This window comes from Rhipicephalus sanguineus, chromosome 4 (assembly GCF_013339695.2).
Source record: "Rhipicephalus sanguineus isolate Rsan-2018 chromosome 4, BIME_Rsan_1.4, whole genome shotgun sequence".
NCBI classification, from domain to species: domain Eukaryota; kingdom Metazoa; phylum Arthropoda; class Arachnida; order Ixodida; family Ixodidae; genus Rhipicephalus; species Rhipicephalus sanguineus.
The window spans coordinates 19648676-19776127 of record NC_051179.1 but is presented as its reverse complement, the minus strand read 5'-3'; the positions used below and the strand labels follow the sequence as shown (position 1 = coordinate 19776127).

Below are 127452 nucleotides of genomic sequence, written 5' to 3'. Positions count from 1 at the left end.
CTAAAATGGTAAAAATAAAACTTCCCAAACGCCCCACGTCCAACATCTCGTTAAACACGGCACTGCCTTCACGAAAGCGATCGTGTGTAGCAAACTATTTCAACCAGAACTGCTATAAAGGAACCTTAGGCAACAAGAATGCTTAATTTACCATTAGCTCAGTCTTCGTGGTCTCTTCATTGCGAAGAGTGTAGAGAAATGGTAAAAGTAAGTCACGACTCCAAATGAGGACGCCTTGTCGCAAAGTACTAAAGCCTGACGAACGTTCACAATGTCGTGTATGTTGCACATGCTCAAAGACCGCGTCACTCGTTTTTCACTCTTGATATCTGAGCCTTAGCAGCGCGCTTGAACAACGATAGTTCGTATGGTTAGCCCCATGCGTGGTGCTCGGCCCCTTAGCGAGTGAGCATGGCGATAAAGACAACTTTGCAATGCTACTTTGTGTAGCGCATTTCTGCATGACTGCAGTGATAAGTGAAGAAGCGCACACAACGGCGGCAGTAGTCCAGCCTTGGTAATAATGAAAACACAGTAATTAAATAAAGATTGTGTATTTAGTATAATTAGTAATTTAATGAATAATTTTTACGGGCCTATTAATTTATTAATGTATTGAATTACTTCACGTGAGTAATTTCAAGAAAATTGCTTATTGCTTTCCCAGTTACTTTTGTCTAAAGTATAGCATGTACGCTTCCTTTATCGTATAAAGAAATAACCAAGAAAGTAAAGAAAAATCGCAACAACTTAGTCTGAGTGCCAAAGTTTTGCAAAAGTAATTTCAAAGTATTTCACTACATTTCAAAAGTAATAATGTACTGTCATTACTTCTGATCAGCTGTAATTTGTAAAACAATTTATTCCATTAAAAATTCCAGAAAAGTAATCAGTAATGTAATTTAATTACTTCTTAGAGATAAAAACTTGGAGGACGCTTGAGCTTCGCCTTCAAGAGTAAAACGCGATAGCGTAGCCGGGCCCCGTGCGCATCGCCTTCTCAATTGCTATAGCCTGGCTTCGGTTCTCGGTGCATGCCTCAACCGTGCCGCAAAGAAACAAACGTCTGCGCGCGTAACATAAGGCGCTTCAAACTATCGTAGAATGCCTACTGCAAGTACAGTTGTTAAGTGCCCACTACGCCATAGTTATTCTTTTTGCGAATCAGCGAAGGGCCCACTACGCATCCGTAAGGCAACACGCGAACCTACGCAGCTGCTCACTTTGTTGATAATTTTGCTGCTGATGATGATTAAGTATGTCTGAGCGCTTTGTAATGGGTGGGCCTTTAAAACTCCCACTCGTTGCACCATTCACATGTTCTTACACTTGGCGCGATTCTACGCTTGTGCCACGCAATATTGCACGCTTTAAGGAGTCTCCTCCCACTGCATGACATTCATATAGTGCTTTTTTTTTCGTAGTAGCTTCAAGCAATGGCGTGGCTCTGTGGAAGAACACCTGCTTGCCACGCAGAAGGCCTGGGTTCGATTGTCACTCGAACCGAAGATCTTTATTATTTGAATCTTTCTCGATTTTTCGGTCACGGACAACACTGGTTTTTCGCTCATAATCAACGACGCCGACCCCGACACCTGCACCGGAATTTCTGCAAGACGAGCTCTCTAACGCTATCGCGCTAATATTGCCATATCTTGCCTAACATTGCGCTAATATTGCCATATTTAGGTGCACGTTAAAGAACCCCAGGTGGTCAAAAAAATCACAGCATATCCACGGAGTGAATGATGATGAGTGGGCGAAGCTGCGGAGGTTCATCGGTAAACCGTGAATCTTTCGTGAATTCTGCCCAGTACATCATCACCGACGTGAGATCGGGCGCGTTTATACTAAAGGTTCGATGAGTTATGACGACTTGCAGCTCACTTTAATTTTACGTGTACGCTGTGAATTTTCATTGTTTAGAAAACCGTTGCTTTAGAAAACATGTGGCGTCTTTCGTTAAGCAGCTAGCGTCTTTTCGCTTTGCTTTAGCAACATCTGGCGTTCTTTCGTTTTGCTTTTACAAAACATCTGGCGTCTTTCGTTGGTTTATTTCATCAATCAACGGCGTTTTTGAACAAAATTTTTATTATTTAATCACGCACAGGAGAAATCTCACCAGGCACTACCTTGGAGGTAAACAATGGCTGCTAATGGGAATGAGAGACAGAAGAAGTCGGCTTTTAGCTAACACTTACACTTCTACTTCTACTAACGTTTCCTACTGGAACATACCAATGGCTGCTAATGGGGAATGAGAGACAGAAGAATTCGGCTTTTAGTTAACGCGCACGCTGCGAATTTTTTATTGCTCAACAACGCACAGGAAAAATCTCCCACCGGCACCACCTTGGAGGTCAAAGCGTAAGACTTGTTACGCACTACTACTACGACTACGACTACGAGGGACGAACGGGTGCCGCCTTAAGGAGCTTCGCCCCTAAAATTTCCCGAGCCCTCCACTACGGCATCTCTCATAATCATATCGTGGGTTTGGGGCGTTAAACCCCACAAATTATTATTATTGCCATATCTGCAGCAGATCGATGTACTGCTGCTTGGCGCTAATCCAAAGCACAAGTGGGGACTGAGGAATGGAAGCACAGCGTGATATACAAGTTATGTGAACAGGATTAATGGCCTGAAAGAGGCTGGCGGCGGTAGGTGGAACTCTCCTCATCAAAGGCGCCTCATCATTCTTGGCGCGTTGAAAGGGTTAGCCAGTGACGTCACGCGGTGTTTCTGTCGGTACTTCTTATCTGCAAAAGGAAAAAAAAACTGGAGAGGGAATCAGTCTAAGTATTTCACTGCGAGTATTGTAGTAGATGAATGAAGGCTCCAAAGTTTTAAAACATGAGGGAAATTCCAAGGGCTCGGAGAACGGTGTTACCCCTAGCGCGGGACCATTATCACGGCTATGGATAAATGAAACTCCTGAATCCACACGCAGGCTGCGCTGTTCAAGCCCTCCCTTGGGGATCAACTCAAGGCCGTTCAACGGGCCGAGGAAGCCGCCAGTACCCAAGAACTCGTGGCCGTCACCTAGACGGGGCCTTTGGCCCGCCTCACAAACTCGCAGGACTCACGATAAAGATATTTCCTTCCTTCCTTCTGAATCCGCAACAGATGCTTCCGTGTTGAGCCCACGGCCACTTACTTGATAGATAGCCATCGCAACGAAGTGCAGCCGCGATATTCGGCATAAGGGTACGACTAAATAGTTTCAAACAGGATGAAACTACTGCAGCAACACATACCGTGTCGTGATATCGTTCATTATTGTAACTAGCAGCGAGATTAGTTATTAAGGCGAAAGCCTTTATATGCCTTGCTATACACGAGCTTTGACCGTCGGCGTCCCGCGTCGTCGGCGGCGTCGGGGACGAGTGGTTCATCATCACGCGATGACGTCACAGATCGCAATAGTTTGTGATGTCATCACGACGTCACAAATTCTGGCGTGATGTCATTGACGTAACGCCACATAATGCCGTTGTAGGGCCCTCCTTTGGGCGGCTAATAAAACCGGAGAGCGCGCGATATCAAGAGAAGAAAATAAAGACTGCGCTTCGCAGTGGCACGTGAAGCCACGACTCGTGTTCTCTGTTGGCGTCGATTCTGGTTCAGCGGTCTAGTTCCTAGCTCCTGTGGCATAAGCCTACACCGTCATCACATGAAATCGTAGCTTGGTCAAACGTGGGCTGATCACGGAGGCAGTGCAAAACCAGGTGAGGTGCCTCTAATCCTGGAGGCAGTGAGAAACCAGGCTAGGTGCACAAAGCTTTCGGAGGGTGGCGGGGCAGGATAAATACATATAGGGAGCCTATATGACGCGCCGTTCATGTAGGCTCCCTAATACATCGACTGAGAAGAAAAAGAAGGTGGCTTTCGCCTTCGAGTCGTATTAGGTGAGTGCACAAGGGACCCTGTGATTTTTTTTTTCTCGTTTCTGCTGATGTGCCCGTAAAGTTGTTTTTTTTTTTTTATTCACGGAGCGCGTGGGGATGTGTAGCATATGTTGTGCAAGAAAGCTATCATCGACTTATACATTCTCCTTCTATGATTTCTCTCTACTGCTATATTTAAATGAGATTGTCATTATTTCGGAAGTTCACGTACCTTTCGGTACGACGTCCGTATACCTTCAGCCTCTTTCACGCCAGTGCGGTCCGCCGGTTGTGTGCAGGACTACTGTATATTGGCAACTTGGCACGTGCCGGGTGTGTGTACGAGTATACAACATGGGTCATTATGTGCAAATGTGCATGTAGTAACAATGCTACAAAATTAATATTGTCGACCAAGTTTTTTCATAATGTACATGTGCCACTGTGTATGTGCTTCCACTGAGAGGAGAACGAGGAGCAGGAAGAGAAGTCCGCGACAGGAAATTCATGAAGTAAGTGACATAAAAGTCAGAAAGCTTACTCAGAAAAAAAAAAAAAACTCTCAAAGAAGCATTTAATCGAAGTAGATTTCACTGCTTCAAGTAATCTGTCCTTGGGAGCCTCCTCATTAGGCCATTGTCACAGGAATTTCTGCTCCGCTGTTGAAAAATATTTGGTTGATTCAGGACGATTTTGACTCGAAATTCGTAAATTATCATTATTAACTTATATTGATTATCCAATTTTTTTTTGCCGTAGCCATACTATTCATATCTGTCCATTTTTAAAATAAATTTATTAGTTTCTCAGCCAGTCGGTGTGAGCCAGCGATGTAGGCCGTCATCATCATCATCATCACCAAAGTCGGCTACAAAGGCACAGAGTCTGTCAAATAAGTAAAGAGAAGCACCAGAGCGTGCATTGAGCTACGGAAGGGTTAATAATATGATGCCAGCAACAGAAGTTGGCAACACAGAAGCGATGAATTTGGTAATGTGGTGTGTCGCTTCGTAGTTGTAATGCTAATCGTGTTGAATGAAAACCTTTTTTCTATTGACTGAAATATTTCTGGGCAAATGGGTGGGGTCCCCAGTCCAGAGCTCCACTGACTTTTGCGGCTCGCTGGGCTTGGTCGAGCAGAGCCAGCTGGCTCTCCCCATCCTTGCTAGCAAGCCAGGTCTCCCACTGCCTTCTTCGAGATGTTGTCCCAAAAAAGGGAGAATTGATGTTTTGTGGCCGCGATTCGTATTCCCACGTAATGTGGGCGAGAGTTGACCGTTCTCCACACCACGGGCGTTTTTCTGTAAATGAGGGTACGTGTTGGTTTGTACTAGACGCCAATCTCACGCCTGTTCTCCGGTAAGATCCGGATGGAGATGACTATTTTTGTCATTCTACTCTTCTGTTTTCGAGGGTGTGGCGTGGCGTTGTTGGGGGCTCCTCGAGGATTGCGACCGGTGCTCGGATGCTTATTTCACGAGCAAGCCGGTCGGTCCTCTCGTTGCCCTCACGTCCCACATGCGCGGGGCACCACAGCGGATTTAGGAGTTGTTTCCCTAGGGTTCTCATTGCCGTCCTTGGAATTGCCGCAGCCTGAAACATACGTCAAGTGGAATGAGAGTCGGTAATCATTATTTACAGCAACGTTCATCTTTACGCTGTTTCTAAAATAATTTTATACTGCTCTGAAATTCAGCCACCCATTACATGATAGCGATCATCTACTCGGCAGAACGAATTTGCCGCCTTGCATTCATGGCCCACTTTATTCTGCTGGGGCAACGCACTGCGAAAAGGAAGGTTAACGTAAGCTAGCAAGAAGCGAACGAGGAAGAAACAAAGGAAGACGGGAAAAAGAAACTGGATAGCACTATTAATGTGCACGAGAAATTTCTCGCGAATTACACGTTACGGTTCCTTTAGGTAGAACGTACTTTTCTTTTTACCATGAATTTCTAAATCCAAGATTTATGCAACGATTCGCAGACTACCTCATTCTTTTTTTACTTCTTCATCCTAATCCCACAGCTTGAAAATGGCCAGCAGGCTGGCCAAGAACCAATTGGCTAGTTTGGTAAGGTCCTAGTTGATAGCCGTTCACTGTTTCGTGGTTTGAAGTGCTCGAACTGGTCAAGGATAAGAAATTATTGATGCTCTGTCTGCACTTGCGGACCGCACATCAGAAATGCCTTTCTTCGTTGTTGGCTTTCCCTCTTATAACGTGTAAAGCACAAAAATAACGTGCTGAGCATATGGAGCTCTGGACTTTACGTATCATTTCTTTCATTTGTTTAGGCTGCACGCGGCAACTTCACAAAAATGCCAAGTGCGGCACACTACCTACAAGCATAGAGTTTCCTAAAATTAACTAGAGGGGACTCTGGCGCTGCGATCGTTCAGCTACCATGGGAATGATGGGTAGTACACAAATTTGCCTAGTCTTCGTGCTTGCGGCTTCAAACGTACTTGTGGCTTTGTTTATTGTGTGTTTTGGCTTTTGTGTCGGATAAAAGAATGGATCGTTGTGAACTTCGTGACCAGATTTGAATCGCTGAGCCTAAAGAAGATAAAGTGGCGAAGTCAAACGGCTGACTTTTACTGAAATTCGTTTTGCGACAAAGCGGCTGCAGCCGACGCAGAGCCAAACGGAGCCGAAAGTACGAAGTTCAGACAATTTTGTGTACTACCCATCATTCCCATGCTGGCTGAAGCGTCATGCGTTGCAGCTCCCATAGACACTAGCGCCAGAGTTCCCTCTAGTAAGTATTGTAGGAAACTCTATGCCTACAAGAGCGAGCGCCGGCGGTGAATAAAACGGTGTGCGTAACTCCGAGCCGCGCCGACGTTCCGTGGTGGCGCGTCGGTTCCGCTATCGCCGATAGCGCCGTGCCGCGGTGCTCCTCGTGGCCCGCTCGCCAGGCTCTGCGTTGTCGCCGAGCGATCATTATCCTCCCGTCACAGTCCTTCCTGCTACTATGGAGGAGAGGTCGATTACCGAGTACCTCAGTTCCTATTCGAATGTGCACTTCCTCACGAATCCGGACGACGAGGTTCAGCACCGCAATGGTCATCAAGTGGAGCGCACCATCGACCCGGAGGACGTGGAAGCGGAGGTTTTCGACTGGGTGCTCACCCACCTCGAGAACAGGTAAATAATAAGCGGTGGGGCCTGTGCTCTGGCCGTCGTTGTATCGGGCAACACAACACTGGCGACGATGCGCAGCACCCAAGCGTCGTGCAGCTGTCAAATTCCGCGTGCGTGCGTTTGGGCTGGGGAACACCGTACGCAAAAACGAGCGCGGCGACTCCAGACGCAGTTCGCCAGTTTTTAACTCGCGCGCGCTCTTTGTGCCGGCATGCTGGTTGTAGGCACGACGAAACGCGGTGGCTTCACTGTCAACTCATACCGCCCAGGAACACTCAACCATTCCGTGCTTGGATAAAAGAAAACCTTGCACGTCGTCTGCGTTACCTTGGCCAGTTTCAAGCGGAAAAGTCTTCTTGGTTCTTAGTATGCTCGTGGTGTATCGCTTGTGTGCTGACTTTCTGCTTGTATCGCGACTGTAACTTAACTATTCCGTTATTTTAAGCATTTGGTCCACTCACCAGCCAAAGCATGGTTTTACTCGTCACAAGCACATACATTGGCCTTTGTTTGTCTGTTATTGGCTCCAGATTGTATTAGATATTTTTATATCTGCATACTGTCTTTTCATGACAGCTCAGCCTTGTCAGACAAGTGTTATTACACTCAACGTGGGGCGTGGCTCCCAAGAAGGTCCCGGTATCTGCAGTTTTATCCTGTTTACGAGTTCGCTCCTCCTTCGTTTGCGCGTTTTTGCTTCGAGATATGAACAGCTTGCCGCACGCTATAACGTTTGAAATGAGTCGTTGAGAGAGAACGTCGTTTCAGTGGCACTAGGGTCACTGGTCTCGACTTGGGATGTCTCCGTTGACTCTTTCGCGTGTACCGCGATCAGAAAGAACTTATGACGCTGTCATTTCTCAAGAACCGCGATGCATTACGACTATGCGCCACTTTAAGTGCTTCCAGCGTTCCGTCGTGTAATTCACGATAACAGCGGGGCAGCCATTTGATATGCATGCTTTTCAAGAGCTGTCCTGCGCTAGCCACACCTTGATAAAATATAAACTAAAAAAAAGGTTGTAGCCGCAGAGTTGTCTTTGCTAGATTTGCATTTGGGCATTGCTCACCTAAGTACAACACCGGTACCCGTTCCTCGACTTCGTGTCGTGCTCAACTTGCTCATACCTGCCCAAAGGGTGGCGGCGCTCTGAAACTTGCGAAATTCGAAGGCAGAAGTGCGGCGGAAGCTATTCGCTGAGGCGTCACTTCAGAGATAAATCCTTTTCGGGCGCCTTTCTTGCCGTTTATTTTATCAAGACCGGAAATATATTCGTGCTGCCTGTCATTTATTAAACGAGTCTTTTCTTTTATCTTTCCGTCGTGCTGTTGCTCTTAGGGGTTGCTCCTCGCTTGCCAATCTCGGTGTGACCGGTCGTTATCCTTTCTGTTAGTGGCGGCCGAAGTTTTTCTTCGTTTTCTCATCGCCCGCTCGGACCTGCCTTGCCTGTCAGGCGTAGGGAGTGGTGGCCTGGCATTGCTTCCCGGTTCCAGCAGACACGTACTACCTACCCCGTCGGTCAGCTAGTTGGCGCTGAATGCCAAGGGCCGGCTTGACTGCCCAGTAGTAGGTAGCGCCGTTCTGGTGGGCCCCTGTTTCTTCCTTTATTTATTTTTCTAAGAGTGCCGCCACCCCTTTTCTTAGTTCTCGAGGGGTGGGAGAGGGGAGGGCCACGCCAGCACGCAACCTCTCATCAATGTTGCCACCTTCTTTCGGTAGTTTTTTTTTCTCGTTCCTTTGAGTCCCCTCTATCCTATATTTATATTTTCGAGCATTTCACGCGCTGGAGATCAGTGCGGCTTAGTTGTTGCTTCGTTCCTCGCTACACTGGCCACGTCGCCTCCCGAAGCTGCTTTTCCGTGGTGCTTTTTTATTTGTTTGCTTGCCTCTAGCTCTTTCGTTATCTTTCTCGGCTTTTTTTGCGCTATCGCCAATCCCCGAATGCTGCCTATTGTCAGACCGGATCGACATTGTTGCCGCGTCGATCAAGTAAGGAGTGCCCGTAATGCGAGGCCGCATCATGTCTCGGGACGTTTTCTAGAGCCTTCTTCCCCCATTCGGCGGCGGCCAGCGATCTAGGCGCTTATAAATCTTGTATAAGCGGTGCGCGGCTCGCTCTGCGCGCTGGAGCAGTTTACACATCCGGGCGTGGTAGGCCTCAGCGGAGGAGACTGCGCTTTTTTTTTCTTTTCGCCACACGCGCGCAATTCTTTTTCCAAGTCTGTCTCCTTAATATTTTTTTTACTTGTCTTCTTCATCCGTCGCTGAAGACCAGTGTCGCCCTCTCTCTGCCCCGGAATTTTGCTGAGCGTACGTACGCCGCTCCCTCCTCTGGCGTGGAAACGTGCGGAGGCGACTCCTCGGCAGGGATGCTTCTTGTGGGAAGGGAGGTTTTTTTATAGCCTCGCCGGTCTCCTCCCTCTAGCGTCTCGGTGCGATCTTGCTGCGAAGGCGCCTGGGACGATTTCGCGTTTGCGCGTGCTCTTATGTAATCGGTTGCTAGGCCTTGCTTCGGAGTACTAGGCACCCGAGTCGCGAGTTTGTGTCGATTTTCGAAGAATGCCATTGTGACTTCTCGCTGGATTGGATTGGACCTATGGCCTCACCCTTTGTAGCGGGCGGTCGTCAACCGACGCCCTTGCATTGATTAAATACAATGAACAAATGAGCGTACACAGAAGCAGTCGCACACGCGTTCGAAATATCTATAAATCTGTTTCGGTTAACGTAGTTACTGTGTATGCTACTTCTAGGTAGCAGAGTCGCGCGTAGGTCTGGCTAGTAACCACAGCCATGCGGCGAAGCCGCACTAAGCTTTTGCAGGCTGCATGCCTACCGTGTCGCCGATCGACATGTTTGGCATGTCAGAGACCGGTGACTCTCGATGACTAGTGTCAGACCGGCTTGGACTCTCGATGACTAGTGTCAATCCAGTTCGCTCCAGTGACTACGTCGAGAAATACAAGAACAGGCCCCAGCGTCAGCTTCTCCGCAATGCATGGTTGCTAGCGGCGTTTGGAAGACAGACGCGTAACTCTGCCTGAAGGTAGAATGTACAGTAACTCTACGTTGTCAGAACCGTAAGTGCCACCCATTAAGGGCTCATGTCGTGAAGGCTTGATGACGTGTGGTCTGACTCTCCTGTGCCGTCGGCATTCCGCGGTGCCGTTGCTGTACTGAAATCTCGTTCTAGTTATGGCTTGTGTCGCCCACTGTGCCAGTGAAAGTCAACAAAAATCACCTGACGTACGCAAGCATTGCAGTTGCGCTACGTTACCTTTCTTTCAACGTGCGACAAATCGTCTAATAGGTGCAGTTTAAGGTAAATGGCTATCAATAAACGATGTACCAATAATTGCCGTCGCAGGCCTGCGTTTCAAATTGTTTGGAAATTTGTCTCGCGTGTGCTTTTACGTTGGTCATGAAAGGAGATGTTCTCAAGATGACGAATCGAAGAGGTCTTAATATCTTCTAAAGAAACTTCTCAATCTGTTAGGCTCACGAAGTGCTTTTCTTTCCCTCCAATTACCCTTACGCCATTTCCAGCTTTGAGACGCACTTGATCTGGCCTGCGGTCTGTAGTGACAGGAACTGGACATTATCTCGCACATTTAGGGCTGCTATTTTACGATCATGAGCGGGCGTGGTTATAATTCGGCAACCGAGCAGCTCTGTGCCGTGAGTTCAGAGTCAAGCCCCAAACCTCAACTTGAGGGGGCGTGTCGAAATGAAGGCCGCTATACAGAGCCATTGGTCGCGCTCAAACCGGCCTGCCGACAACTCGCAAAACAAATTAGCCGGCCGAATCATCGTTCCTTCGAAACGCGTCAGCGCGGCATTTCGCATTTGACATCGTCCGTGCTTCGATCGCTTCGTAATCTCTCCTCATGACAGGTGGACACTTATGGCGGTCGCCATTTGTGGTAGCAAAAAAGGAGATAACTCTTCGGAAGGCAATGAGAGTACCGCCTGTAGTCTGGTTAAATCTATTGCTATAGCACACCTGTTTGTGTGTACACTTCCCTGTACTCCCGTGTATGTGTCCACGGGAGTTCCCACGTGACGTCAGCGTACGCCATTCTGTCGTACTGTTTACACTTTCCACTGTATACTCGTGAAGCCGGACAGATCGCGATAGAGCGCAGCTTTTCACTGCAGTGCTGGCTGTAGTACAGCAGCGTCTATTACGCCAGGTCATTGAGCGCGCCATGCGGTTAGGCCTCTGGAAAACGTTTTGCTGTCTGGCGCGCGCTCGCGCAGTCTCGCGGCGTCGTCGACCGCATGGTTCTGTTTTGGCCGCACCTTTTGTAAGCCTCTTCTTCCTCCCGGAGACGACGACGCGTGTCGGGGAGGGCCGCTGCTATTTTGAAACTCGCCGCGGCGGTGGCTTTTGTTTTGCCTTAATTGCTGTAGACGCCCCATGCGCACGCGCGTAGACACGCACACATACAGACGCACACATACGCGCGCTCGCGCAGCTGTCGCGCGCTCCCTCACTACTGTAGCGCGCGCGTTACGTTGGGGAAGCCTCTGGCTGGGATCGGACTCGGGTTGCCGCATCACCCCTCTGCCATCGCCCCCCTTGTCTCGTCTGAGTGCTACGGAGGGAATTGTTCGGCCGCCGTAGTCTTTTTTCCCTACCTCAGCCTAATCTCTCTCCCTCTTTCTGGATGTGTACGTCTGTGTCTCAGGAGGAGTGCAGTCTGTATCTGATGTCGATTAGCCGTTGAGTGCGAGCCGTCTCTGTTGAGAGACCTGGGGGGGGGGGGGGGGGGGGGGGGCGGGTGCGACAACTGTATTTGGGCGTTGAACGTTCTTTTTTTTTTGTTCCCGGTTTAGCGCATCACCGGTATTACAGTATCACTGATTCAGTGTTCCCCGCGCACCCTTGAGGCTTGCGCGGATTGCCCAGTTTTAGTTTCGCAGCGGCTACGCAGATTTCCCTGTACGTTAAAACAGTCTCGCGAAGGGGCTTGAGGTGGTGGCGGAAGTATTGGCAAGAAAGCGCATAAATTGAACTCGTATGAAAAGGATGATTCTTAAAACATATATCATATAACAGTCCACGGCTTGGTTTAATTGTATTGAACTCAAGACTCGGCGTTTTCACATGTCCTTGCTTTTTCTTTTCAATTTTTTGTCACTTTTCAGCCTTCGAACGCTTCTTGCTCGTACATTTAGCACGCTATACTTGGTAGATTCTAAAACGCGTTTAAATGTGTTCACAAGACTTCTCGATATTATGGCTGTTCTCATAACCTCTGGTTTGCTCTCGTACTGCGAAGTCTTGTGCACGGCGACTGGAGGGCTCCTAGAACTATGACGTATGTTCTTTCTGGCTGCGCCTGTGTGTGTGCTCGTATTGATGACTAATTGCATTGCCTCGCAAGTACTTTTTTTAAAGTCCGGCAAGTATGAAATGGGTCAGGGTCGTTCCCATGAACGAGTCGAGGGCAGTAGCGAATTCGCCGATGAAGCTGAATCTCTTCGGAACTGTTATCCTGCTAAGGGACACTATGTAGAAACACTAAAACAATCTCAAGGCAATCTTTCAGTACATTGATCTCATTAGCATCGCAGCTTTTTTTTTTTTTTTTCGCGCCGGCAACTTCGCGCCGGCAACTTCGCGCTGGAACGTCGCTGTGACGTCACGAATATTGGTTCTTTCTCTTTCGTATTTGGGCATTTGCGCCTCAGTCAAACGTCTCGTTGCTTGTGAAGTTAAATTTTGGTTGCTCTGTAGCGGCTAAGAATTTAACCGTAGTGACATGCCGACGGGATAGAATAAGGGAAAACATTTTTTGTACACCCAAAAGTATACCAACACTGGGTTCACCGAGACAACCTCAACTTGTTCTCAGTCGGCGCAGCTTAAACTACAAATGGACTAGCTGCCCTGAAATGTTCGCAGTACCTAGTTTCGACTGCAGCCACTACTTCCAAGCTTTACGTAAGCTAAAAAGAACTAAGCTTTTGTCGCGCAATTCTTGGTTCTTTTGCCCATTGCAGAAGCATACAAAAAAAGAAAAATCGTAGAGACATCAATCGTTGGATTAATGTTGGGAGAAGACATTGTTTTATTAAAGCATATATAGCCAACATTTGCCAGTACAGTTAACCAACATCGGGCAGTGCTAGCTGACAATTAGCCAGTATCGGCAGCAAGCGAGTGAGAACGGCACTCGGAATTGTATAGGAAGTCTTCGCAGTCATTGCGCAGATTACCCTTTTACAGAATGTAAAAGGCCCAGAAACTGTAGAAGGATAAAAAACTAATCGAGTTGGTTGAGGTTCGTATTTAAAGGGACACTAAAGACAAATAGAAATTTATGTCTGTGTGAATGGTCAATGTTTGAGAACGTCTAAAACGTCAGTATTATCAATAGCAGTGCCCTATCGAGAAATGAAGGTAAAGGACACTATATGCGCCACCAGTGGGACTTTTTGGAACGAGCCCGATGACGTCGAGTCCCGAGTAGAAATTATCACTAGTATTCAAGCGACTTATGAAAAAAAAAGAAAGTCCGAGCATTGCAAGACGTAATAAAATGCTGCTTGTGCGTTTCTGTTTGATTCACAGAAAAAAAAACGACGTTAGTGGAGAACGGCTCAGGTTGATGATGATGCAAACTTTATTGGGGTCTACAGAAGACGCAGGGTTGTGTGAAAGTTCCGTTTTCGCAGGTCTGCGGTCGCGTCTCAGTGGTAGTTTCGTTGTCGCGTACTGCTTCGTGTGCCATGCACGCTAATTAGTCGCTCTAACTGAAACTTCGACAAAATGCCGCGTCCATGAGATGTGTAATGTGCCCTTCAGAGCAGAAACCACAGCTTCGGCTGCCGGGCAATAAAGGCGGGCAACGTTGGGCAAGCTTGCGAATGCTACGTCAGGAGGCCTTTTTCGGGCTCGCGATTTGAAGTACGCCAACGCCGTGCGGACCACTAAAACGTGATTTTCTTTCAAAATAAGCACTGCCTTGGCACGAAGCACTGCGAGGTTTCTGGAACGCTATTTCAGCAATCAACATTTACTTAACATTTGCCTTCAGTGTCCCTTCAAGGCAGCGCAGAAGGCGGGAGCACAAGACAAGAAAAACGACAGGACATGGCGCGAACTAACTGACACGTTTTATAGCAAACCGGACGAAATGCATACACAAAAACCACATGCGTGCACATCCAACGTCACCATTATGTTTCAGAAACTTTCAAGAATGTTGATTTCAAGAACTATTTGGCTGATGGATGGAACTGAGATGCAAGAATCATGATTTTGTGAAATGCCTCCAGGTGTTCCACATTAAAAAAAAATCATAATGAATCAATTAAGTTTCGCATCGGATTACAGTATCCGGCTACATTAGCTAATCCGGCACAACGATTACGGGCGACATTCACGTGCTGCCTTCTTGAAAATTTGTCGACTCGTGGGTGATGCGACTTCCCCCTTTGTGGCATTGCTACTACTATGATATTTACGGCGGCAGATGTGGCAGTCGGTGACGGTTTTACTTGTTTTGGGGCGTTGTGTGTGCGCGCGTGTTTTGGTTGCATCCGTGTAGCTGACTGCGCCGTTGCTGCCTGTGCTCGTGTCGTCGTCGTCGGGGCGAGGAGGGCGTTGGCGTTCGCGTGACTCACAGGTGGCGGCGCGAAGCGTTTGTAGGGAAAGCCCAGATCGCGCCGCCGCCGTCTCTGTTATGACCTTCTTGGCCGTCTCTTCCCTCCCCCTCCCCCCTCTTTTATTTCTCTCGACCCCCTTTCATCTCTCGCTCGCTTCTGCGAGTAGTGTGACTCATGCGGACTCCGTCGAGCGCGACGTCGACCGCGTTGCCGCTACAGCTTTAGCCGCGGCATGTGTTGTGCTGCTGGTGCGCGCGTTCGAAAACGCTAGAGGCCCGCCGGCCGGTCCCGGTTCTCTTAGAAGTCGTCGTTGCGAGACCCCACTTCGGGACCGGTCGTCCGCACGAAACTTTTTCTTTGCCTCTCTACTTGTTCTTTTCTGTTTCCAGAGGCTGATTTCGCAGTGCCGTTATTTATAACGCCCCCCCCCCCCTTGTGTTTTGTTTTCCTTTCGCCGATAGCATTCCTGTTTCAGCAAACTCTAGGGCGTGCAATGAATGGGCTTTCTCTTGGCCTGGTCCGTATTTCTGTAAGACAGCTTCGGACAACCATCCGGGATGTTTCCTAATTCGTTGAAAAAAAAAAAAAACCCTCATTTCCCGTGGTCTGCTAGAGCCTTAAGGAGAAAGCCTTAGTTGCCCTCATTAAACGCGAAAAGAAACCGTCGGCGGCGTCGGCGTCGACACGAGCGATGAAAAAAAAACGTAATGACGTCACCTTATGTCGTCATCATGACGTCATCAGATAACGTCGTCGCTGCTCAGAGGGCCGATCCCGGAGGCACTGCAAAACCACGTGGTGTGCAGAAACTTGTCGATCACTAAGGCGGTCAATAAAATAGGCTTTTGATACGTCATATTATTGGCTTGTACTGGCGTACAAGACTTGGCCTTCTACGGTTACTGGCTGCTTCACCTTAATAATAATAATAATAATAATAATAATAATAATAATAATAATAATAATAATAATAATAATAATTATTATTATTATTATTATTATTATTATTATTATTATTATTATTATTATTATTATTCCTCCGTGAAAGCTCATCTACCGTCTTGTGGCGACCTTCTAAACGCAACATGGTGATTTCAGCATCTCTTTTCGTATAGGCCTTGCGTGTTACCTTGGAACGTTAAACACCATTATTAGCACGTCAGTTTTGTTTTTTCTTTTTATTTTGAAAGTGTTTGCAGCGCAAGCACGTAAGTGCTGAAGGAAATGCTTTTTTCGTCGGTTTTGAACGTTGAGGACTTTCCTTCATTGCTTCTCTCTCTCTCTCTCTCTCTCGCCCACACACGACTATGTTCTCGGTAGGTGGAGCTTTTGGGCCAAAGGTTCTTTTGCAATCGTATACTTCCTGTTGCGTCACACGAGCCGTGGTTATAAACTTCTTAGAAGACGTGGCATCGTGCCCGTTACACGTGTTCACAGATGCATCAAACGTTACTGAGCTGTAGAGCAATGCCGCCATTTATCAGATTATTTTTTTTTTTGTTCGCCTGCTCGTTGAGGTCCTTATCCGATACCGCGCTGCCCGTACTCATAAGCGTACTAGGTCAGCACTTCGAGTGCTTTCTTTTCGAGATAGCATAGTTTCTTTTCGTTTTACGCTGTTAGATAACCGCGTTCTTAGCTAAGCACTCGGCAACCCCCTTTTAGAGTATATAATTTAGAGCCTCATTTTGTTGATACTGTAATGTCTGTAGTATCATGCATGCTGCGCGAACTTTAATTAATGCTGCGAAATTCAGATTTTGGGAAAAGCGATTCCTTTGGGAAGTGCTTTACAGAATTTCATGCATCCAAATAATGCCTCATAAGCAATGCCCTTGTCGACTGCACATAAAAAATAGACATTGTAACTGCGCATTCCGCGCATGTAAGAGAATGGGAGATGCGTATTTGTTTACCTGCTCTTACGTAGTTTCGCAATGAAGCGACAGGTGCTATACATAAGCATCCTACCTGCGCCAAATGCGTCTTCGAACGCATCGTTCCTGCAAATCACGCAACTAGCTTTTCATAAGCGTTGGGCTGAATCTCTAACGTTGAAAATCATTGTCAATTGTTTCTATACAACGTATCGTGCTTCGGTTTTTTGTTTTTTTTTGTTTTTGTTTTCAAATGGAATTGTCCATGGTAAAACTCTTGCGACACCAAGTGGTTATCTTCTCTCCCAATATCACAGGGATGCCCACGGCTCCGCGCGTTCTTCAGCCAAAAATATTTTATCTCTGACGTTCGACGAAGGCTACAATATTTCTTCCTTCGAAGGCGCTTCGGCCACATCGCTGAATAGAGCGGCGCTCGTTTCCGGCTCCCACGAGAGATCGCAAACACTGTGTCTGTTGTCAGCCGGCGGCGACAGCTATCCCCTGCCAAGGCTGTGCCACATGGCTCTTTTTATCCGCTCTCGCTCCTCGCTGATAGGCCGCACCCCGATCGCTCGCTTGCAATCACTTGCAGCTATATAGTCCCTTGCTCTGCACATAGTCTTTGTGCAAGTCAGTCACGAGACAAGCCAAGAAAACCGGTTTCGACCAATCACGAGCGCGCGACGACGCAGAACGCGTATATCCTTTCGAGCGGTGTGAACTCTAATTGAGCGGAGTTCTACTTGTGCTTGTTGGTATAACATAGTGAGGAACAGCGCAGATTGACAATGAATATAGGCACACAGTAGACAAACGCAGCTAGCGTTGACTTTGCACAAAATGTTTATTTTGTATGTGCACAGCTATTTATACTGAACACCTGACAAAGAATGCAAGATCACACCTGCGCATAGATTCTTCTCAAGTCGCTATCGCCCTTGGCATTTTTATCAAAGGTCATCTCTTTTTTTCACAATTGCCTTTGAGTTGCCCGCATTGGCTTACAGAGACACTAAAGAGGAAAACGAATTTTCTCGTGTTGGTAAACTACACTTTCACGATACCAAAAACGCAATCCTTGCTGCGAAAAGACGCTTTGTCTGAGAAAACACAGAAAAACAGATAATGCCAGTGGCGACGCCACCTTGAAATTCCCGCAGCAACTTGCTGGGACGTCATAGATTTTGACGGCGTTTGCTGGGGCACACGTAGTTCTCAATCTGTAAAAATGAAGTGCGTCGTCGTCCGAGGGGCCCAGAGAGAGCTAACGTACCAAGTTTCGGCAAATTTTGTTGATCCAACGTGGCAGAAACACGAAAGAACTTTTAAATCAGTGACGTAACGCTGAGACGAGATTTCGGCTCGAAATTTAAGAATTGGACTTCGAACTTGATTTTCTGTGCTATTAATACACATAACGAAATTAACATAGTTCTGAAAGATTAGCTTATTAGTCTAAATTGATTCGTTCTTTCATTTTAGAGTCCCTTTAAGCGTCATGCGTCGCATTATTAAGTGATGTGGCAATGCCGAAAATCTACACATGTATATTATCTCGTTATGTTTAAGAACCTGTCAACGCAACATTAACGCGCGTAGTATTGTGTAATTATTCCTTTTCCTTAGTTTCCCTGATCATGAATACTGTTAAGGCCAGAGGCACTGCATTATGCTAACGTGAATGTTTCAAACGAATCTGTTGCACGCGCGGTGGCTGTATCTGCAGACGTTAACATTGATTTGCTCTAGCCGGGGCGTTTGAGGCTTGCAGAGTTGTTTTTTTAGAGTGGCAACACATTCTTCCTCCTTGTTCCCGCGAATAGGCGCGATGCGTGTGACTGCCGGAAAAAGCTTCTCGTGGCTTCTCCTTCATCTTTTCTTTTTTTTTTTCTTTTTCGTCGCTGGATTTTGCCGAAATCAATTCGCATAGCGGGCTGACACGTCATCCTCGATGTGGGAAAACCCCTTCGTGGCGCAACACTTCGCGCTGCGCGCGATCGCTCATTGTTGGGACACACAAGAAAAAAGATACAAATCGATGGTGTAGTCTCGTTTATATACGAGCACAGAAGCGAGAAGGGCGGGAGCTTGAACATCGCATTGTTTCTTCCTTTCTTTCTTTCCCTTTGTCACAGCTATACGTAACAGTGCTTTTTTGCGTTGTTTCGACATTATTGCTTGACTACTGCATGATCAGAGTGAGTTAAGGCATCGCTTTGTTCTCGAGCTGTCTAGTTCTTCAGGAAATAGTAGTCGGTTGTAAAGTTAGGTCTCGATAGCTACGCAGTTCGATAAATGTCATTTATATTCCTCCCCCCTTTTCTCTTTTCTGCCTCCATTTTGTTAAATTTTCAGCCTACATAAATCGGTGCGTCTCTTGCAATAAGCTTTAGGTGACATTAGCCCATTTTATTTTTAGTCGTGAAAACATGAGAAGCTATAGGGTTCGTTATAGAGACGGATATCCCAAGATCATGAAATCAGTACAGATTAAATCGTTGTATTTCCCGCGCATAAGATCGCAAGCGTACTAAGAATGTATCTGAGCAGATTCCGAAGCATGTATGGCGGTCCTAGGACCGTGTGTGAAGTAACAATAAGTTGAGCCATTACACCCTGTATAGGCGGATGACCAGCGCACCTGTTTAGCGCGTGAAACAGAGGTGACACAGAATTTCGAACCATAGCCGCATAGTCACACAGCGTGCAACTAAATCCTAAATGTCTGCCCAGAGTACTCTGAACAGGTATTGCGCCCTGCGTACTCTGGTCTCAGAAACGTCAGTCCGCTTGTTAGTTCGTCATGTATTCTCACCTGTAAAGTCCTCAATCCATTACGCTTATGTTAAACCTTGAAATTATGTTTATTGATACAAATAATATCGCGAGCACCTGTATTTTTTCTTGCGTACGTCATGCGCTATATATTGATGCCAGTCGCGAGCATACTGTAGCGTTCTCGATCAGATTTGCCTCTAGGTATAAAATGGGGCTCCAACCGCCGCAATCACTGCGCACTACAAGTTTTAATTTTCTCTCCTCCACTGGTGCAAACAGAACAGAAGTTGAGTGCAAGATGCCCTCAACTGAAAGGATGAAGTGATGTGAAATCGCTGAACAAGGAAATGTCGCTGGAGCAAACGTTTCGGCAGGGCACGACTGTCCTGACAGCAATTTCCCTACAGGGTTGCTGCCTTGACAAAAATTAAGTCCTGTTGTGGCAGCGTTGGCTCCAGCGACATTTCCTTGTTGAACGATTTCTCAGCTCCGTTTTTGGTAGCTCTTGCGGTTATCTCGGATGTCTCCATTAATGTCAGCGAGTATGAGATCTGTGGGGTCCGGTTTGATACCGCGAGAAATGCATAAACGAGGCGCCGTACTTCTGCAGATTCCGGCGCCCTGTATATTCTGCCAGTGCCTCCTATGTACAGTCGCGCTGAATACGAGTTGCAACATGCTTCCCGTGGTCAAAGCGGCCCCATGCAGCACTGCACGGTGGCGCTGGCGTAGAACAGTCATTGACGTAAACACTTCGACTACTGGTATTTCCAAAACCAATTCACGTTTGCCGGTGTTACAGTGCAGGCTTGGAGCCCCTTCAACCATGCCACTGCGTTGCAACTTATATTTAGTGCCACTATACTTGTGCATGCTGCTCAACTGAACGGAGTTCAGCAACGGAAGTTGAGCGGAAGGTCAGTGTCATAGCTCCATGCCGACGGAATTAACATCGAATTTCAGTGGTTTCGACACTTGCAATAAGGCATACCGTTAGCATTCTTTTTATATTTCGTGGGCATAGGAACTTCACTCGTCAATGTCAACTTTGAATGTCATCTCGGAAGTCCTTTCTGAGCACCTTAGGAATTCCGGGGAGGCGCTTCCGACTGCAGCAGTCGTGTCGGTTGACGGACGGACTGACGGCCAGCTGGCGACACTGCCGCGTGCTTTCCTGCCTCCGGGTGAATCCTGCCGTACTGGTTGCGGAACGAGCCGCCGTATACCGTCCGTCCCCGTCATGGCGCGTGTCCGTCGTCCCCCTCCCTCCCCGTCCAGCAAGCGGGCCCCGGTCGTTGTCCACCGTGAGCTCGCCGCGGGTCATTGTCTGCCCGCCGCCTTGCCTGCCTGTCTAGCCGGCCGGACTTGCATGGGCCGGACCGCGCCGCTACATCACCGGCGTTGGCGCTCGGAAGAGCGTTGCCCCCTTGCTGCAGCGCTGACGAGCGGCGGCCGACGTCGCCGTCTTCTTCCTTTGTGCGCCAGCTCGTCTTCGTCGTCGCGCTTCTTCTTTTGGTCCTCCTCGCGTGGCGATTTTCGGGACCGTGCGAGAACGTCCCTCGCCAGCTCAGCATCCCGGACCATAGCGATCCGTCGTGGTCCGGAGGAAGAGGAGAGGCGGAGGCGTGATACTGTCTCACTTTGCCTCTCCTTCTCGCCTCTTGCTTTCTTTTGCAGTGACGGTGCTTTTGCCGCCAGGAATGCGTTTTGCGGCGGTGTCCATGGAAGAACGTCGGCTCCGTCGCCGCCACGCCCCCTTTCCATCTGCCCATTTTTTTTTTCTTACCTCTTTGAAAGACGGGGGTGTTGCGTGTGGTTGCGTGCGGGTGCATTGTCTCAGTTTGTCCGGCGGACCATATAACCGTCGGGCCGAGACGGACTGGTCTGGTTAGTTTACCGATAGTATGTTGTTGACAGCTTAGTCGAGGGTTAGCTTAGCGATAGTAGTGGCTGACAACCGGAAGGTTAGCTTAGCGATAGTATAGTTGACAGCTCAGCAGACGAAGCCGGAAGGAACTTGGGGGTGCTTTTAAAGCGCCCCGGTGGTCTTCGCGATACGGCGGATTGGCGTGTGTCATCCGAAAGATACGGCCATTTATTCTTCGCGATCTGACAACGCCACGCTCGACGGTTTCTTATTCTGGCGAAGAGCAATGTTCCCCGAAAAAAGATAACGGTTGTGCTGCCCTTGCGATCCTCCCATTTAAAGGCAAAACTGGCGTTGCAAGTGTCTCTTTTGTGCGAATGACTCGACCGAATCGTTGCGGTAGTAAAACGCCTTGTTCCGTTTTCTCGTGTTTGTTCATGTTTCAAAGTCCCGAGTTCTCTTGTGATAAAAGATAGCGCAGGATCCGGCCGATAATATGGCGCACACGCTACAACGTTCCTGTCTTTTGAGGATCGACGCGAGTCGCAGCTGAGCGGCGTTTTTTTTTTCTTTTTTTTTTTCCACTCGGTACGAAGTTTGGTGTACAAGTTGCTGTACAGAATAAATGGTGGTAATGTAGTCGCCTACTTGCGTTGGTGTGCGCGTAGGTCATACTATAATAGTATGCAGTAGTGGTGACAGCGACTTCTAATTTCCGGGGGCTACATGTAGGTCACGTTGTCATAGTCGTGCGGCCCGTGGCTGTTCCGCATGATAGTTGGTGTGCATGAAGCCGTACTTGATGCGCCAGTTGTATACGCGACGCAAAGTTCGCTGGGAAAACTGTCGACAATGTCGAATGATAACTCGCGTGGTTCACTTCGGAAGCGCCCTCTGAATTTTTTTAGTTATCAATGGCCATGCAGGGGACAGTCCATTTGCACCTCTACAGCTAGGGGTCGCATGATATAAGCATAAACTTCACGTGTGGCATCATACCGCCGTCGCACAATTTTGAATAGAAGGCGAGGTTCTGCCTGGCGTTGCATAAGTATGGCTGTTTTGCCAGTGTCAGCAGTTGGCCCGTGTCACTGAAGGTCAGCGACCTATACGCCGTGCCGCTTTTCGGTTGTCACTATTTTGCCAGCATCGCTGCTAACCGAGCCAGTGAAGACAGCGGTGTGCCACTGTACCAATGACGTCAAACGTGACGTTTCGGCCCAGGTCACGTGACCCCTAGCTGTTGGCGTCCAGATACTCTCCCACAGCACGGAGGGATAAAGAAAAGCGGCACTGGGGTAGGGCGAGCGTGCTGGCTATTTAATTTATAAGTGTGTCGTGATTCAAGTCGTCGCGAGTCTTGAGGCAGCACCACTTGTACAGCAGCACCTCCAGGACGAAGCCGAACCAGGCGCAGCCCTGTGCCACGATCAGCATGTAGAAGATGGCCGCGAAGTCCCTGAAGTTGAGCGGCTGGTAGTCGTGCAGGTGGTCCGGATGGAAGCGAGTCCAGCACGGTCCCGGATCGGGCACCAGGTCTTCGTGCCAGTACAGGTTCAGGCCGGTGTCCATGATCCAGCGGACTCGGCGGAAGATTTCATCCTGCATGGCACAGTACGGCACTGCTGTCGAATTTCCTTCGGGGAAAAGAGCTCGTGTCTTAAGGTGCCGGTCTTGAGAGAGTTGAGTTGTGCTAGTTGAATCAAATCATTCTTAATTGTACTGAGCGCAAAACGCAAGACAAGGGACAAGAGAACGCTGCGTCTTCGTTCCCTTGTCTTGTGTTTTGCGCTCAGTATGTTTATGTAGGTCTTAGACAATCAAGTTTGCTCTGACTGGTATAATGGCCATCCGAACAGCTCGCGCTAAAGAGCTAACGTGTAATGACTGCTTCAAGTATCTAGGTGTGTATGTGTGAGCGGAATTACCGGGCACCAATCGGAACAGATATCGTTGGTATACATATAAACTCACAGTAGTTTCCTCATGTTATCCTGGCGCATTAAGTTTGACGTGTCAGTTTCTCTCTCGAGCTACGTTTTGGTTTCCGCTGCGTATGATGAACGTATTTGTCTTTATTTAGTACATTGACATTTTGCCGCTTGATTCGGTTACAACCTTAGAAAAAAATACGAGCATCGCCCACAGCCATTGCTGTCACAGCCAGACACAGTTTCATAGATGCTACATCCAGTTACGTTCGCTAATTTCCTTTACTTCAAGAAATTTTTGCGTAGTTATGATAGTTGATGTTATCATACAAATATACACTCGTGTCGTTGGTTTTAGGTAGAAATGTCGAACTTCAGGTTATAACTGGCTGTATAAGGCTTTTTTTTTGTGTGTGTGTGTGTACGCAACTCACTGCTTTAACGTAGCTCCTGAGGGCTTGACAATTATAATCCAGATAAACTGAAAGAGAAGCTTCTGAGAGGTATTGACCTATATCATCCTTTTCCATATTTTATTGCGGACGAGCATACATTTTGGACCAGTGTGGACGACACATTGGTTTTTCCATGACACGGATGCGACTTCATTTTCTTTTTACAGTTGCACAGTGGTAAAAAAAAGTCAAGCGAGATTAGTGTAACACTGCCCGCAGATCTGTTTCTACGTACACATTGGAGAAGTGGAGCACGCATATATATCAGCATAAGAATGAACACACCTTATGCATCTATCAGTGTTTCAATCGAGGCCGATGGAACAGCCGCGTGCCGGCGCTTTCTATGAAGGCTGGCGAAGGCTGTCATATTTATGCGTCGCCGTTCTCCTAACAGCTGCTATGCTCGTCTCGCGCGAGCACTCGTGACGTGGAAATAGGGAACTGTGTATACATTTGACAGGTCTCGCGAGCCGTTCTCTGCGCGACATTTGCACGCCTAACTTCGCGACATGTGCGCTGTTCACAAATGCATACGTGCGCACAGGGGAGACAGGGAGAGGCGCATTTGCAAAGGAAGCACACGTGCAGTCGGCGTGAAAAGTATAGACACCGCTATAGTCGGATACTTTATTGAAGCCCGCGACATTTCTTTCTCAAAGGCGGATGCTCAGGCCTGCACCAATGGGCGCGCACTCCGGACATGACGTCATGAGCCGGACTGCCGGTGACACCGCTTTCAGAGAAAATTGCAGAGTGCATGAGCGGGACTGTTTCTTCAGTCGCGGAGGCGATCGGCTGCCGCGCTTAGGCGGTCTAAGCGGATCCTCTCCGGACGTTGGTTGTGTCCGAATGTAGTTGATAGATAAGTTTAAATTTCCTAGGAATTTGTGGCTGCATTCGGTGGAACTGCACGGTACATGGTATTTAAAACAGGCCGGTAATCTAAAGGGTGGCTGCCTAAACAGCAGGAATATGCACTCTTGCTAAGCAGCGCGACACACACACGCACACACGCACGCACAAAAAGACGTTACAGTGAACAGGACACCAAGCCCACCTAAGAACCCTTGGAATATTCAGATATTTCTTGTCCTTAAACTTTTGACGTTGTCTGTACGTCCCGGCAACTGTTGCCGCCATGTGTGTACTCTTGGATAAAATAAACGCTTCCCGCCTGAGCAGCAAAACAGGAATGTACGCTTATCGGTGCTTCGAACGATGTCTTTTAACGCGACACGTTGCGACACCTACTCGCAAGCGTCTGCATGCATGCCCACCCACGTCTCATCTCGGTGTCGTCTTCGAGCCTGTCAGGCGCCGGGGTCAAGTTTGACAGCGACGGAAGATTGAGCGAGAATGGAACGCCTCGTCTTATACATTTAGCAGCGGGCTCCGTTGCGTATAGCGCACGTGTGAAGGCTTTTAGGGCCAGGAATTGGCACAAGTGGTGCCGAAAGCAGCGGGAGAAAGAACGTGGGAGACCTAAGCGCGTCAAATGTTTCGACATGATCCTATGCGGTGTTTACAGGATCAGGCGTATAACGTGTAATGGCGACGAAGCCCTTACTCTGCAGGCGTATGCACATAACCCGCCGCGGACCATTGCATACTTAGAGTTCGATTACTTGATTCCGGGCCATCCCGCCACGATGGCCTAGTGGTTATGGTTCTCGTCTGCTGATCCGAAGGATCGTGGGATTGAATGCCGGCCGCAGCGGATGCATTTTGGAGGCGAAATGCCGGAGGCCGGTGTACTTAGATTTAGGTACACGTTAAAAGAACCCCAGCTGGTCTAAATTTCCGGAGGCCTCCACTACGGCGTCTCACATAATCATATCGTGGCTTTGAGGCGTGAAATCCGGACAGTTAACCCAAAACGACCGTTTCACACTGTGTTGATTATCGCAAATTTAGATGCGCACGGTGCGGTCAACGCGTATCGCGCGCTACGTTAAACGGCCACATGTACTACACCAGGTCGTTACGTTAGCTTGCGGCGTCACTATAGTTGGGCGCTATCCTGATAAGCACCTTGTCTCACTTCTGTATACGGTGGGTCTTGGGCGCCATCTAACGTCCTCTTCGCACGGATTTTACCACCCGCAACGCTTTTTCTTTTTCTTATGTGGCAGCGTTAGGACATATATATACCTCATGAGAAATCGTGTTGTCGTAAACTGCCCGCAGGATATATCTTCCCAAATGGTTATCGCCTGATTGCCGTTCCTGGGAATCGGGTTGTTTATGCGCGATGCGCGCACTCCATGTTTCCAAGGCAGGCTACATACACTCGCACGAGGAAGCGAAGACACCCTCCTCCTTAATGACGCGAAATGAAGAAAGCACTGCACTGCGCGCGCGTTGTTCTGAAAGACAATGGAAACTGCGTCGGAGGCTTTCGCCTTGCTTCCAAGAGTGGGGTATACATACTTATGCAAAATATGACGCGGCATTGTACGCCGCGGTTGTGCGCTTTCGTAATTAGCGCCTCCCGCCGAGTCATTTTCCCAGCAGCGCGCAGGCCTAGCTATGAGCTAGATTCTGGGCGGGTTTTGATTGTTGTGTTTATAGCTCGAATGTGCTGTTCCGTGAGCTAGCGTCTTCGTGTCAGACTCCGCGCCTCTTTATCGCGCTCTGATCCGGCGTAGCGCGGCTTCGCGGATCTGTGTATAGCTGCATGGGCGTCCCCAAGGTTGCCTTTCTCACGTCGTTATGCGGCGCGTGCTGCGCCGAGATGGCCATCTCGCGTGCGGTTCACGGCCGCGCAGTCCTTCGTCTCGCTGAGCAACGTAAATTCTTACCAGCCGACGTAAACAACTACAGCGAGCGAAAATAATTTTTAATTTCCTAAGGACTCGAATTTATTTAGTGACCATATTAAAGGACACATGGAAATGTAATTGTTTAATTAAACGCATAAGCAAACTAGGTTATTATGAAAGTAGGTGATCACTTCCCATGAGAGGCAAGTTGCCCTTTCGTCTGCTTCTGGTCTTTACCTCATGGTCCGCCGCGTCCTTCGAGTCCGCCGACTCGAAGGACACGGGTTCGATCCCAGCCGCGGCGGTCACATTTCGATGGAGGTGAAATGCTAGCGGCCCGTGTACTGTGCGATGCCAGTTCACGTTGAAGAATCCCAGGTGGCGAAATTGTCATCCTGGTCCACTACGACGTATGTCATGATCAGTCACATTGTGACGTTAAAGCCTATTAACCAAACGTCATAGTAATAGAATTTATCGGTAGCGTGATTAAAAGATAAGTATTCCTGAAATATCTTAAGGTCTTCTTTCACGCGTGACTTCAGAATCCCCACAATGGCAGTCCCAATGATGTCTAGAAAGCGCTCAGGTAAAACTAATCATTAGCCACAGCATCAACAAAGTATGCAGATGAGTAAAGGCGCGTAATGCCTTACGGGCACGGAATGGGTACTTCGCTAATTCGCAAATTGATAAATTATGGCATAGTGGGCTCTTCGCAACTGTACTTGCAGTAAGTAGGCATTCTAGGCTAGTTTGAAACGGAGAAAACTTCCTTTCCTCGCGACACCATTGAGGTGTTCATCGAGAAGCGAAGCCTTGTTAGCGAATGAGAGGGCGATGCAAACGGGACCCCGATCACGCTATCTCGTTCCACTCTTGAAGGCGAAGCTAAGCTGCTATGAGGGGGGGGGGGGGCTAGTTAATTGGTTCATGACTTCAACGAGCATCATGTCGTGTCTTTTTTTTCTCCTAAATTGTATTTTCGTCAGTTCCTGGCAGCGCGAATAGTCATGAAGCTCGAGCGTCCTGTTTTTCTCTGCCGTGTACACGTACCTACCTGCAGCTTCTGGTCCAAGTCCTTGCGGACGTAGAAGACCATCTTGATCTGCAGTATCCGCTCTCTTCCCAGGTGGAAGAGACCCTGGCCCTTGAGCTCGACGTCGTAGCAGTGTTGCGACACCCTGGCGAGCAGCGATATTCTCTCCATCAGAATGGCCGCTTCTTTGTTGAGCACCATGAGCAGGTACGGCGGCGTGAACAGCTCCTCGCCGTGCACCGCTTCCTCGGTTTGCCCCTCGCTGAACTCCTTGATGGTGGCCAGCACTTTCTCGAACGCGTAGCCTTCCGCCTCCTGCAGGGAGATTTGATTTAGCTTCTGTGGTCAGGGAACAAACGGTTGTCAAAGGCTGTCTTAGTCGAAATCAAGGAAAAATGGGCAGGACATTTAGCGCGAAGGCAACAGCTGGTCATTAAGAGTAAGATATTCTAAGAGAAGGTAATTGCTTTCGAGGGGGAGCCAGAAAGGTAGGTAGGCAGATGAGATTCAGAAGCTTGCGGGGATAACGGGGCCGCAGCAAGCGCAGGACCATGGTTAATTGGCGAAACATGGGAGGTGCCTTTGTTCTGCAGTGATGGTGGTGGTGGTGATGATGATGATGATGATGATGATTTAGCAACATAACTTGAGAACATCACATTACGCCTCCGTTAAATGGCGCTGGCACTGGTGAAATAGCGATATTTACGCGACTCCACGCAGAAATCTCGCCTGTCATTCAAATATTGGCGGTGGTGTGACGTCATACGGACGCTTATGCTCAGGTCACGTGACCATGTATATGACTGAAATCGAAAGTTCCGCTATTGCGCTCTCTACGAGCGCTATTCTGGACACTGTCAAATTCATCCATGTTGTCAAATTTCGTAATGGCGGTATTTTAAGCCAATCACACAGCCCATAGCATCTCTGTGGGCCAATCATTGGCGGAATTCGACACTGTTGCGAATAGCACCCTAGGATATGCAAGCACGCGCCACCGACGGGCGGCAGCTCCCGTCTTCCGGTCTTACTTCGATAATCTTGAGGAATCCGGCAGCCTCGAAGACAATGGGCCGGACCTTGGGGTTGAGCGCCAACTGCTCGATGGTGTCCAGGCGGTCGGTCTCTTCCTTGAGCATGAGCGCGGACTCCATGTAGCCGACGAAGGTGTTCATGAGGATGACGAGCATCAGGAACCAGCTTCCGAACAGCATCCGCTGCGAGTGGCTCGCGAAGTGGAACGTCGAGCTCTCCAGGAACATGGACGCCATGTACACCCAGAAGATCCGTGCCACCCGCTGTCGCCGCTGTCGGACTGACAGCCGCGTGTCCGGAAGCTGCGCGTCGTTCAATGGAGTGAGTGTCATGAGTGGCAGCCACGGTGTCGCGCGTCTAATCTCGAGGAGGGACACAGGTTGGTAATGATATGCGGATAAAGCCTCACAGACCGGCTGATGCTCCGATAGAATGACGTATCTTTGTCAAATACGAAAATAGGGCCCCCCTATCAAAACGTCGGCCAGTCTGTCTGAGGCACCTTCCCCTGCTTTTGCAACCTGGTCCGCACAGTTGGCTCCCACGTTTACATTGGTTGGTAGGGATGCATAGCGAACTACACAAGACGGGACAGTCGCTGATTCGGACACATCTGATCAGCGTTTGTTCAGTCTATTGCCAAGTCTTTCTTGCGCTAACTATTTGACATCAGAAAACGTCGAATATCCGGGTTGGATTCACGGCATTTCGATGGAGGGTGTTGAGGCATTTCGATGTGGCGCACAAAAAGACTACGGACCAGGCGAAAACGCAAGCAGGACGGGCGCTAAACTTTCAAGTTGAAGTTTAGCGCTCCTCCTGTTTGAGTCTTCAGCTGGTCCGTCGTCTTTTTGTGGGCTATGTCTTCGTGTCTAGTCGGCCAGTACCGTCAAGCCCTACTCTCTGCCCTCTTAGTTCGGTGGAGGGTCGCACGCGCGCTTGATATCACTGAAACTATATGCGTCATCGTCTATATACGTACGTACCAGTATTTCTGCCACAACGGCGACTCCTGCGGCCACAAGCAGGAAGCATAGGAGCACCATCCACACCTGCAGGTCGAAGGCGCGGATGTATCCGTATACGTTCGACTTGTGCTCTTTCTCGACGCCGCTTAGTATGACCATGTCCTCGTCCGTGTACGCCGGTGACGGGTTGGCCACGGTCGCCTCCTTCTCGGTCAACACGAACGGACCCAGCGCCAAGTCCGCCTCCTGCGCGGAGGGTTCGCCTCGTTCATCTCCCTACGGAGGAACTTCCCCACAAATGATACGTGCCGCTTTTTGTCCTGTCAGGTTTATTGGGCATACACGAACCGCTCACACCAGCGGCACTCGGGATCTCTGTGCGTCTTAGGCCTCCGCGATTAGCTCCGGCAACGCGCCGCGTTGTAAGCGTTAATCGCGGAGGCCACGCTCAGACGCAGAGATTGTCCCCACCGCTCCCAGAGTGCGCCACCTATACTTCCCCATCATAGATGGAAATCCACACAGTACGGTGGCCACTTATCGTGAGGGTTCGCTACGGGGTCACATGATCTGCTCAAAATCTGCGGCGTCGGAATATAGGAGCTTGCACTCGCGCCCGTATGATTTAAGGAGCATTTTCCGTCGGTTCTCTTGTTGGGACGTGCGATGCAACAACGAAGGGCCGTTACTGGCGACATTGCAGTGGACCCATTGATGAAGGGCATACGAACGGAAAAATTAAGGGAACTCTTTAGTGGTACGTCCCTTCCGTTTGTTTAATCCTTATTCAGCGTACGTTGAACCTCCTGATTACGTGAACGCCATCATTCCACGCAAAGCACTGCGCACTTAAAGACCGGTCTTCGGCCAACTATTATGAGAAGGGATAAGGGGCATGCTTCCTTTTTACAGAGCTTCCTTTTACAGTAGCGCAAAAAAAAAACAAAAAAAAACACGAAGACACAAGAGTATCAGAGACACGAGCCCAGCGCTAACTTCAAATTACAGTTTATTTTCGTAATCCACGTCTATTTACCACTCAGCAGAAATCAGAGAACCACATAGTCACCCATGAACACCTCATCCCGCTCCCTGATCTTCCCGCTTTCTGATCTTTGCTGAGAGGTAAACATACGTGGATTCCGAGAAAGCTTTTGTTTGAAGTTGGCGCTCGTCTCGTCTGTTCGTCGCTTTGTCTTCGTTTTTTGCGCTATACCTGCTCAAGTGTGCAATCTTACAAACTCGCCCAGATTTCAGTTTTCGTAAGCGTAATGGCTAAGCTGGCACTGTGCGCATTTTTTTTTTTTTTTGTGGTCTCTCAGGCCACCTGTTGTGTAATCTTAGTAACACAAAATATATAGTAAAAGGCTCTATGCACAATTAGACCATGGTGCAGGACTGCGGAAATTAACGCGTGAAATACTTGGTTTGTATTTCGGCTTCGCGGCCCTTACCCCTCGCTGCAGTTGGCCCATCATGCCCGTCCAGGCGCCGTTCGGTCGCAGCTCTCCCCATGCGTTGTCCAGAGGCTGTACCAGTTCGTATCTGCGCGCAAAGTCGAATGGCTTCGGTGACGCATGCGTCGTTGCCGTTGCATGTGTCTGCGACGCGTCTTTAGCCACTTATGGGCGTTGCCTGTAAGACTCTTAACAAAAAGTTAGTAAACAGTTAGTAAACGCATGTATTTAGTTGTTGCGAGCGTATTTTACTACCTTCGCGGCATCCCTTTACTAGCAAGCAGCTAGTAAAGCTTGGAACTTATGCCGTTGCTAACAAGGCCAGCTTAGTGTTCGACTAGGTAACCACTGAGCCACCTACGTTGCCAGATCTTTCATAGATGCCGCAGTATATTTTTCCGTAATCGTTAGTCTTTGAATTTTATTGATTACCTTTGAGTAAGTTTCGTGCCACGTGATAGCACACATATCAGCAGGGCACACGATGTGTAGAAAATATCAATTATTCTTCTAAATTCCATGGCTGCTAACCACTACATGGTGTGCTATCCCAAAGTAGGAGCATAAATAGCCTTCAAGCCGCTGTTACAGTAGATATCGGCTACGTAGAATGTCTTGATTGCGTGTGTGTTCTCGTTTGTGGTCCGTTCGTGCCTCAGTGTATGTTGCTGTGATGCGTACTTACCGCGGTAATTACATGAAGTAATTAGCAGCCATAAATCGATGTACGAGGACAATCTCACTTCGTTTATTTTATGCTACAAATATATATATATATATATATATATATATATATATATATATATATATATATATATATATATATATATATATAATATTACTGTTGTAATAAAATCTTGATATGGCAATGCACACTCACATATAAACAGAATAGGCGTAGACATCTGATCGGTTAATTGTAGTCCTCTGCAGTTAATGCGGTTACTAAGTTTCTAGCGCGGTTACTAACAACTTAGTAATGGACTAACATTCGAGTCAGCGCTATTCGCTTACTAACTAGGTAGCAGATTTCGCTAACCTGCATTTCACTACCTTCACTTACTATAGAGCTTAGTGTTTTTTTGTGACAAGTAAACGGTTAGTATTTAGTTAGTGAATATGCCGACCTTTTTTCCTAAGAGTGCGCGGCTTTTCTTTCAGCTATGTGCTACTTCGCTCACCGCGCTGTTATTGCTCATTTCGAAAGGGGGGAGGGGGGAGGAGGTTAAGATGGAACAGATGACTGTTATGGCGGCACTGGAATGTTTTTCCCACCCGCAGTACGGCAACAGCTTGGAACGGTTACATTACTCTGAGTCTCTGTAGTGATTGGACGAGCGTGCAATGGAAAACTGTCTGGGGGCCGTAAATGACAGAACGTGAGCTGAGGAAATTGTCCAATTTGAATACTTAACGCGTCCGCTTATTTGAATGGCACCTTATAAGTCTTCAAGCTGGATTCAAGCTCCCATCTTGGAAAGCCACTGCAAGTAGAAATGCGATACCGTAATGCTGCGTCTGTAATAGGTGCGGGATAGGTTTTTCCCAGTCGCACATTTATGGCAAGCACGTTGACGTGGATGATTAGAACTGGCTAGGTCTGCTCAGCTTCAACGCCGTAAATGTACACTTGTGGAGACTCGAATCGGTGCATCGGTTTCTTTTCAACAATGTGACGTCATTGTTGTGCGTTCGCAGTAATGCCGTTCTAGTTGTGTGCGTGGTGATTGCGCGAATTGCTCTGCAATCGTGCATTGTCGCGCGCGCGCGCTGTCTGCGTACAGCATAGAATGTCGCATGCAGTCTCGTCGTACTCGCGGGGAATGAACTCCCGAGACCGCGTAGGTGCTTTGTAAAGCCACGGCACTGCGGTCGCCGCAGCGAGCGTCGCTGTGTTGTGGGTTGCGGCTCGCACACTGCTTATAAAGAACGGCACGCGCCGCGGGGGTCCCGTTGCGTCACGGGCCCCGCACGCCGCTTGTGCGGAGGGCGGGCGGTAGGAATGTTGCTCGCCGCGTGCTTCTGTTTTGCTGCGCTAATGCGGCGTCTGTGTCGAGTTGTGTGTCGGCTGCATGCGTTACCGCCGTCGGTATGCGCTGTGCGTTGCTCACTTGATGCCCATGGACGTGATGATGTAGTCGATCATTGAGCCGGTGATGCCCTTGAGCTGGAAGCCGCCGCCCGGTTCGTCCACCATGAACACGTACGGGTACCACTGCGCGAAATGAAGACATTGTTACGAAATACTTCTCGATCGATGTCTCTACAGTTGTCTATCATTTTAACAAAATTCGTTGCTGGGCAAATTGGTTCATAATCTTAAAAACTGCATAGCGCAGATTCAACACAGGACAGAGAAAGAATTGACTCTGATGCGCAGGGCGCGGAGTTGCGAGTAGCCCTTGACCTATGCCTCAGTGTTCTTCCTGTCCTGTGTTAAATCTGCGCTATGCAGTTTTTGTCTATCATCCGGCGTATCCGAATCAAACATTGATGTCTCGGAATACCTCCCCCTCTAAATGTTTTGTCCCAGTCTGGTTTCTCCACCGGTGTTCCGTGCCGAACAGTGACCATTTTGACACTTTTATAAATTAAAAACCTGACCTTTTGCATCACATCTGCATGCCGGTCTTAATTGGCTGTCATGACGCATGCACACATTAGCTCGCAGTATTACTGCAGGGAGCATCGCCATCGCATAGTCCTGGCACGACACAGCTGAAGTGATCTGCGCTTCTCAAAGCTTCTCGTTGTTTGTTCGCACGTCTCTGTGAAGTATATATATATATATATATATATATATATATACACATTTCTGTGTCCTCGCATTCCCTCTTTCCTTCTGTCCCCCCCCCCCCCCCCCCTGCTTATTTTCTCTCCGTAGGCGTCGTCCTGTCTGGCCGTTCAGGTGTGAACCTCGAGGTTTGACAGTAACGATGCAATTAGTGGTCTTATCAATCGTCCCGCCCCTTTTTTTGCCCCAACGCGCGAAATTGCCTGTCTCTTTTGTGAAGCTGCGCGTAAACACAAATGCGTTAATGACAAAATATAACCCCGCATATACTCACGCCGACATTGCTCAGCCTGAGCGTCAAGTTCCTGTTCGAGAATGGCATCCCCCTGCAGAGAGCGTCGTCGTGTCCCGCCGGTCGCTCGACGTCCTGTGACGGCGAGACTGTGGACGTACGCAAACACCGTTGCCGCGACTACACTGCTGAATACTGCGTGTTTGTTCAGGACCTCTAGTTCAAGATCGGAACACCTCAATTGTTGTTTCTTTTTTCCTCGAATCGTTAACGTACTTACTGTTAAGTTCTTTCCAAGAACCTCCTCCACGAGTGAAGCGTGCTTGCGCGAGCTTCAGTCCGTTGCCTTCGCGTGTTCAACGTAGGCGTTTCTAAAGTCTTAAGCTTTACCTTGCGTTTGTTTCTTTGTCTGTGTCCTTCTTTCTCTTGTCCGCCGTTTTTAGCGCTGTTTTTATGTGAAGTTTGTTTCTTGCTTCTAAATATCGCAGCGGGCAGCCGCGGCTGCTTCTGCCGAACTTGCGGTCCGCCATTCGACCATGCTTCGATGTCTGCGGCTGCACTATCACATATGGGCGGTCGTGGAAACACAACCCGGAGTAGAAAGGATATCGTTTGGAGTGTACCTGCTCGGGTCCGCCTTGTGGCGTGCCATGTGTATTTTATTTTTCGCTCTTGCTATTAGGTGCACCGGAGACGTATACTTATCGTTCCGCGGCTGCGTGCGCGACTTGGCCAGTTTGTTCGCTTCTGGTCGCGCACTTTCTCTACCCAAGTTCTTTCCTATACGTTCGGTGGAAAATTCCGCCTGCAGACGTGGATGCCGCGTCTTCGCACGCGTCGTAGAGTATACACTGTTTAGAGCCGTCGCGCAGGGGGCGGCGGCGGTCTTGGAAAATGCGGGGCTCTTCTGTTTGCTCCGCGTTCTGCGGCAACGACCGCCCGTCTCTCTACGGGGTCAAGCTGCGCGTTCTAGTTCTCGCGATGATTGCTGTCTTTCCGCGCGGTTTGGCATATACGAGAGTACCGGGTGTATCGGGATCGCGGGGCGTGCGAGTGCGGACATTGTTTGTGCGGTATACTTGCGGTCAGGCTGTCAGTCGCTGGTGGATCGATTTCGAGGGGCCCGTTGTTGTGTGTACCTTTCTTCCGCACCACGACCAACGCCTTACAAATTTCATACCAGCTGGATTCCAGATCATGACCGGTGCGACGTCCGTTGCTGGCGCGTATACACAGCTGTTCGCGTAGCCGTATTCGCGCACATAATTGAAGTGCACCGGCCTGGCGTCAGTGTTATCCGTTTTTGCTTATAATTACTTCAATTGTCCAAATATCGTTAAGGTATACTTGCTTTAACCATATGAGGACACCTTTTTCATACTGATTTCACTGTGGATTGCATATCGAAAGCAATCTCAATGTCCGGCTTGTTCGACCTGCCACTCACACGTTAGCAGTAAGCCACTAGCTTTAGTGGACTGTCGATCTTTTGAAGCTGAGAGCAGCCCGTCTAGGAGCGCAAGAAGGTTAAGAAGAACCTGATTTAAAGGCGTATTCTGTAGGTCCAACGTAAAGGTGGGAGCCGACAGATGCAACTTTAGACAGTGTTAGCAGTAGGTGCCTCTGACAGACTGACTGACACTTCGACAGGTAGACCTATCTCTGTCATAAGCGCCTTGTCATCCTTAAAAAATAAACGTCCACCTATCGAAACGCCGGCCAGCGTTTCTGAGCCACGTATTCCTCTTCATACTTCTCTAGCATATTCTGAGGTTGTAACACCCAGTTGGTGAATGCCATAGTCAAAGGTTATGGGAATTGGATTTTGGATAGTCGTGTGGTCTAAGCAATAGCATAATTCATGACGCAGTCTTTTGTCAAACAACTCAAATCTCGAGTGGGAAGGAAGAGTGTACGCAGTCGTGAGTGGGACCAAATCATGGCGAACTTGGTTTGCTATTCTGGACATTGTCAAATTCTACCATGTTGTCTGCCCTGATTGGTCCAGAGGGCTGCTACGACCTCTGATTGGCTTAAAATGACGCCATTACGAAATTTGAGTGTCCAGAATAACACCTCGGTCCCGATCGTTTTGGGGGACATATTTGGCGAGCGAAATATGCTCGCTCTCCTTCATGGGTGGGCCGTACCCGGATATACGTCAGTCGGTTCGAGTGGATAGACGCTGTTTTGCACCCAGAGATCGTTTCGCTGGCATGCACACGCCGCAGTTTTTGCATGCTTCCCGGCGATCGTTGTCTCCTCGTTGCGTCTCGTCGCATTCGGGTGGAAGCCTCCGAGCACCCGTCCCTCTCCCTCCATGCTGGTGCATATCTCTTCCCGTTGTCGGCATGGTGCCTCGCTTCACTTCACGGCGCCTTTCCGGACGCCGCACGGCGGCGCCACGTGCCCACCGGCGTGCAACTGCGGCGTAGCAAATACGTGGCTATCTGTTTTTTTTTTTTTAGCCGTTTATCGTCGTTATACCTGTGCGGCGTTTTTCCCGTATGAGTCATACACGGGTGGGCCTGCCCGGATGGCTGACTGCCTGGCCGACTGGCCGGCTGCGTTCTCATTTATGCCGTCTGTGTAAAGCCGTGCAGTGTTGTTGAGGCTACGGAGCGATTGATATTGGGAAAAGAAATGACCGTAAACTGGAATGTAGGATTGTTGGTGCGTCACGTTCGCCTGTTTTTTAGTTTAGCGAAAGCGAGAAGGGGACACGATAGGTAAACAAACGCAGACACGGTCCCACGTCTGTCTGTTCTTTTTTATCGCGGCCACGTCTTCCAGACTATTATTCAAAGTCCGGGAATTGCGAACTCGCAGACATATGGGAACAAATTATTGATAAACATCAACAGCCTGCCGGTAAGTCAGTAGGCCTGAGCGCGGTTCCTCAATTGTTCAATATTGTTTTCCTGCCATTTTGTGCAGCTTGCCTCGGTGACATTTAGTAGATGCGTATATAAGCTGAAATGACGTTAAACACGCGCGACAACGCGACACACATAGTTGCGTTTGGTCTTGTTCCGTTTACACTTGTTTGCTTAATTTAAAATCAGGCGTCCAAAAGAGCTCTTCCACTTCCAGATATTGATGTGATCGGGGGTCTGCCCAGAGGACCGGAGCCAGCCAGAGTCCCGGGGAGATGTCGAGGAGAGGAGCCCGGAGCTGTTAACAGTAACGTTTATTTACAGGTAGCGTGTTGCTACATGATGGGGTTAGCATCATGGAAGCTCTCGGAGCTCGTGAGAGCTTGAGAGAACTTGTGAGAGCTCGTCGGGAGCGCATCGGCGCTCGCATTTTATGTCCTGGCCTTCCCAGGGTTCCCTGTAGGAAAAAACAATGGAGGCCAGGACAGTCCAATGAAAATTTCCATCTTCATCTCCGCCCCCAAAAGGGGAAGGTGAAACGCCGCCTCCTTCCTAACCCACGAAAGGAGAAAGAGGCACGTCCAGTCCGTCCCATGGCGAGGGAAAAACACTGCCCACCGCGCACTACACGGCACAGCACGAAGACGTTGAGTCTTACGTGGAAGTCAATTTCGCAGTCTGTTGCAATGATGGTTATGCGCGAGGCAGACCACGAACTGTGGAAACAGCGGCAACAAGGCGCCACGGAGAACGTGGGAAATGCATCCGAAGACGGTTCCCGGACGCTGGGTCCTTTGTCCGGGGCACCTTGACGACAAAGCAAGCCGCCTCGACGGCCAACAACTCTTCCCAATCTGTCAGTCGGTCAGGCGTGCCCAAAGGGTTTTACGAGGGGCGCAGACAACCTGAGAATAATAGACGAACGACCTTCGTGTTGTCGCCGCTCTTGGGGCATCTCTGGAACCGCTGACCCGGAAGAAATCAGGGTAGTCTTAGCCGCAACGTCTCATGCGTCAAAGCGGCGCCAAGCCAGGCAGGCCGATCATAACAGCCCGTCCACCGTCACAGGAGGTCTCGAAGGGGTTGCAGCACCAAAGCACTCCGCAGAGACCGTAGATCTGCTCCCTTGTAGACGTTGACGCAGGCTGCACCAATCTCTGGACCTGAGCCATGGCCAGCAAACGCCAGAAACGAACCACGCAAGACCCGAGGCACAACAAACATAGAGCACTCAACTGACCTCGAGAAATGCCAGGTTACAGTTTTGGTAAAACTCCCTAGAAATTTACAATTGGTGCGCTCACTCGTGAAACTCAAGAATCAGATAACGAAGCCATAACAAACTCATACCCACTACGTGCGAAGCAAATCAACAGCCTAACGATTTGTATCATTTCCCAGAGAGATTCACAGCGTTCAAGGCACGCAGGTGCTACGGGCGAAACAAAACGAAAGGAGGTAGTTAATGAATTACGCCTCTCACAGTATAAGTAAAACTCAAAATCAAACTTGCGCGTATGAAAATAAAACAAACGGAGAAACAAAAAAACCTACACTACACTGATGCGCATACTAACAAGTGTGCTGCAATTTACACAAGGTTTACACAGAGGCGTTTACCCTCAGCCTACTTCTCTGTTAAAAATCAACTTGCGCAAAACCCTCAACTCGGGTGTTAGGTTTCGCTAAATGTAAGCACACTCAGTACAACAAGTATCTTAATGTCTGCAGTTATCATGAGGAAGAAAATAAAAGTTACAAAAATCGACATATTCCTTGCTCATCTGCAGACACGCGAACATTAAAAGCAAAACGATTCAAAACTGGATACAAGAGAAATTCTTGGTAGCCTTACACTGTCCGAACATTATGCGGATAAAATAAAATCAATAAACGCAAAACCTACACTACTCTGCAAAAACATAAGGTTTAAACAGAGGCTTTACCTTCAGCCTACTTCTCTGTTAAAATCAGCGCAAAACCCTCTACTCGGGTGCTAGCTTTTGCAAAATGTAAGCAAACAAGCAGTTTAGCAAATATCTCAATGTCTGCAGTTAAGATGAGGAGGAAAATAAAACTCAAAAATCGACACAGTCCTTGCTCATCGGCAGACATGCAAACGTTAGACAGCTAAACAAAACAATAATAAAACTGGATACAAGACACATTCTTAGTATCCTTCGTGACACTGCGTAAATTCATGCGGCACCCTTTCAGACGTGCTCTGGGGGGACGCGCATACCACAGTTGTCGATGGGCCAGATCGCGACGGAGGGACAAAAAGCCAACCTGTCCGAAGCGCTCAGTGGCGGTGACCTTTGTCCCGCGGGCCCCGAACTCCGACAAAGACGCACCCGGACGCCTAAGCTCCCTCATTGTGAGCCTTCCAGAGCAGCGGTCACCCTCTCGCAAACCTGGGGGAGGACCTTTGTCGTTACAGTCGCGTACGCACCACCTCGCTGTGCTCCACCGTTTAGCCTTCACCAAAGATGAAGAAACCAGGCGACCACTTCGGCGTCTCTTTTTCCTGGCCCTCGCGACACGCTTCATGCATAATCTCGATTTGTGCGAGACCCGCAACTTTTGGCTTTTAGAGAACTTATTAGGGGTTTCCAGCCTCCGCTCAAGGCAACTTGGACCTTTCCCCTTTTTCCGAAGTTTTCGCTGGCGCCTTTTTCTTTCAGGGCGGCACGGAACGCTCCCCGACTCGGCAATAATACTCGGAAGTACATTGCTCAAAACTCCAGGCGGCTCAACTGGCTTATCCTCGGCGTTATTTCTAGCTGTCTGCTCTTCAGAAACAACGCTACAATCGACACTTGCTAAGCCAGCCGGCTCGCCATCAGATGTCTCTCCTTGATGAGAGTCATCACCTCGCGCTAATCTAAGCGCTTCATCACCTCGCGCTATGTTGAGCGCCTCTCCCTCTCGTGGTAAGCTAACCGCCTCATCATCTGAACTTTTACAGTCTGCTTCATTAGCGCTTTCTGCTTTCGGAACCTCATGAGCAGACTCACAGGCCATCGGATCCGTCATAGCTGCCGCCGATTCGTCACCAAAACAAAGGCCTTTCGAAAGCATATCCACATCATTCTGAGAGGGATAATGCTCGGGCAGGTTTTGGGACACCAAAGTTTCCGGGGCGAGCAGTCTGAACGGTCCCTCACTTTCAACGCGGGCTAATGGCAAACACACACTTTCATTTTCAACTACTTGCCATGCGCACGGGCGTTCCCCTGTGGTCACCTCATTTGTCGAAGAGTACGGATGTACACTATCAAACGTTGCGGCAGGGTCCCGCGGTACGTTTTCCTCAACTAATTCCTGAATGGGGGGTTTCAATTGTTCCAGATTATTGTCGCTGCTGTCCCGAAAACAGAGAACATTCCTAGGCTTGCGGCAGCCGATTGCGATGTGACCTAGCTCTTTGCAACGGTGGCATACAACCGGCTTCCTAGCCTTAAACGCCTTTTCTTTCTTTCGATCTTCTGAGTGGCTCACTGTAGACGTGGACTTAGCAGGACTGCCTTTCTTTTTCTTATCTGAGGCTGCTTTCTCGTTATTCGGGTTACTTGATGCCTGATAAAGTGCTAAAGCCAATCGCCTTTTCTCATTTATCCTGTCTTCTTCAGCCCATCTTTTGATTCTCTCGGCCTCTTTTTGCCTTTTTTCTACTTCTTCCCAGCACTCCTCAATTTCGTCATCCTCCGCACCGCATTCCTGAATTGCCCTAATCAGCTGTGACTCTCTCTCTTCTCTCCCAACCTTAATTCCCAGCTCTTCACACAGTAGTAAGAGGTCTGGTCTCTCTAGCTTCTTTACCAACTCCATGGTCTTCACGAGTGAGGACTTTCTACCCGCCGTGACGTTAGGTAGCGAACAAGCGAAGCCTAGACGTACGGTAAAACACTGCCAGTTTTAGAACATGAAAGCTAAAATGGTGAATAGCTGTGACGTATGGTAGCGGTACAACGAAGCCTATACGCACAGAAGATTACACACAGATTTAGAAAACTTCAAAAGCTAAAACCTGGCAAAACTCAAAGAAAGTCAAGCACTCACCATATCGTTGAGGCCCGAGTCAAGCATGGGTCATCCCGTTGCTGCTAACCAGTTGATGAGTTCCAGTTGTCAGCAGCATCACACCGCTGCCATCCAGTTGATGTGATCGGGGGTCTGCCCAGAGGACCGGAGCCAGCCAGAGTCCCGGGGAGATGTCGAGGAGAGGAGCCCGGAGCTGTTAACAGTAACGTTTATTTACAGGTAGCGTGTTGCTACATGATGGGGTTAGCATCATGGAAGCTCTCGGAGCTCGTGAGAGCTTGAGAGAACTTGTGAGAGCTCGTCGGGAGCGCATCGGCGCTCGCATTTTATGTCCTGGCCTTCCCAGGGTTCCCTGTAGGAAAAAACAATGGAGGCCAGGACAGTCCAATGAAAATTTCCATCTTCATCTCCGCCCCCAAAAGGGGAAGGTGAAACGCCGCCTCCTTCCTAACCCACGAAAGGAGAAAGAGGCACGTCCAGTCCGTCCCATGGCGAGGGAAAAACACTGCCCACCGCGCACTACACGGCACAGCACGAAGACGTTGAGTCTTACGTGGAAGTCAATTTCGCAGTCTGTTGCAATGATGGTTATGCGCGAGGCAGACCACGAACTGTGGAAACAGCGGCAACAAGGCGCCACGGAGAACGTGGGAAATGCATCCGAAGACGGTTCCCGGACGCTGGGTCCTTTGTCCGGGGCACCTTGACGACAAAGCAAGCCGCCTCGACGGCCAACAACTCTTCCCAATCTGTCAGTCGGTCAGGCGTGCCCAAAGGGTTTTACGAGGGGCGCAGACAACCTGAGAATAATAGACGAACGACCTTCGTGTTGTCGCCGCTCTTGGGGCATCTCTGGAACCGCTGACCCGGAAGAAATCAGGGTAGTCTTAGCCGCAACGTCTCATGCGTCAAAGCGGCGCCAAGCCAGGCAGGCCGATCATAACAATATGCATTTAAATAAGAGCATGTAGGCTCCGCCCCTCTGGCAGGAAGGTGTCTTATCAAGCTTGTCCGTCAGCCAACTCCTGTAGCTGTGTTTTGTCCGGTCTTGTATTTCAAAAAGATAAACACGTGAAAATGGGCGTCTTGTCTTAACAAATTCACGATATACGATCGTGATTATATCGGTTATTACCGCCAGACAATACTGATGTTACAACGCATGCGCTCACGTGCTTTTGTGGTAAGATCAGAGCACTGTACATATACGACTGTGCTGCCAGTAGTAGCCTTCATTCAAGCCATTGATCGGCTGATGAGAGCTGTAGCTTCCGGAATGCTGTATGTTATTACGTACACGTGCTGTGTACTTGTGTGGCTGGGGGTTCAATAATCAGGCAGTGTCTCTTTTCTTTTTTCGTCTGGCTGTGATGAGCCTTATTCCTCGGGTTACGCGCACGTGTCCTGTGCGCATGCGCCTCCACCATATAGTTAGTTGTATACGCTTGACCGAGCAGCGTCGCGATTGCGTCTGCGCGCCCCATTGCGTCATCGTTGCAGACGTGTCGTTAGCATGTGCCCGCGTGCGACCTCGCCGGATGATGTTCTGCGACCGCCGGCTTCGGATTACCGGCGTGTTTATCTGCGGCGACCTCAAATACACGGAGCAGATCATAGGACGAAGCCACGACAATTGTGGGGCTCGCATTTGTTGCGTTTCGGGCGAAGTCGTCGCGCCGGCGTCGTAAATGCTATCTCTACAGTCTTTTATGTTTTGATAAGACTGATCTTTTATCTTTTCCTCACTTCTCTTTTATCTATTATGTAACTGCTATGTTGCATAACGTACAATTCAATACTATTGTCAAATTACTAATAGGAGGTCCCCCTGACAGTTTTGTAACTGCGGGACCTCGTTCTGTAGTAATGATAAATAAAGAACTGCATTTAAAGAAGACGGCGACCGGTGGTTAAATCTCCTGTCATTATAGAATTACACTACGTGCGAAGTGATAACGAGAACTGTAGTACTGCATACGTAATACTCTTGCTCGAGATGCAGGAATGCTTAATTTGTAGTTTTTACCTCTGCGCGTCTGTAGGATGCAGCCTTGGCCAGAATGTCTATTTCTCGAACTAACGATCCCTGTTGTTTCGCATCACATAAAACAGTACATGCAAGGAAGGGTATATTTAGGCCGACAGCGTATAGTCGTACGTGCACGTAAACATAGCAAGAAATATTACCGTGCATGTATTTAATTCGGTAGCACCAGTGCTCGTATAGGCTCTAGCTACAAACACAACCGGCTCATGTGCAAAAGCAGCACGTGTGTACACAGTATTCATCCTACTCTTTGTTGCAACTATACATACTTGAGTTCGCTGAGAATACTGAATACTGAGATGATTTTTGCCAATGCTGTAGTACTTAGTTGTCAACAAACAGCGCGCATTTTGGTAGCGAGACGCCGTACGTACATGGGTACACTGCGATTATAATTGGCTCACATGCCTTGTTCTTAATGTACGCGCTTTACTGCAATGACTTGTACAGCGGGAAACACAACACGGACGATAAAGCACACACGGACAGCGCTGCCAGTAGCCTTAGTCCAGTCCAGTCCGTGTTGTATTTCGCACTGTACAACTAAATTCAATGTGAATAATGACAAACTAGCCTAGCTGTCAGTTCTGCTTACTGCAGTTTTTCATTGCGTGCAGAGCTAGTGACGTGTTCAGACGTCATCCAGTCGCCCTTCGTCGAATCAGGTCATACCTTACAGTACGCTTGACAATAGTATGACTGCACGTCAATGAGGGATCGTATAGTTCTGCTTGGCTGGGAAGCCTACGCGTGCGTCATAGTAGTTAACTGCAGCTCGGTGCTTTGATCGCCGGTTGGCTTCACGTCGTCGTGACTAACAAAAATCTGGCCCCTCGGTTTCCATTCTCGCATCAGTGATTGTCGTTCAAGCAGAAACGCGGTGTATGGTTGCGAATATGCTTATGCCAGCGTGCACGTTCTGGGAATCAAGTTCGCGTGCTTGTTTCAATGCGAAGCATTCTTTGGGAACCGCTACGCAGGGTCTCGCGATGTGTCGCTAGATTTTCGGTTCATGTAAAAAAAGCTATCTAGTAAACGCAACACTGCAATCGGTGCATATGTAACCCATACAAACTATACTTATATTTTTGTGCTGGTTACTTACTGTTCTGCGCATGCCAACATAGTAAAAAGGTACCCTAGCTGAATATGCTCATCACAGCAAATGTACGGCTAACAAACACAACCCCCTTTAATAAAGCACGCCTGCTTTCTCTGGGCTTCTAGTTTAGTGAGAGAGAGGCAAAGGAAAGGCAGGGCGGTTAACCAGGTTGTACCTGGTTTGCTACCCCACAAGTGGGGAGGAGGGGAAGTGGAAGGCTACATATCAGTGTTCACCACGCATAAGGACCGATGAGGCATGCAGGCGCACCAAATCCAGTTAAGTACTTCACTAGGTTCACCGCCTTATAGCGGTCATTTGTTTGTCTACATTTGCGACCGCACATCGTGTGATATGCGTAGGTGTACTGTTAAAACATTCACTCCGTCCATCCGCACCTCCATCGATAGCAGTCTCCTGGACGATTAGCGCATTCATTCGCACCACGATAACTTCCGCGAATTTCGGACACGTTTTTTCTTCTAATCCGCTCTTGTCACAACGCCCTCGCGTCGTTTTCAGTATAGAGGGCGTTGACGTCGCTCTAAAGCAACGGCGGCGAGATGAAAAGGCACCACCGTTTTCTTCGTCGTTGAAGCATTGGAAGTGGCGCAATCAGTGTGCAGTGTTGCAAAACAGGGCCACCGGTGGGGCCCATAGACACAAACGCCTGGGAAAGCCATTCTGCGCTTGCTATTCTAGGCAGCGTATTCCCGTCCTGTTCGCCCACGGTCTGGACACGCTTTGTACTGCTCAAACAATTAAGAATGGCCCCTTTAACGAGATTGCAACGAACGATGTGTAGACGTTAGCATCACGCTTGTGTGTATCGATCGCCCAGTGTTATACTGACGAGTTATTCGATACGCGCTTCCAGCTGCTGCTTCCATTCGGCATCCCACTGGTCATAGCGTGACGCGCTCGTGCGCGTGCCGTGTGCGTGTGTGTGTGTGCGTGTGCGTGTGCGTGTGTGTGTGTGTGTGTGTGTGTGTGTGTGTGTGTGTGTGTGTGTGTGTGTGTGTGTGTGTGTGTGTGTGTGTGTGTGTGTGTGTGTGTGTGTGTGTGTGTGTGTGTGTGTGTGCGTGCGCGCGCGCGCGCGCGCAGCGGGCACGCCGCGCGTTCTGGTTTTGCACCCTTTTGCGAGTCCTGCGTCGGCCAGCCGTCCAGTCTGGCTTTCAGTTTCGGTTCGTTGCCTTCTCTTTCTTTATTTTTGCCCCTTTCCGTTCGCGCTGTCCTCTTTAATCCTGCGTGCGCGGCTGTGTTTTGAATTGGCCTTGTTATTTTCGTTTCGTATTCCTCTAAACTTTGTTTCTCGTTTTGTTCTTTAAAGGCGGCGCCTTCTTTTTCGCAGTGTCCGCGGCGCTCCGCTTCTGTGGTCACGTGTCCTGTCTGTCGTCTGTGGTTTTTCTCTCTCTCCCTCTCCTGTCTCGTTCTTTTGTTCCTGCAGCTCAGACGTGGCCGCCGCCTTTGCTGCTGCTTCTAGCGGTCCACTTTTCGGGTGTCAGCGTCGCATTCACCCGCTTGTGCTCGCCGCAGTCGTGGTTATCGCTGTAACCCGTAGTTAGTATTCCTTCCTTCAGTTTTCTTTCCGCGTCTTTTTCTCCTTCAACAAGTGCTAGTTAACCAACCCGTCGTCGCCGCGGGTACGGCTTCTGCGGTTCCTTCTGTCCTCTAACCATGCTGTCACTGCCAGTCAACCCAATTTTTCTTGACTGGCAGCGTCCGCTGTGTGCTGGCGGAAGAGCTGCGGTGGGTTAGACGAAACGTTCATGTTACGAATCGAAAAAAAAAAAAAAAACCTTCTTCCCTCGTTTATGCATGCGCAGCAACTGGTGTCACACTTGTTTCTGCTCCATGTGAGTCGTCTTACTTAGCGTTCCCTTCCAGTAATCCTCGCGTAGTGAGTGCGCCGTATTATAGCCTTATCCGAATTGATTGGGAGCGAGGCAAAATCAGCAGGCGAGCAAATCCGTTACCCTTACTGCTGCAAGGTCCGTCTTGGTTGGTTGGCTTTCTCGGGCTAATTCGCTATCATGCACTTCGCCTCCCCTTCCAGTAAAAACAGGTTCTCCGGCAGTTCCTCCTTCTAATAGCGCGCCATGTTGTTTGCCTCTTATAGCTATGGCGTGGTCTGCACGTGATTTCCGGCGCTCCGTACCACTAGACTTCGTTTAAGCTCCCTATATATATGACGAGACGGACTTAACTGAATGATCGTCCCCATTGACACAGGGGTGGCGCGAATTACCATCAAGGTCGTCGCTTCCTTCTGTGACTGTTACCAGCATTTCAAAATCCTAATGCGCGTCGACGGTTGGTCCTTAAAGAAACGTATCACCCTGAAATACCATTTGTTTCCTGCTTTTGCGCTGCCATTACTTCAGCTTTTTTTTCTCCAGTACGGGCTTTTTTTTTTTTTTGCTTTTACTATTCATAACACGCAATACTAGGGGAAGCAATTCTACGTCCGCCTTGAACTATTTATGTGCCGGTACACTGCGATACGCCAACAAATGTATACGACATGATTTGCGCGCTATCTCAGCATGCTCTACGCAAATATAGTCGTCACCGGTAAACTCGATCGATTAGGCAGCGCCGTCCCGTCGATCGAAGTATACATGTATGGTGCATGGATGTACATACGCGAGGGCTTCAGTGAGGCCACTTCCTGAGTTGACTTGTTTGGTAAACGTCTCCTCCCCCCACTTAAAAGCGCCTTCGAGCGGAGTCCAAAAACACGTCCGATTACGAGATTGCCTTGTTCAGAGACCGTCGAGGGGCGTTGCCCAAGCGAAGCGTAACTACTCTAGCCGCGGGGCGGGCACTGCCGAAAGCGCCGAGTAGGCAAGAAGAGCGTCAAGTCTCGTTTTCTGATTACGCATAGCCGCAATATCATTAGTGATTGTGACACCGTAATGATGATGATTTAGGAAGATGTATTAAGTGTACTCATCTCTTGGTCTTGAGAACAGGTGCCTGCCGCGGTTTCTCATCTGATGCCGAGATTTGCTGCGTTCTTGTTGGCACCGGGTGTGCGTGGATTGGTGTACGTATGTAAGTCCGATTTAGTGGCATCGCCTGTACGTATAGGTATGTAGTGTTGCGAGTTCAGGAGCGTTGCTGCGCACTTAGGCGGCGTCAGGCGGGGTTGTTTTTTGCCGCAGGTAATTCGCATGGTACCTGCTCAATAGGCGGTTCGCGCCCTTCGATGCACGCGTGCCGCTTCGTTGCGAACAGGCTAGCGAAACTGATTGTTTCGCGCTGCCGGATATGCACGGGAACGGGAGTGCTGCCTGCGCGACTCGGCAAAACAGCGTCGACCTCTATAGACGATTCGCACCTTAACTAGACTATTAAATGTTGGATGTTTCGTTTAAGTTCGTTCGACGCCGAGGTGTGACTGGCACGCCCATTTTCGGTTTTGACCGTGGTAGGCAACCTTCAGACGAGCGTTGTTCGCGACTCCGCAACCGTGACCGCAGCTCGACTGTAGCGCCTGTGCGTGCACTTGTTAATGAGTTGTTCGTCGCGTAAGTTGGTCGACATCCAGCTTTTGTTCGGTTTGTTTGACAGTCCATTGTGTGATTATGTATACTCGGTTAAAGCCCGAAGAATTGCGTCAGCAGAGGGATCTGATTTTAGTGAGTGTTTTGTTAATTTATTTTGCGACTCCGAAGTAGGGCTTACCCTCAGATCAAAGTGATGTCTCCCTCATTTGGTAATCCACCCGAACAATGATTTGCTGTAAGTGCCCCATGCGATAAACTAATATATTAAGTGTATATTTTTAAGAAAGTCTTCCTGGCCTCCTTCACCCACCTTTCTAAAACTGCTGTCGTTCGTGATGATCTCTACGATTATTTCTGAGCGGATTCACCTATACGGTGTTTACAGGCATAATATCGATCGGTACTGGTATAGGCTGTCCGCTGTTATAACGGCGACATTCTTCGTTCAACCTCAGTTCACTCCGTTGTCTACGATATTTTTGTTAAAGCAAGATGTGTTTGTCCGCATTTCCCAGCAACTCGCACAGTCCCTTATGTATTTGTCCAAGACCACTCGAAGGCGAAAGCAATCTCGTTTTGTTTTGTATATGTCCTAGCTAGGGGAGACTTCTTCTTTCGATTGAATTGGTACCCCCCCCCCCCCCTTCCTTGAAAGCTTTTTGCACCTCGCGTGGTTTTACAGTGCCTCCGGGATCGGCCCACCTTTCACCAAAAGCGACAAATGTCGTGTGATTACGTCATCATGTGACGTCAAGTTATGTGACGCCATGTCACAAATTTCGGCGACCTGTGGCGTCGTGATGACGTCAGCACGTGATAATGTTTTGTGTCCCTTGTGTTGACGCTGCCGACGGTCGCTTCTCGCGCTTCATGCACGAGAAAGCTTTCGCCTTAAAATATGTCGCTTGTAGGAGCGTGGTCAGGCTGTGCACGCGTGGTCAAAACGTGGCCGCGAGGCTGCAGGGAGCGCGGCGTGAAAGACAAAACACGAGTATCTTCGGGCCTCCGTGGCGAAGGGAAGCCACATTGCGGGCTTTTCTGGAGTGTTGCTACAACGTAAAGCGGCGTCCCTGTCACTGCCTCCTCCGCGCTTCCGCCGCCGCTGTCGGGCGGCGCGGTGCTTTTCGAGCGGACCCGGGCTATTTTGGACGTTGCCGATGCTGTTGACGTAGGCCGCTGCGGGGCTTCTTCGTTGGCTGTCGACGACTGAGGTTATCACCCCTCCACCACCTCCTGTCAAAACACGCGAGAACCAACCGCGTGGGCCGCGGCCGTCGACGCGGCCTTTTGCAGGACGCGTGCGCAATCGGTGACCGCATTAGCAGCTGAGGCGCGCGCGAGCAGGTCGAGTTAAAAACCTAGCTGAGCCAGCCCGACCCGACAGTGTTTACCTGTATCTTGTCAAGCGGGTTGAGTCAAAACGTAACGCGCGCACTCGATCGCCCTTCACTTGCAGCTTGGTGACCCCACTCGCTTCACCCGCCTTGGTATCTTAGCATGGCAGTTGGGCAGGTTGGTAGTGATTCATAATTGTCTGAGCAGGACAAACACTGACGGATTATCATTATTAACTCGCTTCGACGCCCGACCCGATAGCGTGTGCACGAATTCTACAACCGGTTTTCTGCTCGACTAAAGTTTTCACACGACGTCACGTACCCAATATAATTGTCCTATTCAGTACTTCCTTTGAGCTGCTGGAGATTAACGAATCAGGATAAAGCGCAGCTTTTAACCGTGGTGGCTCTATGACGACATTGGTGATGGCATTGCGCACACTCCTATATTTAATGTAAACGCAGTTGTCGGCAGTCGCACCACTATAGGTGAACGATCGCAGCGCCAGTTCTCTGCAGCGGTTTTAGTTAGAAACTTTCAACTCCAGTGCCGCAGACAGCAGCGTGCCTCGCGCAGTAGGTGCGAAGGGCTGAAATTAGCTGCGGAAACGGCGTGACCAGTGACGACGTGCCAGTGGCGGGTGGGAGGCTGCTTTTTCAAATTCTGGCCTGGCGTGTGCTGTATGTACAGGACGCGTGCAACAGAAACGAGGGAAAAAGCTCGCTGCGCATCCTGTATGCAAATAGCAGCTGGACGCGTGACGCATCCCTCGCGGGACGCGAGGCCTCTGTTTTGTCTTTCATTTCTCTTTACTTTCTCAGCGTGGAAACAACGCGCTGCACACGAGAACAGTACAAGCGTAGACGTGGCGCAGAGTTTAGTTCCGGGTGTTGATGCTCACGACGTTTCCACGAAGGCTTGTGCACGGAAGTCTAGGAACATCGCTGCTTCGCCGAAATGCAGTTGTAGCGCAGCCCTGCAACATGTCATTGTCATGTTGCATCATGCGTATAGTCTGTACCTGCGTAGTACAGACTATACACATGACACAATCTCAGAGTACACGTCTATAAGCCGAGAACTTTAGCTCGCGATACTGTATGTACATGTTCATTTGACACTTGGCAAATAATCACTGATCCCCCTAAGCTAATTTTCCACTCCGTGCTGTCGCCATAATGGAGTCTCATCTCCAAGTTTTTGAAAAACAATTTTCTTGCGTTGCGCCCATCGTTCTGGGAACAGCGGGAATTGACGACGAAGCGTTGTCTTGTGCGGTAAGTATTATGCGAAGGTATGGGGCAGATTTGTCGACCACCTCCCCCCACCCTCTGCGCACGCCTATATATGGAAAGTGCAAAGTTCTAAACATGCATCGTGCCGATCTGCTGCAGGTATACGTGGAACGACATTGCCAATCTTTGACGCGTCGCGTTAAGTCGGTGAATTGGCCCACAGTTGCGCACATTCGTTTCGCTTCGCTGTTTTATGTGTGAATGTATTTATTGGCGTTAGTCCCCGGGGTGGATGCGTCCACGTCAAAGGCTGCCAAGCCGAGCAAGTAGCAAGTACATTCTGTGCAAATGATTTAACGTCGAGCAACGCTGCAACTACTTCTATGAGGACATGTTTCACTTTCGGGTTACGAACGATTCCTGCGAAAGAGGGATCGACCGTCACTTAATTTTTATTTCGGAATTTTTCAGAGCGGCATCACCGGAGCATGTATGCGTGCACCGCGCCCGAATCGCGTTCGCTTCGGTGCTGTAGTGTCGGGCGTGCAAATCGCGTAGCTTCCTCATGTAGGCAGGGGAGAGGAGGGTGGTGTACAGTCTCGCTTCCGTGCCATCTGTCCACTGCATCGAGTCGCGTGATGTTTTTTGCGCATAAGTTTTCGCGCCGTCCTTCTTCCGGCTCTCATTAGCATAATGCGCGCCTGCGACGCGTGAGAAATGATTTCTCGGACTCGTATCTCTCTCTCTCTCGACCGTGTCTTTCGTCGCAATTTTATTTTTGTAATCTTATAAAACATTTTATTTTGCCAATTGAGCGAAGCAAGAAGACACGAGAAAAAACGACCGCCATGTCCATGTCATTTCTCTGTTTACGTTTACAGAGCTATAAGACCTTCTTGTGACGCACGGGCGGCAGGGGATACCTGCGTTCCGCATGGTCCTTCTTCGCTGCTGTGCGCGTCGTTGAAGGGAGTGGAGTCGCATTTAAATTTGTTCCTTCAGTACGCTGCGTGATGCACGTTCCCCCTCCTTTTCCATGGTATCCGGTAGACGTTTATGGGCGTCCGTTTTAGCAGTGACGGTAATTTTTGGTGCAGTACCTTGGTTAGTCTCACTGTTTGAACCATACGTATAAGCTCAGTATCCAAGTTTTGTGTTTGTTAAATGTACCACGATCAAAAACTAGCTGCTAGCGTTGCTCTATGCGTACGGTGACATAAGTGGCTAAATGCAGGTCATTAGACAACTTTACAATAGGGTTCGTACGTAGCGTTAGCGTTCGTTGGGTACGATACGATCGTAACAGAAAGTTATTACCCAATAGGATAGCGTATGACGCATGCGCAGGGGTGACACTCTAACGCAAAGCTTCGCGTACCGTATCCTAAAACTGACTATTCAGAGTAAAATATCGACGTGCCGACCATGACGGTATACAGTACTTCCGTACTTACCGTGCGGCAAACGGGCACTACTAAAATACCCCATTTATTACCGTATTACCGCCAAGAGAGGTAATATGGTAACACTTCCCTTATCTATCTTCCTTTTTCGACAACTTCCTGCCTTGGGCGTTTGTTACCGCGAGTCGGGCATCTTCAGAAAGCAAACTGCGCATTGCAGGCGACGCGGGTGTCGATAGTGCGGTTCGTCTCCGCAAGGTGTTGGTCGTTGCCTTCCGAATTGGCCCGCCTGCCACGTTACATTCGGCAGTCTCGCGATGTAAATGACTGTCCATTTGCATACGTTGGTTTCCTGTCGTTGGTGTGGGAAAAAAAAAACACAAAACTGAAGCAAAACGGGTTCTGGGCATTTCCAGAAAGGCGCGCGCGCGCGCGTGTGCGCGTGTGCTGCTGTGTGTGTGTGTGTGTGTGTGTGTGTGTGTGTGTGTGTGTGTGTGTGTGTGTGTGTTGGTCCGACAGTATGTTTTGTCCCAGTTTCCGTTTTTTACTTCGATAGATAGCTATCCTTCCCGCGTCTTGCGGAAGATCGTCCCTGCGGCTAGTGTGAGTCAGGACTATTTTTCTCTGCCGTGTTCCGCTTTGCGCGTTATTCTTCTAAGTCCTCAGCTTGTGTCGTGGCGAACGGTAGAAAACAAACTAAAGTCAACGGAGCAAACACGTATACACAGCGCTGACTTTTGCTTTTTTCGTTACCACAGTTTTCTTAGGGCGTTGCAATCGGTCATGTCGTCCTTAATTCGTTCCGAGTCTGTTGTGTGTACTATATCTTCGTTAGAATGCGACAACAACGTGGTCACGCCAGTTCCCATCAAGGTGAAACTGCGCGGTCGGGTGTTTAGAGCATTTAAGCCTTTGGTTAGAGAGGAGCGTCCTTTGAGTAACTCCTTCACTATACAGCGGTGCTAGTTGTATATACGCGACGGTTAGATTAGCCGCAGAAGGTCGCGAGTGACTCACTCCTTGCAATTCCGCGGCGGAAATTACGGTGACCGCATTTAGCGCCGTCGCGTACGTTCTGTGCGCTGTCACTCGTGAAGGCGTTTTTTTTTTTTTTTTTTTTTTCTGGCACTGGAAATGACACCCGTCCCGTTTTAAACCTGGCTGCTTGGCTGCCGACTGTCTTATGCGTTTTATTCATGTTTATTTCGTGCCGGGCAATCGCACAATAGACGCACAGCGCTATGTCCTCCGTGCACTCTCTGTCGGAGCGTTGAATTAAAAACTGCCGTCCTTGGCTAGGCGTCGCCGTTTCGGTGCTTAGTCGCGGAGTCCCTGTTATCGTCGCCTTTAATCTCGGCAAACCAGGAAAAAGGTATTGCGTATGTAGATATATATCCTTGCAGTGTCAACCCATGGGGCGTGCAGCGTCGCGTCCTCTCTGCAGGCGCTGTGACAACGCTTTTGTGTTTCCGTTCGTGGGTGGCCGAGGAGCAGCTCGAGAGAGCTGAATGCGTGTGACATGGTTTATATGGAAGTCGTCGCACCGGCAACGCATTTGCACTTTGCTTCGGACAAAGCCACGGGGAAGCGCTTCTGTCCTCAGTTTATCGTGGCTCGCGAAATTGCGTATGAGAAACCAAGCGAGGGGCTTCGTGTAGCCTTGGTATACCTCCTTGTGCATCCTATACTGTATTCTCTTAAATGATGTTGATGGAATAATTGCAGGACCTTGTCTTTACTTCGCATGCAGCCTCGGCCTGTCTCTTTCGATATTTAAATATCTTGATTTTTTTTTTTAGCCGCTATAAGCGCTGCAGTGGCGCAAGCTCTTGTTCGGTTCCCGGCTACGGAGCGGCAACATTCGACTACAGCAGAATGCAATAACGCTGGCTCACCGTAATAAACCGCACGTAATCGGCATTTGTCCGATGTTCACTATACGGCGTCCCCCTTTAACGCACTCTGTGCAGGTTCTGCTAATTACTAGCGATTCTAACTTCTCCCGTACGCTTGAAAAAGAATAGTCCGCGAGGTGGTTGTCCTGCAGTTAATAGGTGTTTTTCGTTGCAGCTTGGTAAGCAAGTTAGTGACCGCTCCTTTTCGGTTTATCACCGCGCTGTTGTACGTCACCGTAGCACTCGCTACTGTCGATACACTGGACGAGTTTTTCAGACCAGAAACTGGCCGTATATATAGCCAGGCGCAGGGATGCGAACATCCGTGTAGAAAAGGCGTATTTTACTTATTTTCGCTACAAAAGGAACCTGCCGCTCCGCTGTCTATACCGCTGTAGAGGAAGATAAGGCCGAATTGCGAGCTTTAGCGGCGTGCGCGTGTAACACAACAGCCGTACGCGCAAACGCCTCGCATGCAGCTCACACCTGCTCTCGTGGGAACTGGAGCGCGGCGCGAACGCGGCTCAAGCGGTATATGGCTTGCAAATTGACAAAAGTGAAACTTTAAGGGCCCGGCTCGGTTTCAGCTGTCACGCCCGACGGGTTGGGCTGGCTGCATAAAGCCCCGCGAGCGGTCGTCAGACGTCTGTGAGAAGTACGGCGTGTACTTATAGTTCGTTCATAGATTCAGCAAAGTAGTTTAAACTGCACGAAGAAAACACGTAGTAACATAAACACACGCGAAGCGGAACACAGTTGGAAGTCTGCGCTTCGCGCGCGCGTTTGTTTAAACTTGTTTGCCGAGTCAATGAGAAACTGTTAAAAGCTATCTGGGCTGGTTGGTATGCGCTCGTTTACGTCACATTGTCCGGTAGTACTTTTGCTTACAGGGCTGTATGGATCATTGGCCAAATGCATAAAGCTTCTCCTTCATAAGGGCTCTTTGCCATTGGCTGAATATACCTTCGCTAATGATGTGTCCTGTATCAGGATTGGCTGATATATTCTCGTACGAACTTCTTCGGCGTGTATAAGACGCCTTTCGCGAATGCAAGCTCAAATTATTGTACTATCGCACCAGTTTTTAAAGCAGTGGGTTTTATGATGTCACAGCTGATGGTGAGCGAACGCTGTAACGAAAAGCACGCGAAATGGACAGGCCGGACGCCATTGTGTGGTCGTTCGTTCCACCTGACCCGACGAAGATGGCTACCCCCCCCCTCCCCCTACATGCGATGAAAACTGACCCCTACTTGCAATGGCTTCTCTTTGTTTCTTCTTTTTTTTCCCTCGGTGAATGGGCATCGGACCGCGCAGTTAACGTCAGTGGTTGTTTTCGGCCATATTCAAACCTAAGCATCAATGCGAGTCGTTGTAGGAGCCCCGTGCATTCTTACGTCGCTCGTGTCACGCTATACTGCCCTTTTTATAGCGTTCGGAGAACGACTTTGTAGTGTCGTTCTTACTGTTATATCGTTTCTGCGTCTTCTCTATATGCTTGACTGAACCCTCCAGAGGACTCCTCGCAGTAAAAAGAAACGTCCGTTTCGTTGTCGCATAACCGTAAATTGTTCTTTTAGTATTATACTATATCAGCGTTTAGACGAGTGAGCGAAGAGGAGAGCGAAGTGGCGCCGCCGAGGACTCTGAGCTCGTGACCAGGCTGTCTGCCTCGCAGTGTTCTAAAAAAATGCAATAAAAGCTACTTTACAATACTTAGACATCTTAACTTAATGATCCTCTGGCTTATCTCTTTTAAGCAATCTCGTTTCACGCCGTCTCCATTTATCCAAGAAGCGACGAGTTCTCGCTTGATTTTCCTTCGCAATAGAGGCCGCTCACGGTGTCGCCGCATTTCCGGAGCTGTTTTATTTCTCATCTTCGCGAGCCTTCCCGCTGAATGCGTTGTCTGGGAGGGTTGGGATTCAGACGGGTGAACCAAAAGGATATAACTAAAGGGTGGGGGGGGGGGATATGACCCCCCCCCCCTTTTTTTTTTCTTCGGCGTAATGCGCGCATCAAGTACATGCAGTACGACGCAAGCTGACCAGCCGACTTACCCGGGCGCTTGCCTCCGAGGAGGCCAGTGACCGGTCGACGTTTATGGGCGTCCGTCCGATCATGCGTACCGTCTGTCAGCGATGCCGTTGCAGACGCCAAAACCTGGCCATACGTCGTGCGTGCTTCGCAATATAGGCGGGCAGTTATGTCTAGTACGTGGGCAGCAAGAAGGCGCGCGCTTGCTGCTGCTGACTTCGCGTTTGCTCGTCTCCTGGGCGTCAGCCGGCATTTGGAACGGAGGGTCGCAGAGAGCAAGAAAGGATTGCCTCGGGTTTTTGCGCGCACCTGTTGGTTACAAGGGGGGGGGGGAGGGGCGAAGGGGGATGCAGATATTATGTTGCGAGAAGGAAGTTTCGAGCTTTGCGCGATGTCCGCCTCCGCTGCCATCATTTGTGAGTGACGGGCCCGTCTGAAATGCGAGGGAGCAGTCGTGCAGGTTGGTTAGGTGAGCACTGCGAGCACGCTTGGAAGAGCGAAGCTACTAAAACTTTGATCGCTGTACGGCCTCTTGTACATGCTGTTTCCTTCTCTTCCTGTGTGACTGATTGCACCCTCACGAAAAGGTATCTAGTCAGAGACGCTTAGTTTGGTTAAAGCACGTTCACGTACCCCTTGTGTTTAGTGTAGTCTCCTCAATATAGGGGGATGACTGATTTTCAGTGCAGTATCGTCGAAAACGATCGAAAACGATTTCCGGGCGTGATGGCTATGGCATGGTGGCTATGGGAGCAAGAAAAGGAACATTGTGCCTTAATTTAGGTGCACGTCATCAACTGTGTTTGTCTACTCCCGGCAAAGTCTCGTTTTCAGCCCTGACTTCAAGTTCATCCTCGGGAAATTGAACATATCCACCCCCCCCCCTTTCCCTCGCCCTTTGCGTCCCCACTGAGGCGTATTTCAACATCTGTGTTTTTGCTTGGGAAGGTAAACGCTAAATATGGTCGTTTTTTTTTTCTCGTTTTTCTTTTTTTTTTTTTTCAGAATGAGCAAGCTACAACTGTCGTCTCTCGTGTCGTAAATCTGTATATCGTTGTCGTTCTTGCTTGCGTCGTTTTTTGATGCCGATATATACTTCAGAGATCGGCCCCTAAAAAAAAAAAAGGCAATCTGCGCTTGTGCTATAACCACGAAACACATGGTAATTGGTTCTCCTCGATTCTTTTCTTTTTCTTCTCCTCATGGTGGCCTTCCTTCCAAATTGACCGCTGAGGTTCAACGACCGCATTAACTGCAGCAGTTTCTAGGCGCATGGACTAGCAGAGCTTCATTTTCGTTTTCTTCTCGCCTTACGGAGGCGAGGCAGGATTGGAAATTGCTGGACAAGATCAACCACGGCGCTTAAGATTTGTTCTGCTGACGACTTTACGGGCATTGCGCAGTGTTTACGAAGACGCTTTAATTTTGAAAGCGTCACGTTTCTGCAGAAACTGGTTTCCCTCGAACCGGTAATGCGTGAATACCCGCGGCGGTGGTGGTGGCCGGTGGGGGATAGGCCCAGGACACGTGCAGCTGTGAGAGATCCTACCGCATACTCGGCTGCACTTCCTGTTATCCCGTCCACCTGACATGTGAAGAGAAACAAACAAAATACGGTGCAGTCCGCCTCGTCGGTTGTGATTAAGCGAGACGTTTTTGTTCGGTGCCTTGGATTTGGCGCATTCGCTCGTGTATACGCTCGAATACCAGTAAGCGGATTAGCCACTCGGGTTATCTTGCATTCATTGCGGCGGGATTAACGTCACCGAGCATTTAGCGCGAAAGAGGTATTCGAGCGTTTTATCCACAACAAAGCCGCGCCTATAGTTTGAGCGAATTGATTTGGTGAGGCTGCTCCGACCTTCTATGGTTGCGTCGCGAAGTATATAGGCGATCATTGGCACTAAAAAGTTTCATTTTCTTGTTGCCTGTTCATCGGTTAGATGCCTCAAGTGGTCGTCGCTCGATGCGCAGTTAGTGCTTATAGCCTTCACTGAAACCCAATTTACATATTCCGTCGCACATTTTCGTTGCGTTCGAATACGATTTCGAGAGCTTGTTGACGTTATTTGTATAAAGAGTACAAGAGGCAGGGAGATTGAAGAGGCAGGAATGCTGGTAAGGAACAGTATTCAGTTTGTCATTCAGTGGCTGCAAAACATGTCCGCGGTAGTATGCTCTTCAACGGGCTATCCCTTAACTATTTTGCTTTGGCCGCTGGCTATACGTAACTACAGTGATCACGGATTGATACGCGACAGTTTAGGGATAAGTAATGCCCGTACTTTCCTTTCCACCGTAGTACTTTGCTGCGATAACCGGTGTAGTATCAATAGTAAACTTGGCGCCAAGAACATGACCACGCAGGAACACAAATGAAGACATCGAGCGCACGTCCTGTCTGTGTTCCTCTGTGTTCCTGCGTGGTCGTGTTTTTGGCGCCAAGTTCACTATTGACACTTTACACCGTAATCAGTCCTTGCCATATTGCCTTTACTTCAACGCGAACATTTGCATCAGAAGCAGCATTACCTTTAGCGGCCATATTTGTAGCGAGATGTGGCGGTTATATCGAGCGATTGCGCACATATGGTTTATGTCTCGTTTCAATCCGTGAGCGCTGGACTGAATGACAACGGAAACGTGAAGCTCAAGGCAAACGTGATTATCATCTGTGTTCAAGTTGTCATACGACGAAGGAATCCGCAGTGGTTATATAGTAGTGGACTGCTGACGCGACGGTCGCGGGATCGAATCCTGACCGCGGAGGCCGCATTTCGATGGAGGCACAATGCTAGAGGTCAGTGTGCTTAGATTTAGGCGCACGTTAAAGAACCCGAGGTGGTGAAATTTCCTGAACCTTCCACTCCGGCGCCTCACCAATCATTGTTATACCACAAAGGAAAACTCTGGCTCCTTCCCAGCGAGCGAGCATGCTTTTCTGTAGCAATGGTTCACACGGTTACCGAATCGGTGTTCCCTTTTATAATGGACCACCCAGTAAATGCATGCATCACTGCGCTGTGGGTTCTTGTTGGAGTGCTGCTTCGAGGCATGAATTAGTACGCTTGTGTGCACTAATTGAGACAGGCGCACGCCTTCGTCCCATCTCTAGCAGTAAGCGTGGGATTAGTTCTTTTTTTTCCCCTACGTGTGCCGTAAGCGCGCCTTCTTCCTGCTATTCTCGTCCTCTTCCAGGCGGAGACGAGTCTGCGGAAGCGAAGATTACGCAAACTCGTTCCTTCTGGTGCTGCGCTTGCCTTGAACTTGACGAGCTGCGGCTTCCTCGGGCACTGCGTAACTGAAAACTTTCCTAGCAGCAAAAGTCATTCCTGGCACGCCGAGCCTCTCATCTGAGCATGGCTTTATTTCGTTTTTTTTTACTTCTTTTTTTTCTTCTTCTTAGAGCCCTCCCTCGTGTCGTAGCGCCATCTTCTGCCTGCTCGTTGAAATTCTGTCATGGCGAGTTTTGTTTAGTTGCTACAGGACTTCGTGCGCAACGAGTATGCGACGCAGTAACTATAGGCCGTCATGAGAGAACAAGCTAGTACCAATAACTATAATGAAGCTATATAATACCGCTGTTGCATCCTAGCTCTTATTCCTGTGATACCGCAGTAACACGCCCACTGTTAATGTATACAATTGTTATGAAATTTGAAATCAATGCAAGTTCCGTTGTCTACAGCAAGATGCACGAACGATCCAATTCAGCACACGGATTTAGCTTATTCCTTATCTGTGATCACCGGAAAGTATAGCGTGTGAAAAAGATAATATAATCGAGCGCTCGACGGAAACCAGTCTAGCGAAGAAAGAACACGATGTAGTGAAACGAACACTCGCCAAGAATAATAATTGTTGGCGTTGAACGTCCCAAAACCACGATACGATTCGTAGCGGAGGGCTCCAGAAATTTCGACCACATGGGGTTCTTTAACATGCACCTAAATCTAAGCACACGGTCCTCAAGCATTTTCGCCTCCGTCGAAAATGCAGCCGCCGCGGCCGGTATTCGATCCCGCGACCTGCGGGCCAGCACGCCAAGCAGTATAAAAAACATTCTTAGTGAATGTTCATCTCATTTTACAAAGGTGTAAAAGCTATTTTAGCGGGATAAAAGAATATCATTTGAATTTTTGTGCCTGTGTCTGACTGCTATATCCCTTAAGTTTTCCAGTTCTACAAAGTGACCTTTGATTATGAATTTGTACAGCACAACTTGGTGTAATAAAGCCTGAAAGCCCACTGTTACGAACCTTCGCGTTGCAAAACCAGAACCCTCTGATGGCTAGTCGAGTGTCTTAATTTAATTACACTGTCCTCGGTATCGATCGGTCGCACATGCTGCAGTATACTGAAACATCGAACACGAGTGCCTGTTGTACACACATATGTAGAATATTGAGATTACTCCTGCTAAAACGAGTTGCCACTGAGCTTTTTCGCATTCCATGTACTTATTTATCCGCACAATATACTGCATGGTCCAAAGCAGGAGGGTCCAAATTGCCTCAGTATCGCATCTTATAAACGAAACGCAGCACGCACGAGTGGGTCCTTTGTGATATCTGCAGCAACTCTACCTACCAAACGTAGCTTAACTTAAATCTCTTTATAGCGTCTTTGAAGAAAAAGGAAATAAATTGCATCCGCGAGAACTTGACCCGAAGACGTGTCTTTGTTTTCAAGTTTTATCAGTTTCATACGGAAGCGCGGCGGCTTCCTGTATACATCCACAGCGCGTGCTGAGAGTTCTTCCGCTCTCGAGTGTGTGTATACAGCGGTTTGCTAACGCTTCGGCTGCCGAGCTGTGGTGTCTGCGCCCTTTCTTCTGCAATGCCGTCTTCCTGTCCCGATAAGGCATGCGCAGTTTCTGTTTCTGTAGAATCGAATAGAAAACAAGCGAACCTGTAGCGTCGCGGTTTCCGCCACCGATAGGCGTGTATACTGTACGCGCGCGTATACATCGGCGACAGCGGCGATTGGTAAGATGAAAACACGTAGAGGGCACGCGCAGCTGCGTCGTATTGGTGTCTGCATGCATGGGCGCGTGTTGTGGGGGTTGTTATTCACGTACACGAAAAAAAGATGGAGCGTGATGCTTTCAAGGTGGTGCCTTTTTCATGATGTTTTCGCGCACCTATGTTTGTGCGGCAACACCTCTCTTCGCGTGTGGAAGCGTGTGGCAGCGTGTGGGAGACGCGATGGTTCACGATTTGTGCACGTTGCGACGGAGGTGGGCGAACGTCGAGTTTTGGAAGAGAACGGGCCCTGCGCGATGCCGCGTACTCACGCAAAAACAACCGAGGCATATCTCTTGCATGGTTTAACCATGTATCCGGTTGCATTGAGCTTGCGTTCGCGACTTGTAATCCGCGCGCACTCATTCTGCCGTATAGAGTCGTTTTCAGGCTCTGTCAAGCGCGGAAACTTTTCCTGAATAGCGAAATATACATTCGTCAATCGGAAAGGTTGCGAACTGCAGTCCCCGAGGGGTTGCACATTCGTGCGTGCTCGTGTGCCGTTCAAGGTCATAAGAGGCACGCGGACATTTTCGCCGAGTTCCTCGTTTGGGTTACAAGAAACTGTTCTGTGCACCGCACACAATACATACGACGTACATTGGCTTGTCGAACTTGCTTCGTGATGTTAACTCCAGTGTATGAGGAATCGTATTATCAGCCAGTGAGCGTTGTTTACGATCCTAAAAGTGCTGCGTACAACTGTGTAAACGTTTTTTCGTGTGTTCTTCATGTCTCTTTGCAAATATATTTGTCTGCTTAGATCTGCTGTAGTTATGTGAAACTGTTGCCATGTAAAAACCCTCCTCAAGATGCTCTGTCAGCCTTTTTTTCTTTTTTCAGACTTCCTTCACTGTATACTTATGAGTGAGTTAAATTGGATAGCCCCGAGTAACACGTAGTGGTCACGTGCAGCTGAAGTGTTGACCGTATAATGTAACATGTACGACTTGGGCCTACAGACGTAGCTTCTGTCATCTGATGTTAAAACCTCCTTGGCCCCCTGCCTTTTGTCACATGTGTTGCAGTAATTTCGAGTCGGTTCCGTTTTGAATGCCTGTGAGATCGCAGCACATTGCTTGGGGCCGTGGTTTCTGTAGCTTCAGACTTCCAGCAAAGCAACGGCGCGCATTGCGTGGCTAGAAAAGTGTTGCTCAAGCCGCACATATTCGGGGCCCCGCCTCGTCGCAGACAGGACGGTGTCGTTTCTTCATACATCTGTTTTTACTTCGTCCCTGCGCTGCGCTGTATAAACTGCGTGTCGCCGGCTCTACAGGCGACTTACTCGTGGTCTGAACTTGTGCAAGAAGTTTTAGTTTTTTCTTGACATTTCTTTCTTGCTTTCTTTTTTTTTTTCGTTCTCGGCCGGGCCTGCGCGCGCTGCCGGTAGTGCACGACGTGGCGCCTTGCGGCGCGAACCCGCAGCGTTGCGGCTTTCTTGAGACAACGCGAAAACTTATGGGCCTTATGTTATCAAAAAGCTTTGATGACTTGGAGGAGATGACTGCCTTAAAAAGTTGAGGTGGCCGTAAGTCTGGTACCACGGCGTTCGTGCTTTTGCACTGCTGCGTTCGGTGCCCTCGTGTATTCCTTAGTTTTGTGTTTCGTCGCGCTGCAAAAGCGGATCTCGGAGGCCACGCAGAACGAAGCACGTGGTTAAAATCTGCTCCGCCGGGTTCCGCAACAATCTCAGCTGCTCACAAGAAAACCGTCGGCTCTTTCCATGAACTTGTTCGATTAATTCTCATTACTTTTTCTGGCAGTTAATTGGGCGTTATCTTAAGTAAACTTTAGCCCCGATATCATATGCACCCAATATAACTCTAACTTGAACCAGAACGATCGTTTTCGGACTAGTTCGATTTTTTTAGATGGCTTTTTCTGAATATATTCGGAGAAACCGGAAGTATGTGCTCGACCGGAGGTGCTTGGAAGAGAAACAAGAGTGCCACTCGGTGCCCGTGCCACCAAAAACTTCGGTGGTTCAGAGCAGTCTAGTTCCTTACAGGTCCTGCTTATATACGAAGTATAACCACGTACGTGAAGTGCGTAACTGGGGGCCATCACGTTTGCGGAAATAAGCAAGCATACGCGTATACGTATAGCCATGGCGTTGCTTGTCTGCGAAAAGCTCGTCGAATGGCGGCGTACACTGTAATTCTGCATTCAGGACGTGGTATCGAGGACGAAAACCTCAGAAAAAAAAACTGCACTGGCGTATCGATCCAATTTCAAATCTCGACCAACTCCCTTGGAAGTCTGGTGTTAAGTCGGACGTGGAGGCACGTGCTCGTTATTACGGCAGGTGCGGAATCGTGGCAGCTCTACAAGGGGATCCATGTATTGTAGTCGGTCTCCTGGCTAGCACGACCGTGTTCAGCAGTGGGCGCGGTCCTCGCGCATGCATTGCACACTTTCGATTGCTGGCCGCACGGATGTGCTGCGCCGGGCTGATAATATGCGGTCGCTTTATGAGTAGGAGCGCGTGTACGCAACGGCTGTGCGACTGTACGCACCGTTGCTTTATAGGCGAAGACTGGTACACACGCGCGCATTTTTTTTTTTTTCGAGGCGTGCGTAGCGGGGTGTGTGCATGCTGCCTGTCTCCTCGAGAAACAGGAGCACTGTGCAATCGTGCAGTGGTGGCGGTGCTGCCTCGTAGCCAACGGTGCGTACACCGTGCACGCTTCTTTTGAGCAGCGTTGCTTCCCCAAAAGCAAGAAGTTCGAGGCAAGTCGTGTGTAATTTCACAGTCTGGTTCTTCGTCTCCTTCCTCGGCGGGCCACGTTTTTGTGCGTGTGTGCCGGTGGGAACTTGCCGCGGTCTTAGACTTCTCTCTCCTTTGTTATACCTTCAGTTCCGGGGACCCTTTTGCGACTTCGGGATTCGGCTTCGCGATAAGCCGAACGCGCGCCCCGCTCGAACGAAGAAAAGTGGCGGTGCGTCGTGTACCTTGCTCGAACGAGTAGTTATCGGGACCCGAGTCTTTCAGGGGACCTCCTTCAGACTGCAAAGGAGCTGGTTAATCTGTGTGGTTGATCTGTCGGAAGCGTTTGTGATGGAATCCTCGTCTTCCGCTTTGCGACGAGGCACCTCGTTCTACCCCACGGGGTTCTGTTTGTTTTTTTCTTCCTCCGTCGGTATCACTGTATTCTCGGCGAGAATGACATAGGCCTATTCTTTCGCGTCGCCGCCGCGTTGAATGGATTACAGGATTTAAAATTTTTTTTGTTGTGTAGCGAAGTGTCCTCTACAATCGCTTGCTTTTTGTGGACGCGGTAAACAGGTGCTGCTGTGGACGGCACTTAATGCCCGTGGACCTCTGAGGCTCGTCGAGTCACGTTGTATTGTTAGCATGTCATCGTCGTGTGTGACAGATCGGCATCGTTTTTTTCTTAACGCCTTTTTGAGCACCCCTGTACAGGCGTCTTCGAATTCTCGCTTTTTGTTACTAGACCAAGGTATATATATATAACATTTAGGCGTCGGTCTTCGTCTCCTGGAGCACCAGTTGTACAGGATCTCAGTGCTGGTGAGGACGACTATCAGACCGTCAGCGGATAGTCGTTACGGCGCGTTGAGGCTTGCGTGAGGAAGCTCTGGGAGAACACGCATTCTTCACTAGGCGCTGTATTTGTCATGCACACGTAATTGTTTCGTCCTGTGGAGGAACAGTGGCAACGCGTGCGTAGAAGGCCGCGCTGGGGCCGTCGACGCCCTGAACTGATTGCGTGGTTTGTCCGTCACCTGAGGAGTGATTCACGTTTGGGTGTCGTTGACCCGTTTGCGAGAACGTATACGTCCGTGGTGTGCGATTTTCGAAGGTCTAATCACTGCTAGGCTGTAGACGATTGACGGGGAATAGTTAAAGGGTGTCGTGGCGTATTTTTAACTACATATATTCAAATATATTTTCGGGGCAGTGTCATGCGCACGCTGTCCTGTATAGTATTTGAGAAAGTGTAGTACGTGTGCTCAACTCTTGTGCTATCTGCAAGTGAAAGCACGACGTATTCGTGGCGCCTTCTTTTGCTTCTCGCGTTATTCCCTTGTTTTGGAAAAGGAGTTAGCACTTCAACTCTTCTCGCTATAGCTTGCGGTGTCCTAACTTACGTGCCACGCACTTCGATGTCGGCTACAGTATTGAGTGCTCGTTATTTCGGCGCGTGTAACGCCTTCGAGACGCTTCGGGGTGTGGGTTCTTCGACAATATTGCAGTTAAGGTCGCCGACGCATGCGCGGGACATCGATGCGGAGCAAGTTTTATAGCTGTCTCTACCTCTCACACATATACTCGCACATACGCCCGCGCGCGCACACGCACACACGCACTTACATACGCACGCACGCACGGAGTCAGTCCTGCGACTCTTACAAATTGTCTGAGCTCGTTAGTCGCATCTAATACGCTCCGTGGCTCCCAGTCGTTGAACGCTTCCGTTCTAGTTCGGTGCATGGCTCGTTTGACGTATCCCACTTAATGCGTCGCTCAAATTAAATGTCGTCTTTTGTTCGAGCCCCTTCCTGGCCGTTCATCCCGTGAGAAGCGAAGGCGTTCGTGCGTCTCGCTGTACTACACGGCTCATCGCAGCCGCGACGACGTTCTAGCGATGCGGGCATGCATGCATCGGTGTGCACGCATGCCATTCAGATCAGCGCGTATGTAGCGGCCGCGGGTCTTTGAGGGGTTTGTTTTTCCATTTGTCCTTAATGAGGCTCCGCGTCGGGTCGACGAAACATGAATCACTCCTTTAACGACGCTCTCCCCCGTCCCCAAGCCCCCTTTGCCTTCGCCCCATCTCGGCATACATGCGCGTGCGTTTAACCGCATTCAATTTAGTGCTCGGCCTCATCACTTGCAGCGTCCGCTTGCCTCTCCTCGTCGCTCATCTGCTTCGGGTCTTCATCATAACCGCATGGCATCCGTCTTCCACTGCGCGGTCGCGTTTAATTGGATATTTGTATCGTGCTTTCACGCTCCGCGTATATATACTTCTCGATTGTCAAACGTTGTTGTTCTCGTGGTTAAAGCCAGTTGACTGTAAACATAATCGAAGCGCCGAGCCCTTTGTCAGCTCACGAGCGTGTTACGTGCAGGCCAATCATTACGCGCCGGTAGCGGTGCGTTTGTATGCTTTTTCGTGCGATTGGGCGCTTCGTTGCCACGGGACCACCCGCGAACGAGCTATAGGCGTTTTGCGGCCTCCCGTGTGATTGCCCTCTGGCGGTGGATTCCTCGTTGACTCGCCTCATTTGCGATTTGTGTACTTAGCTCTTGTACGAAAATCATTAGTTTTTCTTTTGTGAACAGGCGGTACGTGTTCTCGCTCCATGCTTTGGTTGTTTTCGAGACTGCCTTGACCGCGTGGCTACTTATACGATGGTCTCAACGCTGTGAAATCCACGCCCGCTGGCGCATGTGTATGCGCATCCATTTCCAGGGTGCGGTATGTGTACAGTTCCGCAAACTGTTAAACAGCTAGCCGACTTTGCGACAGATGACTCACGGTTGATGCCGTTGCCACTCTTCTATGCCACTGTGCAGTACACAAAGGTGTATGGCATGGAATCCGTATAAGAAATGAGATATTTGTTTGTTTGAATACTGAACTTATATATTTTTACTGATAAATTGGAATTAGTAGAGAAAAAATGCTACCGCATTCATCATCAGCAGCAGATATATTTTGTCAAGTTCAAGACGAAAGAATCTTCCAATTATCTCGAGTTTACCATGTCTTGTGCTTTTAATTTACATGTGCGTGCAACTATCGATACGGCTACCACGGCGTCGCTTCACCAAAACAGTGAGCGTTTGTACACATCAACGTTTATAGAACCAGGTCTATAAACGGAACCTGGTTCTATAAACGTTGGTACACATGGCCACATGGCTGACAGGAGGTGGCGCTAGCGTCAAGTAGGAGTATGGGAAAGAGAATATAGCTGCACAAATTGCTTCCAACATCGCGCTGTACGTAAAAAAATTACCGAAAAGTTAACAACATTTAATAAGAACGTTAACATCGTTTACATGTTGCTTTAACATGCTTTAAGATATCGATGTCGCAATCTTTTGCCAAGCGCCTGTTGACGAGAGTACACATGTCGCGCCTGAATGAGTTCGGTGAACACATTCAACGGGCGAATGTCATTAGGTGTGAATGTCATTCGCTATGCCCGTGTAGCAGCAACAAAAATGGCATCCACACCTAATGACATTCGCTGCGAATGACATTACATGTGCCGTGTGACAGGGAGGGGTATTAGATCTAACTGCTCTGAGCACCCGTCGCAACGTAGTCCCTGAACCACTCACACTCATTCATCCACCGATGGCGCGCTGTTCGCATATTGTTTCGAATGTCTCGGTAGCAGAGCACGTCAATTTGTAACCCTTCAGACGGCGATCGTTATCGTCGCACAAACGCTGCGGTGTAGTATATCTTAGAGCGTGTCATCGTGTAATCGCACAGACGACCCGGGGGAAGTCACGTTCCTTACAATCGCTACTCTCATCTCGTGCATCGTGTGTGCGCGCTACATGCGGTTTGCGGTGGGATGCCCTTGGCGTGGGTCGTTCTCGTGTAGTCGGCGCAGTCCTCGCTGTGTGGTCGCTGTGATGTATGTATACTTATGTACCCTCGTTACACAGGCAGGTTAGGCGCGGTTTAACCGCAACCGCGGTTTACGTCAACCATAATCCGCTGGAGTTACACCAGTTACGACGTTGTCACGTGATCGCGTGCGTGCGGCTTTATTTTGAAGCTTGTTTCTCGATATTTTATGTTAAAAAGAAATTTTTGTGCTTTTGAGCAACACAACTGCAGTAATTCAGCTCGAAAGGCCCGCTCTGTTATCGGGTGATGCACTTATGACGATTTTGCCCGTTTGCGAAACGTCGGTGTCGCTACGCCAAGGTCGCCAAGCCCGTTAGCGGCCTACCTGAGTTGACGTTCTAGCCGCCGTTTGGCCTATTGTGGGGTTAACGTAACCGCAAACCGCAATTAAGGTCACTCTTATGACGGGTGTTAAGCGTACATCGCGCTGTCGTGCAGCCTCAGTTTGGTCCTGTAGCGTACGTTCACGTACATATACTGTACACTGCGGCACATTGAAAGAAGTGTTCACATTGAACAACCCAAGCAGGTATTGTTAGTTGCTATCGTACATTAACGAGACCACTCTCTTCGAAACGCCCTTATCAAAACAGCAATCGCCTAGACGCCATTGTTGACCGCCACGGTGGATCAGTGGTTACGGTGCTCGGCTGCTGACCCGAAGGTCGCGGGTTCGATCCCGACCGCGGCGGTCGCAATTTCGGTGGGAGGCGAAACGGTATACAGGCCCGTGTGCTGTGCGATCTCAGTGCATGTTAAAAAACACCAGATAATAGAATTTTCATTCAGAGTCCTTCACTGCGGCGTCCGTTATAATCATATCATGGTTTTTGGGACGTAGAACCCCACATATTATAATGAGACGCCCTTGTCACTGAAAGTTTCCATGAAGACGGCAAAATGCGACCTTGCTCATGTTTTCAAAGGGGTTGTACGCCCCATTTAAAGGAAATTGCATGGATGCTCGAATGGAACCGCCTTTCCTGCGCGCACATTATATTGCTCCTTGGCAATCTTCGCTTAGAAGTTGTCTCCTGCGTCCCCCCATACAGCAGTCCCACTCAGCTTTGTCGAGACGCGGCCTCCGGCTAAATGCGGCAGCCCCGTTGTCTTATTTCTTTGTCTGCATCTCGAGTCGTAAATGACGTTGCGCGGTATCTCCTCTTATTTTATACCACGCGCCGAATAGACCCCACCCAGGCCGGGCCGGCCGGGATGGGCGACGCTTATTGGATTACTCCGCGGGTCCCATGACTGTACTACACTCGTTTTCCCCGTGCCTTTATGTTCTATTGCTTCTTCCCTCCTATTGTTTTCCTGCGTATATTTCGCTTCGCGAATACCATGGAACGACATGAAATGAGTCGGCCCGTGCTAACGTTGGCCCGTGCCAATACCGACCGTGCCCCCTTCGTCTTGCGAAAAGGATTCGTCGGGTAAGTCGGCATCAGTCACGCGCACTTCGCGGGGCTATTGCGTTTGTGCGAGAAATGTGCCGCGTCTTGCGCTGTCATGTCGGCGATCTGCTGTGTCGTTATAGACACATACAGGGCCGTCCACTTTTAGGGGGAAACCCCGTCACGAGTAAGCTGCTGTTACTTCAACATTTGATCTGCTTCACGGGGGAAATAGTGTCTCAGGACACTTAATGACTACGTTGACTCCTCATTTTATGCCATGCAGAAGCTTCTGTGAGCTCTTGGGCACTATTGATCCTATAAATAGCTGTTTGTGCCTTTCGCGGCCATTGTGCACATGCCAGCATATGTAGGTACGCTCCTGACACTCGTTGGCATACGTCAGACTACGTAGCTCGTATAAGAATTCATGTCATCTTTCAATGCGGTGGCGGTAGTTGACTGAAGTTTTGCTTTCATATTTCTGGTATTCCTATACTGCATTAACGTCTTGAAACGCGTCCCAGTCGGCGCGCGCAAGTCGTTCGGATTATGTAGACAGACTTGAAGTTTAATATACTGTTAGAATAATTTGAACTCTTTTCTAAACATCTTTCCGCAATGTCTCCGTTCTTCACGGGACGTCCCTCACATAGCTTCCCGTCCCTGACTAGTACCTCGGGGCCGTCAGTGGTGTTGCGCATCACGAAGGCAACGTATAGGAGGCAATGTGGGAGACACGCGCGGAGGCCGTCTCGCGCCAGTCTAAACATTTCGTCACGAGCGTCGCAAAATCGGGCGCGCTGACGCATCCTGCCGACGCTTTGCAAGCGCTGACCCGCCTCTCGCAGGCGCTGAAGTTTATACCCGATAGTGTTTCGCTCCGATCAAAAAACGTTATCTTAGCGGGGTGCATGAAATTTCATCTCGGAATTGTTTAGATTACTTACTCTCCCAACTGCCCCTCCCTCCGTCGCAGACCTCTCAATCCAACGTTCCATCTAAGTGACGTTGCTCTATTGCTCTTCCTTTAGATCTTGGCTGCGATTCTCTTTTCCTCTGTTCGGTAACATCGCAAGTTGTGTATGGTCGGCGGCTTTGACGTGGGCTGTGCGCGTGTCGATTTGTCAGTTGTCACCCCATTTTATGGAGACGTTTACGCGTTCGACTGACCGTAGCGCCTCCCAGCATCAATTACGCCAAGTGCTGCCGCTGCTGTTGCCGATTTGAGAGCCCTAAAAGTTGATTGCCTGCTGGGACTCCCCGGCATGAACGTTTGTTGCACCCCTCGCCGCGTCTGGTGTGCCAACCGAGCGTTTCTCTACTTCGGGAGCACCAAACAGAGAGAGACAGTCGCATCTTCGTCGTCTCCGACGTTTAATGGCTTCGCGAGTGACATCACCGGACTTCTGGTGTCTCCTCTTCCTCCCTCTTCGTCTGTCTCTTCTTCATTCTACCCCGCGTCAATGGATGAAAGAGGAGGGTAGAGGTTGCGCGAGCTGGGTTTTTGAGAGGATGCTTGCATGAGCAAGAGGAACCGCGAGGCTGCTCGATGTCTCCTCCGCCCTTCCGTTTCGGAGTCTGCGCGTGGGGGTGAAGGGGGGAAGGGGGAGGGGAGTACGATTAATGCCTGCCGGTCGTCTCATCGTCCCGTCGCCCGCCTGTGGGACGCTTCTGCGCTCGTCCCGCCCTTCGTCTTCGGGAGGGGCCCTCGTTCGCTATTCCTCTGACTCAGCGGCGTCGTTTTTGGGAAGGATGCATGATGGCTGCTGCACCCCCACCGCAGGGGATGAGGACCGAGGAGAGAGAGAGAGAGAGAGAGAGGTTGGGGGTAGAAGACGATGAGCAAGAGATGCATCTACCAGTTCTGTTTCCTCGCTCTGCGCATCCTCGCGCGTTTCGTCTCTAGTGTCATTCGTTGCCATTCGTTTTCGGGGGTCCCTCTTGTAGACAAGCCACGCTGCAGCGTTCAGGAGGAGCTCATTTCTTGTAGGATACTCGATTGCGGTATGATTCGGTTTTGCTTGATTAGAAAGGTAATTGGACTGGCCACTGTCCAAAAGGGCTCAGTGCGCCTAGTAATTCGTTCCACTTCGCGGTCTTTCATGCACACGGGCCACAGTATATATACGTACGTTTTCTTGTTTTGACCGGCGGCTTTTGTGCACGGACCGGAACTCTCCTGCTTTTCCTTCTTTTGGACGCGGCCTCATCAGAACGCGCCGCTGTTGCGCATCTGGCTTTCCGTTGTTGAACACGATGTTTTGGGTTCAGTTCTTGGACGTCGTCGCGGTTGAACAATGTCAAGTGAGAGACGATGCCAAAAACCAGGTTCGTTGGTACTTTCGGTCACTTACGAAGATTCCATCTTCTCAATATTGAAGCATTTCAACCAGTGTATATTTTATATCTGGGGCTTAACGGCCCAAAACAACGATATGATTATGAGGGACGCCGTAGTGAGGGTTTCGGAAATTTCGACCACCTGGGGTTCTTTAACGTGCACTCGCATCGCACAGTACACGGGCCTCTAGCATTTCGCCTCCATCGAAGTGCGACCGCCGCGGCTGGGATCGAACCCGCGCCCTTCGTGTCAGCAGCCGATCACCGTAACCGCGTAACCGCTGCACCACCGCGGCGGACCAGTGTCGCGTTTGGCTAGTTATTTCGTGAAGGCCTATTAAAGTGAATAGATAATTGATAGCACGTAAACAAGGCATGTTTTACTTAAAGAACAATTAAAATGTTTCTTACCAGAACAGCAAGCTTGCGCTCGGACGAAGGTATACTTATTAATGCTTGGTATGTGGAGTGCCGACGTGTGGATGCTGAACCGGAGTAACGGCTCACTTTAGCCTCGTACCTCTTATCGCCACTGTTCTTCCTCGGTGGCCCTAGAAGGGGGCAAGTAAGGCTTAGCGTTATAGTTTTCCCAGACAGTGCCGCTTCTCCTCCGTGCCAAGGCCGCCCTTGGTCACTTGCCCCTCGCTCGCTGCCTCGGTCATTGAGAAGCTCGCAGAATTCCGCTGATCGGCCCTCTCGAGGCACGCGGTGTGAAAACGTAGCGATTGTGTGCCTGTTGCACCGTGACCTCGTTGTTGTTGTTGCTGTTGCGGAGTCGAGCATTCCGGAGCTCGGCAGGTATACATAATAGTCGAAAAAGAGCCTGGATGCCGGCGATTCCCGCTGGCGCAATTGCTGCGTATAGCGGCGTACAGCTAGCGCCCTTTGGCTCGCCCGCCGGACGCTGCCGAGCGCTCGCGGGCCGTTGACCCTGGCACGTATAAAAGGCGGAGGCAGGCGAGCTTTTGTTCCGCCGCAGACCCCCCCCCCCCCCCCCCCCCCTCGCTCTCCGCTCGAACGTCGGCTTCGCGGCGGGCGCTATGCAGCGATTACGAGTTGGTCCGCACAACACTACTGCACTCTTGCTCAGCGCGCTATAAACTTCCTGGTCCTTCCTACCGTCCCTCCTCACCATCACGGCGCTCCCCTCCTCCTTTCAGGACGGCGACTATGCGGCATGCCTCCTTGGCATGCGAAGGAGTGACCGGCGCCGCAGGTTGTTTGCGTGAGCCTCCTTCCATAGCCCCCGTCTGACCAGTGGAGGGGCCCCCATTTTCTATGTACACCTGTGGTAGGTGTGAGCAAGCGCGATCCGCCGGCCGGCCGGCGCGAGCACGGGATAGAAGCCGGGTTAGCTGCTTGGACGTTGAAGAAGCCCTTTAACGTGGCCAATAACCAGCCCAGTTGCTCGGAAGCTTACAGCAGTGGGAACGTTGCGATATGAGGGCCGCTGACGTGTATCTCGGATGGAGATGGATTGCGTCCTAGATGACTGAGCTGATTTGCCGTCTCAATTTGCTTGTCTTCATGGCTGACGTGCCCCGCTGTGGTTGCCTGTACAGGGCGGCCAACAGATAGCCGATAGCTCAGAAGTTTCCGTAACCCGATCAGCCTTTGTTAGACTGTATCCTAGTTTATGGTTGAATAGCGCAGTTAGTCCATGGTTCATGGTGGAACATGGTTCATGGCCCATCATGGTTCATTGTCCAAGCAGTCCAATTCAACAGGTCATGAACGTAATCAAACTCTCCTAATTTTTCTATCCCCTGCGTGGATTCGCTGTATCATAAATCGCGGCGCTTTTTGGAAAGGTCTCTTTTTGTCCTTCTCTTCAGCTTCACCGGAGCGCTTTCATTCGTGTTTGTGCTCTTTATTTGATCAATATTTTCTCGCACGAATGTCATAATTACATCCGTATATTGTCCACGACCTTATTCGGCGCCTGTGTAGTTTGCCACTCCCGCCGCGGTGGTCTAGAGGTTATGTTGCTTGACTGCCGTCCAGAAGGTCGCGGGATGGCACTCCGGCTGCGGCGGCCGCATTTCGATGGAGGCAAGAATGCTAGAGGCCGGTGTGCTTATATTTAGGTGCACGTTAAGAAACAGTGGTCGAAATTTCCGGAGCCCTCCACTATACGGTGTCTCTCATAATCGTATCGTGGTTTGGGGGCGTAACCCCAATGTAGTTGTTTGTATAGCCTGCCACTGACTTGTTGACGTGATCTTTTGTGCAACCTTCATCCACGAAACCACATTTATAATTTTTACTCTAGAAATGACTGTCGCTTACTTTGAGTCAACCGCAACACGCTAACCGCGACACACTTCGGATGTAGCTGCGCACACATGTGCCTTAAACGTGAAACTTTCGCTGACACGTGCTGACCTTGATTGACTCTGTCCTGCCGCTGCTTTCGTGACGCTGACATTACACTAGTGAGCGAGGTTGTTTCTTTCATTACAAGTCTACCTCTGGCTGCGTGAGCCTCCTTCCATAAGCGCTGAAAGATTCTCTGCCTCAAATTTCAAACGGCATAAAAGTTTTCAAGAGTGCGCGTGTGTCTTGCGTAGAAACGACTTCACGTATACTTGGCAAAATGGCTTTTTGGGCTATATTGATTAAGCGCATCAAAATGTATCGTATAGTGGTAGCAGACACGGATGAGAAAGACACAACTGGACGAGTGTTAACTTTCAACTGAACGTTTGTCAGAAACAATACTATGTATAGATCCGTACACGGGTTTTGATGTGCAGTGATTGAGCGTTTTTTCCTTTACGAATCTATACATATTCTCTTTTTGTACAATAAACGTTCAGTTAAAAGTTAACACTCGTCCCATTATCTTCCTCGCCCGCGTCTGCTAGCGCTATGGTGCCTCTTGGGACTTGGTACCTGTTTCGATTTTACCTGGCAGCCGTATAATTCAGAGGCCTTGGCCTGGCGTATATTTCGGCCCGTTTAATCTCGGAAGCTTCACCTGGTTGTATCTGCGTCCGGAGTTTGGCGGGGAAAGAAATCCATAGTGGCGACCACGTATGAGGCAAGATCTTGCGAATCCTGCAGTGTTTGTAACACACGTGAATCTTATACTGTCGTTGAACTTGGTCCTAGCGGAGAACTCGTTCCTTGCGACGTAATCTGACAAAACCACCTGAAACGTGTCTTCATGAAGGCGATTTGATTGGTGCGCTGACATAACCAATGAAACATGTGCCCTAGGACAGATATTCAAACGCTCGCATAATTCAAGTTGACTAATTATGAAACTGATTGAACATTAAGAACCAATCTCGGGACGCCTACAGACGTTCCTTTGATCTCGGGCTGCCGCGGTCATTGTACGTGTGCGTGTTACCATTTTCACTTTTGTTTATTGCTGTTTCGTGCTTTGTATGTTGCTTCTCCTGATCTGGCCATGTGGCTTCTGGTATGTTTACTGTAACTTACGTATAATATAAAATTTAAATGTAGCTGATGTACCGGATGTTTTTAGTTAAGTTGCAATAATTTTCTTTTCACTCATCACGCCGAGCTCATTCTGCAGCCGCTTGTTTCAGACAGCCTCTGGATTCTTTCGGCATGCATTCGTGCCGCTCAATTTCCGCTGCACTCCCGCTTCTGTGCGAGGGCATCGCATCCGTCACATTCGTTAGATTCACCCTGCCCCCCCCCCCCCCCTCGCCCTCGTGCCTCTCTTCCGGTCTTTTGCTTTCATCCCTTGCTCCTGCATGGCTTGCTTCTTTTCGTTATATATTACTTATGCCTGCCCTGCCTGTCCTTCTCCGCTGGCTACTAAAACCGTTCAGTGTTGTACAAGCTTGTACATATGAGGTTGCTGATACAGGAAATACAATAGACTTTACATTGAGAGTACGATGCTTATAAAGCTTTTTGCGTAACTACCGTCGAGCAACGGATCTTTTTCGCAAGTTAGAGCTCGTTCGTTCACGCACTCTGTTTTCGGTTATTATGCAGCATATTTACAATTACCAAAGTACGTAATCTAGAAAAAAAGTTGGTGTTGAACTTCGTGTTTCTCTGAACTGTCCACGTAAAGGTTCCGTCAAAAGTTCCCAGGCCACTATCCCATGTTTTCATACGGCAGGGTGACCTCGGAAAATTTGACGACCCTGTAAATTCGTTTTCATCTCTCCACCATCTGCACGTGTAGCGAGTAATTACCATATGTATCTAATGTTACTGACTTCTTAAAAATTTCGTTCCGTTCTCCCTGTGCTTCCGACAAGTTTCAGACTGTTGTGACCTCATTAAACATTGCGTAACACCTAGTCTTACACATCAACAATGTTTATTGTCAGGAACATTTACAAAGAAATAGTGAACATAAATTGGCTGCGACGTCAGGTCCTGTCACACACGCGCACTGTCGCCCGCACTGCACACATACACACACGCCCTGACGAACTTATACTGTTGCAACACAAACTTTTCGGTTAATTGCTTCTGCGCTGCAGAAAGGAACGCCTGCCTCTTAAAACTTCGTTTGGTGTGGCGCAGATCGTCTGAGCGCCATTTCGTAGTTTCGGCGTTGCACCGATTTAGCGAGCAAAACCTGCAGCGACAGAGCGGCCGCAAAAGCATCCTCAGCTTGTCGTTCCTCTCTGGGCGCCTGCAGAGACGACGAGGATCCCGAACGGGCCTGGCTAAACTTGGACCGTCGGTGCACCCCGCATCGTCGCCCTTTCCTCCATCTTTTCGTCTCGCTGGTGCGACTGCTACACACATGCAAAGAGGATGCCGCTGCTGCTTCCGACCCCCACCACAGCGTCTCAGTCCCTCTGCGCTTGTTCCCTCGACGCATTTGCACTCCTCAAGATCTCCGGCGTCGGACATCAAACGTCATCGTTTCTTGCCGGTTGTGTTGTTGCCGCATACGTCACCTCCTCGCCCCTCTTTTCCTCGGCGGCAGTAGCGGAGCAGTAGCCCTACTGGATGGATGAAAGGGGTTCGCGAGTCGAAGAAAAACAGCTTTGGTTTTGTGTTCCTTTTTGTTGCCATCGCATTCCTCGTTGCTTGGACCCGTTCGCTCGGCGGCAGGCCTCGTTTATTTTCCTTTTTGGCTGTGTCCGCGGCATTGCCCTGTTCTCGAGTCGGACGCGTCCGCGGATTTCGGCTACGGTTCGCGAACGATTTGCAGCGACAGGTCGCGTGATTAGGTGTGATTTGAGTGCGGAAGGGGGGGGGGGGTGTGCTCCCAAATTCTGTACCCGACGTCGCTCCGGAGGGGTTCGCACCTAGACCCGATCAGGCAGCGCACGACTCCGTCTAACTTCTTGATGAAGCACGGGCTTTTGCATGAAAAATTTGGACGTACTATCCCTATTGAATATTCTCGCATGACGCGAAACGAATGATCTTACATAATCATACCAGAACAAGTGGTTCATATCTGGTCATACGTGATTACTGGATGTGTATCATGAGATTCAATAGGGTAAGCACGTTTTATTTTATTTAGTTTTTTTCACATGCCTGCTGTATTCATTTTTCACTCTCAGGATTGCCCGTTAATCTTAAAGATTCTTCTGGTTCCACGCAGCACTCAACAGTTTCATTACCTTTGTATAGTTCGGCTTTTCCTCTTCCCTGTATTTGTAGCTTCTTTGTTTGTGACTTTTGTGCTCGAGGAGCTCCTAAAAACTGCAGTGTCGATCAAGTCACGTTGTTTCCGCGTTTACAATGCCGCCCTTATTGTATTTAACCCGTTACAACTTGAGTTATACGATCGAATGCTAGAATACGGAAGGGATACTGGCGCGCACGATTCGCGTGTTGCGGCCGTGTCGACGTTATCGTCGTCTCCACAGAAGTGTGCGATCCGTTTCCCCAGAAGCGCCTTTCGAGGCGTCTCGTGCTCTTCCGCAGCTATGTACATTCAACCGCGTCTGTTTCTATTGAACTTCGCGCCGCGACGCCTGGCGAGTGCTCACGCCCACACCTTTCTCTCTTCTCTTTTCCTTCTTTCCCACCAACTCATTTCCGCGCCTGTTTATTCAGCTGTCATGTAGACCCTTCCGTGTGAGCCCGTTTCTTGCTTGCCCACGTATTCGGAGCTGCGCGACTCAACGCGAGTTCTCCCAGTCGCCTCTCCTGAAGAGAGGAATTCCTGCGCCGTGACTCACGCTGTTTTGCTGCCACTAGACCTTCCTCCTTTCTCTCTGCCATCGTCTCCTTCCTTCGACCTCGCGCTGTCGCCTTTAGCCAGTCCGGTTGTTGCGTGGCACTGATAATGCATTTTCTATGTATTCCTCTTCGCCTTGACTCGGAGACTGCGCGGCCTTCGACCCCCCCCTCCCCCCCCCCCTCCCGTGCGGGCCTCCTTCCCCTTTGTTTTCTCGCCTTGCGGAAATAACGTTCGGTGAACACTCCTTCACTCCACCCCTTCCTCGGAGGCCCGCCGAAACTGTTTCAGCCCCCCCCCCTTTTCATCCGTATTTTGAATATATATATATATATATATATATATGAATGAATGAAGCTGTGAAAGACATGACATTATTCTGACGTTTCGTGTGCCGTTTCGGCCTTTATCAGAAATGAAATTTGTGCATTGCGTTCGAGTTTATACATATTCCCGTACTATACGTACAGATACACGTACACTGTCGCAATTGTATGTATTACGGAAATGGGTATTGAAACGTCTATCGCAATGCACAAATCTCATCTTGTATAAAAGGCCGGGCCCCGGTCGAGACTTCAGAGCACACGTTATTTCCTTCACTGGCTTTTTATTCATATCCTTAACCGAATAGCCAGGGAACTTTTGCAACATTGCATATGTATCACTGGCGTGGCTTGCAGGGGGGGGGGGTTATACCCCCCTCCTAGATGTTGTAATTTTAAATGTGTATAGATATACACACAGATGCTAACACACACATGAACATACATAAAGTACAGTTTAACACCACCCCCCCCCCCCCCAAAAAAAAAAAAAGAATAATAATAAAAATCCTGGCTACGCCCCTGATATATAGTATATAAACACGGAGGCCTTGTGTGGTGAAAGCGGACCTTGTGTGGATGCTATAGCGGGAAAACATGGACCCCCCTCCGAGAGTACACGTAATATGGAAAGACTGTTATGTCGTTGTCTGCTGCCTGCACCGTAACGAAAATGACACGGTATAGTGTTTAGTATATACGCAGTCGTTGCGGAAGCATTGTCCTGAGTTATGTCCTTGTACTTTTCGCGAGTCAACAAATTAACGTTTGTCTCCCGACGTTTCCGTGGTCGCTCGACTCGTGTATGCAAAATGAGTCCGGTATTATTGCCGCGGAAAGACCTCCGTTATTAACTCAGTGTGCGTATACAGTGATTGCATACAATAGTACATGCACACTCGGTGGTTGGTGCCTGGTTAACGGAAACGGGCCTTTTAATGCGTTCCAGGCGGTTGCATTATAGTCGGTAATACAGTCTCAAGGACAATAATACGGGTATACTGTTTTTGCAGCACGACACACGCAAGAGAGCGCGGTTACCTTCCGTTATCTATATCTGAAGTATAGGTAAAGACACTGGACAATTATTTCCTCGCGGGGCCTCCGGGCAAGGCGAGTCTCCGCTTCGAGATAACAGTTTCGATATGTGTCTTCCACTCCGCGTCATCGACTCCAAATTGCAGCTTTCGCGCATACTTTACGCAACTTCTTCGACGGTGCGGCCCTCGATGTGAAATCGTGCGCACCGGCGCGCTCTTCCTTAAACAAGGCCCGTGGAGTAAGGCTTAGAGCGAGGCAAGTAGCGCAAGGCCGGTCTATTACGGTGATGACTTTGTTCCTCCGTCGGCAGTTGCGTAGCTCACCTATTGAGCGCTGCATGGGCGAATATTATTGCTATAGCAAAGCCGCTCCTTTGCATGTAGACGAAGTTTTGCGCAAACGAGGCACACGGGGGTTTGATGCCAGGCTTTGTGCTCTAGATCGCTTCATTGGTGAGGGCTGCAGCGTCTGTAGCGGCGCTCCCGGCTTCATCTTTTGCAGCAGGCAAGAAGCACCGCGCGTTCATAGAGATGTACTGTTGTCGATGGGCGTGCGCAGGGTTCTCCATTAGGAGAGGTGCGTTGGGGGGGGGGGGGTGGAGCGAATTTAGTGGGGGGGGGGGCACCGCAGCGCTCCCTCCCCTCCCGTTGGTCGTGTCCGAAAGAGAACAATCTCCGCAATGAATGCAAAAATGAACATGAAGCGATGGCGTGCTTCTCGCAGCGACCTGCCTTTGGTCCCTTGCATTCCGGGAGTAAATATAGGAAGTAAACAGTTCTGCGAATACACCAGGTGTCCATAGGTCGCCATTATCGTAAAAAACAAAACAAAAAGAACACGCGTAGCCATAACCGTCTGCATTAAAAAAAATGACTGGAAAGGTCCAAGCGAGTAAACTTATGGGACAGAATTTGCGCCTCCCATTAAATGATTCGGGAGGGGGAGGGGGCAACACCCCCCCCCCCTTTCTTGCACACGCCTATGCTTTTGTTTGTGCGCCGGTCAAGAGAGCCGCCTTGTGGGCTAGCGGCAGCCCGGAAAACATATGGTGAGGCGCAGTATATACTCCCACTAGTGGTTCAGCTGCGATCACGTATAACATCTTTCCTGGTCGTGTATACCGCTCACTGACTGGTTGGGACGGCGTATGCGCATAGAGGCGCGCGTAATGGCACGGCTTACATAACTGCTCGTTTCCGGGACGTGGGAAAGTCCCACCTTTCCTCGGTGGCGATGGGTGTCTTGGCCCGTTCTCTAGATTTTCTTTTTTTTTTTTTCTTCCTTGACGATGCTGTGCAGTCTCTCGCGTCTAACACGTTCAAGGTGCGCTGCTTAAAGCGTGGAAGCGCTCATTCTCACCGTCGACGAGTGCTCAATTTGTGTCGAGAGTCGGAAGCATCTTAAGCGGCAGACTGTGGTCGGAACAGCCCTAATTAAAGCTCATTTCTGTTGCTTTCGCAAGTGTGTGTGTGTTCTAACAGGGATGTCTCCTGTCCGCATCGCGAACCCGTAATTAGAGGCTCGACAAACATTCCGAAGATAATTCGCGTATAATTTTCTCTTGCTGAAGACACGAATGTTTCTCTGTGCAAAACGCCGAGTATTGCACGCAAGGCCTGAAGGATGTTTGGGTCTACACGCGGTAGCTGTCGCGCGCGCGTGTTACACCCAGCAGCAAAAGTTTATAGGACGTGGGCTGCACTGCAAATGCGAATTTCTGCTGTTAGTGCATGGCTCTTCTTTATCGGGTAACTGTTTAGGTAGCAATAACTACCCTTAATAACTACCTTTAATTGGAGGCTGTGTTCGCCGACAAAGCGGTAATATAGCTTTTCTCGGAAAATTTCGCGCCCCTAGAGCTTTTTCTGGAGGGTTTACAAGGCGATAAATTAGCCATGGCATTAATGTTACTATAGTCGGGTACAACTTTAGAAAAAAGGAGAGGCCCCGCCCATATGACCGAAGCGCGGCAGCCGATTGCCTCCGCGGCAAAGAAATAGTCCCGCTTCTTCTCCTTGAGCGGAGGCACCGGCCGTCCGGCTCGTGACGTCAGTCTAGAGCGCGCGCCCATTGGTGGAAGCGCGTGTGCATCCGCCTTTGAGGTGCAAATGCCGCTTTTTTCTAAAGTTGTACCCGACTATAGTGTAGTACGTTTTTACCCCTCTCAGCCCTTTATTTTCATCCTCTTCGTGCCTTATCGCTAATACATCGTAAGCCACGCGTCCAGAATGTTTGCCACTGTGTGTGGCAACAACGCATACAGAGTGCAGGTGGTATATAGTTATATCCACGGATCAAATACTTCTCCGTGGTTATATCAGTCTGCTTTTGAAGCCAGCCGCGATCCATTCGCTTGCTTATCCACCAGCGTCCTCGAACGCCCGTGGTATACCTACTCGCCCTCCAGGCAACAGCGGCAGCCGAGATGGGAGTCTCTACCAGCAGTTCGACGAACCGCCTTGTCTCTCCACTCGCCCCTCGAGCGCCGCTGCGACTATTTAAGTCTAGAGGCGCGTGCATAAATGCATAAATAGTGACACACGCGTGCGGGAACGGAGAAGCGAAAGAAGCCCTCCGCGGTCGTCGTCGTCATGCCCCCCCCCCCCCCCCCTCCTCCCTCTTCCGCTGCTCCTCTGCCCAAGCTCGCCGTAAGCCTCCCCGTGGTGAACTGTCGGCGAGATGAGAGCGAGCGTGCTCGTGGAACGCTCGCGTTCTTGACGTGCCGTCGGGCGCAACTCCGACGTCACTCGCTGCACGCGTCGCGGAGGCTCGGCTGCAGCCTCGTTTGTTTATCCCCGCTCGTCAATTCTGCGACAAAGTTGAGTAGGGGGGCCGTATATTGCGATACTATCGCTCATGCACGTGTAGCACTATACGATTCGGTGATTAGTCGGAAGCAGTGTATTATGGTCCCGTTCGAGCGTTGACAAACACGACCACAGCTGCCTTGTACAGCGAGCTCATGGCGGGTCCGCAAGTTGCGTTAAAGGCTTGGTCAACAAGATGGGTATAACGGTAGAAAATTGGATGAGTTAGATTACGTTCACGTTTTACAATCCAAGAGGACACGGACAAAACAGACCAGCGCTCGTGTCGTCCGGTCTCATCTTTTCTCCCTGTCCTTTTGCGACGTTGAACCATGAGGGGTATAACGGTGGCCGCTGCTCTGCCTCTCCTGCTCGAAAAATCGTCATCTGCAGTTTAGTATGGCGGCGCGTTATGTCTTTCTTGGTGTGTGTGCTATAGTGTGCTAGAATATAATTCTAGTGCACTATAGTGTGTGTGCGCTTGCACGCCTCGCCCTCTCGTCGAACCACATCGCGCTTCAGGCTGCAGTCACCGGGTGCAAGTTGAACACTTGCACAAATGGCCATCTCTTCTCAAGACAACACGATGGCAACGGCATTAATTCAACGGTCCCGTGTGGTCGCTGGGATCGTCCTGCAGGGACTAGGAGCCACTCCATCCCACATTCTGTACCATTCTTTTTTCGTAATAAAAAAGCGTTTGTCTGGGCGCGAGCGAGCGAGCGAGCCGATCTTAGAAGGCCCCCCCCCCGCCACTCCTTCCTTCCGGAACGGGAGGACGATCGAGCCTGCTGGGCGCCTCTTCTGGGTCGTAGGGGAAAAGGAAGCTCCCAGGCCGCCACCACGGTGCGTTTCTCTCTGTGGTGGCGACCGGCGCCGCCGCCGCTGATGTGTCTGCCTCCGCTGCACGCGCCGGGAGGAGCAGCATGCAGAGGCTGGCGCCCATAATCCGGTCACTGGCTCTGGCGGTAATGGGGCCCGGTCTTGCTCTTCTGCGTCCCTGCCCCCTCGGTGCCCCTCGTCGGCAGCTGTCGGCGGCACCGCCCGCAAATGCGTGGGCGACCACCATCTATGTACCGCGGTTCCGTCTCTGATGTGCACGGATCCGCCTGCGAGCATATCGTGCTTGTGGTTCGTATGACCGAGCGGTTGTACACTATTCCCTCTCGTGCGCACTGTGTGTGCGTTTACCTTCCGCGAGTCTTTGCTCGTACTTGCCACGCGTGTCAGAAACCGGGGCATGTTCGTGACAGCACGCATCGACGTGAGTGATAATCATTCAAAGCTCCTTATGTAGCTACGTTACGTCACGTCATGTGACATGGTTTTTTTCTTGCATCACTTGTGTTGCCGGCGGTCAATTTTCGTGTTTCATGAGGCATCTACTAAGGCTTTCGAAAGCCGACAGGTATTGCCGATTTGAATTATAGCTTAGCTCTATAGCGGTTTTTCTGCGTGTCCTTGGGCATGCTGCTTTGCTTGTGCTCGCAGGAACTGTATCTTGTTGCGAAAGGACGTCGACACGCGCGCTTTTATCTGCGCAAGGGCGAACGCATCGCTTACCTCCGGTCGTAAATTCTACCGCTGTGCGTCTAGCGTAACTCGTGCGGCCGAGACAACGCGCCGCAATAAGAACCCCCTTACTACCCCCCCCCCCCCTTTCCTCTTTCCCTTGCATGCCACCCCACCCCTTGCACTGACAGACTGCAGGGATGCTGCGCACAAAGTATAGAGGGTCGCTATTTCGTGCCCTTTCCGTTACTAATGCCTCTTAGCGCTTCGTCAATGGTCCGCCCAGGTTATCAACGGAATCAGCCGCCCGTGAGCGGCGGATAAGAAAGGCATGAAATCTAGCAGGAGGCATCGAGTGACCCTGCGGCGCTGTTCCGTGCAATGGTCTGCTTGAAACGCAAACACAGAGCTGTTAAACAGCCCGTAACAGCCTCGTATTCCAATCGCACGTAATAGCGCAGCTACAGGCCTGCATTTTGCATGTCTATTATATAAGCTTACGGCTGTGTCCACCGTCTGTGTATTTGAGCAGTTTCCGCTCCATGCCGGGAACGGTTCATAAGGTGAGCAGAACAAAAAAGTTAGTTTTGCTTTTTTTTTGTCTTTGTCTCTTTTCGCTGCTCACCTTATTTTCACGGTGAACATATTCAGTAAGCGGGAAAACCATCGTCCATGGTACGGTTGCAGGAGTCGAACTTCGCACCTGTGTTTTCTTCGTACCCGTCTTATTTATCGCTAAGGTTTCGCGTATTCGTGCTTCACACATTCAGCCATTCATTCGCGAAACGTCCTCGGCGTAACACGTCGTTGCGTATGTCAGCTTCTTGGATGTGGGCGCGAAAAGAAAAGGACCAAGGGAAGAAAGCACACACACGGCAAGCGTCAGTGTGTGTGTACTTTCTTCCCTTCGTCCTTGTATTCTCGCGCCCACATCCAAGAAGCATGACAGACCAACAAGCCCGCATCGCTACCCTCGTCAATTGCATATGTATAAGCGTTGTTTTCGGTTGCTGCAAACTTAAGTTTCCGAGTTCTCCAGGCTGTGCGCGGAGACAGCGCGCGCCGTCAGATCTCAAATGCCACGCTGTAAAGCGAGGTTTAAATACCTTTAGAAACCTCCTTATTTAAAAACCGCGCGATTACGGGTCCGGAGCTGCTCCGCTCACCCCATTTAAAACGGCCGCCGCCCTTGTAGGGCGAAGACGAGGCTAATTTATCTGCCGCACGTGTCTTCTTGGTCGGCGCTTTAATTAACTTTACTTGTGGGTGCTCATTTCTTTTTCTTCCTGCACGGTCGCCCTCGGCACTTCTCTTATAGCTGCTTCCTGCTTCCTCCGTGTTTTTTTTTTTTTTTTTCGCCGTCGCTGTAAGAACGTTTTGACGCATGCGTAATCCTTCTTCTGTCAGAACTTTCGAATAGTCTGAGCCAGGTTGCTTTTGAAGACGTATGGGGTGGCTTTATACTCATGCACAGGCTTCTTTTTATTTATTTTTTTTTCTTGCAGCCTCTGCGACGCACGTGGCTCTGGCATGCGAGACTGGAGGCGGGGGAACGGGCAGCGGGTTGAGCCACGTATAGGGAAGGCCCGAGGCTGAACGAAAGTTGAAGCCAGTTGGTAGCAGGAGGTTTGCAGCAACACTGCGTACATTGGTGTAGCCAGGGGGTGGGGGTTCAACCCCTCTTCCCCGCCCGAAATATTTCGATTGTGCATGTGTGTATATATACGCACCTCATACAAACGCACGCAACCCCCCCCCCCCCCCTCCTCGAATCCCGAAAAGGTTTCTGGCTATGCCCCTGGTGGTCTACATTTTTTGAAGACTGTTGGACGAGTCAAGCATATTTTCATTCGGCGCGGAAAACGGCGGAAACGCTCTGGGAGAGAAGACACAGGACGGGCGCTGTCTCTCGACCAGTTTTATACCACACAAGTTGGATCGAGCGTCGGGAGAATAAATTAGATATGTTAAGGGATGGCCATGACGTGAGAATGAGTTTCATTTTTTAAAAAAAAATGACTCGGTTTGCTTCGGAATATCGTGCCCTTGTTCAGGACAGACACCGACGGTCAGTTAAGCGTCTGAATGGATACCAAAAGATGGGAAGCGCGGCCGAGGACGGCAAAGGGTTACGTGGAGCGACGAAATTAAGAAATTTGGTGGCATAACGTGGAATCGGCTCGTTCAGGCGAGGGTCCGCCGCTGTGGTATACAGTGGTGCTCGGCTGCTGACCCAAAGGTCGCGGATTCGGTTCCGGCCGCGGCGGTCGCATTTCGACGGAGACGAAAAGCGCGTTTACTCTGCGATTTTCAGTGCCCTTTAAAGAACACCAGATGGTCCAAAGTTCTGGAGCCCTCCACTACGGCGTGCCTCATAACCATATCGTGGTTCTGGCACTTACAACCCCAGATACTATCGTTCAGGACAGGGTGGGTTGTAGATAAGAGGCCTTTGTCTGGCATTGGACATAACATATATAGCATGACAATATTAATGGTGATGATTCTGTTAATGATGCTCGGTTATAGTAAATCGCCAGCGTGGTGTTTACGTGAAGGGGCTCGGCGTATGTAGTGACGCGTGTCCCAAGGTATTGCGAAAAGTGCTTTAAAGAATGAACGAAGTTAAAAAGTTCATACCAGGGGTGTTCGAAGGAAGCAAGGAAAATAAGCAGCGAGGCTGTTTAGCTTTCCTTCGCCTTCGTTCATCACACACTCGCGCGCATGCTCGACCGCCACCAGTGAAGTGTGGCGGCGGTTGCTCGCTCAAGCGTGCCTCGGCGATGACTGGTTTCCGTGGCCGTCAGCGTCTCGTCGCCCCCCCCCCCCCCCCCTTTTATTTTTTTTCTTACGCCTCGACTGGCTAGCTAGTGGCGAGGTCGGCGTGTTCTGCAAAGCGCAGAGAACCTCTCGCTTCGTCGTCGCCGTATACGCCTTGTACCTTCGCTCTGCATGCGAAGCGAACGCCTTTGAAAAAACTTCAAGAAAAAGGTCCTTGGGAAAGAGTCTTCACCGTGTCGCATTGAGAACTGAACTCTTCTTTCCCATTTGATGCTCCTTTTACCCTTTTTTTTTCATATTTTTTTTCTGTCGTTTCGTTTCATACGTTGTTACGTCTCGAAGTGGGAACGGGGTTTTTTTCCCCCTTTTTCGTTTTTTTAGAAGTCCCGCGCGCCTCTGGTGTCTCTGGAAGCTTTGGTGGCGGCATTCTCTTCTCCTCCTCATCTTCCCTCTCCTCCTCTTCCGCATCTGTCGTTATGTTTCACTTTTTTTGTTGTTGTTGCTTGTTTCGTCCGCGTTCGTGCAGTTACGAGCGTGACGTAACTACGTCGACGACTGTCACGCCTCGGCCACGTACCGCCGCCGCAGCCCTCCATTCCGCTCCGTTTTCAAAACTTCCCTTCTCTTTCTTTCCGCGTGCCCCGCCGTCGGCGCCGTCCGATTGTTCCCCCGTCGTCGCCGGCGGAAATCCCCCTTCTCTGTTTCGGGGCCTAATGGAGCCGAGAGCCGTACCGAAAGTGCAAGCCCGCCGCCGTCGTCGACCCTTCTGCCTACGCCGCCCTGCCCCTGACGTCGCGGAGTTCAGTGGCACAGCGGCGCTCCTGCTGTCTTCTTGCTGTTTTGAACCGCAAATCGCCTTCGCACAATGCCCGTCCTTTCCCCTTCTCTCCCTCTTCTGCCTCCTTTTTTGCGCGCTTAGTTTAATTTTGGTGGCCCAGAAGAAGCGAGGTGTCCCGTGGAAGTTCTGTGTGAAACGTGCGCTTATAGTCAAGGTTGAGGCGCGTAACTCCTGTTCTCGAATGATGCGACGCGCATGCGATTGCGGCGTCGTGATGTCGGTGTTTTGAAAGCGGAGGCCCCGAGAGAAAAGGTTTATAGAAACTAATCCAACAAAATCGCCCATCTCGCGTAACGTGTATGGACGTTACGCTGCTTGGATGGCGGTTGTAGTTTCTCCCATCAACTGTTACCTTAGGGGTCGTTCGCGCCAGACTAAGTGTGTGCTGTTGTCTTCTTCATGCGCTGGAGAACGTTGCAGTTGTGGCTAACCTGTGTCGTTATCAAGTGAAACGCGCGTATGCGCACGAAACAACCAGATCGTCGCGACGTGAGACCTTGTGGAGGACCCCAGGCTGCAATCGTACCGGTTCGGTGCCGCAATATGTCCAGGATTGGCCCACAAGTTTCTAGACGTTGCAGACCTATTTCGCACGATTTTCTGAGGTGGAAGTAGCCCCAAAATGCTTAAACGCATTAAAAACGACTAGCTGCCAGGGCAGCCTGCGATGCGTCATCGTTATTTCTGGGCCTGTCAAGCGTTGATCTTGTTTCGCATGCAGGAGTTGGCAATTATTCCGCGTTGCCGCAGCGTAGCTGACGCAGGCAGGCGCGAGAAAAGGGTGGACGTTCCTGTTTTTGCTTAGTGTTGTCCTGTCGTCATAGCACGGTGACTGCGCAAGTCTTCGTCGAACGAAACTCTGCGACCTCGTGCATGTGGCCGCCGCCGCCGCCTTTCCGAACGAGGAGGCCCTGTGGAACGAGAACGGCCGCGGAAACCAGTCATTGGCGCGGCACGCTCGAGCGGCCGCCGTCGCTTCACTTGACTGCCGAGTGCGTGCTTCAACTGCTTCGTCTGCACCGCTTATTTTTCTTTCCTTCCTTCCCTGTCCTCTTCCTTCTTTCTCTTTTTTTCCTCGCGTTGTCGCGCTGCCTTGGAGGTAACGCATGTGTCTTAGTATGGCCATGTCTTTTCTTAGCTATGTACTACCAGTCTTTCAATGCTGGTACTACATAAGGACTTTGGTATTACTGAGCTCCTCGATTTTGAATGCTAACTAGGCTATGTGAAGTAATACTTCAAACGCCTACATAAACTATAAAATACTAGATATCTAATTTTGAAAAAAAAAATCATTAGTAAGACTCTCTGCTTCAGGGGCAGGAGTCTCATTCCTCTGGAGTCATAACATGCATGCAGTTCTGGCTAATATTGGCTAACTGTTGCCCAATGCTGGCTTAGTACTATAGTTAGCAGTAGCGTGCATGTCATGCATGGGCAACTAATACTTCGCACAGGCAAGTTCCCCCTTGAGAAGTTCACCGCGATTTTTGTTTCTTGCAGAACGAATTTATATTCATGCCGCAAATCAATGCGACGTGTCCCCTCCCCCTTTTCTTTTTGCTCTCCTCACATTCCTAACAGTTCTCTAGGAGCGGAGTTCTATAACGTGCAGCACCAACGATATAGACGCTTGTATATACAGCGTCGTGTTGTATTGTCCGTAGCATTACACAGCTGTCAAATTGATCCATATATAGTTACTGGCTTCGCATGCGTTGTTCGGTGAAGCAAAAGAAATACGACAGCGTAATTACGGAGGCACAAGCCTTCTACAGTTGATTTCACTTAGCAACTGAACAATGCAGTTCGATCCTGTATTAGCAGATAGATGACGCAGCACACAAGCTGCCAGCGACTTTGAAGTCTGTAAAATGTCCTTAAGCTTATGACGCCTGGCAGTGGCGCGATTTCGTAAGTTCAAGGGAATGAATTCCTGAGGATCGTGCGCGTCATCGGTGAAAAGTAAAACTCCATCGTTTGTGCCATGCATTATCCTAACCGCGAAAGTTTTGATTTCGAACAATCTACCGCGCGTAAGTGTGTACATCTTGGAACAAATTTATGTGCAAGGCTTAGTACAGTCGGAATCAGACTTGCCTGGAGCGGCCAGTCGGCTGCTTCAGCCGCAGTTTTTTTCCAAAGTATGCAGAGAACGACGCCGTAATGATACCAAACATAGTCGTACCGCATGGTGGGCCCTTCTGCTGTAATTAAAGCATGAACGGAAACTTGTAGCTTGCGCAAGGTAAGCAGCTGCGGACGGCGCCAGCGTCCACAGCCACGCGCTCGACCGCTCTAGACAAGTGATTCCGACTACATGTCGAACTTGTATGATCTCTGACGTCACACGTACGACTCGAGCTCCTTTCTTTTATAGTCGATAGCCGATGCTTGCATATACCTCGAAACAGGAGGGCTGGTTCGTTCAACGGTGTGGTGGTGTTGCGGTATCCATGGAACTACATGAAACCGAGCGATAAAAAGAGCAAGCTGGTAACGCCCAATCAGGAAGTGAATAGAAATAAGGGTTTTACGAAGAAGGAACGTTTTTGGAAGATAAATATGACGCATCACACGGGCTCGAATGTTTTGTATCAGCGGAGCTAGGTTGCGAAAAGCCATCGGTTTTGGTTCGGGCCACGTCAGCCGTGTAAAAACACACCAGGCTATATTCTGCGCCCTCGCCGTTACCCATACCTCATTGGCTTCTCGCTGTTCGGAGAAAAATCGCCTCATTTATCCGTCCCCGCACTAATCGAACGCCGGAGCGTTGCATAATCGAGCGAACGAACCACCCCGTTCCCTTCAATGTCTTCCGCGACCGCCGTTCCCTTGCTGCTTGCTGCACGGACGAGGGAAATAACGATGGGGCTTCTTGCATGAGGCGGCGCGTCTGACGCCGTCCGGCGCGACTTTTTTGCTGATGCTGTTGTTTCCTGCGTTGTTGCGTGATCGAGGCTTGAGTTCGCCGCCATCGTGTATGTGCATGTGTTGTGTATACGACGTGGCCCTCTCGCTCCATTCGGGCCGGCTTTTCTCGCTCACGATTGATGCCGTCGTCTGAGCAGTCGGTGTTGTAGGGGTGATTATGAAACCGGAGCCGGCGGTCGACCCAGCGTGCGTCGCCTTGAAGGGGCCACGTCAGACGGTTGACGTTCTCGAAAGCGCGCGCCCGCACGGACGGCTTGACGGGCGATCCTTCCAGTCGGCGACGGATAATAATACTGTGCAGTGTGCCTGACAGTCGCGAGAACGGGTTTGCAGAGCTGCTGGCGCGTCGGGACACGTAAACGTTCGGCATTTGCAGTAGGTCGCTGTGATGTCGATGCATTCATCGGCAAGAACTATATATAGTGCATGCTAAGCCTATAGAAATCTGTTGAATGACTTGCCTCACTGTAGTCTTTTTTCGGGTTCCTGTTCACGATCAGCAAACCTGCTCGCATATAAGCAAATCGCCTGTTCTGACTGTGGCCATCGCGCTTTGGAAGAATGGAATGCATAAAAGTGTTGTGCTATAAGCTATGATGTCGATGTGCGATGGACAGCAACCTTACAGCTTCTCCAGGTCTCTCACAGAAAGCTGTGGCTTTGGTATTAGGATTCTGTGAATAGTGTAATCGGTGGTCGTTTGTGGAATCTTTGGACTTGTTCATAGTACTAATCGAAATAATTATGTCTAGCGTTATTCAGACTCCTGGCAAGTTCTGTTTCGAAGTCATCGATGACTCGACATTTTCTTAGGCATTAATATATAGATGAAACGTCCCGAACCTGAGTTTGATCGAACAGCTCAGCTTTCGGAGCTCGTCGCTTTCAATTGTCGATGGCGGCTTCTGTTGCGCTGTGTTGCCTCACGTTCCGTCCGCGTTGTTGTGTAGATAGATGCGCTGCCGCAAATTAAGATCTTAACTAGCCAACATTTCCGCATGCGCACTCGCATAACCTTCTGCATCCCTCTGCATGGTTCTCTCTGGAGTGTAATGAGCCGTACAGTTAAAAAAATCTCTCGCTCGCCTTCCTCCTCACCAACCACGTCTGCTGTCCTCATTGCGCTGTGGACAGAGCGACAGCGCTGTGTGCTCGCACGCAAGCGCACTGCTGGCCGTCTTCGTTGAAGCTGTCTGACCCGCCTGGTCTTCAAGCGCGCCCGCTACAATGGGGGCGCTGGCGCAGCAATAGACTTGTCTGGCTCCTCTTAAGGTCTTCTCCGCCGCCGCCATGACCTGACTCCGGTCAAATGCGCCTCCTCTCAATGAGCGGGCTATATAAGTGTTCCGCCTTTCTGCCGCCTGCATGGGAAGGGTTAGTCTATATAACCCGCGGCCACCAAGCGCAAAAGCTAGATGGATATAAACAGGCTAAGCGCGCACCTGTCTGCGTCACGCGCAGAGGCGCATTATCCTTTGATCAGGCGCTATTAGCCAAAACGGGTCGTCCGCCCCGCTGTCTGCGTGCTAGATTTTTTTTCTTTAGCTTTAACCCTTTTGTTATCCCGTCTTCGCTGTATTTTGCGCTTCGTCTTCTGCGGCTGAGCGTGGACGTTATTATTACAGCCATTGGACGGACGCCTAGCTAGCGCGTTATGTTATAGAAGCGAAGTTTTTATTCAGGAGCTGCGGAGGTCGCCGTTACGTTGCGTCGGAACCGAGGCAAACAATGAGCTGCTACACTGTACGAAAGATGCCGCCACGCCCTCGTCCGCCACATAGCGATTAACTTTGCAACTGTTGGTCGCGTTGTGTTAGCTCCTAGGCATTTATCATCACGGTGTATGCATACAAGCCATAGCCACGGCCAAATAGGATTGCGAAGTAATGTATGCCACGTCATTAATACATCGCTATATAGTCGTATGTACGATGAACGTTTCAGATGCTGAAACGGACGCGTTCGCATCGTTAAGGCGTTGTTTTATCGCTCCTGTCTGGCGCCACCACGTTAATATGCATCTTGCACGGGCGAGGCGCCGCTGCAACTTCAGCGCTGCGTTAAAGGGTTTAAATCGACCGACAGAGTTGGTTTGCTCCTCACGCAAGGCAGTTGTTGACCCCATAACCACCAAACCGTTTTCGACGGACCGCGCAATCCATTCGTCCATTGAAGTCATCGCTGCCTTCTGCACTGGATGGCACCTTTCCCATTTTGATTTGTTTTATTGATTCCCATTGACACATACACACGTGCAAAATATCGGTAAACGGAGGTGGATGATTAAAAAAAAAAAAAAAACCCCTCACAAACGCGGCTTGAGGTCTCACCCTCAGTACTGTACAGTATTGAGGGTGATGCCTCACCTTCAGTACAGTATGGCTGCATGGTAAAGCACTAGACACATTGTATATTATACTGATACCGTTTCCATATAGTATCACAGTTATACAATATATGAAAGAGGAAGAAAACATTTGCACATGCGATTACATTACTCAGATAATGTGGCAATAAAATGTTTTCTTGCATGTTACGGATATCATTACAGAAACATAACATACATTAATAAATTACTTTCATAACGTATTCTAGAGAGGTGACATCATTAGTTTTAATACCCGCATCGTGCGCACGTAATAGGTGGCATTCATGACTCGGTTGTAGCGATCGAGTTGCATTGAGTCACAAGGTCAAGCACATAATGTATAGCGGTCTCACGCTCGTTCATCGCGTGTATGGGAATACCGTTATAGTGCGCATCATTGTGAATGCGTGACGCCAGTGCTATCTGTTTCTCGGCATTGTTTCAGGTTTACACCGGGCTGTGCTATCGTCTATAGACGCTTTTTTTCTTTTTCTTCTCGGTACTTGCTGCGTGTGCATGATTGGGAGCAATGTCAAGATGAATTGACTCGTTCGCGATCTCTTTTCTCCATACGCCGCCCTTATGGATCGTCGTGCGTGAGGCGTGTATCGATCACCCCTCCCCTTCCGAGAAGAGGGCGTCCCCGATGTTCAAGCCTCCGCTTCTTCCGTGTCCCCACACGCGGCGCAGTGCGTGCGCCCATTCACATTACACGTACTCGACTGGGGCGCCACAATTATATCTCGCTCGCGTGAGGACCGGGTCCCGCACGCATGCATGCTTGTCGTGCGTGTGCTTACACCGTACTCGTCTCCCTGAATGAAAACGGATAGGCACCGCCGTGCGCTTCGCTCATTCGTGCTTGCTACGGGAGACAGAGGGCGGGCTGCGGCCGTGTCTGGTCTGGGATGTCTCAGAACCTCCGCCATGTTTCCATCGTCATCCACCATCCGTTCGGCACGTCTTCGGCTAGCACTAAACGTTCGCGCGCTCCCCTTTCTGGCGCAGCCGCGTACAGCATAGTTGCATCTGGCCTGCCGAGCCGGTTTCCTACCAACGTATTACCTGAGTTAGCTGCGGGGGCCCTAGTTGCGCCGGCGCCGATGCAGACAAGGCCAGACCATTCTGTGGCGAAGAGCCTCTTGATTTTATTTTTTCGCTCACGGGCTGAGTGAGCTCAGTCCATGGGTGCGGAAGGACAAGACCTGTTCTCTCGCCTCCTCCTCGCATCGTACTATATTATAAAAGCGCCTGTTGGACAAACAGGCGCATTTGTATTACGAGACGCAGCGGCGCGCTCGTCGTTCGCACGCGAAGGCTTGCTTCGACGCACGAAGGGGACGAGGGGACCCCCCGTGCGTGGATCCTGACGAGCTGCTCTTTTATTTCTCCCGCGTAAGTCGAGAGTACGTGCGTACCTCTCACCGACAGCGGCGCAGTCTCGGCGTGAGCAGCAGAAGCGGCTTCGATGCCGGAACCGGTAGCGGTGCCGATTGAACTGCGGCCACTTTGGCGTTCCCTTCCCGGCCGCGGGAGTTGCTTTTTGGCGGATGTCGGACGGCGCGAACGTGTACGAGGCCCTTTAACCGCGCGGCGGGCGTCTTTTATCGTCGTCGTCGTAATGCCGTGTTTTGTCGGCTGCTGCTCGCGCACTCTTTATATTTATTCGGCCGCGCTGTAGATGTCTTGTAGTTTCACGCCCGCAGTGCCACTTGCTGCATGGACTCCCGCGCATGGCTGGCGAGGCGAGCCTGAGTTACGACTGGCAGCTAGGTCGCAACGAATTACAAGAAAGCTCTCCGCGCGCTTTATCTTACAGACGCCGTATCACTACTGTTCCAGGAATCGAGCGGTCAGTATCCGCTAACTGCCTGCCTGCCTGACTCGCGATAAAGAAACATGCTGGTTGAATTAAGAGCTCGACTCGAGACGATGCTGGCGTCGCGGATGGCGCCGTATACAAGTCCGTTTTTGTGACCTCACTGTTTCGCGGCGCTCTTGCGTCTGACCCCTTCCATCTCTGACAGCTGACATCTAGCGTCGTCTCTCGGGACGTCCGTGACCCGGAAACGTAATCGCAGACTTAATGCGCACGCCGGTACGTTCACCCGTAGGCGCCATTGGGGTGTCTGACACGTAAGTCTAAGCGCTCGATTACGAATGTTCGCGGAGCATCTCAGCTGCGCGAGAGAGGTCAATATTCTCGCTAATACGTCATTCATCTGGGATAACACGGATTTTTCCCTCGCGAATCCGTCGGCAGCAACACAATCTGATATGTTTTGTCTTTGCTAGTTGTGCGCTCCGAAAGGGGTATAGATGTGTTGTACACAAGACATATCTTAACTCGTCGCGTATAATGTTGCTCTGTGCCATAGTAGGGAATCAATCGCCTTTCATTTGATCGTGACTCTAGGAGTGATTCTTTTCGAGATCCTTCTTTTCGTTTGTTTCTTTTCTTCATTTATAGATAGCTAATCCAGCGGGCAACAAACAAGCACGCCTCTAAGGGATAGCGGCGGGTTGTTTGCTTATCGATTAGTCTCATTTGGTTCTGCAACAAGCGCACGCCTGACTGCGTTCGCGCACTGTTTGTCTCGATCCGCGAGCACGACCTGTATCCCGCATGCATGTACACACTGTGCGTATGCTCGCGTTTCGTGTGTGCGAATCGATTTCTGTTAATGCACGACGATAGCGTGCATGACGCTGAGAAGCCGAAGGCCGTCGTCGGTGTTGCAAGGAACACACGAGATGATGCTGCCGCTGCTCCTTCATGTATGCGCCACGCTGCGCGCCTTTCTTGTTGCCGAGCGCGCTATGTAGAGTGGAAAGCCTGTGTATGTATACATACGTTCTCGCCGACTGAGCGCGTCTCTCGGGAATTGCCGCTCGGCTGGCCGACCGTTCGTGCACGGGGAACCGTGATGGGTACACGTGTGCAGGCTCATTTTCTTCCCCTCGGTGAGCTCTGTTTTAGTTCCTCGTGCTTAGTCTGCAGCCAGCGTTGTTGTAGTCGACTCTTCGCATTTGGCTTAGCAGTTGTGGTGACTCGCGTGTTGTATGTGACGTTGCTATGCTGAGCACAAGGTAGCGGGTTCTATTCCCGGTCGCCTTACGATGTCTCCGAAGCGAAATTTCAAAAAATGGCAGCTTCAGACTACCCGTGCCAAGCCTGAAGGAAGAGCGCAGCTGGGTGGCCTTCCTTGTACCTTGTTTCTTTTTCTTTCGCTTTCTGTTCTTCGTGTCTACTTTTTGGTATGTTTCTTTCTATTTCTTTCCAGTTCTTTGTCGCTCTTCGTATCTTTATTTCTCTTTATTCCCTTTCTTTCTCTCTCTCTCTCCCTGCTTCTTTCTTTGTTTCGCTTTATTTCTTTCATTCTTTTTCTCTTGCTCTGTTATTTCTTTTTCTATCTCTGTATTTTTCATCTTTTTATGGCTTTCTTTCTCTCGCTGTCTGTTCTTTTATTTTTTGTACTTATTCCCTTTATTTCTCTTTCTTCCTTTTGTCTCTATTTTCTTTCTTTCTCTCTCTTTCACGTGCTCGTTTACGTTTGACACTCGCATCTGCTTTACAAGGTAGCGTTGCTTGCCCAATTCCTGTGGCGCCTACCCACCTGAGAAGTTCTGCACGACGGAGCACAAGTTACCGATAACTTAAACAACTTCACTGTAAAGAGAATGAAGAGAGCGCTTGTCGGTTCATGATGTGATGGTAACTTGTTTCCGTCGTAAAAAAAAACTACCGACAGCTTAATTATATATAGCTTCTCTGTTAAAAAAAAAAAAGCTCTGCCATTTCCAGGACGCAGGAAAACCGTCTGACAGCGAAGCCGTAAGCGCGTGAGTGTATGTGAGGGTATAGACTGACAGCTTAGTCTCATCTCGAGCATCATTTCAGGCATCATCATCATTTCATTTTTTCTTTATTCACTCCCCCATCTGGTTGCGTCCCTTGAGTGACACCGCAAGCATGCAGACCGCGCAGGTCCGACTAAAGCAGCTCTGCTGTTAAGAGCATTCGTGTTTCGGGGCACGTCAAAGAAAGCACCAAGTAGTCGGATAATGTTCAAGTGCAGCTTTGACTGTTCCAACTTCATGAATCAATCACTGAACTATATAGGCTGATCACGGCCCGTGTGTGTGCTCGATTGATCACTTTCAATGATACAGCTTACGTAGTGGCATCAGATATAAGCCAGAGGAGAGTATACCATCGCTCCAATGAGATGACGTGGAGGTACACATAGGCCAGTCGGAATTGAATAAATACCGAATCGATCCAGACTGCAGATGCTCTGCTTGCACAGGCCTGTAGTGTCGGCGCCGTAAGGCTTGCCTGCGCGCTGACCTCAATGCTCCGATTGCGTGCTCAACTTATTGTTTCTACTCCCACCGCTGCAGCCTCGTTTCGTTGAGACGCGTGCTTCGCCTTGCTAACCCGCGCCGCCGTTCTCCCGGTCACGTCTTTTGTTCTTCGATGGCTGCCGCCACCTTCCGTCATTGTTGGGATGGCGAATATATGAATAAAGCGGGGATGGAATGATCGCCCTGCGTCCCAGTGTTTTGCGCTCGCGGAGAAGGGGTGGAGGCGCGCCTCTCGAGGCCGTCTCGCTATAGTACGTCAAACATTTGGAGCCCCCTTTTTGTCTCTACCTCGTGATACTTCCGCAGTTCTCTCGAGCGTACACATTTGTCACGTATTCGTCAAGAGCGTGAGGGCTATACAGTACAGCGAACGCCCCCGTGTGGGCGTTTCGCCGAGGGTGCACGTGCGTGAATGTTTGCGTGAATCCGCTCCGGACGTCCGGTCAGTGCCTTTAGCCTTCAGTTTGAAAGGCTTGACTGCGGAGGTCCTACAGTATATCGCGACCTTTTTATTAGTGTCGGCGCTGCAATCGCTATAGCGGCCTACTTTGGGCTGCTAAGCCTATTGGCACGAGGAGGGCCTCCCGTCATCCGCAGCTGCTTATTACGGTCATATCGGCGAGCTCGGGGTTCGTGGTGCGCGTGTTGGTGTTACCGCGTGTTCTCTTGGCGAGTAGGAGGAGGCGTGGACGGGGTGGGTGCCCATTCCTTCTACAGGTTGCCCGCCCAGAAGGCGGGTGCAGTGAACTTAGCGCGTTTATTCTTGTTGTGAACGCTTGTGACCTGGCCTTGCGGTCGTGCGAGCGAGTCCGATCGCTCAAACTGTTCAGCGCAGTGCTGTTCAGGCTAAAACGATCGAGGTCCGGCACTGACGAAGACCGATTGTCTCGTTTTCGCAGCCCGTTTATTGGTCGAAGTTATTGGTTGTGTAGCAAAATCCGCAAGCGCAGGCTCCGTCGGCTGACCGCGAAGCGGCTTCTATATACTGACATTGTTCTCGCGTCACTCGTCATCACTGATGAGCCACGGTGTGGGCGATACAAGGGTGGTGGGTGGTCAAAGGAATGGTTGGGTCACGGTGATGGTTATATTCATTAAACAGGTTCAACATGCAGGATTTCACGCAGTTAAGTAGTGCAGTGCTCAAGCACGGAGAGCTGTGCACGCTGTTAGTACTTGCCGTAAGAGTACAGCAAATAAATGGTTGGTTTAGTAAGTATAGTAACCAAATTCTTACGACAGGTTATTCTTGTGGGAAGTGTCATGTCATTTTCGAAGCACGCAAACTCTAATCATGCATCAGACATGTTCAGGGAGGCTAGTCGACGCCGAATCGTCGCGAGCGGGTAGCAGGATCTCAGCATTAACTAGTGCGGACGTATAGTAAAGCTGACTGCCGAGAGTGCTCTGAAACTGTCGATGGTGCAAGAAAAAACATCAGTGGTATCCCGATATTTCTTTATATAGCATCGTCGATGGTATTGCGATATAGTTCGCCGTTGACTAGGATCGATAGTTGGCAACTCTTTGCGCCAATAAAGCCGTAAAACTGCTATAACTGAGGGAGACTTTGTTCGGGTATTTGCAACACGGAATTGTCGGCATGCACGTTGCGTGATCCACATTATCACGTAGTGCGATCGATGCCGTAAGTGAGCCATATGGCAAACGCCGGTTTCGCAGCCACCGATAATTACCAATAACGAAACTATCGGTAGTAGTTTCAGTAGCTTTGGGTCAGTCACTGTCACTTCAATATAATGTATTGGTGGTGGCCAGGCCAGTGATCAGTTTCGGCGATGCTGCACGGTATTGTTCACGTGCGTCGGTGGTGGCCCATGTTCCGGGGGGGCCGGCCTAGCTGTCAACGTTCCCTTGCCGTCCGATCCTTTCTTGTTGAACGGTGCATGCATGGTTCTTGCGAGGAACGTGGCTTGAGGCGCATCTATAGCGGGGCGGTTCCTCGTCTCGTGAACAACGCTCAGGCGGGTAGCCTGTATGGTACAGCGCGGTCGTCAGCCTCGTTGCGCGTTATTATTTCACCGTCCGCTTTTGTTACCTTAGTTCGAAGCATCCGCCTGACCCCCTTCGTAAGCTGGCTGCAAACCGGAGCGCGGGCTCTTCGAGTAATACAAGGTGACGAGGGGAACGGCTGCAAATACCATTCGTGTGTGTGCGTGCGAGATTCTATCCGTGTCGCCGCTGCCCGCAGTATTGAAGGCCTTTGTGCTTTTCTTAAAGCTAACCCGGGACACCTCTATTCTTTCGAGCGCGTTTCTTCGATAGCGCAAGGGCCGTACGCGCTCGCTCAGGTGCATTCTTCCTCCTCACTTGACCTATTGATCCGGTTTTGCGCTGAACGCGTGTAACGTTTTGAAACGTTGTCAAACGGGTGTATACGTGTTTATACTTTTAGTCCTTGTCACGCCGGTGCAGGCGCCATTCAGTAAAGAAGTGCAAGACATATAACAATTGTGTGCATTGTGTGCACCTAGATGCACCTTGCAATCTACTTTTGCATCGCATATAGTTACATAAAAAGGCAATGGAACGACTGTATACAGCAATTTGCAAGAAATGCATGCATGTAGCACTGCCTAAAATGAACAGCTCGCACCAGGTTATATCATCGTTCGAATATTTCTTTAAACTCGGGGTGATTCAAACCGCCTCCCGACATTTTTGTGTATATATTATACACACACCAGGGCCGTAACAAGGGTAGGGGGGGGAGGGGCTTCTACCCCCCCCCCCTCCCGGAATTTTTTCATGCTTTTACTTTTAGGGTGATATTATAAAATATCTTTCAAAAATTAGTTTGAAGCGCACCGGAAAACGTAGACAGTTGAAATGGACTGGACAGCGCTTATACTCGCAACTGATTCTGTGGTAATCCCGGCACAAATGTTTTTTGTTGCGCCCATGCTCTGTTACGCATGTGCGAAGAATCTCGTATGTGCTTTATATGCTTTCTCTCTTTCCAATAAAGAATCAGTTGAGTGTAAGCGCTGTCCTGTCCACCTCTACTGTCGACGTTTTTCGGTGCGCTTCAACCTAATTTTTGAAAGATGAACCTAAACCAACTAGCCCTACTCGCCATCTTGATACTAAAATATTTACACGCCTTCACAGCGACCACCAGTTGCCAAAGTTAGCCGTTCTACACTCACCCCCCCCACCTCCCCCTGGCGCTCGCACTCCAGCCGTACGTAGAACTTTTCTAGCCGCGATGTTAGTCCGTTCGTGTCACTGATAAATATTCCGCGTACGTCTTTTTACTGGTCGTCTGTATATAAATAAGTCGTACTGTGTATTACAAAAAGATATTGAGGGAGACAGCCATTGCTGCCATAACAAGCTTGAAAGGCCACAATTTAAAAACAAGACGGGTGGCGACGCATCCTTGAGGTTTGCACACCAATGCGCTGTGACGTCATATATTTTGACGGCGTCTGCCCCTCGCCACCCTTTGTCTTTGTCGCTTCTTCTTAAATTAAAGCGTTTTATGCATTCGCGGCAACATTCTCCCATTAACTGTTAGCACGCACCGTTGCGATATCGCACCATCTGTTTGCGCTCATACTTTGCATAAACGCTGCTCGCTCCCATGGAGCGATGCGAACGCTTGGACGCGTGCAAGAGAGAGAGCGGTGTCCATAGCGCGCGCGGCGCCGATCATATAGTCCGCTGGCGAAAGGGGAGACCGACGTCGCGGACCCCGCCCGACGCGGACAGCTGCCGAACAAACATTAGCGTCGAGACCTCCCCTCTTTCCACCCTTTTTCCCTACCTCCCGCCTCGAGCGCCCCATTTCATCCGGCGTCCCCCCCTTTTTTCTGCAGCAGTCCCGTTTCTCTCGTGTATGCACACTTGCGTTGTTTCAAAGTGGCTCCCTCTTTGCCTTCGTCATTGACATCTGGGCGCCCGGTTGACTGGCGCCGTGTCTTTCCCTCTCACCCGCTTTGATATCTCCTTTCTTTGTTCTCCGCTTTGTTTTGTTGTCCGTTTCTTTGTTTTGTTTTTGTCCGTTTGTTCTTATCGTGATCTCCGGCGTTTAGCATCACCCCGCAGGCCACCCATTCTTGACTCCTCGGTGGCTGCGTGGGGTTCGCGGTCGCGTGTCATCGGGATGTGGGGAGGCCGGTATTTCTGTTTTTTTTTTTAATCGGCATGATCTTCGCACTTACGGTTGCCCTCCTGTCGTGAATGTTGCCGGGAGGGTCCTTGTGTTTGTCTATAATCATTCGTCGCCCCCTCTTGGATGCCGTGCGCGATGACGGGTCTTTAAGCGTCTGTACAGATAGAGCCGGCCTCGTAGAATCCTTTAATCTTTCCCTCTCCATGAAATTACCTGCCTCATTGCTCTGTCCCTTTCGACTGCCTTTCGTGACAAACGCGCATTTAAGTGCGGCGAGCGGCGGCAACCATTGTCTCTGCTCCTTCGCGGCGCGCGGCCATTGTCAGCAGGCGCCGGAGTAGAACCGTCTCTTTGCTAGAAACGGGGCCATTTCTGTCCCGCATGTTTTGGCTCTTGCACTGTTTTGTAGGGCATTTGTAAAAGTGGGACAGCGATGATTACGAGCGCTGCAGTGATGGAACTGCTGCTCTAATTGTCCCAAACTGCTCCAAAAGAGGTGCTGCTACATGCTGCTCCAAACTGATTTTTGTTAGTACCTGCTCCAAACCTGCTCCTAAATGGCAATGGGAAAATGAAGACGAGAAACTTTGACCGTGTGACCAACTTGCAAGCCCTGAAGAAACAGAGGTTACGTCTATAATGTGGTGCTCAGCTTTACTGGTTTGATGTAATTTCTGCCACACGTACTGGTATTTTATATATATAAGTAATTTTGCGGTGCCTTCGATAACCACCTTTTCAATTGTTTGTTTCATGCAATTTAGATTGTTGTCTGAAATATGATTCGTAATGAATAATAATATTTATGAGAAGTTTTGGCTGTGCATTGAACTCCAGGAGCCGTACGACTTATTTTGCCATCTGCTCCTAAAAAATCAATCAATAGCTGCTCTAAATTAGCATTTTTTTCTGCTCTGGAAACATTTTATAGCTTCTCCAGAGTAGTACTTTTTCTGGTCAGAAATCTGCTCCAAAAAGTAGTCACTTCCATCACTGGCCCTGTATCGCCTCTGGTCATTTTGGTTTGCTTCTAGTGGTTTGCTTCTAAGTGCAATTGGTGGATGATGTTGTCATAGCAACAGGCGGTCTTGTGCTGAAGGTGTACCTTTTTTTTTTTTTCGTTCATTGCAGGCAATGGCCCCTGAGTCTGAGCACTGTCTTGGCAAAGACCGTGGCACACCAGATGAACACATCTCTGAAGCTGAAGGCTGGGGGCTATACAGATGAAGGTACTGTGTCGATCTTTTGATTTCCTAGTCTTTTATTGGTGCCCGCAAATGTGGATCAGTGCCCGTGGTGTCGTACTGTCTGTGTACAAGATCGTGGCTTTCCTTTGCCCCCTGTTTTGGCTGTATTAAAATTAACATAAAATTCAAAAATGCTTTTTGAGCCTAAATGTAAGACACGGCAAAAATAATTTTGGGGCATTCCATTGTCTCATTCCTCATAGCCTCAGTATGTTTTTGTAACGCTGAACCCCATGAGAACAAACTTGGGCTTATTGGTGAAGCATTATGAAATGCACAGCGCAAGGAACTACAGGGACACAGGAAGTGCCGTGTGTGTTCCTTTCCTTCATGTGTCCCTGTAGTTTCTTGTGCTGTATGTTTAATAAAACCCCATCAGTTGCTCTTTAATTACTATATAGTTACTTAAACCAACATAGCATTTTACCAGTACCTCTGCACAGTCTGATAAAATGGGTAACTATCTGATATCCAGTGAACAATCTGCTTTTCATGCTGAAATGCTGTACAGTGAAATATGGAGTTGGTATATGGAACCTCAAAGTGCCATCATTTTGAGGTTCCACTCGCCATGACATCATATTAAGACAGCATGTGCTAGGGCCTACATAATTTCGGTGAAAACGATTTACATCGTGTTCTGATGGAGCCAAACTTAGCAGGATTCAGCAATGTTTTTCAGTAGGAGTCGCCGCAATATGAAAAAATACAAAACATTCCGGCATAAAATTTGGATATGGAACTTTGAGCTGCATCTTCTGTTCTACTTAATTTATGTTGGCAAAATTTGCGCCAGTTCTCAAATAATTCAACCTTCTAAATTAATCTTGTTTCACTTTGTTGTCCCTTTAAACTTCCATTGTGTCGATCCTTCAAAAAAGTTGCAACAAATCGTGACTGTGGCTGTGCGCTCCCCCCACCCCCATCTGTTTTTTAGCCATGAATGTGAGTTGAGTGCTACGTCCTAGCCACGAGCTTTGTTCCCCACTCTGCAGACTTGGCTGTTAGGCGAATTCGAGCCACTGCATTGGAGGCACTGGCTGAGCAGTGTGCCCTCTGGAGAGAACAGCCTGAACTAGCTCAAGAACTGCCCCATACACGTGCCACATCCCTCCCTTTGTCGACTTATGGAGTGCGCAACAACAGGCGCAAGATGGAGGATCGCCACCTGGCCCTCCCAGACCTCAACTTCGTACTAGGACTCCAGGTGGGCATTGCAGGGTCTTTTGCGCTGAAGGAACGACGGACATAGTGCACAGTAGTACAAAATAACGGTGCCATTGATTCGTCTTCTAAACAGTTAGCCCGCCAGCGGAATGGTACAGTCAGTGTAGCGCATGTTCATGAAATGTCTTGCAGAATCAAGGATGTTCGGCTCGCCTGCCCCAGTATGTCTAGAAATATTTGCCCAGTGTCAAACTCGAGCCAATGGTTAAATTCTCGTGAACACAGGCGCATTTGTGGCAACAGGAAGGCTTCTGCGGGGGGTAGTCCCACAGATCTCCCCTTCGAGTGTGCATTCTTGATCCCAAGACAGAGGAGAAAGAATGATGTTTGGTACTAGCAGTCCTTCAGAACCTTTATTGAAGGACTCTGGTACTAGTAGCAGAATTCCAAATCTCAAGGAAGAAAATTCCCTATTTGGGGCAAAATCACCTGCAAGATTTTCCAAAGATCCCCGCTAATTTCCTTGCAAGGAAACATACACAGGAGCATGCATAAGGGTTGTTCGTAGGCTCATTGCATCGCTATGCACTAAGGAGCTTGTCTGCTACGCCTTTTCAAACATCTTGTGCCTAAACAACATTCTTTGAATGAAAAATATAGATCTTAGAGCCCCTTGTTCTTGGCTACCACATTGTGGCAGAAGCAATTTTGGGAGCCAGAAACACAACATAGATGTTGTTTGTAGGATCTAAAGCCCTTCTTGGAGCCACAGTCTCGGAGGCCATGCTCCGATAGTGTTGCGTTAATGACATGTGCTCAATTTACAATTACTTCTGTCAACTAGAAATCGCTCCCTCTTCTTTCAACAAATGATGCCATAAATCCAAATTACCGCACCATCAACCCAAAGTCCATGGCCACTGGCTGATTTAACCGTCGTGAGCTGCGTCGCGATTTAAACGTCGTGAGCCGGCACGTGCCCGCACGCGCGCGCTTGCGATCGCATTGAAAGTAAGCTGTGCGTTCAAAGAAAAAAAAAGAAAGTGCTCAAGATCATGACATGCACTGACAAAGGGATGCATCCGCTTGCCCCCTTGCCCCCCACGTAGCTTTTGGCGGGCTCGCTGGTACGAAAGGAGAGACAGAAAGAGCTTGAAGCGTGTGATAAGTCCCTGTAACTCTGCTCGTACTTGACAGATTTTAAAATTTTTTGCGGCAGTCGATTCGCTAGGCAATCGGCTCTTTTAATCAAGCCATTCGATGTTTACTTGGAAAAGTGTTACAGGGCTCCTTTAATGGAAGCAGTGCATATGTAACTTAAATCTTTGAAGGTTAAGTGTGGTACAAACATCTTTCACATCAGCATAGCTATCGATGTGGTGGAAATTCAACAGTTTGAGAGTGATCTATTTCATTGAGCACAGACCTCTTGCAGACCCGTTGGCCCACAATTCTCTGCAATTCTTGCATTGTTCAACATGGCACAACTGCTTTCGACACTGTGCTCCTGACGCGAAGACGCTATGACCATTCACTAGGTGACTGTACTTAATATTGAAACAGCGCAAAAGACGTAGGACACAGAAAGACTTGACAACACAAGTGCTGACTGTACTTAATTTGTCCATGTAAACATTCATGCATGGCGGTGAGAATGTGATTGCCTTGGTACATATGCAATGTTCAGTGTTTGTACTGCAGCCTGATGGCAAGTTGATGAAAGTGCCTTGTTGCATATTGCACTGTGCTTTTTCAATTTCTTTACGTCAAGTTCGTCCTGCGCCATAAATACAGTAAAACCTCGTTAATTCGAAGGCCTCGGGACCGAGAAAAATATCCCAATTAAGCGGGATTCCCAATTATCCGAAACAACGCGAAATCAAAGAAATCAGCCAGAAAACGTGATGTACGGAAGTCACACCTTTATTGTGGCAAGTCAGCCTACTTGGAGAAAAATTCCTCCATGCGTGACTGACGCGTTCGGTAGTTCCCAGCACTGAAAGTCATATTTTCCAGCCTGTCAATGAGGCGCAGCATCTCAGCCTCGCCGCCGTTGCACTCGACGAAGCTGCGCACAACACTCAAGGCATCGATGACATCCGCCAAAAGGGGTGCTCAAGAGGGCTCGTCATCGCTGTCAACATTAGAGGCCGAATCGGTCGATCTCGCAGCTATCTCGCTGTCGATGTCGGCGTAACACGTCTGCACTGTGCACTCGACATTTGCGTACTCGGAGAATCCGATTGGAGTGCACTCCTCGTCCGCGTGCAAAGCCTCATATCGAGCGCAGAGTCTCCCCTTCTTCATCAAACGGGCAAATGACAGCGGTGACAGCAAACTCAGCGGAGGTTGCCTCTTCTTTCACAAAACCGGCGTGCTCAAAACACCGTCGAATAACGGTGGCCTCCACCTGCCTCCATGCGTGAACAATGAGGCAAATACCACCGAGGAGGTCAATGTTATACTCCTTTCCGTTGTCATAGCAAAGGAGCATTCGCTTCAACAGATTGTAGCGATATATTTTCCTGGTATGGTGTATGACGCCCTGGTCCATCGGCTGCGATAGCGACGTCGTGTTCGGGGGTAGAAAGACCAGCCTGATTGCCTGCAGGTTCTGAATGTCGCATTGAGCTGGGCAATTATCGACGACGAACAAAACGCTGCGCCCTGCGGCCGCAAACTTGCGGTCAAGGTGCCGCACGTATTCTTCAGAGTGCAGCAGTCATCCAAGCTTTCTTGTTGTTTTTATAGATCAGGTCATCCTTGGATGGCAGTCGTGCATTTTTGAAACGAGGCTTTTCTGTCTTCCCAATAACATGCAGTGGCAGCTTGTGCTCACCGCACATGCTTGCACCAAACAAAACAGTGATTCTATCTTTGTTCTGTTTCCGCCCCTTAATGCCTGCCTCCTTCAAAGCGAACGTCTTCGTAGGCAACATTTTGTAGAACAGAGCAGCTTCATCAAGGTTGTAAACATCTGCTGCTTCGTACTTGGCGAGTAGTGGAGCCAAGGTGTGCTGCTTCCAGCCGTCGACAACAGACTGATCCGCGCTGCCACTCTCGCCACAAACAGTCACGAATGTCAGGTTGTTGCGCTCCTTAAATCGGCAAAACCATCCATTGCTGCATTTAAACTCAATGTCCAAGTTGCAGCGCCAGCTGGTTGGCCTTCTCACGCAATATGGTCCCATTCACAGGAAGGTGTGCTGCGTTGGCTTTCTGCAGCCAGTCGATCAGAGCTGCTTCAACGTCGGCGTACGTAGGCAGGCGTACTCGTGTACGCTTTGACGAGTGTGTCTTGCTGTAAGCATCGAGAATTTTCTCTTTATTCTTGATGATGTTGCACAGCGTTGACAGAGGCACGTGGTGCTTTTCGGCGAGAGCCGTTTTCGACGCCGTCGACTTGCTGGCCTCTTCAATTAAGCACACCTTTTCGTGCAGGGACAAGCTCTTGTACTTCGGCATCTTCCTTCCAAGCACACCTCAATCAACTAATTCACAGGGAAGGCACTCAAGCGGAGACAGGAGACAAATGGAGCAGTCGCACCGAATCGCACAATGCTCGCCAGCCGACATCCAAATGGCACAAAGACTCCACAAAACATTCACTTCGCTAGAGTGGCTAACATCGCTGTTGAGATGATGATGATCATGATCGCAACCGCACGCATCGCCGCCTGGCAATTGCTAAAACATGGCGTCTACGACGTATTTCCGGTAAAAAAAAACATGGCCTTCGAGATCCGCACATCAAAAAAAAAAAATGCATGTTTTAGTTACAGCCTCCGAGATTCGCAGCACCCTTTGCATATCTTGGAAGTCGCGGCCAAGTGTGCCAATTAACCGGGAAGTCGCAGACTGGCCGCACCAATTATCCGGTTAAATTTACATGTAAAAATTTGGGACCGCGCAAATAATACAAATTATCCGGGATTCCCAATTAACCGAGTACAAATTACCGAGGTTTTACTGTATTGAAGTTTTCACAGGTCACTCACCAATCTGAATGATTGTACTCTGTTCACAGAACATTTCTTCTTATTCATGTTGCCTGCAGGGGCTTCCGCAGTACAGTTACTATGCAGTTTTTGACGGTCACGCTGGCGTGGAGGCAGCTGACTATGCGTCTGCTCACCTTCACCGAAACATAGCTGCACAACCGGACTTTGTTACCAATCCTGTGAATGCAGTTCGTGAAGGCTTTCTCCTGACGGACAGAAACTTCCTACAGCGGTCTTCAAGAGAGGTAAGAAAAAAGTGGAGCTTCATAACTCTGTTGTGTATTTTAGACGAGGGTGAGCCCCGCTCTTGACTTACAATTTTTTTTTCCTTGCGACATCTGCGACAATATCAGATTCGTACTATGTACAAAGCCAAAGTTCCATTGACATGAGACTTGCAGCCACTTGACGAACAAAGTCCAAACAACTTATCTCGTGCGTATCTTAACTGGTAGGCAGCAGCTTTCTTGGCAGGTCACGAAATGAACAGCTCTTAAAGTTTTACTGATGTTCTTTGTACTCGAGCAACCTTGAATTGCATACATGTAACTTTTTTACTTTGTAAAAAATGGGAGATTCAAAGGCCAGCTGCAAGAAAACTTGTACTTGATAAAAATCTTAGTATGAGAGTGTGTCTATAAAGGAGCCTCCAAGCAAAATGTGACAACTGAAGCATGAGTGGAATTGTCGTGAAAAGTTTGCAAAAACTAAATTTTTGATACGGAAGTATGAAGCTCCCATAACGCTTTGAGCGCTTGTCGTTAATAATATTGAAATGCGTCAAGGGCCCCCCACATGAGGCACCCAAAGCCTATTTATTATTTATATATTATATAAATGATCTCCCTGATGTCATATGTTCTGCACATTGCATGTTGTATGCCGAAGACACCACAGTATCATGTAGGGCCAAAACAGTTCCATCTTTAATATCAAAACTAAGCTCTGTACTCAACAATGTAGTTTTATGGTGTAACAACGACCTAACTATAAACCCCTCTAAATCTCAGTTTGATTTTCAGATCTTCCCAAAAACATTTATTAACTTCTGCTGCTCTAACAATGGGTCCTAATACTATCTATGCTTGTGCTTGTTTCTTTTCTCAGAGTACGTTTAGACATAACTCTTAATTTTGGTCTACATTTGTTAGACATAAAGAAAGACTGCTTTTAGTACTTGCGCGTTAATTAAAGCTAGGCCATATTTCTCCACTAATGCATTATTATCGCTCTACTTCTCATTTATCCATAGTCACTTCAACTATGGCATAACTACCTGGGTGAACACATATCATTCGTAAATATTATCTGTGCAACACATACAGAACCAAGCAATCCACATTATCACTTTCAACCCTCGTCGTTCTAACGCTATTTCATTGCTTACACAATATAATTTTCTATGTATTAGTAAGTTATTTGAATTTCATTGTACTTGTTTGTTTTTTAATGTTAAAACTACCCCGAATTCCAAGTTTGCACTATATATACAGCATAAAATTGTTGTCATTCACAGCCATTTCATTATGGAACTATTCCACCCAACATAGTCTTTAGCTTGTTCACACATAACATTGTTCTATTGATACTACTACATTGTCTTGCAATTTGCCATTGCATTTGTTTTTTACATGCTTCCTTCATCGTGGGCCCTTTATAGTCTTCGGACTATGGGACCCTAGTACTACTTTGCTAATAATAAACTTCGAACGACATGGAGCAAACATTATAGTATTCCGTATTCTGCGGTGCGGTATAGGCCTTGTAATTATGTACTACACCCTTTTTACAGAATCTTTTTTGTTTAGACCAAATTACACCTGTACCTTGTAACTGACCAGATCATTTGCTTTTTGTGTGACACTAAAACTCTTAATTTGTACATGCAATAAAGCACTCGTGAATATTCCTGCGTTCTTCATACAGGGCCTCAAGAGTGGCTGCACGGCTGTCTGTTGCCTGTTGCGTGAGCAGCAGCAACTTGTTGTAGGCTGGCTTGGTGACTCGCAGGCCGTCTTGGCCAGGAAAGGCATCCCCATGACATTGGTCAACCCCCACAAGCCCGAGAGAGAGGCAAGTGTTCGTGCTGTAACACAGGCCACAGGTTCAGTTATTGAATGTTTGATGGCAGGTGTGATTTGCAGGAATGTGATCAAAGTGGGCTCCATTCAAGAGCTTGTCTGTGTCCCTCTTCTTTGTGCTTTCCTTGTCTAAGTCCATTCTGCACATATTAAATTTTCACCTTTTACTGCATCTGGCTCTGGAATTAAGGCAGTATGCAATTTCAGTGTGGATCTAAGCTCGCAAAACAGTCACAATCTTCGAAAAAGGCAGAAACGTAGAAATATTGCTCGGCTACAGCGTGGGAATTGTTGCTGCAGAGTTTATTTGGGCGCTCTCAAATATTACGCGAGAAACATTCCATGTGAAGTATTTTCATTGGTCTTTCCCATATATGTTTTTATTATATTGCATTACTTGTTTCATGCATGTTTTTGTTGCCCTGCCTTTGCTTGTTGAGAATGGCAACAAAACTTGCACTTTTGCATATTAGAAACTGCATGCTGAGGGTATAATATATATAAGGATACCACAGTCTATTTAGTACCATGATGCTAATGTGTTTTCGTCTTTGCTTTTGCTCTTTCTTTTGAGCTCAACTGTCAGATAAGCTGCTTTATCATGCATGCAAACAAATGGTGCGGGAACAAAAAAATATGTGATAGTCAAATATTGTTCCTAATGATCTCTACTGCCAAGTCCAACTCAGCACTCCTTCATAAATACTACACAGTGACATCTGCCACCTGGACTTTCCAGCTGCATTTGACATATTGTGCCATTGTCGCAGGTTATTACAGTAATGCACAAAAACTTTTTCTTGGACGAGTTGATACTTACTAAATGGTATGACATTGTCGAGCAAAGCTTGAAAATATTAATCTCCTGTCTGCCTCTTAATCTTTGTTTTTGAGTTTTGTGCTAACGGATCAGCAACGAAATATTCCATAATACTGAAGACTCCTTAGCTTTCTGGGAGCTTCACCTTGGGAAGCGGACAACCAAACATGACATTAGCAGTATGCAAGGCACCGCTAGTAGCATTGTTTGTAGGGCAATGGACGAGGTGTTTTGAGTGCTCACAGCACACATGGTGACAAACTGGTAAAGATACAAGCTACCTGTAAGGAAGCAAATAGCAAAGAAAGCAAGAAAAGGCCATACAGTCCACTTTCCAGTGCACTACTGAACACTTTCTGCAACGAATATTATGCACAAACCTTACTTGAGTACTGTACCTTTTCTAACTTGCTACGACTTGCCATGTCACTGTTCAAACATTACTGCAGAGTTTTATATACTCTGGTGCAGTTGAAAGGTGATCATGCAAGTTGTTTGTTTGCCATTATTTCTCGTGGCACATACATTAGAGGAATTCGAACTGACGATTCAAGCTTTTGGTTAATCCAAACAAATCTTAAGTTTTTGGTTGGCCCGCTATGTTTTCAGTGTATTTTAAAGCTGTTTAATTCAAACTGCCTCATTGCATAAATTCGGTTAATTCAAATCTTTTGGTGGTCCATGTCTCGAGATATCTGCTGCCTTTGTTGCTTCTAGCTAAACATTCATGTCTTTATGTCGCTAATACTCATGAATGCCTGCTTACAAAAGTGGCAAACTAGCCAAACCATGTGCACTAACAATGTCATGCTGACTGAGGAAGGAAAAAAAGCAGAGGCAGTCTGGCTTTGGTCTATTAATTGAAGGCTTTGCTGGATGGAGTTGGTTCAGTATCTTAAAATAAAAGCAGAGTGCAAAAAAGACAGGACAAGAGAGCCAAGCACCCATACCATCTTGTCTCTCTTGTCCAGTCTTTTTTTTTTGCACTCTGCTTTTGTTTTACGATTTTTGGTCTATCAAGTGCCGAACATGTCTCAAGTCACTTTCGCCACAGTGCACTGGTGTTATGTGGAAAAGTATCCTAGGAATGTGAAGAGGTTACAACAAGTCGCGGGACACAACACATTTCACTCGCATGCATGCGTTCTATAATGAGTATCAGTATGATCGCTTATGCCAAAACACTTCACTGGCAATCGTGCAGAGCTGTCTACGATGCCGCGGCGGCACTGGGAAACAATAAACATCACTCATTCATAGTGAGTGTCTCGTTCTGGCAGACTTCATGCCTTCAGGTAGTATGCAAGAGATTAGATGCGAAGCAGCTTTTTCTCAGGGCTGTGTTTGTCCTTGGCGACCGTCCGCTTTCTACCACCTAGCATAGCCATCTGAGCGCGCTCGCGCCAAGGAGAAGTCTTCTTCCTCTTGTTTTTCGACCGCCTTGATGATATGTGCAGAGCACTTTAGGGGCCCGGGCTGCTGTATGCTGTCCTAGCTTGGCGTAACGCAGACAAAACCATGTGTGCCAGCACGCGCTAGCACATTCGGGCCTGTGTAAGGGGCTGGGTGAGACGCTGTGGCCTCTCCCCCTTACTCTCTCGGCAATCACGTGATGGCGTCGGGGAACGAGGTTGTGCAGACGCGCGATGAACCCGCGTGGCGTGCTCCAACATGAGTTCGGGACGAGCAACAGCAACTACAGTGAATTCATGGTGGGCTCCACTTGCAAGGACGTGTTAACATCGGGCAAGGTGCCCGTGATGAACGGAACATTAAGTCGACCCATGCGCTGCTTCGCATCCCCACATGGTTCCCTTTAGTGGGAGATGGTGTAATTTTTGGTCAGCTGCCAGCTCGCAAAAAGATCACATGCTACGTGACACCAGCAGGCAGAAAAAGTATTCCACACTTGCAGTCATGGCTACGAGCGGTGCTGATTAACACTACCAGGTTTAAATGCAGATATACCCAATCAAGTGGACGGGAGGATGACCACTGCCTTAGCTCAATTGGTAGAGCATCGAACATGTTATTTGAATGTTGCAGGTTCGGTCCCTGCCAGCGGCAAGTTATCTTTTTGTCCACTTTACTTTCTTCACATTTATATCATAATTACTACAAATAATATCCCCTATACTATTCTTGGCTTTATTCTGTTATCTCGCAACAATGCTAGTTGGTATGTTGCCCTGAGTCATATCTATGACCACTTCTGATAACTCAAACAAAATCCCGAGGTACCTTTCAGTTTGAATTGTCGAGCCTACTGTAGTTGGAATTTCATGCGAGCATGGCTGGTACTACAAGGCTTTTACTAATTGTTACTGATTTCAGGACGAAAGAAAAAGGATAGAAGAACTCGGAGGAATGGTCCTGCTGATGGGTATCTGGAGGGTAAACGGCGCACTTGGCGTGTCAAGAGCCATCGGTTAGTCCTTCTCAACATTTGTAGTGTCCTTGCTTAAGACTACGCTTTGAGTTTTGTTTGACTGGTTATGGCTTTGGCTGTGTTTTTTTTTTACCTGCTCGGGTAACTGTATCTCTTACGGTGATAAATGTTAGGGGCTCTCTGCAACGCTAGTTAAAGGGGTCATGAACCACTTTTCCAAGTAATGATATAATGACCTTAGTATCGGAGTTTACTGCCTCCCGAATAGATTGCCGCAAAAATTTCTCGAATCCGTCAAGAATCAGCGGAGTTACGGGGGTATGGCGCGCGCTCCCAGCGCTTTCTCTCTTTTCTCGTGCCGACGAGCACACTCGAAGCTAGACAGGGAGGGATGACACGGGGCAAAGAAGTTACGTCAGTGTCATGAAACGCGATCGCTCTCCCGCTGTGATTCGCTTGCGCGAGTGCGGCTACCGTGTACTGAGGAGTGCGGCGCCGGCAAGTGGCGGCACCCCGCGGCAAGAAGCGCATCTGATCCGAACGCCGCTCTCGATTTACGTCGGCTATCGGCCAATAAGCATGCTATGTCTCTTGCGACGTAAACTGACAGATCCGCGACGTAAACTGACAGACGCCCCGCCCACCGACGAGAGTGAGAACCGGCCTCTGTTTGAAAAGAGGTCGCCTGGAGAAACGGCAACTTCGCGCTCCGCTTGTGGCCTTTACGCGGCACGCACGACTGTAGTATTTGGCAGAGCAGTTCATAGCCGTGTCAGCTTTCCGCAGGATGTGTTTTTTCAACAAGCCCAAGGGGTGCTTCATGACCCCTTTAAGGTGGGGGTTCCACTGCAGTGTAGTTTCATTCTGAGCCGCCAGAAGACGCCACCAAGTCACGTTTGGAAAAAAGAGAGGAAAATGCGCTCTCCGGCCGTCGCGACAGCGAAGAGCCTCTCCCTGCTGCAACTAATCCACTCTTTTCAGGGGCGCCGCTGCTCCTTTGAAAAGTTTCAGATGTGCTTCACGCCCCCCCCCCTTCCCTCCCGCCCCCCCCCCCCCCCCCAAAGAAAAAAAAAAGCACGGCCCAGAGAGCCTTCGTACTCCCATGCCACTGTCTAGAAAAGAGGTGCCTCTTTCTCCTGGTAGTATAACTATTTACGCGCCGCTGCCGCAAGGGCTGCTTTTTTTTTTCTCCCCTTCAACGACTCCTCTTTCTATCTCTCCTTCTGTGATGACCCTCGCTCACTTGTCCCTGTACCCAGCGGTGCGGTTCTTTTCACGGGAGGAACAATTGCGCTGCAAACCGCTCACGTAGTCTGCCTGGCCAGCTGCTCTCCGTGACATACAGTGCCGAAATGCGGGTTTGGGTGACAAACTCTATCGCGGAGGTCACATCACAAGCGAACCATGAGACATCACATCCTTCCGTGTACAGTGTACTTATGTAAATAATCCCCTCTGTCGCTGTCGTTTACTCCTACCTCATTTACTGATTGTCACTACTCAGTCATCTGCTTGAGCTAGACAGCGGTCATCATAATAAACTATCCTTTTTCTTTGTTCCATTTTTATGTACTTCCTCAAGTAAACAGCCACTTACGTCTACCACTCTATATGCCGTTACACACCCTGACACAATCGATCTATGTACTAAAGATTTTATTTCGCTCGAGAAAGAATTGACAGCAATATTTTGTAGAGAGAACGCTATAATTATGCAGTAATTATTCTCCAAATAATTGTGGTGACATGAGGGCTTCTATTCACAGTTTATGAATTATTTGCAAATGCTCAGGGAAGTTCTGTTCGCGTACACACACACACACAAGCGAACCATGAGACATCACATCCTTCCGTGTACAGTGTACTTATGTAAATAATCCCCTCTGTCGCTGTCGTTTACTCCTACCTACACGTGTGCGAAGCAATTATATTTACGTTTCACTGGAGGTCTAAGCTTCATCAGATAAAGCTCGGACCCCGAGCGGAACGTAAATAAAATTGCCTCGCACGCGTGTCTGACTTTTCTGAGAATCTTTTACCGAACCTAGAAACCCTGCGTCGTTTCTGAGTGTGTTACACATATATATATATATATATATATATATATATATATATATATATATATATATATATATATATATATTTTGCGCAGTAGAATTGACAGCAATCTTTCTGCGTCAAAAGTATGCGGAAGACATCGTTGTCACTGCAATTGTGCTGGAACGTGAGACATGGTGGTCTGACAGGAAGAAAAAGAAAGAATAAAGACGAGACTGCCTCCAGGATAGCATTCAACTCTGTCCCGTTGTCAAAACTCTGCCGTTTGTGATACCCTGTAGAGGGTCGTGACGCTATTTCTGCGGCCCTTGTTGGGAACACGGCACAGTTTTGCCCTGACCTGCAACACGGGGTGTAAGCAAACTCGTATGTACTCCTTCCTTCCCCCATGGAAGAAACGCGCCCAGTGGTTGTGTGTAACACCTCCACCCCCCCCCCTCCTCCCCTCATTATACCCGACACAACTTCTCGTTCGTCTGTAGGAGAAGACAAATTCTATTTGACTAGCTGTGCTCTTCCTTCACCGTGTAACATAAGCTTCCGAATGTAACCTAAGCTTCCGAATGTTCGAAAGACGGGTAGTTTGGCAATTGCGTGCTACAACGCTGCCGCTCTGACCCACGGTGTCAAACCCGTGCTAATTGCCTAAGCAGCACAGTTTTCCCTGCTATACGTACCGTCATTTATTTCATTTGAATTGAAACTTCAGCAGAGTAGTATCAATTCATCTTTTGGTTGATGCAGCGTTTATTTATCATGCTACCGTGTGCAAAGCATCAGACGAACCGCAAAACCATTTCTATGACAGAGCTGAAGCAATTACGTCTTGAGCGACATATATGCGTGGCATGAATGGTCCTGGTGCGTTATTCTCTTGTCGGGGGAACGACTTCTCTATTCGCGTACGCTATTTCAGTAGGATTTTGATTTTCAATAAAGTTCGTTACAATAACATGATGAGTGGTCGTTTCACCCAAATTGTCAGTAATTGACAGCAAGCTGGCGCTGATCGAAGCGTAGACGGCCTAACAGCCGGAGACGCACAGTGCGGTAGTCCGAGGTCCGTCTTCGGCGGAAACTCGGCATCACGGCCTTTCCTGGGGCACAAAGGCGCTATGTGTCGCATTACCGCTTCGGCACCAGCGACAATGGTGTTGTTTCGAGCAATTGCAACCATGCACCTCCTGGTGCATGAGAAACAGCCGGCGTCTTCCTTATCGCCGCAAAGTGAGGCGGCTGCCTTTATTCCGTCCCGGCGCCCGAGGCAAAGGGTGGCTCGCCGATTGCGACAACTCTTGGAAAAAAAAGGTCGGCATATTCACTGACTAAATGCTAACCGTTTACTTGTCACAAAATACACTAGCCTCTTAGTAAGTGAAGGTAGTAAAATGCAGGCTAGTGGAACTTGCTACCTTAGTTAGTGAGTGAATAGCACTAGCTCGAATGGCTAGTCCATTACTAAGTTGTTAGTAACCGCGCTAACAACTCAATTAGAGGCTTACGCCTATTTTGTTTATATGTGCGTGTGCATTGCCATATAAAGATGATTCTATTACAAAAGTACCTAAAGGACTAAAAAAACGAAGTGGCATTGTCCTCGTACATTAACGAATGGCCGCTAATTACTTTATGTAATTACCGTGGTAGGTACACAAAGCAACCAACATACATAGAGGCATGAATTGATCACGAATGAGAAAACACACGCAAGTGCACACACAGAATAGCAAGACTTTTACGTAGCTGATATCTACTCTAGCAGCGGCTTGAAGACTATGCTCCTATGCACCGTGTACTGGTTGGCAATCATAGAATTTAGAAGAATAATTGATGTTTTCTACACATTGTCGTGTGCCCTTATATTTGCTTATATGCGTGCCATCACGTAGCACGAAACTTTAATTCCAAGGTAATCAACAAAACAAAAATTGTTTAAATTTTGCTAAAGACTGTCACGATTACGGCAAAGTATACTGCGCATCTACGAAAGATCTGGCAATGTGGGTGGCTAGTAGTTACTTAGTTAAAAACACCAAGTAAACTTTCTGGTTAGTGAAGGCAGCACTTTACGACCTTTACTAACTGCTGGCTAGTAAACAGATTTCGCGATGGTAGTAAAATAGGCTCGAAAGTAGTAAATGCAAGCATTTACTAACCATTTACTAACTTTTTTTCTAAGAGTGCACAGCGCACGCTCGAGAAGCTCAAATCTACGCGAGCAGTGGACACCAGTGGATGCGAATGAAATGCGTTCCGTTCTCTAGCGTCTCCCGTTACTAAGCACAGACTGTCGGCTTTCGTGCTGCAGCACACATTTTATTACCTGCTCTCATCCTCGCTCAATCGCCCTCTCCCCCCCCCCCCCCCCCCCCCCCCCCCATGCTGCCTCTCAGCTTCAGGCTAGCACAGTGGATGTTATGCCCCATCTCCTGTACTCGTGGGGTCTAGACTACACCAGTCTTGGGGGTGTTGCCTCGTGCATAGTGCACCCCTCCTTCCCAGGGAAGGATTGGTTAGCCTACAGACTTTTGGGAAACCCTTGTCTCCCCCACTAACTCAATTAGACTGCATTGCCGTGGGAAACAGTGCCGCGTTCCAGCTGCGTTTACACGAATGCGACAGAATGCAGCGGTAGCACATCACCTTTCCTAGAGCAATGCGCCGCCGTTTACATGGAGTGCATGAACCCTCCCGAGAAGTCCTCGCTTTCTGCCCCCGCAGCTGTCGTGTAGTATCGAAGAGGTGCACTCGAAGCCGACTCGAGGAGGGGCCGGCGTTCCCCTTCAATTGTGTAAGGTGGTCCATGAGTCGGCTTACCCCTCGAAATCCACACCTGCCTGGCGCATTTGTGCGATGCGCCTTTCCAGCGCTTACACCCGTTTACATGGATGCGATGCGCCAGTTGTCGCATTCGTGTGAACGAGGTGCGTGCCGTGCCGGTTTACGGCAAACTGTCAACGCAGGCACACTTCCCTACCGTGGGAAGATGAACTGGGCCACACTCAGACAACGTGGAGACCATTTTGTGGAGACGGTCTTGTTGAATGAATGGAGTCGCCCCAGCTGGCCGGTTATAATCCCGTTTACATGAATGCGACAGTAGCGCATCGGCTTTGCAAGCGCGTTTCGGAAAGGCGCGATGCGACGCCGTTTACAGAACCCCTCGTCTTCTCTTCGCCGCAGCGGCCATGTGGTTGCTGGCCGAGTTCATTGATGTCAGAGGGATACATGCGCTTAGCCGTGTCTGAAGCACGGGAGACAAAAATTACCACCTTTTTCTCCTTCATGAACCACTATACAAAGAGATACATATTAGCGCGAACAAAGAAACAAAGACTACAGAGAGAAGTGGGAGGAAGCAGAAAGGTTTCAGCGCCTGACCTGTCTGCTCCCTTCCAATTCCTTCTCGAGTGTTTGTTTTTTGCTTTGCGCTAATATGAATACCTTATAGCGAAAGAGGCACGCCCGGAGTTCGCACGACGGGAGGCCACCGTTACTCTCTTCGTGATTTACGGCCTGTGATTCGACCGGGACTCGCAATACCATCCCTGTCTGGCGTATTACTGCAATGCGCCTTCCTAGCGAATAGCCATTGTTAACATGAACGCGATGCGCATCTGTCGCTTTCATGTAAACGTGTTTTATGCACAACGATACCAACTATACTTTTTATAAACTTATCGTTTTCAAAAACGCTTCTCTTCTTGTCTGGCTACTAGGCGCAAGTCCCAGTTCGGCTACGTTGGCTCATCAGCCTTACGACTCACGCTACGAGTTTACGACCCGCTATCCTCAGACATCGCAAGTTCTCAGCACGGCAGACTTTCCAAAGACGTTGAGTTGTTAGCTCCTAACGTTTCTCCTTCAGGCGAAAGCGGCGGCTGATAAAGCACGAGCTGAGCAAAGAAAACAGAGAGGAGGTGTTCGATCGCGTGTCACGAGCACAACAGCATGCACTGCGCAGATATCGAGGAATAGCTGTTGATTTCAGCCGCCAGTGCAGCAACACAAGCCTACAGGCACGCGCCTAAGATTCCCGGCCGGAGGCTATCAATCGGATGTCACTGTCTTCCGACGGCAAAGCTGTGTTGCGTGGAACGATGTCATACTTCGGGTTTCCAGCTCACCACATCAGCATTGGACGCAAATTCCCGCTACCGCAAGAATTGCTGCGTAGTCACCGATATGATCTGCGCACAAGGATATACAGCAGCGAACGAACCGGGACCCCAAGCGTATCACGCATGTATGCCACCTGCCGTTTGTAAAACCTTGCCTGAGGAGGTTTACTGAAGAAATAAAAAAACTTAGGAGGCCTACTATTTAGGGCCGAAACATACAAATCCAAGTGCCAGAAGAGATGTAGAGTAGACCATTCGGAAAATCCCAATGAATATGTGCCCGCACATGCCACAGGGTGACCGCAAATACGGCCGAAGCTTACCACTAAGGCTTTTTATATAAACTTTATTTGTGATTCGAGCAAACAGGTATACAAATTTAGGTGTGAAGTTTGCGATACTGGGCTGACAGAAACCGTGTTCCACACCCCAAAGTACAATCATTCAAAGCAAGAGCAATGAATCAGAGAAATACGCAAAGTGAGCTCGCAGTTCCTAGGCTGTAACCGCAGGCTGTCTAAAGGTGCGCGTGATAGAAGCGGGGGCGGAGGCAGGGTAACCACGCGAGCGCCTTGTTGCACGGTGTTCCGACTTAGAGTGAAGAGTTCGCAAACGCCCGCGTCCCCTTGGAGCTAGCCTTATGTAATTATGAGGAACGCCGCTATGGGGCACTCCTGAACACTTAGAGTGCACGGAAATATATACGCGGGTGTTCCTGGATTTCGTTGCCATGGAAATGCGCCTGTCGTAGGCGGAAATCGAACCCACGTCCTGAAGCGAAACAGTCCGATGCATAACTTGCCAAAGTATATGATAGACGGCGAATCGGAGCGAGCGTATCCTGCCAAGTTTCCGCTTGTAGCCTAATCTAGCAAGTACAGAGCACAGCAAGCCCAGTTGAACGGGATGGGTTACTTTCGCGCTCACGCACTTTTGCCCGGGGAAAATGCTGCGACGCATAAAGGAAAGGAAGCCGGTACCAAAGAAATTCGAGTGGCCTACATTTTTTAGAAGCAGAGGTATACATCTTAATTGTGTTTAATTGTTAATTTAGTTAGTTTAACTCTGCGGTGTTTAGTTTGTTAGCAGTGGCAGAAAGGAACACGCAGCAAGTACAAAACAGTTGTCGTGTCATTCCTATATATGTGTGCCTTATCTCGTATTTATGATGTTTATTGCTGTGGATTCATATGAACAAGCCCAGCAAACCACACCTCTGGAAAACGACATTTTTTCTAAAAAAAAGGAAAGAAAAGGAAAGCTGAGGTGCTATTCAAAACATACTTCGCCCACGCAGATCTACTCAGTTATTATTAGTGATTCGAAGGAAAAGGAAAAAGGCACCTAATTTCTGCAGCCCAATAGGGAGCACGGCGCAGTGCCTAGTACTCAGTTCCCTCGCATCGCACGCGCACTGCCCGTTTTTCTGCTTTCTTTTGTCTGCCGTTGCACACCCCTCGGTTTTAGTGGTCGCCCGAGTGGGGCCACAAACATACGCACGCACACGAGGGGAACGTTCCGAGAGTACGGCTTTTTTTTTTTTTTTCACTTGACGACGCTCACCCCATACTCTCTGTGCAAAATCGGCATTTGCCCCCCTCCAGCCACACCGGCACTTGCCCCCACCCAAGCTATGCCAGCTCTCTCTCTCTCCCCCTCCCCCAGCCGCGATGCAAGACGGCTTTGCACCCCCCAAGGCGCCCATGCTTCACACTTGCTTTCACGCTCTCCCGCGCAGCCGTCTGAAAGGCAGAGAAAAAGAAGACTTGCAGATGCTGGGGCATGGTCTGAAGTTGACATTCTCCCCTGAAGTAAAATGTTTTCGAACGCCACAGTCGGGGAGACGGGGAGCTTTGCAATGCAGCGCTTTCGTGTTGTCCGTCTAGGTGGCGTTAGAGGAAGATTTTCGTTGTAGTGATAGGAATAATGCAGATTTCTCAGTGTTCCTGCGGTATTTGTGTGTGATTAGTGTGTATAATTATATAAGGAGACCGTAACTATTATATTTTAAGCTATGCATGCGGAGATTTCAGCGCAGTTTGAAGATTACTCCACTTTTGTTGACGTTTTCAGCATGAAAAATTAAGACAGTTTACGAGCTTCGTATCGCATTTCTGCTTGCTTTATTGAAAAACGCTAGGTCCAGGAAATAGATCGGGGACTATAGTTTCTCTACGTGCAAATTCGGCCATGGAACTTCAGTAGCTTTCCACGAAAATGGGCCACGGTAGGTCCCTATATTGAGAATATCGCCCATTTCAGATGAATATAATTTAAAAAGTAGCACGTGCACATCGATGAAATTGGGTATTCAGACGGAAAATCTTATCCTCTACATACGCCCCGAAAATGAACTTTCTCTAGCGAATAGTTACTGGACAATCTGCTGCGGAAGTTACTAAATTTGGCTGTTTTCAAAAGCTCAGCAACAAAAAAGTAGAAGTCCAACATCAATTTGCTACGTTGACAAAATAGGTAAATATGTCTTGAATGTGCTGCGCAAAGAACAGTGCTGTAACTGTAGCAAATTTTTAAAAAAATGGTCACTGCTGAGGCACAGTCAGCCAAAACCGTGTAACTTGCGCTTATTCTTGGCTATCCATCCCCAAATACTAATGGTTGACTTGTGTTTAATAAATATATTTGAAAAGTACAAAGATCAAGCTTTTCAATGATATATAAGTCAACTATATAAAGCACGGAGAACAGCCGCCGCGTCGGTTGGAAAAGTGACAAAAACGACGTGTTCGTGCCGCCGGAGTGAGACCGCCGCCTTAAGAGCTAATGTACTATAAAATGTTATATCCTGCCATTTTGCTAATTTCATGGAAATTCTTGGTATGAAATTTATTTTCTTTTTTCATGGTTTGAAATGGCAGGTTCTTTTGTATATAGTGCAGTCATTCTGCAATTAGTGATTAATTGGATTGCTGGCGAGGTACCCTATACACAGACTAATTTGCCACATTTCCTCGTTATCTATTGTTGTAAGGTTTGTTGAGTAGGACAGGATACTCATGACCTCTTTTCTCAAGTGCCATGCTCACCTTGCACCTTTCTACTTATACTCGGTAACAAGTAGTTGGCAAAGCTTAAAGGGACTGGCAGCCAGCCGGCCAGGACGTGTCCCAAGACACTGCTGGAAGTGGAAAGATTGTGAATTATAGCGACAGAATAGAGCATTCTTTTCGTTATTTGAATAGGATTCCTATTTCTTGGCGACAAGCCTTGGTACTGTGTAAACTAGGTGTTTGGACTGCTGTACGTAGTCTGCTGATGATTAGGCGTGCCATAATTTGTGCTTAAAATTATTGTGTATGTCATGAGACATCTCTGCTTATTACGAAGTAAGGACTTGATGTTGAGAAGTAGCACTGCCTTCACGACAACAAGTGTACTTATGATGAGCCGTAGCACATGCACGTTGCGTGCATGCATGCTCACCGAACTGGAGCGTGTGTTGCGTGTACGACTTCAGCGGCGCTGCAGAAAGAAAAATTATGATAGGGTTTCGCAGCATTATCCTCATTACCACTCCATGGCTAAACACTGACCGGTAAGCTTTCTGTCGCACTAAAAAAAAAAAAAAATGGGTACTGCAAAATTGGTTGTCGGTCCCTTTAAGCCTCAGGCTTCTTTTTTTTTTTACTTTTTGAGGTTGTTTCTTGCTTTAGTAGAAGTAGCTACGATTTTGTGCATCTTTTCCTTGCAGGAGATGCCGAGCATAAGCCCTTTGTAACCAGTGAGCCAGATGTGGTCAGCATAGACCTTGATGGCACGGAAGACTTCCTTATCCTGGGTTGCGACGGTCTCTGGGACCAAGTGGACCCTAAGAATGCGGCATCGAAAGTGTACCACTCAATTCTCGAGGACCCCGAGAGCGCAGTCTATGTGTCCCACACACTTGTGCAGTGTGCCAGAGACCTGGGCTCGTCAGACAACATAACAGCCGTAGTCGTCTTTCTGCGTGATCCCCGCGACTTTGAGCCTTCGGTTCTGAACATTGTAGACTACTACCCTAAGCCAGTGCCTGGAAGCGAGCTGCCAACACCACCTGTCGAAGATGCAAAGGAGGCCTTCAATGCGAGTGAATTCGACGCTTCCAAGTTCAACAGCAACGGCTACGGAGCCCACTTGTTCGATGCCGAAGCTGTGAATTCCCACACCTACGAGCACGCCGCCGAAAGTGAAATTCTTTCGGTGGCCTCTGATGTGGTTCAAGGGACGATTGAAACAGCGCTGCACAGAGTCAATGATGATGTCATCACTGCTGGCCAAATTGTTGATCAAGTGCACCTCCTTCACACTGAAGAAAGTGGAAAGTTCTCGGATTTACCCGAGCAGTTTCATGGTGCCGTCCCAGCTGATGGCAGTCTCGAAGACAAGTTTGATCAGCCTGACGGCATCTCGCATGCACCTAATGGATTTGGCGACAACATATCGGTACGCCAGGCTGTACACCACAACCCGTTCGACGACGAGGGCTATGGGCACGACCTCGAGACAGCCGAATGCCTTCAAAGCTCGGCTATTGCAGGGCCACTTGAAGAAAGTGGCACTGAAAGTGCTGAGCAGTTCTCTTCCTTTGCTGAAGTGTCCTGACGAGGCTGGTAGCGGCCAACTTGAATTGCCTCACGAACAGACTTCATCTACAGTACCTAGTCTGACACCACAGCATCAAGAGTTCGATGCTAACTCAGACCAGGAACTTGATGCCAGGCAGCCCTCTCCAATTGGCCAACGTACGATGCCTGAAGATCCACTGCCCGTTGTTGCAGACCTTCCTGGAGCTCCTGTTGAGCCCGAAACGTTGAGAGAGGCAGAGCTTCCAGATGAAGGAGTTGATGTTAGCACTCTTCCTGAGGATGTCCAGGAACTGGAGGCAGCGAAAGAGCAACCAGTGGCATCGGCCATTCAGGATGAGTGCCTGAGTACATTACCGGAAGATCAACAAGATTTCAAGCTTGTGCAGCCCAGTGACATGGATTCTTTTGTATTGCCAGATGTCGCTCAGCAGGTGGCTGCAGTAGTTGATCCCACTCATGCAGTACATGATGCTGAAACATTAGATCTGGAACATTCAGACGATATCCACGGCAACATGCTGTCACCAGATAGCATACAGGAAGAAGTGCAACAGCTCGATCCCTTCCACGGAGAGGTGCAACAGTCCAATATCAACAAAGAGGACATGCAGCCAGAACAGCCATTAGAGCCTGAACACGTCAAGGATGGTGCTGATACTGAAATGGCTGCCAGTGGGCTTGGTTATAATCAACCCCTTAGCATCCAGTCGGATGACCTCGTGTCTATTGACCTTAACAGCTCAGCCATGCAGTCTCTTGCGGAGATGAGTGCACCTCCTCACGCAGCAGATAAGGCATTTATTTGCGAGACTGTTCCAGAGCCGCGTGAAGACACGAGCATGGCATGTGCTGAAAGTGAGAATGCCCACCATGATCAGTTCGTCTGCGAAATATTAGAGAGCCTGGGTACAGACGATGCTGATGACACCTCTTTGGGTGGTTCAGCAGAGTCCATTGTTGAGAAGGTCACTGCAGAACCTGTCCAGCAAGATAGTGCCGTTATCTTCTGCGAACTCAAAGAAACTCCCCCTGCAGAGAACATTCTTGACCAGCAGGCTGATGAAAGCGAACAAAAAGTTGACAATCTCTGCTACAATATCCCTGTTGAGCAGCAAGAACAAGTACAAGAAAAAGTGTTTGACGTAGATCCCCAAGTCGAAAGTTCTGTGCTTAGTGGCCAAGTTTCTGAGCCTTTCATTGAAGATTCTTTTGCTGTTCCTACAAGTACTGAAAGCTCACACATCTTGGAACATATGCCTGAAGAATCTTCCTCGCTGTCTGCAGACTATCAACTGCAAGCTGAGCCCCAACAACCTGCAACCACTGCCATATCTCCAGCCAGTGATGTTGAACAGCCTTGTGAGCAGTCGTATCAGCATCTTTCCAAGGAGGCAGAGAATCAATGTCTCCAGTCGCAGAGTCCTGCGATTGAGCAACTTTTGGAGCACAACTCTGCCGCACTTAATGAGGTGCAGTGCATGAGTGAGAATGCAAAAGCTACGGTTGATGAAACTCCCGCTCCTGTGGTTGACATTGGTGCTATTCCAGAGAACATTCCGGAGGCAGATGGGGTCACGGAAGACTCTGACTCTGAGAGAGACAATGAGTGGCGATTCGTTAAGCCTGTTGAGCCAGTCATCTCGCAGTTGGAAAAAGAGGCCGGCGAGGCTTTGGTCGAAAGTTCTCACGCTGCTGAGGAGACCATTCACACAGAACAGAGGGAAGCAGCCTCTTCTGAACTAGTTACAAGTCCTGCAGAGACCAGTGCCTCCGAGCCAAAGGTTGATGCTATGTCAGACATGAAGCAAGATTCATTACCCGAAACAAAAACCGAAGTTGCAGCAACTCAGAAGCAGGGCACATTGCCTGAACAAAAGGCTAGCGCAGCAAAAGTTACTGCCACAGCAAAGCCCTCTCCAGCTTCACAGAAAACAAAGCCAGCCGCTAAAGCGTCACCCGCTCCAAAGCCAAGGACATCCTCCACTGATAAGCCTGCAACAAAGCCACTCCCTACAAAGACAGAAGGATCCGCAAAGGCTACGCCTGCAGCAAAATCTCCACTGAAAAAGCAGCCCATTACTACTAAACCTATCACAGCAACTACAACTGCAAAACAGAGCAGCATGGCAAGCACCACTGCGAAAACGGGCCTAACCCGCAAGCCCGAGCCCCCAAAAGCCCAAATCGTCTGCTCCCACCACCGATGCACCAGCAAAGAAGCCAGTTCCTGCATCTTCAAAGCTTTCCACTGGACCTACGAGGCCCACCACGTCCAAGCCACAAGAAAAGAGCTCGGCTCCAGCGTCAAAGGCCAAGCCAACAGCACAATCATCCACAGCACCTCGTCCGCGAACATCCACCGGATCTGCAATGACGTCTGCTAGCAAGGCAGAAGTTGGAACTGCCGAAAAGAAGCCCACTACTAAGCCGGCACCAACTAGGCCTCCCATTTCCAGAACCGCACCTAAATCGACTCAGCCTGCCAGCAGTAGCTCTGCACCAAGAGTTGGATCGAGCACTACGGCAAGTCGTCCTACTACAGCACCAACTTCGAGGCCCGGAACGAGGCCCGGAACAACGTCGAGGGTTGGGAGTGCCTCGACTGCCACGAAGAAGGCGAGTGATGCCAGCCCTGCGGCTGCAAAAACATCTGCGAGGGTTCCAGCGACGCGAGACTCAAAGCTCGGCAAAGACAGCACTAACCAGGAGTTGGCTGGTGCAAGGCGAACGGAAACAACTCAGAGGAGTGCTGCCAGTAGGACTGCTACCTCGTCAAAAACTGCCGCAGCAAAGCCAACGGCCACAAGCAAGTATGCTGCAGTCAGAGCAGTTCCCAAGGGTGGCGCTGCAGCTGCCTGCTGCTGCCGCAGCAAAGGCAGCTGCTGCTGAAAATCAAAGCAAAGGAGAACCCGCTGCCAACTGCAACGGGACGCCAGAAGAGAAGGGTACACTGGAACAGAAAGACAACAAGGAAGCCTGTGTGCCCGGAAGCGAGCCAGCCATCCTGAGCAATGGCAGCCACCCTGAAAGTGACGATATCGCTAAACCAGCTGCCAATGCAGACAACATGCCCGATACCCCTGCTGTGGATGTGTAGTTTCACTATCTGGACTCTCTACTAGTCATTCTGCTCTATCCTGTGCTTTTTTTTTTAATCTTGCAATGGCGCAACAGTATTTTTGACAGCTCCTTTTTACAACGAAAGAAAACACGCAGGGACAAAAAAAAGCATGCATGCTACAGAATTATAGGTACAAGGTCACTCTCAGTACGGGAAGTCTTTGGTACTTGCACACATCCTTTTTATCGATCTTTTTAATTTACGCATTTGATAGGGTGCAGGTACTGACTGGTGCTTGTGCCAGAATATTTTTTTCTCTCCCCTGCCTGTTTTTACCTAGCGTTAGTTGTATGCATAGGCTGTCATGCCCTGTTCTGAAGTTTGTAATTTCCTCTTTCTCTCTTGTTGGAAGAGATTGTGCCCAGGTGCGAGTGAATTACCAAAGACTGCTTGGATGCCTCGCAAGCGTCGTTTTTTTTCCAGTTACTCTCGCAAGCCCACTCGCAACAACTGCGAAATTGCGAAGGCATTCTGAAAAGCAGCAAGACGTACTTGCTTCTTGGGCCGGTGTTATTTATTTTTGCATCAAGTGTCCTTAATGAGAGGAATGGGAGGGGCTTGCCTTGTTTTATGCTTACGTGCTTTTACTCGAGGCTTAGTTGAAACGTGTTGTGTTGAGCGAAAGGAGTAAGAGAAGACATTTCGATGCATTTACCCAACTGCGATGTTTGCCCCACTGGCCTGTGGAATGGTGTAATCTGTAGTTGAACCTGAATATAATGAAGTCTTATCTCGGGCGAAAGTATTACTGCAACGAACATATGTGTACACAGATATATTGGCGAAAGAAGGATATTTGCGGTGGTTCACCAAGTCTGCAGTGTCGCATGCACAGATTGTCTTGAGGTCATATTTCGAGCGACTATGAAACTAACTCTTCTCTGCTGTAAACTAACACACCATGACCTGCATTTGGGTTTTATACCAACCAAATTTGATTCGCTTCGTTATATCAAGGTTCAAGTACTTCTAAAGCAATGTTGCTTCTTTTTGTTTTAAATGCTTCTCTTCCAGTTACAATTCAGCTTTCAGTCCCTTCTACCCTGCACCTCACTGCAGATGCGTAACGGTCCTCCACAGAGAAGCTCTGCTGTTATTTTTAGCTATGTGTTCAGCTTGCATGTTTTCTATGCAACATTTATAAATACGGTGCACAGAAGTGTTCCAACCCAGTAAACTCTTTGATAGCACTTTTTTGTGGGGAGTGTCCTTTGCCCGCGACTTGGGCAAGTTCATACGTTGTCTGACTTATCTATTTAAAAGTATGTATTGCATCACCTTCTTTTAGGGACCTTTCTTTTTTCTTCTGCGATACTTTTTACACATACTTTGCTGAAATAAAAAAAAAACAATTTTATGAATACTCCTGTGTTGTGGCATTTTTTTCACCATCTCTGTGCGTTCATGCACTTTTGCAGGCTTTCTTGTAAAGCCTGCTCAAGGCCACCAAAGGGAAACTCAAGGTACAGTATTCTGCTCACTTAACTATGTCACTGGGTTGAGTGTCACTAGATTGACACACAAGCAGCTATACACTTAACTTTGATGCTACTCGTACTTCATTCAGCTTGTGCAAGCTCTGAAGCATCTGCAGTGAAATCTTTACTGAAAGTGGTCTGCATATCTGAGTTTGCAAAACCGGTAGAAGTTGGTGTTGCTTTTATTTTACTGGATTTTTGGGAGACAGACACAAAGCTTTATTTGGGTCCTGATACTCTTTTAGAGCAATGCCAGGCGGGGAGGTCAGTAACTTTGAACATATTCTCTGGCGGTGCCCCTCGTTACAGGGCCTAAGTTGGCTCGCAGAACAGGATTCGGACTGTGCCTTACAAAGTTCAGATTTTCTTACCACAACTACGGGCTGTCCAGAGAG

At 49.1% G+C, this 127452-nt stretch overlaps 2 protein-coding genes across 2 annotated transcripts; one reads left to right on the top strand and one right to left on the bottom strand.

Moving 5' to 3' along the window:
* Positions 1-6781: 6781 nt before the first annotated feature.
* On the top strand, positions 6782-126873 carry LOC119389544 (uncharacterized). Its single transcript, XM_037656859.2, is given in 8 exon segments — positions 6782-7038; positions 101120-101217; positions 102231-102442; positions 106460-106648; positions 108330-108476; positions 111639-111732; positions 121585-122192; positions 122194-126873. Coding segments are annotated over 8 exon segments (4170 nt in total). The 5' UTR covers positions 6782-6865; the 3' UTR covers positions 124843-126873.
* LOC119389546 (glutamate receptor ionotropic, delta-1) lies at positions 22487-34110 on the bottom strand. The gene is made up of 7 exons (XM_037656860.2): positions 33900-34110; positions 32943-33046; positions 30829-30919; positions 29393-29620; positions 28403-28708; positions 27390-27683; positions 22487-22780 (listed from the first exon to the last, which is right to left on the bottom strand). Exons 1-7 carry the CDS (start codon positions 33945-33947, stop codon positions 22499-22501), a joined length of 1353 nt encoding a protein of 450 aa, XP_037512788.2. The 5' UTR covers positions 33948-34110; the 3' UTR covers positions 22487-22498.
* Positions 126874-127452: the final 579 nt, after the last annotated feature.

Coding starts and splice junctions, on each gene's coding strand:
- LOC119389546 (XM_037656860.2), bottom strand. CDS start 33,947: ATGCCATTCTCGAACAGGAACTTGACGCTCAGGCTGAGCAATGTCGGC. Junction 30,920..32,942: donor ATCACGTCCATGGGCATCAA/GTGAGCAACGCA, acceptor CTTTGCGCGCAG/ATACGAACTGGTACAGCCTC. Junction 22,781..27,389: donor ACTTGGACCAGAAGCTGCAG/GTAGGTACGTGT, acceptor TGTGCCATGCAG/GATGAAATCTTCCGCCGAGT.